This window comes from Gorilla gorilla, chromosome 17 (genome assembly GCF_029281585.2).
Source record: "Gorilla gorilla gorilla isolate KB3781 chromosome 17, NHGRI_mGorGor1-v2.1_pri, whole genome shotgun sequence".
Taxonomy (NCBI): domain Eukaryota; kingdom Metazoa; phylum Chordata; class Mammalia; order Primates; family Hominidae; genus Gorilla; species Gorilla gorilla.
Window position 1 is genome coordinate 103,397,326 of NC_073241.2, and position 144,179 is coordinate 103,541,504.

The window sequence follows — 144,179 nt, forward strand, 5'->3', positions numbered from 1 at the left end:
AAGTAAATCTGGCACATATACAACATGGAATATTATGCAGTCATAAAAAGGAGCAAGATCATGTCCTTTGCAGGGACATGAATGGAGCTGGAAGCCATTATCCTCAGCAAACTATCATAGGAACAGAAAATAAAACACCACATGTTCTCACTTATAAGTGGGAGCTGAACAATGAGAACACATGGACAGAAGGAGAACAACACACACTGGGGCCTGTGGTGGTGGGGGAGGGAGAGCATCAGGATAAATAGCTAATGCATGCAGGGATTAATGCCTAGGTGATCGGCTGATAGGTGCAGCAAACAACCATAGCACACGTTTACCTGTGTAACAAACCTGCACGTCCTGCATGTGTATCCAGGAACTTAAAATCACATTAAATTAAATTTTAAAAACTGTCTCTCCCTCTTTCTCTCTTGCTTACACACACACACACACACACACAAAGAGCTATCCTCACTACTTCTCCCTATTTTCATTTTCATGTCTCCTAAAAAGAAACAAGAAGCATTTCAGCAAATTAAGACAGGCAAGCCACACTAAATGCCACAGTATAAATAGCCGTCATAAAATATATTTTAAGAAATGTGCTAATTGCAGGACCCATTCAACCGAGGCTGTTGTATGACTCCATGCATAAATCCCGTGTCCACCTCTACATCCCTCAAGCCTGGGGGGGCAGCACAGGAGTCACCCTTTCCTCCTGCACCCTTAAGGCACAAGCTTGTCGCTTCCACATCACACAATAGAAACCACATGTGGAAGTCCAGAGCATGTGATAAAAACATAGTAGCATCAACTGTCATTCTAATATAACTGAAAAAAGCAAAGTCAAAGTTTTAAAATGTGCTCACCCACTATTCTATCACAGAAACATGCCCACAACTCCTCTGGGTGTGACGCTCTTGGCCCAACCCTGGGCCACTGGCTGCTCTCAAGAAGTCTTAGTTCTCCTTCACTTATGAAGCTTAGTTTGAAATTCTGGGTTGAAAATTCTTTCCTTTAAGAATGTTGAAAAACACATGAAAAAATGCTCACTATCACTGGCCATCAGAGAAATGCAAATCAAAACCACAATGAGATACCATCTCACACCAGTTAGAATGGCAATCATTAAAAAGTCAGGAAACAACAGGTGCTGGAGAGGATGTGGAGAAATATGAACACTTTTACACTGTTGGTGGGACTGTAAACTAGTTCAACCCTTGTGGAAGTCAGTTTGGCGATTCCTCAGGGACCTAGAACTGGAAATACCATTTGACTCAGCCATCGCATTACTGGGTATATACCCAAAGGATTATAAATCATGCTGCTATAAAGACACAGGCACACGTATGTTTATTGCGGCACTATTCACAATAGCAAAGACTTGGAACCAACCCAAATGTCCAACAATGATAGACTGGATTAAGAAAATGTGGCACATATACACCATGGAATACTATGCAGCCATAAAAAATGATGAGTTCATGTCCTTTGTAGGGACATGGATGAAATTGGAAATCATCATTCTCAGTAAACTATCGCAAGGACAAAAAACCAAACACTGCATGTTCTCACTCATAGGTGGGAATTGAACAATGAGAACACTTGGACACAGGAAGGGGAACATTACACACCAGGGCCTGTTGTGGGGTGGGGGTAGGGGGTAGGGATAGCATTAGGAGATACACCTAATGCTAAATGACGAGTTAATGGGTACAGCACACCAGCATGGCACATGTATACATATGTAACTAACCTGCACATTGTGCACATGTATCCTAGAACTTAAAGTATAATAATAATAAAATACAAAAAGAAGTCTTAGTTCTCCCTTTACATTGCTTGTCTGGCTTCATGTCCATTCAGATTTCCAAAATTCCACCTGGAATGGGAAAGGAATGAAAGGAGCACCAGTGCCTCCCACGTGTAGATGCAGGGCCAGCCACCTTCCTCCCATTAGCTCTGCAATAATCCACTGCCACGGGCAGGTGTTGCTTCCTGGTGATGGATGGAGAACTCAGGATCTGAAGTTAAAAATGTTACCCAGATCACATTCTAGTCAGTAACACAGCTACGAATGGGATCTGGATTTCTCTGACTTCCAAATGCTCATGCTTTCCACATCATCTCCTATTTCAACAAGTTTATCAAGCAGTTTCTCTAAGTAACTCAGATTTTTAAAGTGACTTTATTTCAATATAGCCAACACAGGTAGCCAAAGTGCAAAGGTTGGGGTGAAGACAATTTCTTGTGGGGCCAAAAGCTCCTAAATTAGTGCCTTTTAATCAGAGCTTTACCAGCTGCTCATTGGCCTCTCTGTGCTCTCTCTGGCCCCAGCAGAACTCCTGCCCTCTTCCTAATGCCCGCCACCTTGCAGGTCCTGGCAACCAAAACCAAAGGATGGTGGCCCTTCCCCTATTTTCTATCGCTGCAAAAATATATATATACACATGTCATCAAAATTATAGGCCAAACACTAATTTACAAAGTGTTTCATTTTTTCATCTCCAAAGCACCTGCCCATTGGAGATATTTTATTTATTCTTTCCATCTTCTTTAGGGCTTTCTGAGTCACACCAAGCAAATAATGGTTAGAACCAAAAGGACAAGTCAGAGAATGAAATGGGGACATGGGAGATAAAGCTATAAATAAAAAGCCTCAGAACTATCCTTCACTATCCAAGACATCGATTTACTTTTAAATATTAAGTAGCAATTATCTCCTTGACCTACAAAAAGTAGAAGAGTGTTAAGGAACTTGCCAAGCATAGCAAAGAAAACAGCGTGGTACGTTCAGAAATATAAGCCATTAACAAGTTACTCACTAAGCCAAGTTGGGTTATGGTGGCAAAACAACAATGAATTTTCATTGATTTGTTCATTATGTAAATTACATTTTCACTGGGTATTTGACGTGTGCCAGGCACTGTGCTTTATCAGTGCTCTGGGGAGGAACAAAAAGCCCAAATATTTTGTCTGTCTCTACTATTCAGAACCATCTTTCATCCAGCAGTTGAATAAGAGCTATTAGGTTAGAGCTATCAAGTCAAATACTTTTGAAAATTTTCATCTAAATTTCCATCTTTTTTTCTGAAAAGTAGCATAGTGCTATTTTCAAACCCCTTTATGAGAGCCCAAAGTTGATACCAACGTCCTTGATATTCATTTCTAACAAGAGAGCAGCAGGAAGTGCAAGGAGTGGCACTCAAAACCAAGCCCAGTTGATGTATCCATTGCCTAACTGGTTGTGCAAATGATACATAATAACAAATGGCCCCAGGGTGGCTCGAGGACAATTGCCTTAGTTGGTAATATGGGACGGATGTATGTGTCCTTTCAAAATTCATATGTTAAAGTCTTCACCACCAGTGTGGCTGTATTTGGAGTAAGGAAGAAACTAACGTTAAATGAGGCCATGAGGGTGGAGCCCTGATCTGATGGGATTAGTGTCCCTATAAAAAGAGACTCCAGAGTTCTCTCCTTCCCCTGCCATGTGGGGACACAGCAAGAAAGCAGCTGCCCAAATCAGCTAGAACCTGATCTTGGACCTCCAGCCTCCAGAACTGTGAGAAATAAATGTCTGCTGTCTAAGCCACCTGATCTACGGTATTTTGGTGTCGTTGCCTGAGAAAATAAGACAGTGGTATTTTGTCATTCTTCCCATTTAAATCTGTAAGTTAAAGCAGAGCTTAGATTACACAGTTGCACGTTACTGGTAACTTCCTCACAGCAGAAATTACCCATTGTTTTGCGTCAGTTCTAGTGTTACATAGAGTTAATTCTCTTCCAATCAAAGACTGGGTCACTCCTAATGTCTAATGGCTGGCAATCCAGCGTATAAAGAAAACAACATCAAGGAAAGTGATGGAAATGTTTGCAATAACATCACTCTCTTGTTGGTCTGATACATTAATATTTTAAAACTCTGCAGATGCTTCCTAGATCCTGTTTTTATATCTCAGGTTTAATTTGCATTTATAGTATCCTTTCCTCAGGCCTTCAAGTGTAGGGGATTGGCATGGAAGGGTGAGTTAGAAAAGAGTTGGAAGGAGGTCAGAGGTTAACAACATCCATCCACTTTTTTTTATATGATCTTCTTGAGAATTGCTGATTAATTGTAGTAAATGAGATTGTAGGCGTACATAATTTATATACTGCATATTTGGCCTTATTTAACTATATTGGTTTCTAAAACTTTAAATAAACCTAAACTTTATATGCATATATAAGTATGATCATGAAATTACTATTCGATATGTCTATGAAATATGACCTTACTAAGGAACACTATTTAGATATCAAAATTGAGCACAGCGATATGATGGTACATACTAATGATGGTTTTCGTTTCTGTATGAAATATTTCAAGCATACCATCATTCTTCATTGCTTTTTCATATTTGCCATATTGGTTTTATATCACTCTTTAAAGTATCCTCAGTCCCACTAACCCTCTCTCCCTCCCTTCCTAAACATAATCTCTCACTTGAATTGATGTTTATCATCTCCATTCATATTTTTAATGATTTTACTATAAATGCATGTTTTCATAAAACATATTGAGTGTTGGTTTTGAAGGTCTTAAAGTCTTACATAAATGATATCATACTGCAATGCTCTGTTTTTTAGATTTATCCATATTCATGCATGTGGCTCTGGTACATTCACTTTGCTGTATAATATTAACATTTTATGAATATAGCACAATTTATTCATTTTCCTGTTGACAAATATATAGGATGTTTCCCATTTCTTGTTATCACAAACAATATTTTTATAAGCATTTTTCATCTCTGTGTACATGTGCACAAGTTTCCATTGGCATGTACTTAGAAATGGAATTAGTAGATTGTAGATTATGCACATTTTGAACTTTATTAGAGAACGCAAAATTATTTTACAAAGTGGTTATACCAGTTTGTACTCCCATCACAGGGCATGTGAGTTTTTATGCTCCACATCCTGACTAACACTTGGAATTGTCAGATTTTTACATTTTTGCCAATTGAAGAATGTGAAACGGAATCTCACTTGGGTTTTAATGTGAACTTCTCTGAGGACTAGTGATGTCAATTATTTTCATGTTGGTTCCTCTCCTGTGACTTGTTTGTTCATATTCTTTATCATCTTCCTAGTGAGTTTCTGGTCTGCAGCTTACTGCTTTGAAGGAGTCTGGGGTTTTTAAAGTTATTCTCGCACCACTCATTTATCAGTTATAGGTTTTACAAATATCTCTCATTCTGTAGTTTATGTATGGAAATTTTTGTTTTAAATATAGACAATTTGATCTGCATTCTTCCCATGGCTTGTGTTTTTTGTGTCTTTATTTAAATCCCTCCCTATACTGGGATTAGATATTCTCCAATATTTTCATCTCAAATTTGAAATTTTGCTTATATCTTTACCTGGACTGTATCTCAGCATATGGTGTAAAGTAAAAGCCTAATTTTAATATTTTGCATATGGATATCCAATTTATTAAATGGTCTATCATTTCCATCTAATTGATAATGCTACTTTGCTGTAAATTGTTTCCATTATGCATGACTTTGTTTATAAAGCAACGTTTACCCTCGAGCTACGTCTTGAAAGTATGCCCTCCACACTGTTCTTCAGAATCGTCTTCTCCATTCTTAGTCCTGTAGTTTTCCAAGTTTTTAAATTCACTTATTAAATAAAAAAATTCTTTAGCAATTAGATTGTAGTGATATTGTATTTGTAGATTTAGTGGGAACAGACATTGCTAGAGCCTTTCCATCTATGCAAATGGTAACTCTCCATTTATTTACATTTTTGTTTGTGGCTTTTGAGAAAGTTGTAAATTTTCTCCATAAAGGTTTTATATGTCCTTTGTTGAACTTGTTCCCAAGTACCATAGAGTTATCTATCTTTGTTTCAGTTAGGCTTTTTGGCAATTATAAATAACATATTATTTAGTTTAACTTTCTGATTGGTGGGTTTTTAACGGAATTAAATTGATTTTCATACATACATATTTTATCCAGAATTCTTACTGAACTTTCTTATTTTAAAACTTGTCAATAGGTTAGTTTCGGGTGTCGATATAGAAAATCACATCATTTGCAAATAACAGCTTAGTTACTTCTAATTCTTATTCATTTTTTCTCTTTACAAACTTACTGCACTGTCCACGACCCCCATCCAAGCCATTTATATAAAGTTCACAAACAGAAGAAACTGAAACACTTAGGAATGCATAGTAAGATAATGAAAGTATGAAGAGGCTGGGCGCGGTGGCTCACATCTGTAATTCCAACACTTTGGGAGGCCAAGGCGGGTGGATCATGAGGTCAGGAGTTTGAGACCAGCCTGACCAACATGGTGAAACCCCGTCTCTACTAAAAATACAAAAATTAGCCAGGCATGGTGGCACGTGCCTGTAATCCCAGCTACTCAGGAGGCTGAGGCAGGAGAATCGCTTGAACCCAGGAGGCAGAAGTTGCAGTGAGCCGAGATCGGGCCACTGCACTCCAGCCTGGGCAACAAAGTAAGATGCTGTCTCAGAAAAAAAAAAAAAAAAAAAAGAAAGAAAAAAGAAAAGAAAGTATGAAGAAAAGTAAGCACATAATATCCTGAAAGCCAGGATAATGTTTATCTTTATGGAAATAATTCATCTCAGTATTGGAATAAAATGTTTGGCAACATATTTAGAAAGGTCACTTCCCCCAGTGGAAAGAAAGTGGATTTAACTATTTTCACCAAATTCTAATATTCTGGGAGAGAGTGTAGGAATGCAATGTATTAGGAAAATTATTTGCTCTTTTAGCCAGGAGTCATCTATCAATACCTTACTTTATATTTTCCATGCTGCTTAGCTGCATCTCAGTTTTTATTTTAAATAGTACTACCGCATGGTCTCAATTGGCCTTTATCTTGTATTTTAAATTGTACAGCAAACAAGTGAAAACTGTCATCCCCATAGGTCAGACTTAACTATCAATTTCTATTTTTACTTCTCATAAGACAGATAAGTTCTCTAACTAATCATCCCTTCTTCCATGCTCTACGTTGTCTGCAGAGTTGGTGGATTGGAAGGTAATTCTACAAATGACAGAAGTAGGAACATCATATCTAAGATTCATAGATTAATAAAACGAGGCTTATCCCACTGTTTCTTAAGTGAATTCCATCCCAATTATACAGGTTCTTCAGAGATCTCAGCTCTGGCTAAGGAATTATACTAAAGCTACATCCCCAAAACTAAGCTATTAACTTCTCTGGACACAGGCAGCTATAAAATGTCCTATGGGCAGAGACTTGGGCACAATTTCTAGTATTCATTTGTCTCTAAAAATAACTTGCCTAATTATATAAACACAGTACTGCTTTTCTAATGGATATTAGCGGTTTAATTATTTGAGTCAAGTCAGGAGAAGATGTGTAATTGCATTCACTGCCACAAACTTGCTTGGATTCAACATTTGTTGACTGTCTACTACGTGAAGGATGACATCAGTTCATTACTGCAATTTCTCTCCCTTGGCAAACTGTAATGAAGTATGAAGCTTCATCAATTCAACGTGTTCTCTTTGTGGGCTTTATTTAGCATGCCAATTTGATCAGCAAGATTCTCTTCTAAATGACATCCTAAAGGTCTTTCTGAAAGTGAACCTCAAAGTTAGAAGCAGGACATATAACATCATTGACTCCCTCTCTAGTGCCCAGATGGTTACAATAAACATTCTAACCTTCATGCAGTCACAATGCTTGTAACTTTCTAAAATTGAACGTTTTCAGCTGCATCCCGCCTTCCTCATCCACACATCCACCGTCTTCCTTTAGACACATGCCAGGGGAGTTGCTGAGGAGGAGGGAAAGAACTACGCTGCGGCATCCAGCACCATCTGCAGCTGCTTGTTATATATGCATTGGATTTCTGATCCCAGGATAGGCATAGCTGACTTCCTCTCATGTGGAGCCATTTCTCTAAGATTCCAACATGGCAAGTGAAAAAAACAGAATCATGAACCCATTTTTAATTCATAGAAAGTGTCTATTTCCTCGCCGCAAGTTGCCCGGGAACTTTAATTTGGGCTCTGAAAATTTAGGCATTATCTTCAAGTTAAATAGACACTGATGGTTGAAAACAGGGAAATTACTATTGAATCACAGACAGATCTTATTATAGAGTGTGATAGAGTAAATACTGTAGGGAGACAGGTAATAATTTACACCTGTTATGTACTCAGTAAATATTTGTTGAATTGAATGTAATAACTTGGGAAGGAGTGTGAATAAAAGCAGTTCTTTTCACTCGCTCCTAGCTGTAGTTTCTCCTGTGTTTTTCAGTATTGAACCCTGTCCTCCACCAGACTTTCTAAGGACATGCATTAGCCCCACAAGGGATTCTCCTCTCATTATGATGTGATTTGTCATTCTGTACACTGCACCAATGGGAGAGTGAGCACACAATTATCTACCTCAGGGTGAAGTCCTGATGGCCTTGATTTAAGATTCAGAACTCTTATGGAATATTTTCCCAGAAAATTAGCCCTGTTAATGTTTCTGGAGGAAACAGAGGAGAGAGAGAGTGTGCAGCCACAATATATCTTTGTGCATTAAGAGTGTTACTGTGTGTTTGTCATTGCAAGCTAGTAAATCCACACTCTACTCTATCACCCTGCAAGTTTTTATACAGGGACGAGTGCTGCTGAGTTGCATTCTACTTGTACTACATCAGAAACTGTTACTTTCATCCCTCATTGATTTCTTTGGAGAACTCCATTTTGGGTTGTAGGACATGAAGACTGTCATCATATTAAGAAATGTAGAGTTGCTTGCTCAGAGAGTAATGTCATTGTTCAGCATGGAATGCCAGGATAAACAACAGTAACCTTTTGGCATTGAGCACCTGGGATGTCCCCCAGGCAGGCAGCATATTCCCAAGTCCAAGGCAGGATGGTTCCTGTCCTGCAGTCAGTGCTGCTCCGTCTGACCGCTAAGAGATCCATAGACTCCTTAGCTCAGACAGAGTGCTGCCTCTGCCCACACTAAGATCACAGTTTCAACAGTCCCTGGGTTAGGTTGTGTGAGTCTTGAAGGCAGCGAGGATCTGGGCTATCCCCCGTGTATACAGAACAATGCCTTTTATACCCTAGGAACTTAATGAGAGTTTTGTACATGGATGAATGAACGCATGAATGTAGACCTCACAGACACATTTTCTGCTGTGTAGCTCCTTCTGCTAGCTGCAGTTTCTCAGGGAGATGGACAAACATCACCTGGTTGATTCAGGGCAGATACAAACAGGGAAAGTCTTCCCGCCCTGACCAAATATCTGTCATTACCCTGGAGTCTGTCATCTAGTCATGACTTTCAAAGGAGGATATTAATCTATTTCAATGAGCACTTTCTGAGTAAGTCTTTTTTATGAGCAAAGGAACATGTTTTGGGGACACAATGGTGAATACAAACTCACCCATCCTGCACCAGGGTATAAACCTTCTTCCCCAAGCATCTGCCCCTCCTGGTTTAGGCTCTCTCAGGGCCATTTCTCACTGGGCTCCCCACCACTCCCCTGACCCCTGTCCTGACTATGCCCCACCCCACTCCTCTCACCCTATATGTGGATGAAGAGTTATTTCCTAAAGCGAGGACATCCTTTTGACCTTTCCTCTGCTTTGGTTCCAGATTCTCTGGTGACTCCTGATCTGTGAGAGGCTGATGGGAGACTCCAGGGTTCTTAGCACTGGGCCTGATGGCCAGCGGCACCATCCAGGGACCTGCTGGAAATTCAGATTCTGATGCCCGGACAAGATGGCCAAATAGGAACAGCTCAGGTCTGCAGCTCCCAGTGAGACTAATGTAGAAGGTGCGTGATTTCTGCATTTCCAACTGAGGTACCGGGTTCATCTCATTGGGACTGGTTAGACAGTGGGTGCAGCCCATGGAGGGTGAGCAGAAGTAGCTTGGGACGTCACCTCACCTTGGAAGTGCAAGGGGTCAGGGAACTCCCTCCCCTAGCCAAGGGAAGTCATGAGGGACTGTGCCATGAACGACAGCGCTATTTAGCCCAGATACTATGCTTTTCCCACAGTCCTCACAACTCACAAACCAGGAGATTCCCTCGGGTGCCTACACCACCAGGGCCCTGGCTTTCAAGCACAAAACTAGGCGGCCATTTGGGCAGACGCTGACCTAGCTGCAGGAGTTTTTTTCGTACCCCAGTGGCACCTGGAACACCAGCAAGACAGAACCTTCACTCCCCTGAAAAGGGGGCTGAAGCCAGGGAGCTGAGTGGCCTTGCTCAGTGGATCCCACCCCCACAGAGTCCAACAAACTAAAGTCCACTGGCTTGAAATTCTCGCTGCCAGCACAGCAGTCTGAAGTCGACCTGGGACACTCTAGCTTGGCGGGGAAAGGGGCATCTGCCATTACTGAGGACTGATAGGTGGTTTTCCCCTCACAGTGTAAACAAAGCCACCTGGAAGTTCAGACTGGGTGGAGCCCACCACAGCACCACAAAGCCACTGCAGCCAGACTGCCTCTCTAGATTCCTCCTCTCTGGGCAGGGCATCTCTGAAAGAAAGGCAGCAGCCCCAGTCAGGGGCTTATAGATAAAACTCCCATCTCCCTGGGACAGAGCACCTGGGGGAAGGGGTGGCTGTGGGCGTAGCTTCAGCAGACTTAAACGTTCCTGCCTGCCAGCTCTGAAGACAGCAGCGGATCTCCCAGCACAGCGCTCAAGCTCTGCTAAAGGATAGACTGCCTCCTCAAGCGCGTCCCTGACCCCCGTGCCTCCTGATGGGGAGACAGACACCTCCCAGCAGGGGTCGACAGACACCCTATAAAGGAGAGCTCTGGCGGGCATCTGGCAGGTGCCCCCTTGGGACTACACTTCCAGAGGAAGGAGCAGGCAGCAATCTTTGCTGTTCTGCAGCCTCTGCTGGTAATACCCAGGCAAATAGGGTCTGGAGTGGACCTCCAGCAAACTCCAGCAGACCTGCAGAAGAGGGGACTAACTGTTAAAAGGGAAACTAACAAATAGAAAGGAATAGCATCAACATCAACAAAAAGAACAATTACGCAAAAACCCCTTCCAAAGGTCACCAACATCAAAGACTGAAGGTAGATAAATCCATGAAGATGAGGAAAAACCAGTGCAGAAAAGGCTGAAAATTCCAAAAATCAGAATGCCTCTTCTCCTCCAAAGGATCATAACTCCTTGCCAGCAAGGGAAAAAACTGGACAGAGAATGAGTTTGACAAATTGACAGAAGTAGGCTTCAGAAGGTGGGTAATAACAAACTTCTCTGAGCTAAAGGAGCATGTTCTAATGCAATGCAAGGAAGCTAAGAACTTTGATATAAGGTTACAGGAACTGCTAACTAGAATAAGCAGTTTAGAGAAGAACATAAACAACCTGATGGAGCTGAAAAACACAGCACAAGAACTTCGTGAAGCATATACAAGTATCAATAGCTGAATTGATCAAGCAGAAGAAAGTATATCAGAGATCAAAGATCAACTAAATGAAATAAAGTATGAAAACAAGATTAGAGAAAAAGGAATGAAAAGGAATGAACAAAGCCTCCAAGAAATATGGGACTATGTAAAAAGACCAAAGCTATGCTTGATTGGTGTACCTGAAAGTGACAGGTAGAATGGAACAAAGTTGGAAAACACACTTCAGGATGTTATCCAGAACTTCCCCAACCTAGCAAGATAGGCCAACATTCAAAATTCAAAAAATACAGAGAACACCACAAAGATACTCCTCGAGAAAAGCAACCGCAAGACACATAATCATCAGATTCATCAAAGTTGAAATGAAGGAAAAAAAATGTTAAGAGCAGCCAGAGAGAAAGGTCGGGTTACCCACAAAGGGAAGCCCACCAGACTACAAGTCAGAAGAGAGTGGGGGCCAATATTCAACATTCTTAGAGAAGAATTTTCAACCCAGAATTTTATATCCAGCCAAAGTAAGCTTCATAAGTGAAGGAGTAATAAAATCCTTTACAGACAAGCAAATGCTAAGGGATTTTGTCACTACCAGGACTGCCTTACAAGAGCTCCTGAAGGACGCACTAAATATGGAAAGGAAAAACCGGTACCAGCCATTGCAAAAACATACCAAAATGTAAAGACCCATTGACACTATGAAGAAACTGCATCAACTAATGGGCAAAATAACCAGCTAGCATCATAATGACAGGATCTAATTCATACATAACAATATTAACCTTAAATGTAAACAGGTTAAATGCCCCAATTAAAAGACACAGACTGGCAAATTGAATAAAGAGTCAATATCCATCGATGTGCTGTATTCAGGAGACCCATCTCATGTGGAAAGACACACATAGGCTCAAAATAAAGGGATGGAGGAAGATTAACCAAGCAAATGGAAAGCAAAAAAAGCAGGGATTGCAGTCCTAGTCTCTGATAAACCAGAGTTTCAACCAACAAAAATAAAAAAAGACAAAGGGCATTACATAATGGTAAAGGGATCAATGCAACAAGAAGAGCTAACTATCCTAAATACATATGCGCCCGATACAGGAGCACCCAGATTCATAAAGCAAGTCCTTAGAGACATAAAAAGAGACTTAGATACCCACCCAATAATAGTGGGAGACTTTAACACTCCAATGTCAATATTAGACAGAATGACGAGACAGAAAATTAACAAGGATATTCAGGACTTGAACTCAGCTCTGGACCAAGCAGACCATCTACAGAACTCTCCACCACAAATCAACAGAATATACATTCTTCTCAGCACCACATCACACTTATTCTAAAGTAGACCACATAATTGGAAGTAAAACACTCCTCAGCAAGTGCAAAAGAATGGAAATCATAACAAACAGTCTCTCAGACCACAGTGCAATCAAATTAGAACTCATGATTAAGAAACTCACTCAAAACCACACAACTACATGGAAACTGAACAACTTGCTCCTGAATGACTACTGGGTAAATAACAAAATTAAGACAGAAATAAATAAGTTCTTTGAAGCCAGTGAGAACAAAGACACAATGTACCAGAATGTCTGAGACACAGCTAAAGCAGTGTTTAGAGGGAAATTTATAGCACTAAATGCCCACAGGAGAAAGCAGGAAACATCTAAAATTGACACCCTAACATCACAATTAAACGAACTAGAGAAGCAAGAGCAAACAAATTCAAAAGCTAGCAGAAGACAAGAAATAACTAAGACCAGAGCAGAACTGAAGGACATAGAGACATGAAAAACCCTTCAAAAAAAATAAATGATTCCAGGAGCCTGTTTTTTGAAAAGATTAACAAAATAGATAGACTGCTAGCCAGATTAATAAAGAAGAAAGGAGAGAAGAATAAAATAGACACAATAAAAAATGATAAAGGGGATATCACCACTGATGCCACAGAAATACAAACTACCATCAGAGAATACTATAAACACCTCTACGCAAATAAACTAGAAAATCTAGAAGAAACTGATAAATTCCTGGACACATACACCCTACCAAGACTAAACCAAGAAGTCGAATCCCTGAATAGACCAATAACAAGTTCTGAAATTGAGGCAGTAATTAATAGGCTACCAACCAAAAAAGCCCAGGACCAGATGGATTCACAGCCGAATTCTATCAAAGGTACAAAGAGGAGCTGGTACCATTCCTTCTGAAACTATTCCATACTATAGAAAAAGAGGGAATCCTCTCTAACTCATTTTATGAGGCCAGCATCATCCTGATACCAAAACCTGGCAGAGACACAGCAAAAAAAAAAAGAAAATTTCAGGCCAATATCCCTGATGAACATCGATGTGAAAATCTTCAATAAAATACTGGCAAACCAAATCCAGCAGCTCATTAAAAACCTTATCCACCACGATCAAGCTGGCTTCATCTCTGGGATGCAAGGCTGGTTCAACATATGCAAAATCAATAAACGTAATCCATCACATAAACAGAACCAATGACAAAAACCACATGATTATCTTGATAGATGCAGAAAAGGACTTCAATAAAATTCAACACCCCTTCATGCTAAAAACACTCAATAAACTAGGTATTGATGGAATGTATCTCAAAATAATAAAAGCTATTTATGACAAACCCACAGCCAATATCATACTGAATGGGCAAAAGCTGGAAGCATTCCCTTCAAAAACCGGCACAAGAAAAGGATGCCCTCTCTCACCACTCCTATTCAACATAGTATTGGAAGTTCTGGCCAGGGCAATCAGACAAAAGAAAGAAATAAAGGGTATTCAAATAGGAAGAGAGGAAGTCAAATAATCTCTGTTCGCAAGTGACATGACTGTGTATTTAGAAAACCCCATCGTCTCAGCCCAAAAACTCCTTAAACTGATAAGCAACTTCAGCAAAGTCTCAGGATACAAAATCAATGTGCAAAAGTCACAAACATTCCTATACACCAGTAATAGAGAGCCAAATCATGAGTAAACTCCCATTCACAATTGCTACAAAGAGAATAAAATACCTAGGAATACAACTCACAAGGGATGTGAAGAACCTCTTCAAGGAGAACTACAAACCACTGCTCAAGGAAATAAGAGAGGACACAAACAAACAGAAAAACATCCCATGCTCATGGATAGGAAGAATCAATATTGTGAAAATGGCCATACTGCCCAAAGTAATTTATAGATTCCATGCTGTTCCCATCAAGCTACCATTGACTTTCTACACAGAATTAGAAAAAACTACTTTAAACTTCATCTGAAACCAAAAAAAAAGAGGCCCAAATAGCCAAAACAGTCCTAAGCAAAAAGAACAAAGCTGGAGGCAACACACTACCCGACTTCAAACTATACTACAAGGCTACAGTAACCAAAACAGCATGGTACTGGTACCAAAACAGATATATAGACCAATGAACAGAACAGAGGCCTCAGAAATAACACCACACATCTACAACCATCTGATCTTTGAGAAATCTGACAAAAACAAGCAATGGGGAAAGGATTCCCTATTTAATAAATGGTGTTGGGAAAACTGGCTAGCCATATGCAGAAAACTGAAACTGGGCCCCTTCCTTACACCTTATACAAAAATTAATTCAAGATGGATTAAAGACTTAAACGTTAGACCTAAAACCATAAAAACCCTAGAAGAAAACCTAGGCAGTACCATTCACGAGATAGGCATGGGCAAAGACTTCATGACTAAAACACCAAAAGCAATGGCAACAAAAGCCAAAATTGACAAATGGGATCTAACTAAACTAAAGAGCTTCTGCACAGCAAAAGAAACTACCATCAGAGTGAACAGGCAACCTACAGAATGGGAGAAGATTTTTGCAATCTACTCATCTGACAAAGGGCTAATATCCAGAATCTACAAAGAACTCAAACAAATTTACAAGAAAAAAACAAATGACCCCATCAACAAGTGGGCAAAGGATATGAACAGACACTTCCTAAAAGAAGACATTTATGCAGCCAAAAGACACATGAAAAAATGCTCATCATCACTGGCCATCAGAGAAATGCAAATCAAAACCACAATGAGATACCATCTCACACCAGTTAGAATGGCAATCATTAAAAAGTCAGGAAACAACAGGTGCTGGAGAGGATGTGGAGAAATAAGAACACTTTTACACTGTTGGTGGGACTGTAAACTAGTTCAACCATTGTGGAAGTCAATGTGGCGATTCCTCAGGGATCTAGAACTACAAATACCATTTGACCCAGCCATCCCATTACTGGGTATATACCCAAAGGATTATAAATCATGCTGCTATAAAGACACATGCACACATATGTTTATTGCGGCACTATTCACAATAGCAAAGACTTGGAACCAACCCAAATGTCCAACAATGATAGACTGGATTAAGAAAATATGGCACATATACTATGTGGAATACTATGCAGCCATAAAAAATGATGAGTTCATGTCCTTTGTAGGGACATGGATGAAGCTGGAAACCATCATTCTCAGCAAACTATCACAAGGTCAAAAAACCAAACACCACATGGTCTCACTCATAGGTGGGAACTGAACAATCAGAACACATGGACACAGGAAGAGGAACATCACACACCAGGGCCTGTTGTGGGGTAGGGGGAGTGGGGAGGGATAGCATTAGGAGATATACCTAATGTTAAATGATGAGTTAATGGGTGCAGCACACCAACATGGCACATGTATACATATGTAACAAACCTGCACATTGTGCACATGTACCCTAAAACTTAAAGTATAATAAAAAATAAAAATAAAAAAGCGAAAACCTGAAGGTTTGAGGTGTTTCATGTGTGAAATCAATTAAACTGGACATGGTCACATATTTATTTAGAAAAAGAAATTATAGCAAACTATATAAAACATGAAGTCTTTTAATATTTTTCCCAAAATTGTACTCCTGAAATGGTGGGCATGAACCTTTCTGCCTGTTGTATAGAACTCAGAAATGCGTCATTGCCTCTGGCAACATACACCAAGTATTTATGGCATCTATGAAAGTGTCCTAACTAAAGAGTGCCAGTAGCCAGGTGTGGTGGCACACGCATATAATCCCAGCACTATGGAAGATCAAGCAAGAGCATCGCTTGAGCCCAGGAGTTCAAAACCATCCTGGACAATATAGGGAGGCCCCCATCTCTACAAAAAATAGAAAAATTAGCTTAATGTGGTGACATCCACCTGTAGTCTCAGCTACTCAGGAAGCTGACATGGGAAGATCACTTGAGCTGGGGAGGTCGAGGCTGCAATGAGCCATGATCGAACCACTGCACTACGACAGAGCAAGACTCTGTCTCAAAAAAAAAAAGAGTGCCAGTAGATAAGGTATAGGCTATGTAAGCAGCATGCATGGATTGAAAAAATAAAGAATCATACTGGGATTACTGATATGGATATTGTTATACCCATATCAATAATATCTATAAGTAAAAGACTTTGTAACAAGAATATTAAAATATTTGGATTATTTAGGCAAAGAAGAGGAAAACACTGGGCCTTGCGAGAAAGCAGCCTGCCCATTCCACTTTCCCCTGGGCCCTCCTCAGCTCCGGGCCACCTTGCCTGGTGTCTTTTTGGCCTCTACCCAAAGCCCAACCCCAGCTCTTTCTTTTTCTCCAGTTCTCATCCTACTTGTGGCTCCCTCTGTCTACATCTCTCCTGGCCCTGTGATTTATCTCCTACCTTCTCCTTTCCACACACTTGGACTTGCTATGCTTTGAGATCAACTGTTATGCTCAATACTTTAAAAATCGGCTCTATTGAATACTGAAAAGGAAGCTGCATTTTCCCCACATGTTCTTCCCTTTTCTTTCCTTTCTTTTTCCTTATGCTTTTCTCCTACCTGGATAACCTCAGTTTTACAAAACAAAAATCAACCCGTATTTCAAAGTGAGGTACAAGGCACAACTTGACTCCAGAGGTGGAGTTTGGACACCAGACCAAATTGAGGACTAGCTAAAACAGGGAAGAAGCAGACACACCTCTCCTAAGACACACCCACCAGTGTGGATGTCAGTTTACCACTGCCATAGCAACATGCAGAAGCCACTGCCCCTTTCCATGGCAACAACCTGGTGACCCAGATGTTACCCCCCTTTTTCTAGAAATGTCTGCACAATCTGCTCCTTAGTTTGCATGTAATTTAAAGTGGGTATAAACACGGCTGCAGAAGGGCCTTTGAGCAGCTACTCTCAGTGCACCACCTGTGGGTAGCCCTGCTCTGCAGATGCAGTCACGGAGCTGTAACTGCCACCTCAATAAAGCTGTTTTCTTCTACCACCAGCTTACCCTTGAATTCTTTCCTAGCTGAAGCCAATAACCCTCCTGGGTTAAGCCCCAAGTTGGGGCTCACCTGCCCTGCATCAAAGGCCCATGGAGACTTTTTCATTCCCTCCTCAGACCTCATCCCCCTTCTTCCCTGCACAGAGAACAGAACTGGGACACGGCACACGTCATGGTCTGCTTCTCTGGTCATCCATGTCTTCTCCTCTTGGAATCCGAAGTAGCCAGGGTGTTGCCTTATGCTGAAGAAGCACAAAATAAATGCCTGCTGGCTTTCCTTCTTAGGGTCCCTGGCTATTGTTAGGGGAAGAACAGTTTTCTTGCCTGCGTTTTAGAACGAGTGGCACGAAGTGTGAGCAAGAGCCTGCTACTTAAGTGTAAAGTATCAGCTGCAGCTCGCAGAGAATGCATACATCTAAAACCCAGAGCTCATGCTGAAATCTGAAACAAAGGGCTTACATTCTTCTGCTACACGATCCTCTCACCATTTTCATGGGGAGACTAGAGCATTTAAAATAATTGAAGGTAATCCTAAGTATTCTGTCCGAAAAGCCATATTTAACTCCTGATACAGGAACAAGTTTCAAACCCATATTCACAATTAAGGGAACGATTTTCTCACATCCACAGATGGGGACAGGGGAGATTCTGCACACAGAAGTAATATTCTCTGTTGCTATTAGGATTTTCATAAATCACAGTGATTAAAATGCATGGTTATACTTCCTAATTTAATAACACCCTGAGGAATAAAAGTGATGGGAACATAAACCATGAGACTATAATGCATTGTCTGCCTCCAGAATAAAACTTTCAACATTTTCCTAATGCCAGTGTGGCAGGTTTTCCGTTTTTTGCCCCTCCATGAAACAAAGTTTTACCATCTGGGGACTGGGGACTTTTTTATACAATATAGCTTTGAGAATCTCTTTTTACAACAGTTATAGATGTACCATAATTATCTCCTTGTGAAAGAGAAGAGCAAACGCCTACAATTTCAGGTCAGGCATCACGCAGGTCTATTTCAGCTGTCCATGGAGCCCTTACTAAATAGATACATCAGCACAGTCATTTTACAGGGCTGCCACAGAAATGCATTTCTCCGGCATGGCCATTCATTCCACTTAAGCAAAACCAATAATAGGGCAAATCCACAATTTAGCTGCAAAACAGTGGCCAACAGAATCTTATTACGGAAAGAAAGTATCTTGCTCTGGGAAAATGGGTAGATGGGGTGTATAAATCTGTAAGCAAGCAGACAGCCACTTAGTATCTTATTCCAAGACAACAGCAATTCTTGTCCTAATAGTGCAAAGATCAGTGTGTATTGCACAAACTCAAGAATCGGGGGGGAATATAAGACCGCTGGGATGTAGGTTGTATGTAAATAAAACATTGAATCATTTTTATTGCTGGCTCCAGAGTCTAGTTACATCAGAATTTAATAGTAGAATTAATGTAACCATGAACTAAATTTCTCATTTTAAAATATTTTATTATAGCAACATTAATAAAATTACAAATAAAATGTACTTAGAATCTCATGATTTCAACAAATCAAATTGCATTTATTTGTCCATTATTACTTCTAGTCTCTTATTAAAATATCTAACTTTTGCTTAGCTTAAAGAATGCTGCAGTTAAGAAGTACTTGATATTATAAATCAATACAGAATGTTTAGAATGTTTTAACCTTACTATTTTAACCTTGAGGATGTTTAGGCTCTATTTATCAATAAAATATTTTTCTCAGAATTATAGCAAGATGAAATGCCATTAAAGCAACTTGATTGTTTGATTAATTACCAAGACTGCATAAGTGAACTGTTTTCAGTTTCTCCTTTTCATTGGGACCAGTTCTCATCCATGTAAATTTCACAATATAAATTTGATTCACTGATTTTTTTTGATCCCTATCAAATTTTACCAATCACCATGTCTGCCCCTGAGCATTTTCTGAAATGACCATTATTTCTTCCCAGGCTAATGTTCTTATGTGAAGTTTTAACTACTCTCAGTTTTACTTTAGATTGGTTATTTCCACCAAGTCTAGTTTTTTTTTAAATAATGCACCCAACAAACATCATTGTGGCTAAAACGGCAGAGTTAAATACCCTGTTCTCTTTATATATACATCATATAATAAGACTTTCCTTTTGTTTTTCACAGACTTGATTGTAGATGACTAAGATGTCCCTTACAGCCCTAACTGAGAAGATAGGGCACTGTCTGCTTAGATGCAACATAGATTGTTCCTCCAGCTTTTTTGGTTGATGCTTTGAGGCCCATCTCCTCTTCCTCTTTAAAAACAACTGAGATGAGGCCAGGCGGGGTTAGACTTATTCTATGAACCCCCAGTGGGGGGAAATAAGACCAATGAGTCATATTTTTCTGAAACTTACTTATGGGCAGGTGTCGCCTCTGGGCTGATTCAACTTGGAGAGGAATATTCCAGCAAGAGTTATCAAAGGAGAGAGTATGTTTCCTAAGAAAAGTGAGAGTCCTATTTCTAAAAAAGTAAAAGAATGGTTCCCAACTTGAGTGCCCGTCAGAGATGACGGAACATGGAAATACTGCCCATACTGTCTTCCTGAAGCTTCCTTACTTTGCTTTCCACATTTAGGGCATGGTATAAGTAGGTCCACTTTTCTTTCTTCCAGATGGCTATACAATTGTCCCGGCATCATTATGAAAATGTCCATCCTTCCCCCACTGCTCTGAGATGCCACCTTTGCCATAAAACAGCTGTCCTTCTGTGGGCGTCTGTTTCTGAGCTCTGTGTTCTGCCCCATTTGTCTATTTACTCTTTTCTTGCACCAAAGGGCACTCTAATTTCCTGTGGTGTTACACAAAGCCTTCCCATGTGATAGAGCAAGCCCTGTCACCTTCCGCTTCTTCAAAGTGACTTGGTTATTCTCAGTTCTTTGTGTTAGTATACACCAGTTTCATTGATTTAAGACATAGTTCTTTCAAACAGCCTTATCCCTGTTAGGTAGAATAAGCTTCACTGCATGTGTTTATTTATGCTCTGCTAAATACCCATGTGATGACCTTTTCTTGTGTGTCAAATGTTCATAATCCATCATCCACCGTCCAGCACTATGGGTGCACAGGTGGCAATATGGGACAACAGGCCGTGGGCTTTAGAATCAGGTCAATCCCAGCTTTGTCCAGGCCAATCCTAGCTTTGTCCAGTACCAGATGTGCACCTCTGGGCATTTAACCTTTCTGCTCAGTTCCTCATTTTAAATGCCATTTTCATACCAACTGCCCATAGTGTTTTGGAAAGATTTTAAAAAATATAGGTGAAGTTTATTGCATAATGCCTCGCACACAATAAGGTTCCAACTTTTAAAAATGAAAGCTACTATTATTATTTCATGGTGAATTTTTCACTTTCTCCTTTACCAAGATTAAGTCAGCGAGAAATCACAGGTGTTTCATCTTGCATCTCTGGGCACTTTTCTGAACAAAACACATAAAGATTAATGTATTTCTTATAGCCATTTCACTGACTCAATCATGTGACTGTATGTCAAGCAGTAAACACACATTTTCCTTAGGAGCACCTCTCGGAGTTCATTTTTATCATCACCAGGAGGCCAGAAGGTAAAGTGAGGGGGTTAGCACAGGCCAGCTGTCCACGCTGAGGCAGGTGAAAGAGGCTGAGAACCTGTGTGCCCCATCCCATGTGACTCTAAAACCTGACAAATCCCCAATGTTTACACATTTCTCAGGGCATGCGCTCATCTCTGCACATCATATTCAGGAACAAACTGACGCCCACAACGTCCTGCACAGCTGCAGTGATGGATGTGTGAGCACGCATCCTGCATCCCTGCCAGAGCTTGCATGTTGTGCTGGTGGCAGGGGACCTGACATGGTCTGTGGCTGCACCTTTAACCTGCTTTGCCCACAGCCCAGCCTTTTCTTCTAAGCTCTTCCCCGGGAGCCTGGTGGACCTCCTCGGCTGCAGTGAGCAAAGGAGAGCTGCCATTCAGCTGCTCTCGAACACGCATTTCATTTCCCCATAGCAGCCCTCATTTCTTTGGGTGTCCTACGCACTCCCCTCCTTTCTTGCCTTGTGTTTAATTCCCAGAGCGGTGCTTAGTGAACCTGCCTCGCAGCCCCAGGGGCTTCTGCAGCTCGAGATGTACCCGGTAGTGATCTGGCTCATATTCCCCATAGCTCACGGGAACCTAGGGTTATTCCTTGCAGCCACAGAAGACCACAAAATACTCCCTAGCCTGCAGGTAAATGCCATGATATTCCATGCACCAAAGGTTCACAGGTGCCTGAAACCATCCAGTGTGTTAAAGGTACAACCTCTTTCCATTACAAGTATTGGGAAAACAGTTTCCATAGATTTTCCCAGGAGAACATTTTGTTTCTGAAGAAGTTATGATCATTAGACTTAGGTGGATGTTAATGAAAATAAGAGACAACTATGGAGTTACATATAAAAGTCAACTTTCCAAAGGATGGTCAGATCTTTGACCTAATTTTGAATCAGACAAGATTTTGCATCTGGAGTTTACTTGAAATAAAAAACATGTCCTTTTTTTCTACACTAGTGGTAGGTATGCTTTCTTGTAACTCAAACTTGTTTTCTTTGCCAGCTGCATGATTAAGAGTTTGCACCTGTTACTTTTCTTGACTTGATTCAGCTCAATGAGCCCTGCCTCGTGATTTTTTCTTCGTAGTCAAGATACCCCAGCACAATAATTCCTCTTGCTTTGCAAACAAAAAGCTTTATCTCTGACAAAGGAGTATGATTAGTAAATGCTTTCTTTTCATGTGTCTGACAACTGCATTTCACACAATATTAACACACACACAATATTAACACACACAATATTAAGATGGTCAGTCCCCGCAAAAAGCTAGTATTTCTACTGGGTATAATCTGTGAACATTGATGACACACAGAACTTACATGATGTTAGCATATTTAATCCTTGAGAAATATCTCCCCTTCACCCACTGTGGATTCCTAAAGCCATTAAGTGGAGCAGAGCAAGGCAGTACCTGCAGCTGGTGGGATGAGCGATCCTTAAGGCCCAGGTGGAGTGACTGGGGTGCCTGGTAGAGGAGGCAGGGCTTAGAAGGAGTGGCTGAAAATTGGTTTGTTATTGTATCGTTTTCACATTGCTATAAAGAATTACCTGAGACTGGGTAATTTATGAAGAAAAGAGGTGTAATTGACTCACAGTTCTGCAGGCTTAACAGGAAGCATGACTGGGAGGCCTCCCAGAAGATGAAGGGGAGGCGAGGACCTTCTTCACGTAGTGGCCGGAAAGAGAAAGCGAGAGGGTTAAGTGCCACACCTTTAAACTATCCGATCTCGTGAGAACTCACTCACTATCACGAGAACAGCATGGGGAAACTGGCCCCATGATCCAATCACCTCCCATCAGACCCTTCCCCAGACATATGGGGATTACAATTTGAAATGTGATTTGTGTGGGGACACAAATCCAAACCATATCAGTTTTTTTTTAATGCTGTACCCATTTAATGCTTGACCCGATTTTGAGGATAGAGGCTGGTCAGTTCCCTTCCTGAGCAGCTAAGTCCACACCCCAACCAGTTCCCTTATCAGGCTCTCATCGTCAATGTCCACTATGTGCCAGCCTTAATGGCTCCGGGGCCAGGTACCAGACAACTAGGATGTGCCCACAGAATTATTCAAGTCAGCCAATCCACAGGGAGGCTGCAAGACCTAGCTAGTCTCCCTCCACATCCAGCTCACCATTAATAGGCTGCTTCTGCAATGCCAGCTTGCTGTTACCCTGTCCCCAGGGGCAACCCCCAAGCAGCCCTATCTGGCAGCCTTCTCTCATTTGGAGGTGCAAGTAACCACGAGTTCTGCCCATCATCCATCCGAATGCCAGGATGTTGTGGGCATGAAAAATAATCTTTAATCCTATAGGTCAGTGGTTGAATGTGACATTTCTGAGCCTCAGTAGACGCGAGGGCTGCACAAACAGGAGTGGGCGCCCTGAGGCATGAGGGGTAGGGGCCCTGGCATAGTGCAGAGGGTCTCCTTGTGCCTGAGCCTCTCATCACAATCTGTCAGAGCCCAGGAGAGGAAGCGAGGCATCTGCAAGAGAGGTGTGATGGGAGATGGGATGGGATGCCCCGAGGAGGAAAGAGATTCAGGATGATGGGAGTCAGGTGGGCAGGCGAGCAAACAAGCATCCAAAGGAGAAAACAAGAATGACCTTGTGGTGCTGTGTTGAAACTGAAGATACAGGGGTGAATTCGTGCTTTTCAATATCTGCGGATATATTAAGTTTGTGCATAAGTAATTGCAGTTTTCGCCATTAAAAGTAATGGCAAAACCGCAATTACTTTTGCAACAACCTAAAAAAAGGATATAAGTGAATGTGTAGCATACATATGAGGGGGAATACTTACATTCCTGATGCTGTTCTTGGAGAGGAACTGAAGCAGTGACACCTCAGTAGGAATGAGCATGCCTGGCACCCAGATCTTTGTTTCCAAATACTCTCCACCAGAAGGAAGCCACGCTCTTTGAAGAAAGGCTGATTCCAGGGCTGTGGCAGGGAAAGTACAGGATGAGTCTGAACCACCTTATTCCAGAAAGGAAGTGTCCAGCGAGGGATGGGGGACATATCACTAGCCAGGGCTTCTGCCAGACAGACCTGAGAAAATTTGAGCACAGAAATAAATAATAATGGTAACTGATTACAACCCAGTGAGGAAAAAAAGAAAACCATGATTCTATACTGATAGAAACAAATAAATATGTTAAAAGTTTGCCAATGAATAGGACAGTCACCTAGTTTCAAAGTACCTCCCACAAAATAATCATCACAAAGGTGGGAAAAGTAACCAGAGAAGATGCCAGACACCATTGTCATCCAGGGCCTGCAGGGAACAGTTTGGTAAGGGGACAAATTGAAATCCTATGACCCCGACAGGACACAGTGAGAACACAGCACCACTTCTGCAGTATTTCTGACAAAGATGCTGTATTAGTCCGTTCTCATGCTGCCATGAAGAAATACCTGAGACTGGGCAATTTATAAAGAAAAGAGGTTTAATGGACTCACAGTTCTGTACGGCTGGAGAGGCCTCAGGAAACTTACATTCATGGTGGAAGGGGAAGCAAACATGTCCTTCACTTGGCAGCAACAAGGAGAGTGCAGAACGAAGTGGGGGAGAAGCCCCTTATAAAATCATCAGATCTCATGAGAACTCACTATCATGAGAACAGCATGGAGGTAACTGCCCCTATGATTCAATTACCTCCCACCAGGTCCCTCCCACAACACGTGGGAATTATGGAAACTACAATTCAATATGAGATGTGGTGGGAACACAGCCAAACAGTATCGAATACATATTATCAGACAAGCTCATATTGAGGGACGTTCTATTAAATAACTGGCCTGTGACATTCAAAAGTATCAAGGTCGTAATAGTCAAGAAGCCTGGTGAGCCATTCCAGAGTGAAGGGGAGGAGAGCCATGGGCCAACCAAACACAGCACCTGATCCTGAACTGGACCTTCTGCTACGAGGTCATTACTGGGACAACTGGGGAAACGTGAATGGGGGCGGTCTAAGCATGAGATCATTGTCATCAGTTGTGTTGATCTCCTGATTGTGGTGGCTGTGATTATGTTATTAGGAAACTATCCTTGTTTGTAGGAAATATACATTAAAGTATTGAGAGGTGATGGGGCAACCTGTTAGCAACTTACTCTCAAATGATTCAGTCATTTAAAAAAAAGTTATTTGAACTGCACTTGTTAACAGTTCTGTAAGTTTGAGAGTGCTTCAAAAGAAAAAAACTTAAAATAATTATCAAACTGAACCCCTTGATTTAAAATATATATATATTGTCTTGTCATTTAGGAACCTGGAGAAAGACATTTTTAAGTGTCTCCCAAAGTAGATTTACCAGTTGTTTTCAAATTGCTAACGTTTGGAAAGCTCTGGTCACCTAAATACTACTAAGGTAAATTATTTTCCCCTAAGATCTTTTGCTTCATGTCCTGGTCCACTTCCCTTTCTCACACCCTTAATCATAGGAGGCCAAGAGCACACAAATGTTACTTCTGCTCAGATTCCCACCACGACCTCCCACCTGTTATCCCTGCCTTCACGTCCTCCTGCTCCAATCCATCCTTTCCCATCTGTGTGAAAACCACGTCCAACCAATGACAGTTTGCTTTGGCCAAATGGAGGTGGAGTAGTTTAGAAACAAAATTTTCATTTATATTCTGATTTATATCTTCCTATTATTTGAATGTATTACCTTTGTATATGAAAACAAAGCAAAACATTTAAGAACTTCCGATCATGTAAAGAATCAAGTCCAACTCTATCTGGACATGCTGTTCCCTTCTCAGCATGGCCCAAGCTGTGGCAGGTTTACCTTCTCCAGGCTGTAACCACAGCAAGCCCCTCTCCACACCCTTTACGCGGGGGACTCTTGCACAACCCTGGGCTCTTGTGAAATGGGAGAATTCTCCTGTGAAGAAACTGGCAGCCCTAAAGAACAGACTTCCTAATACGCATATTTGGAGGTCCCAGTACCAAACGCAGTGCAGGGCCCAATTACTCCAGTGTAGCCATCAGTTGACAAGTGGGTCCCCTCGGCAGACCTCCTGCACAAGTGGGTTCCCTCGGCTGACCTCCTGCTGCACTTCTGAGGGCCTGAGTCTTAAATATGAGCAGACACAGAGGCTCCAACAGGCAACCCTGAGAGCAAGGCAAATAGACCTACAAAGACAGCCTGAATTCCACAAAACAAAGGGCATGGGAAGATGTGAAAACCTTTTTTTTTTATGTTAACTTTTTACTTTGAAACAATTTCAGGTTTACAAAACAGTTGCAAAAATATAACAAAGTTTTCCCATATGCCCGTCATTCAGACTCACCAAATATTGACGTCACATTTTGATATTAAAGTCAGGGGAATGAATGCTGACATGCTATAAACTACAGCCCCTCTTCGCATTTCACCTGTGGTTCCATTAGTGCCATCTTCTGATCCAGGATCCCATCTGAGATCACGCGTTGCTTTCATCTGCCCCCTCCAGTCGAGGAGACATTGCCTTTTATGACCCCGGCACTTTTAAAGGGGACTGTAGACTACAAGTACAAATTTAAGTGCAGAGTTCCCTCCAACTTGTATTTGTCTGATGTTTCCCCATGTTACCATCCTTGTGATACATTTTTGATAAAATGCCACAGAGTGATAAGGTGTCTTTCTCATGGCATGATCAGGAGGTAAACGTCTGCCCATTGCTGACGCTGCTAAGCACTGGTTAAGGTGCTGTCCTAGGCTCCTTCACTGTGAACTTCCTATTTTTTCCTTTGTAACTAATATTATTTTGTGGCAAAATCTTTGAGACTATGTCAATATCTCCTTTCTCATCATACTTTCACCCACATATTTTAGTATCTACTGAAGAGTCTTGCCTAAGACTATTATTACTACTATGGTTTTGCCAAATAGTTAAGATAAAAACTTTACTGAAAACTGAAATCAATAACCTAGAGATGTGTGCAGAACTTGGCAAACTACAGCCTGAAGGCCAAATTCAGCTGCTGTTTTTATAAATAAAGTCTTTTTGGAACACAACCATGCCCATTTGTGTACCATCTATAGCTGACTTCACACAACAATGGCACAGTTGAGGAGTTGCAGCAGACACCATATGGCCCACAAAGCCTCAATTATTATCTGGCCTGTGCAGAAAAAGTTTGCCAACACCTGCTTTAGAGAAAATATTACATTTATAAAACAGACACAAATGCTTTAGAAGGAACTAGAAAACAGAGTTCTTACAAAGTAAAACCCTGATCACCAAAATAAAAAATAAAATACAAAAATGATGCAATATTCCATAAAGCAGAACAAAAGACTAAAAGACAGACGATAAGATGGAAAAGATAAGGCATTTGAGAGAATCAATCCAGAAAGAATCACAGTTAACAAAACTGAAAGACAGCAAAGAAACTACTGTCTGATTTTTTTTAAATCCAAGACTTAAGTACACAAGTTCATAGATAAAAATGACCCATAATGAATGCAAAAAACGTATTCCAAGGCACATCATCTTGAGATTTTAAGATACCAGGAGAGAAGAGTAAACCCTAAAAGCCTTCAGCGACTAGAGAAAGAGAGAAGACCACATACAGAGGAAGAAAAGGCAAAGTGGCATTAGATACAGCAACAATGATAACAACTGTCTTCAAAGTTCCCAGTGAAAACATTTTTCTTCCTACAGTTTGGTACCCAATTAAACTATCCATCAGATATTTTTCAGAAATTCATAGATTCAAAATATATCTTCCGTGTCATCTTTCTTAGAAAGCCACAGGAGAACGTGCACCACTGAAAAAAAGGATATGAACCAGTAAAGAGGAAGACAGGATTCCATAAAATGGAGGATGCATGCAGGGAACCCCAGAATGACAGCTGCCCAGCATGGCTAGAGAACAAGCAGTTCACAGCAAAAAGAGATGGATCTCCAGGGCTGAAGTATCCTGGGAGAAACAAAAAGTAGAATTCATAATCTGATATGTTTAAAATTATTTAGAAATATGGAGGCAAATGTAAGAGACAGCTTTAAAAGCTGAATATTAATATCTCAGACATGTGTAAGTGACACTGGGACAGGGCTGTCCGCTGGCATCTTTCAGTTGTGTGTGGCATGCACACCTGTTTTCATGAGACTCTTAAAAGCACCAAGGCTTTATGAGCACTGCCTCCTCCGCCTCACCCTTCCCCTTTGCTGCCCAGTAAACCTCCCTTCCAGGGTGAACTCAGATGTCACCTGAGATGTAAGGGACTCCCAGAATCATCGGTCAGAATTGCTCCCTGCTTCCTTCATGCTCCCATAGCTGCTGGTATATCCCGATAATGGTTTCCATCGGTTTGACAAATCGTTATTGAGTATCGATTATGGAGCACCTGGCATGCTCCTAGGTGCTGGAGATGAAGCAGTTAACCATTGTCCCTGCTCACAGGACTAGCAGTCTAGCAGGGAAGGCAGGCGTTCATGTCCACAGAGCTCCACTGTGCCATCCCTGGAGGTCCTTGCTTCCCTCCTCCATCCAAACATCATTAAACAGGAGGTAGAGAACAGGGCTTCTTCCCCCGCTCTACTATGTTTCCAGTATTGTCAGGACATCTAGTCCCGCACAATTTAACCCACGGGCTTCAGGGGGGTCTCCATGCATTTTCTCGTGGTTGTATTCCAACGCAGCTCTGTAAGCGGCACTGGGCATCCCTGGCCTCTCCTGACTCCTAGTCCTCATCTGGGCTCAGTGCTCAGGCCAGCACCTCCTTCTTCCCCTGATGCTCACTCAGCTGGGGAAGACACTCCACATTCCCTCATTGGTGACACCATGAAATAACACAGCCCAGTGCTCACAACATCTGACCGCATTTCAAATTCCTCTCTTCCCAAGGACTTTGGCCCAAGGTCGTGGAGGACAGGAGGGTGGAGGACGGTGTCAGCAGCAGAAATCCTTTTACTCTCACATTTTTTGGGGCAAGAACATAATATCTGTCCCCCATCTTCACTTGATTGCTGTCTTCAGGCTCTTTATTCTGCACTCTCACATGCTCACTATCATACACATACCTCCAAAGAGAAAGTGGCCAGGTCACTAAACAGGAGAAGAATGAAACACAGAGAGGGGGAATGTGCTCATGCACGCCTGAGAAGGAGGAACATGGCAGGACGTCGAAAACCACCTTGGAGGGGAACTTTCAAGTAGGGGATAAAAATATAATCAAAACAACCAACACAATCTAAAACAAATGTAGAACCAAATGCCCTAAAATAACATAGGCTTAGATACTTATCACCCCTATTTGAATCCTGATCATCTGTCAATTTTCTTAAAATGTTTCTGCAGAGGAAGTTTCAATAACTCATCCGTCTCTATCCCCACTCACACAGAGCTGGTGTCCCCACTGGACTTGTACTGTGCCTTGCTCTTTTAAGTTATAACTTCCTTATGATTTCAGATATATCTTTCCTTGTGAATGAGGCCACTGGTCTATTTAACTTTATTAAATACCAATATGGCTGCTGACTGTCAAGAATGTAGCACTTTCTAATTCTAGTGAATATAATGAAGTTTATGTTAATATTTAAGTACATTTTCTCATTTGAGCTTCTTACCAATAAAGAAAAAGAAAAACCGTTATCTGTAAGAACACACCCCTACACACACATACACACACACACACACACACAGAGTGATGAGTGATCACATGATCATTTGCTTAAGTAAAAGTTCTTAGATTTTTAACGAAGGGCGGAAGAGAAGTAAATACCTTTTTTTCTTTTTATATGAAGTTTCACTGTTATTTTTGTTTTTAAAATATAACTGAATCCTTCAAACATTAACTTAAAAATGACCCATAAATCATAATTTCTAATGTGAGATGAAAGGCATCGCACAGCACTCTGCAGATTTGCTTTATTTCAACTTTCAACACCAAGAACAAAGCCAGTCAAAAATAAACAACTAAATAACAACAATAACTTGCCACCTACTGCTAATATTCAGTCCCAAACCAATGGTTGATTTTTGCGATACTAAGGTAAAGGACCAGGTTGACAATAAGGTATTCTTCGGTCTCTCTGATCCACACCAGCTCCACGTGCACTCTTCCTTCCGCATCAACGTAGTCCACGTTGTATGTCTGTCCCAAGAAGCTAGAGCTGTCAGAGGGTGTGGCAGGCGATCTCAGGCACACCGGGGAACTGAAACACCAAAAGGGTTTCCCATGTTCATCCAAAAGAGTTACGTCCATCATGGAACAACTCTGCAAAATAAACACAGATTGACAAGGATAAAAAGGCCAATCAGACCTGATTTTCACAGAAAATCATGACTCTGTAAAACTCACTAGAAATGCTGTGTGTGGCATCAAAATCCAGAATACTATCATTGGTTTTTCATGGCCTACTTCATAACCTAGATTATACTTGGGCTTTTGTGTGTCTCATCACTTAATATTCATTCTCAAATATACACAGGAGCTCTCACAGGGCTCAGTTTAGGACTTAGCACTGGGAGCTCAGAGAAATGTGTCACAAATATTGTCCCTCTCCTCATGGAAGTTAAAGTACAGTGGCTACAGATGTGACACAAATCACACCAACAACCAGTCAGCGCTTCCGAGCGTGAGGCGCCGCATCACCCTGAGAAGCAGTGTGCCTGTGTTCCTGGGCCTTCACTGCCACCACCAGGCCGACCCCTCCCCTCTTCTGAGAAACCTGCTTCTCTGAGGCTCTGAACTGCAGCTCTGCACCCATGCTCCATGCCTGTCTCTGACATGTGCCAGCCTCCTGTCCACCCACTCTCATTTCCAGGACTCTGGCACCAGCCCTGCTGTCTGCCTCTCCCTCTCACTCTCTCCCAAGTCTTCCAAGTCTCACTGTCATCCCAAGTGATCCCAACATCCGTGGGGACCCTGGTGGAGCCTCCAGTATCCTGGACTCTCAACTCCTGAGCTGGTCAACTCCATGACCTCCTCCTCGACTTGACCTCAGTTATTCACTCCCACAGTCACATGGCCGACACAGCACTTCCCGGAAGTGGTCCACTTTCACTATCCATGCCTCAGGCACCCTGTCTTCTAACTGCCACCCTTCGTCTTCCAGCTGACTCACTGGATGACTTCCACTACAACTGTACTTCAGATTCACCCAGTGTTTTCACCCTGCAAACCATGACCTATTAATGTATCCTGAAGTAAATTTAGCAGGACACAACTGTTTGTCAAAATAAAATGAAAAAGTCGGCATGCATTACATACAGTAAGCATAAACGTCATTTCATGAACGCTGCTTTCATTGCACATGAATGTGTGGTCTGTATATGCCCATACCGCAGTGGATACGTAAAAAGGCCTGAAGAGCACTGCCCATGGACCTAGCCCACCCACCAGCCAGCCCTTCCTTCTCCCGCCTCTTCCTTTCCACTTTAGATTTCACTGGCCTTTGCTGGAATAACACTCTTGCCAATGCACATACCTCCCTCACTCCCCTTGCAACACACCTTAGGTCCAGGTCCAGCAAAACCCCAGCCCTGGAGGAGCACAGTTATTTTCTATCTGTCTGGACCTGAGCACCAAGCACAGCGGGAGAGCTGCACGCAGAGCTGCTGGGTGCCCATGCAGCTGCACCATCCTCAGCGCGGCCTGACGGTCCCACCCTGGCTCTCTGGGTGGCTCCCTCTCCGCCTCATGGAACAACACCTCATCCCCTCCCTCAGCCCTCTGCATCCTGCTAGGAGGGTGATCTCTGCAGAGGACCTCGGCCTTCACAGACAGGGCAGAAGGATGTTTTCCTCAACTTCCCACTGCAGATCCACAGCCCAGCTCCTCTGCACCCACCTCTCCTCACATGTGTTTCTCATCTGCTCCTCCCGGGTGTGGCCCAGTAACCTGCTGCAGTGTAGCCCATCTCGCAAAGGCACGATGTCCCTCTCTCAAGTGACTACTTCTGTCCTCCCATCAGCTTTTAGTCTTTAACACATTCAAGTAACTCCCATCTTAGAGAGGCAGAGAGAGGGAAACAGCCTCCCTGGGCCCCGCAGGCCCCTGCTCTTTCCTCGCTTCCCAGACAGCCCTCTCCAAAGAGCTGTCTCTGCTGGATTTGTCCATTAATACCCATTCACTCATCAAACCACTCTGGCCTGGTATCCTTTTTCCATCATCTGACCAAACATCTCTTGATAAGGCCACTAAATCCAGTGACCATCTGTCAGTCTGCTTCTCAGCAGTGTTTAGTTTTTCAAGAAAACAGTGAAGAGTAATTCTACCTCTCCAAATGCATCCAGAACCCACAAGCCCTGCAGCTCTCTACCCACTCCCATTGCTGAGGTTCCTACAGCTTGGTCCTAGGCCCTATTTTCACTCTATGTAATCTCTCCCCATAAATGGAACTCATCTACATTCACATTCTAAGTTATCACCAACATGCCTGTGATTCCCAAAAGTTTATCTCCAGGCCTAACTTCTTTTCTAAGTTCAAGACCTAAATATTCAAGTGCGTACTCAACTTCTGGATCTTTCAACGGTCCCTCAAGTCCAGCAGGACTACGCCCAAACTCAGGACCCTCCCAGCAAAGCTCTCCTGGTGCTCCTCGTCCCAGGGACTGGTGGAACCATCATCAGTCATCTGGCTGTGCATGCCTGAAATGTGGGCATCCTTCTAGGGGCCTCCCTCCTAGCCCTGACGAGCCAACCATCACCCAATCCCGTTAGTTCTTACCTCTCTTTCGAATCGCTTTAATTTTGTCCATCTCCATTGCCACTGCCCTAGTCCAAGTGCTATGGTCTGAATGTTTGTGCGTCCCAAAATCCGTGTCTTAAAATCTGATCACCAACGTGACTGTTTAGGCAGTGCGGCCTCTAGGAGGTGATTAGGTCATGGGAGCAGAGCTCTCATGAATAGGACTGAGGTCCTTATAAAAGAGGCCCACAGAGCTGTCTCACTCCTTTCACCAGGTGAGGACACTGCTAGAAGGTGCCTCTAGGAACTAGGAAGAGGGCCCTCACCAGACACCCATCTGCTGGTGCTTTGACCTTGGTGCTTCCAGCCTCCAAAACTGTAAGAAGTAAGTTTCTATTGCTTAAAAGCCACCCAGCTGATGGTGATATGTGATAGCATGCCAAGCAGACTAGGAAACCAAGTGACTGCTCTTCCTTTAAGGAGGCAGCCATCTAACTGATCTCCCCACCCATTCACCATATTCAGAAGACAAACCTTTACAAAACATGAGTCTGAGCATATCACCCTGAAACAACTTTCCATGGCTCTCAAGAAAGAACCAAATTCCTTCCGGCTACCATTAAGGCCTGACCTGGCCTCATCCGCCCATCCCACCTCATTGCACACATCTTGCCATCTGTGCTCCAGCCACACTGACCCTTCACCCTTGAACACACCATGCCCCCAGCTGACAAAGAGCCACCCAAGCTCCCCTGCTGAGAAATCCTCTTCCCATCTTCTCTTTGTCCATCTCAGCATTCAGTTCGAATACCAGTCCCTTGAGGAAGTTTCCCTGATACTCTCATCTCAACTGACCATGTACCCAATGGGCAGAAACACCAGTGTGTTGAATGCAGAACTTGATACAGCTGCAGTTCTGAAACTGACTCGGCCCGGCCAGTGCAGGTAAAGATGGACTCTAAGCACCAAGAGGGCAGTACTTAGGCCAGCTTGGCTCGGCATCGTGCCCCTAGCCACCTGCACATGCACACAGTCACTGAAGCTCAGCCACTATGTGCTGAATGAATGAATGAGTGTGATAAAATGAGAGGGAGGTGGTAAGAGTAGTGATGGAGGTGCTGGTTGTTATTAAACACTAAGGTAGGACAGCAGGAGCCCTAATGCATCAGAGGCAGCAAACACCAGGAAAGAAGAGACGGGTGAAGAAGCAGCCAGCATGAAACACTCTAATCCCTGATGGGAGAGTGCACGCCAGAGCCTAAGGCCCCTCACATCAGATGAGCTACACAGTGAGACCACCCAGGAACCCCTCAGACACCTGATCTTGCTCCCTGATGCCTTTCCCAGGCAATCGGCTGCAGTGGTCCTGGAACAGCAGCGACCAGCCCCACACAGCCTGTTCCACAGCACCCACTGCTTCCTGCATGACAGGGACCACCACACACAGAGCCTGGGCTGCGAGGAGGACACCAGAGTGGGGAGCAGGTGGGGAAGAAGAAAAAACACCCTACACTGCAGCCTCACTGAGGCTGAGAATGGGGGAGTTGAAGCCAATACTGAGGGCCAGCAGATGGCTCTGTCTTTGGCAGGCAGCCGGAGCCCTCCTGGAATGGGCATTACCACTGTGGCCGTTTTAGAGAGAAGGCTCTGAGGTCTAAGCACCTCTGAGATAACACAGCAGGTGGGACTGCATGGTGCACCCATCTTCTACACCCCACCACCCTGCACGACCTTAGCCACTGGGCTAGCAGTCACTTGACTGTGTTACTTACAACCTCACCAAACCCACCAGCATAGAGATGGTGGTTAGATCCTATGGGAGGAAGGAGGTGGAGCCCTGGGTCCCATCACCTGCGAGAAGGTTGAGGAGGAGAAACCCTGGCAGAAGCCAGGAAGGAGCGGCCGGTGGGGCACAAGGGCTCCTTGGTGAGGACGCTGCTCACAGCCCTAAGCCGTCGGTGGGTGTCTCAGTCTTTCTGCTCTCCCACCTCCTCTGCTGCCAGATCAAGAGCTGGGAGCTGACTCTCTTCTGAAGCCCTCCTAGTTCTCAAAGTCCAGCATTCTCCAATTCCCTCCCAACCTAAAACATGGCCTAGCACACGATAGGCACATCAAACTCTTTAACAACATCCACAGATACACCAAAATCCAAATTCTTTCCTGAGGGTTTCAAGGCCCCTCCTGACCTGCCCCAGCAGCCTTTCCAATGCCCCCCAGTCACTGTCCCTCCTGTCCCCGGGCGCTAGCCCACCCCAGGCAGGACAGCCAGCTAGGAAGAGGCCCGCCTCAGCACCAGCCACAGAGGCACAGTGGGTCTCGCACCCCTCCCCGGGCCAGCTGCCCCTCACCTCTAGAATCTCGCTCCTTATTTCCCATCCTGTCCGAAGCATCTCTTTCTTCACTGGGTTCCTTCTCCAGAATAAATCACTCCCAACCTTCTGGGGGGGGATGCATGTCAGAACCTCCCATGAGCCTTCCTCCCACTGGCCCTTTCCTCTTTCTCCTCACAGAACTTGTTTTCAATCATCCCTCTCCTAAATCAGTCCCTCTCACCCTGAAAGTCCAGGAGGCACACATCTGAGCAGTTGGCAGACCTCACCCTCCTTGCAGGAGGAAGTCTCTCCTCACCTGCGCTCCCATGGACCAGTGAACTACGCCAGGCTCAAAACTCAGTGTCTGGGAAGAGTGCAGCACTCGCACGTGTGGGACTGTCCTGTTCTTCCTGCGATTTTCGGTTGTATCAGCACCAGCAGCCTTAATCACCCATGCAGCTGCAGTGCTTGTCAAGTGAAGTGGCCAGGGTGCCTTTCTCATGGGCCACGGCCACCCACAACATGCTGACCCACGATGTACCCACAGCAGGCTCTACTGAACTCAGCTGTTCTTACATAAAGCAGAACCACAGAACTACACTGAAATATCTAGTCTAAATAAAAATGGATGCCAATCTCCATATAGATTTAGAAGTAACATTAAAATAACATAAAAAATGCCAAGGAGTGAAAGAAAAACATAAAAGAAACATACAGGAAAAGCCTCACCAAAAGAAAATCCATCCATCTGAAATTCTGATAGGCACTGGGAGGAGACAGAGCAGGACAGTACTTCACTTTGATTACTTGACTTATGCTGAAGACTGCAGCAAGGTTACCTTGAGAGGGTAGCCTAGCTGTTTCAACATGACTTTGTAAAATAGCATGGTAACCACTTACAGAGCAAGCGTCCTGCATGGATTCAGTACTAACACGTGGCCACTGACAGCATCTTTAAATGAAAAGTTCTGGAGATTAGACAGTAGTGATGGTTATACAACAATGAGAAGGTATGTAAGCCACTGAAATATAGAAGTCAAGTGGTGAAGGTGGTAAATTTTATGTTTATTTTACCACAATTAAAACACAGCTCATTCATAATATTATTGTAATAATTATCAGTATCTTTTGAGTTTTTTAAAAAAAGGAATAAAAAACTGACCTACTTATAATGTGATTTTTAAAGAATTTTAAAGTTTCATAATTTACCACATAAACTTATGATCTGTTGAGTTTTTGCTCCAGGAACTCAAACTAAAGATACTTTCCACCTGAATTACCTCCACACCAGTAAGTGTTGGAGGTCACTCAACTCTGAGGTTGGAGGAAGATGGAGATTCTCATGGGAACAGCAGGTCCCGAGGACATCAGATGTCCTTTCACTACTGCACATCACTTCAACCAACACGACGCAACTAGGCAGCATCCTCCGTCATTATCATTAATATTTTCTCACTTCTTTGTCCTTCCACCAGCATCGTATTTGGGTGACGTACTTTCTCAGTAGCCTATGCTCTGACAGGCATCGTAAACTATGTAGTAGAAGCTCCTCACCAGAGGTTGTGTCTACAATTTCCAGAAGGAGCAGGGTTTTTATTTTACATTTTTTTAAAAGTCATATGTACCTAAGAAACTTTCTAAGCTTATGTCCATGCTTTAAAAAAAAAGTTTTTAACTCCTTCCAAGCAATTTCTTAAAATAAATGTTATCATTTCACTATTCTTAGGGTGATCAGATTCCTGGAGAGAAATACCTGAGCTGCACAGCAAATACAAGGCATATGACATCACTGATCTGACTTTCTATTCTTTTGGGAATTCTGAGGATGGCTCAGTCTTAATACTGAATCCAAGAGCATAAAAGGCAAACAGAAAATAAACCACATCTACCCTCCAGGCCCAAGGGAGAAGGTACAAGCTTTTGAGCTATCTGCTATCTTTTGCCAAAGCCCATCTGAGAGAAGGAATTTATGGGGAAAACTGTCCAGGGACATGCAATCCATTCTCTACTTTAAAAACTCAAAATCCTGCTTTCAGATCAAGCTGTTTTTCTAAAAACCGGTGCACCTGAGTCACATTGGTTTAGCAACCTACAGAATCACTGCTTGGAGCTCATGTAAAGGTCCAGTTTTGAAGCCGTATCTTCAGCTTCTCTGAGAACTTCTAGGAGAAATCTGTGAGTGCATCTGCTGCTAAGATGCTATTTAGGGTGGGTCCATTATGTAGCTTAGTCTGCCCTACATAAAGTCCCATTGGAAATTTTGTTTTTAATGATCATAACTGGGATAAAGCTTTCTTTGTATAATTACTACATTTCCCTTTTTTCTCCCAATGAGAACTAAATGACTGCTCTCATCTTTCTCTGGACTACCAGAAAACACAGAACAAATTATTTTTAAAAATTATGCTGACCCTTTAAAAGACAGTCACATTCACATTCTGCCTTTCTTGATCCTCAAGGTCTATTTTGACGTGAATATTTTATCTTAGTACCTACTTTTATTATAGGCTTTATTGAAATCTGAAGAAAAAGAAAGAAGGTAGGTCTGTGCTCTTAAAGGCATGAAACAACATGGTGTGTGATAAACATAATTTTTACCAAAACTTAAACATTTGCTATGAATAAATAGGATTTGCAAAATATCTCATTGTATTAAATATCAAGTGGCTCAAGGGACAGTGCTTCATGATAACAGCACTCTTGGTCCCAGTCGTCATCATTAATGTTTCTAACAAGGTGCGCATGCATAGCGCAGGATAAAGCCATGTTACACGAGGCCCCCGCAGTCACAGGAGATTGATCCCACTGGTCCCTGGGACTACGAAAATCTTGTTCATCCCATAAAATAAAGATGGAGAGTGACAAGAACCAGGAGCAGCCATGGGCACAAGGACAGAAGAAAGCAAAACTGTGAGAACATCTTTCTCCTCTTCCTCCTCCTCCCTCCTTCCCTGCCACTTCCCAACCACTAGGTCACCTCTCCCACCCATGTGGCTAATCTTTTATTTCACAGTTCAAGAAAATCCCTATATCCTAGACTAAGAATTTATAACTGCAATAAGTTTTAAATTGGTACATGGATGATCAAGATGTTTTGAGTAGATGCTGCCTGCCTGGTCCAACCTTCAGTTCCACTCTCTTTCCACAAAACAGAGGGGCTTTGAGAGAGTAGGGGGCTGTGATCAACAGTGTTCTGAAATGCTGCTGCAGACTACCTGCCCCTCCAACTCCACCATACTCAGTGACAAATGAAAGGTACTCAATAAGCATCTCATGAGTGAATCCACTGGTTGTCAATGGCTAACAGAATGTGCACCAACCTTCAGAAACCAGAACAATAAATCCAGAACTATAAAAGAAACATCATACATATATGACTATATACATATATAAACAGACTTTTTATTATATAGAAATCAAGTTACTTGAAGAAAAGAAAACGGTGCTGTTTTTTACCTTTATACAGCCATCAAAAATATCAGTTTTCCACGAGAGGCCAACTTTTCCAATAAGAGGTAGGTGTTCTCTGTTATTTTTTAAATGTATAACAATGAGCTTCACGTGTCCATTTTCAATATTTCCTGAAAAGATATAAGATTGTTTCAATCACTGTCTTCCAACGCAAGATGACAAGCCAAGCACGTTCAGTGGGCGACTTTATGAGGATACCTCACCCTGGTAAGCCCTGGCCTCAGCGACGAGGGCAACATGGGCACAGCAATCCCAGCCTCTGGCTTGAGGCCAGAGTGATGCATCTGTGTCCCAGAGGCAGAAACATTAACCAGTGCCCAGAAAGGTGATGTCAAAGGTGAGTCAGGGGAAGCCGGCTGAGGCGAGCCTGGATAGCCACCTGTCACTGATGGAAAGGTGGTCGCTGAAGGAGGAAAGGGTTCTTCTGATGTGGGTAAGCCAACAGTGCTGGAAACCGATATCTAGAATTACACAGCTGAAGAAAGCAGGTGCAGAAATGGCAAAGAAACAAGGGGCTGGAAAGCAGGCGAACATGAAGAGGAGTGGAAGAAACTCATATGAAATAAACCAACACCTCTGCACACGCTTGTAACTGAGTGAGAGTCCGTGCACACGCTCACCTAGCTGGAGGCCAAACCCTGGCCCTCTGCTGCCAGCTCCAAGCCAGCTACTGGCAGCCTGGCCACACGGAGGAGCCCTCGCACCCACACAGCACACTAGCCCTGCTGCCATAGGCCTCCTGTGGCAGGGAGAGCCGCGGCACCACTCGGTTTCACACAGACACAAGCTTCCCGGTTCTGTCTGAACACACCCTGAGAAGCGACCATCAGGCACAGCAACACAACTCATACCCGAGAGTTCTCCAGAGATGGAAGTCTGAACAAAGGGAAGATGCAAGTCACAGGGCAAAGCAAACAGAAAAATCATGGAAAAGAGCAAGTGTTCTCCAGCCCTGGCCTGGTTATTTCATGAGACAAAATAAAACCAAAGCCAAGCTGCCTTGGGAGCCAAAGCTCTGCTCTAGAAATGTTATACAGTGTTCTCCAACTTCAGTGTCACCAGAAGGTTAAAGCCCACGCTTTGCCTGGGGCCTCTTTTGTGACCCAGTAATATGCTTTAAGTGAGAGAGGACACAGAGGCAGGGTTTCCAGCCCCGCAAACGGGAGCTCCTTGCCCAGATGCCACACTGCTGGTTTCTCCACGTCTTACTTCTGTTCCAAGGACAGAGGCAGCCCACATTTTCCTCTCTACTGCTGAGTAATTAGCAAGAGCTGTATAGCTTCCCTTCCACTCTCCCCAGGCATAGGAAGAAATGCCAAATGACACGGACCCTTCCCAGGCAACAGCTCTGCTGTCACCTCATCACCTCGTCACCTCAGCAGGGCTCGACGGAAGCAGGGAGGAAGTGTATGAAAAGCAAGGCCTCAGTGGAGCCACAGTAATGATATTCTGAATGGACCAGATGTGACTCTGCTCTGCCCTGCACTACTGCAGCCACGTGCAAAACCAAGGGAGGCCTCTGACTGGTGCGGCAAAGGCAGGCAGCCGACGGCGCCTACAGAAAACCAGGAGCTCATCTTCCACACAGCTTGTCCCCAGGACACGGCAGAAAATGCACTCCAAAGTACAGCAGCCAATAACGTCTCAATGGCAACTGTCTGAGCTAATAAACATCAAATCCCTATAGGAAGCAGAGACTGTTACTTTGTTATTACCAGGTATTCTCCCACTTCAGAACAATTATAACACTGTGGTGTCTCAAAAGGTCAGAGCTCTTTCTGCCAACCCTCTGTAACCACTTATAAGACAGAGAAAGGTTAAGCTCTTCCTACATTTAAACAGTCTGCACATGGAACAGATGTGTGAAAGTGTGTGTATATAAAATAGGTGTATTTTTGAGTACTTATTGTATACCAACCACTGAGTTAGACACTTAACAGCTTAGAAGAATACTTTAACACCTTAATAATAATATTAACTGGGCAATATAATTTTCTGAATTCATAGGTGATAAAACTGACGCAGAGAGGTTAACAGTAACTCGCCCAAGGTCAGATCCCTGGTCAACGGCAGAAACATGATCCAAACCCTGTTCTGTGTCCAGAGTCTATGTTACAATAGAGTAAGAAATATGCAAAACATATCACTAATTAATTATCTACTAGCCAATAATTTATAATGCAGATTCAGATTCTCATGTTTGTTTCCATACTACTCCCAAGAGAAAAGCCTATTTATAAATTAGCAAGCAGGATACACTGGGGAATCACTATGGCTTCCCAATACTTGAAGTAATGGCTCAGCCTATGAGTCCCACAGTCAGCCTCTGCTCCCAGCCCTCCTTATAAGCCGGGTCACTGGTGATGCAGGCTCCTTCAGTGAGACACATGTGTTCCTGTAAACCTGGAGTCGGAAATGAGCATGAGAGGAGGAAGAGAACGGGAAGAGCCATCTGCTGGCAGAGGCAGTGGCAGGGGCCTGCGCCTCAGGCTGGCAGGAGCAGAGGTTCTGAGGCTGCTAATGGTTACTATAGTGGTGATAGTTTCACAAGAGAAGCCACAGAGCATGGCTTTGCATCTATAAACACAGAGTGTGGCTCTCCTAGAGAGACTATGAGCAAGTATAGCCTTCATTAAATTCCCGTGCTCCTTAAGTCATTCAGAATAAATTCTGTTCTTGGAGACTCTAATCTTAACTTACCAATACACAAGACCATCTGCAAAATTCAGCAAAATACAATTTGAGGCTCACCATCCTTGGTTTCCAGTGACACTGTACCTGTAAGCATGGCCTTTAGACTCATAAAGACCTCATTCCAAACCCTGCTCAGCCATTTATTAACTGTATAACCACGGTCAAGTTCCGAACTCAGTAAAATACGGATACAAACAGCACTTGATAAGGCCTTGTGAGGATGAATGGAACTGATTATATTAACATTATACAGTAGTTGATTATGTATGCCAAGCTAAGTGTGTTAAGTACCCTCTATGCTTTATCTCAATAATAATATTCTATCTAAAGACTGCCAAGTGCATTGTCAAGCAGAATGTGGAGATGTGCCATGTTTGTAGACTGGAAGACCCAATATAGTGAAGATGTCCAATTATCCAAACTTATCTATTATAGTTTCACACAATCACAAGCATAATCCCAATAGGTACTTCAGAAAATGGTTTATAAATAATTAATACTTATATAAATAATAATATTGGCAAGACGATTCTAAACTCCATATAAAAATGCTATGGACCTAAAATAGCCAAAACAATCTTGGAAAGGAAAAAAAAAAAAGTTGACTTCAAGACTTACTATAAAGCTACAGAAATCAAGACAGTGTGGGATTATTTATAAAGACACACAGATTGGCTGGGTGCGGTGGCTCACACCTGTAATCCCAGCACTTTGGGAGGCCAAGGTAGGTGGATCACCTGAGGGCAGGAGTCCGAGACCAGCCTGGCCAACATGGTGAAACACCATCCTACTAAAAATACAAAAATTAGCCAGGTGTGGTGGCAGGCATCTGTAATCCCAGCTACTCAGGAGGCTGAGGTGGGAGAATCGCTTGAACCCAGGAGGCAAAAGTTGCAGTGAGCTGAGATCGCACCACCGCACTCCAGTCTGGGCAATAGAGTGAGACTCCGTCTCAAAACAACAAAAAAAAAGACACACAGATCAATAAAATGGAATAGATTGGTTCAGAAATAGACCTACACTTTTATAAGCAATGGATTTTTGACAAAGTCATCAAAATGATTTGATGAGCAAAGAAAGTCTTTTCACAAATGGTACAAAAACAACTGGACATCCACACTGGGAAAGAACATCAACTTATCTTCTAATTTACACAAAACACAGATAACAAACCGAAATGCAAAAGCTGAAACCATAACAACGGTAGGAAAAACAAAGAAGAATATCTTTATAACGTGGGATAGAAAAAGTTTGAAAACAGGAAAAAACAACCAGGAAATTTAAAATTGATTAGATTTCATCAAACGAGAAACACTAATTTGTAACACTTTCATAATAAGGCATCAGATGTACAAACCAAGAAAACATGTACTAACAAGTACTAATAAATATGCTATAATGAATTATCTGCTCTGACTTTTCTAGGTAATTACCACTCAGAAAGGAGTATACTGTTTCTAATGCTTTACCTGTTATAAATTCTTGGGGAGTATATAATCTGAACTAGACACAGAAAAAAATTAATATCAAGAAACTTGATAATATCAAGATGGAACGAAAAGTCATCTATTTTTGGAATTACAACAATAAAAAGATGATAACATGATATATACAAAAATTAACTGAAAAAAACCTCAAAAACATTAAAGAAGAATTTCATAAGGAGATCACCTGCACTTCTCAGGTTCTGCTGCTAAAGAGCTAAACAATCTCCTACCTCTGAGGCCCATAACTTGTTTTTCATACCCTTGACATTTTCTATTGTGTCTTACAGAGTAAGCACTGAATAGTGTTTTGTTTTGTTTTGTTTTTAGACGGAGTCTCGCTCTGTCGCCCAGGCTGGAGTGCAGTGGTGCGATCTCAACTCACTGCAAGCTCTGCCTCCTGGGTTCACGCCATTCCCCTGCCTCAGCCCCCCAAGTAGCTGGGACTACAGGTGCCCGCCACCATGCCTGGCTAATTTTTTGTATTTTTAGTAGAGATGGGGTTTCACGGTGTTAGCCAGAATGGTCTCGATCTCCTGACCTCATGATCTGCCCACCTCGGCCTCCCAAAGTACTGGGATTATAGGCATGAGCCACCATGCCCCGCCAGCACTGAATAGTTTTTAATTGGTATTTTAATAGAAACTATATTACAGAAAGTCTATAGGATATAGAGCACATCTAACAAAATATGGAAACATAATAAGAATTTGTTCACAAAGGCAACACAAAAATAAGTATTAATAAATGGAGAAAGATGCAGGATCTACATAAAAGCATTTCTCCAGGGTACTAGAGGGAAACTTAAACACAAGCATATCTCAAACATACTGCAGATTCAGTTCTCGACCACAGGAATAAAGCAAATATCACAAAAAAGCAAGTCACATAAATTTTCTGGTTTCCCAATGCATATAAAAGTTATGTTTATACTATACTCTTTTAAATGTGCAATAGCATTATGTCTAAAAAATAATGTACATATTTTAATTCAAAAAGACTTTATTGCTAAAAAATGCTAATGACCATCTGAGCCTTCTGCAAAGCATTATCTTTCTGCTGGTGGAAGGTCTTGCCTCAATGTTGATGATTGATGACTGATCAGGATGGTAGTTGCTGAATGTGGCTGTGGCATTTTTTTAAACTTTTATTTTGGCTCGGGAGTGCATGTGGAGGTTTGTTATATAGGTAAACCGCATGTTGCAGGGGTTTGTAGAGATTATTTCATCACCCAAGTAATAAGCATAGTACCCGACAGGTAGTTTTTGGATCTTCACCTTCCTCCAACCCTCCACCCTCAAGTAGGACCTGGTGGTATCTGTTGTTCTCTTCTTTGTGTTCATATGTACTCTATGTTTAGCTTTCACTTATAAGTGAGAACATACGGTATTTTGTTTTCTGTTCATTGGTTCACTTAAGATAATGGCCTCTAGCTCCATCTATGTTGGTGTAAAGGACATGGCTGCATAATATCGCATGGTGTACAAGTACCACATTTTATCCAGTCTACCACTGATGGGCATTTAAGTTGACTCTATGTCTTTACTATTGTGAATAGTGCTGTAGTGAACAGATACATGCATGTGTCTTCATGGTAGAATAACTTATAGTCCTTTGGGAACATACCCAATAATGGGATTGCTGGGTCAAATGGTAATTCTCTTTGCAGTTCTCTGAGAAATTGCCAAACTGCTTTCCACAATGGCTGAACTAATTTACATTCACACCAGCAGTGTATAAGCGTTCCCTTTTCTCCACAACCTTGTGAGCCTGTGTCATTTTTTTGAATTTTTAATAATAGCCATTCTGATTGGTATAAGATAGTATCTCACTGTGGTTTTGATTTGCACTTCTCTAACGATTAGTGATGTTGAGCATTTTATCATATGCTTGTTGGCAGCATGTATGTCTTCTTTTGAAAATTGTCTGTTCATGTCCTTTGCCTACTTTTTAATGGGGTTTTTTTTGCCTGTAAATTTAAGTTCCTTACAGATGCTGGATGTTAGACCTTTATCAAATGCACAGTTTGCAAACGTTTTCTCCCATTTGATAGGTGTCTGTTTACTTGGTTGATAGTTTCTTTTGCTGTGCAGAAGCTCTTTAGTTTAAGTAAGTCCCATTTGTCAATTTTTGTTTTTGTTGCAATTATTTTTGGTGTCTTCATCATGAAATCTTTGCCAGTCCTATGTTCAGAATGGTATTTATTAGGTTATCTTCCAGGGTTTTTATAGTTTTAGGTTTTACATTTCAGTCTTTAATACATCTTGAGTTGATTTTTATATGTGGTGTAAGGAATTGGTCCAGCTGCAATCATCTGCATAGGGCTAGCCAGTTATCCCTGCATCATTTATTGAATAGGAAGTCCTTTCCCCATTGCATGTTTTTGTCTCTTTGTTGAAGATCAGATGGTTGTAGGTGTGTCTGGCATTATTTCTGGGCACTCTATTCTGTTCCATTGGTCTATGTGTCTGTTTTTATGCAAGTACCATGCTGTTTTGGCTACTGTAGCCTTGTAATATAGTTTGAAGTCAGGAAATGTGATGCCTCCAGCTTTGTTCTTTTTGCTTAGGATTGCCTTGACTATTTGAGCTCTTTTTTTGTTCCATATGAATTTTTAAATAGTTTTTATCTAATTCTGTGGAGAATGTCATTGGTAGTTTGATAGGAATAACACTGAATCTATAAATTACTTTAGGTAGTCTGGCTATTTTAACAATATTGATTTTTCCTATCCATCAGCATGAATGTTTTTCCATTTGTGTCATCTTGAATTTCACTGAGCAGTGTTTTGTAATTCTCACAGAATTATAAAATAGATCTCATAGAAGTCTTTCACCTCCCTGGTCAGCTGTATTCCTATTCATAGGTATTTTATTCTTTTTCTCTTAATTTAAGTTCTGGGATACATGTGCATGATGTACAGGTTTGTTACACAGGTAAATGTGTGTCATGGTGGTTTGCTGCACCTATCAACCTATCACTTAGGTATTAAGCCCCACATGCCTTAGCTATTTATCCTGATGCTCTCTCTTTCCACACACACACCCCTCGACAGGCCCCAGTGTACGTTGTTCCCCTAGGTATTTTATTCTTTTTGTGGCAATTGTGAATGTGAATGTGTTCTTGATTTGGCTGTCAGCATGGATGTTGTTGGTGTACAGAAATGCTACTAATTTTTGTACATTAATTTTGTATCCTGAAACTTTGGTGAAGTTGTTTATCAGATCAAAGAGCTTTTGAGCAGAGACTATGGGGGGTTTTAGGCATATAATCATCTTGCCTGCAAACAGAGATAGTTTGACTTCCTATTTGGATGCCTTTATTTCTTTGTCTTGTCTGATTGCTCTAGCCAGGACTTCCAGTACTATGTTGGAGTGGTGAGAGAGGGCATCCTTGTCTTGTTCCAGTTTTCCAGGGGAATGCTTCCAGTTTTTGCCCATTCAGTATAATATCGGTTTTGAAATAGATGGCTGTTATTATTTTGAAGTATGTTCCTTCAATGCCTAGTTTCTTGAAGGTTTTTATCATGAAGTGATGTTGAATTTTATCAAAAGCTTTTTCTGCATCTATTGATAATCATGTGGTTTTTGTTTTTAGTTTTATTTATGTTATGAGTCACATTTATCGATTTGCATATGTTGAACCAACCTTGCATCCTAGAGATAAAACCTACTTGATCATGGTGGATTAGCTTTTTGATGTGCTGCTATATTCAGTTTGCTAGTATTTTGTTGAGGATTTTGGCATCTATGTTCATCAAGGATATTGGCCTGAAGTTTTCTTTTTAATTGTGTCTGTCTCTGCCAGGTTTTGGTATCAGGATGATGCTGGCCTCACAGAATGACTTAGAGAGGAGTCCCTCCACCTCAATTTTTTGGAATAGTTTCCCTAGGAATAGTACCAGCTCTTCTTTATACAGCTGGTAGAATTTGGCTGTGAGTCCTTCTGGTCTGTGGCTTTCTTTTGGTTGGCAGGCTTTTTATTACTGATTGAATTTTTGAACTCATTACTGATCTGTTCAGGGATTCAATTTCTTCCTGGTTCAGTCTTGGGAGGGTGTATGCGCCCAGGAATTTATCCATTTCTTCTATGTTTTCTAGCTTTACGTGCATAGAGGTGTTCATAATAGTCTCAGGGTTTTTGTATTCCTCTAGGGTCAGTGGTAATGCCCCCTTTGTCATTTCTGATTGTATTTATTTGTATCTTCTCTATTTTTTATAACTCTAGCTAGCAGTCTGTCTTAATTTTTTCAAAAAAACAACTCCTGAATTCATTAATATTTTGTACAATTTTTCACATCTCAATTTCCTTTAGTTCAGCTCTGATTTTGGTTATTTCTTGTCTTCTGCTAACTTTGGGGTTGATTTGCTCTTGGTTTTCTAGTTCCTCTAGTTGTGATGTTATATTGTTAATCTGAGATCTTTCTAACTTTTTGATGTGGGTGTTTAGTGCTATAAACTTCCTTCATAACACTGCCTTAGCTTTGTTGCAGAGATTTTGATATATTGTATCTTTGTTCTCATTAGTTTCAAATAATTTCTTTATTTCTGCCTCAATCATTTCCCAAAAAGTCACTCAGGAGCAAGTTGTCTAATTTCCATGTAATTGTATGGTTTTGAGTTATTTTCTTAGTATTGATTTCTATTTTTATTGTGCTGTGGTCCAAGAGCATGGTTGGTATGATTTTAGTTTTCTTTATTTTCATTTGCTGATGATTGTTTTATGTCTGGTTGTGTGGTCGATTTTGGAGTATGTGCCATGCACAGATGAGAAGAGCGTATATTCTTTGTTTTGGGGTGAAGTGTTCTGTACATGGCTATTAGGTCCATTTGGTCAAGTGTCAAGTTCAGGTCCTGAATATCTTTGTTAGTTTTCTGCCTTGATGATCAAATATTGTTAGTGGGGTACTAAAGTCTCCCACTATTATTGTTTGGTTATCTAAGTCTCTTCATAGGTCTCTAAGAACTTGCTGTATAAATCTGGGTGTTCCTGTGTTGGGTGCACACATATTTAGGACAGTTAGTTCTTCGTGTTGAATTGAGCCCTTTATCATTATGTAATGCCCTCCTTTCTCAATTTTGATTTTTGTTGGTTTAAAGTCTGTTTTGTCTGAAATTGGAATAGTAACCCCTGCTTTTTTTCTCTTTTCTGTTTGCTTGGTAGATTTTTCTCATTCTACATCCCTTGAGTCTATAGGTGTCACTGCATGTGAGATGGGTGTCCTGAAGACAGCAAACCATTGGGTCTTGCTTCTCTAAATCCACTTGTCACTCTGTGCCTTTTAATTGGGCTATTTAGCCTGATTATATTAAAGATTTGTGTTGCTGTGTCTAGATTTGTTGCTGTCATCATGTTGTCAGCGGTTACTATGTATATTTATTTGTGTGGTTGCTTTATGGTGTCACTGGTCTATGTACTTAGTCTGTTTTTGAAGTGGTCAGTAATAGTCTTTCATGTTTACAACTACCTTGAGGACCTCTTGTAAGGCAGGTCTGGTGGTATCAAAATCTCTTAGCATTTGCTTGTCTGAAAAGGATCTTATTTCTCTTTCCCTTATGAAGCTTCATTTGGCTGGATATCAAATTCTTAGTTGAAAATTATTTTAAGAATGCTGACTAAAGGCACCCATTCTTTTCTGTAGGGTTTCTGCTAAAAGGTCCACTGTTAGTTTGATGAAGTTCCCTTTGTAGGTAACATGCCCCTTCCCCCAGCTGCCTTTAATGTTTTTTCTTTCATTTTGACCTTGGAGAATCTGATGACTACGTGTCTTGGGGATGGTCTTCTTCTGTAGTGTTTCACAAGGGTTCTCTGCACTTCCTGAATTTGAATGTTGGCCTCTCTAGAGAGGTTGAGGGAATTTTCACAGACCTTATCATAAAATATGTTTTTCAAGGCGTTTGCTTTCTCTCCATGTCTTTCAGGGAGGCCGATGCATTGTAGATTTGGTCTCTTTAATCCCATATTTCTTGGAGATTTTTTTCATTCTTCTTCATTGTTTTTTCCTTATTTTTGTCTGACTGAGTTCTTTTGTAGAGCTGGTCTTGAAGCTCAGATTCTTTCCTCATGCTTGGTTGATTCTGTTGTTAATACTTGTGATTGTATTCTGAAATTCTTGAAGTGAGTTTTTCAGCTACATCAGCTCAGTTTGGTTCTTTCTTAAATGGCCATTTCATTTTCCATCTTCTGTGTCATTTTATTGTAGTCCTTAGATTTCTTGGATTGGGTTTTGACATTCTTCTGAATGTTGATGATTTTTGTTCTTATCCATATTCTGAATAATATTTCTGTCATTTTAGTCATTTCAGCCTGGTTAAGAACCATTGTGGGGGAACTAGTGTGGTCGTTTGGAGGTGAGAAGACACTCTGGCTTCCTGAGTTGCCAGAGTTCTTGCAATGGTTCTTTCTCATCTGTGTGGGCTGATGTTTCCTCAATCTTTGAAGTTGCTGTCCTTTGGATAGGTGTATGTTTTTGCTTTTATCTTTGATGTCCGTGGGGGTTTGATTGTGACATAAGGTAGACTGAGTTGACTGGTTTCATTTCTGGTAGATTTTGTGGGAGCCAACGCTCAGCTCAGCACCCCTAGCCTGCATGTTTTAACTCTGGAAGACTGATATCATGACCCCAGCTTTGTTCTTTGACCCCCCTCAGGATGGAAACCTGCTGTGTCAGAAGAGCCAAAGTGTTCCCAGAATGCTGGTCACAACACTGATGGGTAGTGCCAGATAAAGCATCATGTGGTGGCAGCAGGATCCATGCTTGTTTGCATGGGCGAGCAGCAGCAGCAGCACAGCAGGGTGCATGCTTGTCAGCTGGGACACAGGGCTGGTGGGCCCAGAGAAGGGGGTGGGGCAGAGAAGGGGGCAGGCTGTTAGGGTCCATACACACATTCACACCCACAGTTGTGTTGGCACAGGGCAGGGTGCTGGCAGGCACAGAAAGAAAGGTAAGGCAAGGTTCACTCATACACGTGTGCTGGCAAAACAAGGGGGGGGGGGTGGCTGCAGACAAGTACGTGCTAGCAAAGTGGCATAGGGTAGTCTGCATTGAGGAATGAATGCATGCGGCTGGTGCGTGTCAGCGAGGGCCACTCTGCTGGAGCTCTCTGATGGTCAGGTGTGGTCTGCCAGTGCAGGAGCTATGATGTGGGTCCAAGCCATAGTTGGGCTTCCAAGGCAGCACTGCAAGCAGGTACAGCCAAGCTGGGGCCCTGGGAGAGGCCAGCAGACACAAGGGTGCTCAGGTGAGTCTGGCCTCATTTCATGGGCAAGATCACCCTGCTCCGTTCAAGAAACCACTTTCCCTGCTCATCTGTAAGAAGCAACTCCTTATCCATTCAAGTTTTATCATGAGATTAAAGCAATTTAGTGACAGCAGGCCCCACTTCTAACTGTAGTTCTCTTGCTATTTCCACCACATCTGCAGTTTCTTCCTCGAGTGAAGTCTTGAACCTCTCAAAGTCATCCATGAGGGTTAGAATCAACTTCTTCCAAACTCCTGTTAATGTTGATATTTTGACCTCCTCCCTTGAATCATGTGCGTTCTTAATGGCATCTAGAATAGTGAATCCTTTCTGAAAGGTTTTCAATTGACTTTGCCCAGATCCATCAAATGAATCACCATCTCTGGAAACTACAGACTTATAAAACTATAGACTTGTAAAAAGACAAGAGAGAGACAAAAGAGAGACTACAGACTTATAAAATGTATTGCTTAAATAAGACTTAATGGATGAAATTACCCTTTATGGATTACAGAATGGATGTTGCGTTAGCAGGCATGAAAACAACATTAATCTTTTTGTACATCTCCATGAGAGCTCTTGTATGACTAGATGTACTCTCAATGAGCAGTAATACCTTGAAAGAAATTGATATAGTCTAGATATGTATCTCTGCCAAAATTTCATGTTGAAATGTAATCTCCAGTGTTGGAGGTAGGGCCTGGTGGGAGCTGACTGTATTGGAGGGTAGATTTCTCATGAATGCTTTAGTGCCACCCTCTTGGTACTATTCTTATGATAGTGAGTGAATTCTTGCAAAATCTGGTTGTTTAAAAGTATGTGGCCTCTCCCCTCCTTTCTCTTGCTCCAGCTTTTGCCATGTGATGTGCCTACTCCCCACTTCGCCTTCCACCATGATTGTAAGCTTCCCGAGGCCTCCTTAAAAGCTGATGCCATTCTATATCCTGTACAGCCTACAGAACCTCGAGCCAATAAAATATCTTTTCTTTATAAATTACCTAATCCTGAGTATTTCTTTTTAGCAACGTGAGAACAGACTAATACAGGAATCTTTCTTTCTGAGAAGTGGGTCTCAATAGTGGACTTATTCAGTAAACCATGCTATAAACAGATATGCTGTCATCTAGGCTGTGTTGTCTCATTTATACAGCAGAGACAAAGTAGATTTAGCAGCCTCCTTAAGATCCCTAGGATTTCAGAATGGTAAAAGAGGATTGGCTTGAACTTAAAGTAAACAGCTGCATTAGCCATGAACAAGAAAGTCAACCTGTCCTTTGAAGCCAGGCAGTGACTTCTCTTCTCTAGCTATGAAAGTCCTCGATAGCGGCTCCTTCCCATGGAAGACTGTCTCATCTAAATTGAGAATCCGTTGTTTAGTGTAGCCACCTTCATCAATGATCTTAACTAGATCTTCCGGAGAACTTGCTGCAACTTCCCCTCAGCACTTGCTGCTGTACCTTGCACTTTTATGCTGTGGATATTTCTTGTTTTCTTAAACCTTATAATCCAACCTCTGCTAGCTTCAAACTTTTCTTCTGCAGCTTTCTACCTTTTATCAGCATTCACAGAATAAAAGGGAATTAGGTCCTTGCTCTGGATTAGGTACTTGCTTAAGGGAATATTGTGGCCAGCTGGATCTTCCATTCGACAACTAAAACTTTCTTCATATCAGCCATAAGGCTGTTTTGATTGTTTATCATTTGTATGTTCACTGGAGTGGCACTTTAATTTCCTTCAAAAACTTTTCCTTTGTATTAATGACTTGGCTGTTTGGTGCAAGAGGCCTAGCTTTCAACCTCTCTTGGCTTTTAATATGCCTTCCTCACTAAACTTAATCACTTCTAGCTTTTGATGTAAAGTGAGAGACATGCAACTCTTCACCTGAATGCTTAGAGGCCACTGTAGGATTATTAACTGGCCTAATTTCAACATTCTTTCTTACCAGGGAATAGAAAGGCCTGAGGGGAGGGAGAGGGACGGGTGAACAGCTGGCCAGTGGAGTAGTCAGAACACATACAACAGTTATCTATTAGGTTTGCCATCTTACATGGGCACTGTCTGAGGTGCCCCAAAACAGTTACAATAGTAACATCAAAGATCCCTGATCACAAATCACCAGAACAGATATAATAATAATAATGAAAAAGTTTAAAACATTGGGAATTACCAACATGTGACATAGAAATTCAAAGTGAGTACATGCTATTAGAAAACCAGCACCAATAGATGTGCTTCATGCAGAGGTGCCACAAACTTTGAAGTTGTAAAAACTACAATATCTTAGACTTCCAGATCCAACATGGTAGCACAGAAGCAAGCTGGATTCACTCCCTTCAACAGAAAACCAAAACAAATGCACAATGCTAAGATTATCACCAGAAATATTCCAGAACTCAAATACGAGAATGAGATAGTTCCTGAGGCCACAGAGAAGTGAAAGATCCTGAGCACATGGTGATAGAATTGGATTTCACATCTGTGACACCCCTTCCCCCATTCTACCCATAACCAAGGGCGCAGAAAATTTTCCTGCAACTCATGGTCTCCACAATGCAAACCATGAGATTAAGGTGGACAACCAGCTTCCCCACCATCTTGGGTTCCCTGGCAGGAGACCTGTCCCTACTTTAAGCCTACTTTAGGCCATGGGAAGTACTGAGAGTGCCTGAAGAGAGAAATATCCTTGAGGACAGACAAAGTCAAAATGGAGAGGTGAGACTATCATCCCCAGCCCTGGAAATGCAGCTCAGTAACTCAGACAAAGGAGATGCCAAATCACTGTGGCTGTTCAGTAGCACCACACTACAGGATGGATGTTCCACTGGTTCCTGGGCACAAACCCCTAGCCAGCCTTCTCACACTGCCAGGATATACTCTTTGGGGCCTCCTGCATCTGAGACAAGTAGTACTCCAATTAGTTACTACAGCCAAGGTGAAAATGGGCTTAAGGCACCACCTAGAGCCAAAAAGGAGCCAACAACTTGGCAGTAAATAATATCTAAGCAAATACATCCCATAAAAAAAAAACAAAAGCCAGACAGAGAAGACTGGAATAAATAACTAATCATTCAGTGGAAAGATATAGCCATATAGCCACAAGAAAGAAGAGCGAACAGGGAGCCATAATCTCCCAAAGCAAACAAAAAAAAAAAAACCACAAAAAACAAACAACAACAAAAAACAGTAACTGACCCTAACAAGATGGCGATATGTGAGCTTTCTGACCAATAATTCAAAATGGTAGTTTTAAGGAAACTCAGTGATCTCCAAGATAACACAGAAAAGCAATTCAGGAAAACAAACATGTTGATAAACCAGGAAAGCTGAGAAAAGACACAGACCCTCTGAAAGAAGCGGATTACTCCTGCAGGATACAGGACACACACCAAATACTGTGAGTACCCAAGCTATGGAAGTAGGAAAGAGGAATCACCCACCCCGAAAACACACCCTCATTGGAGAACTTGAAGGTCTAGATCACGGGAGAAGATTCACAGGTCCTTACCTGGAGCTGAGTCAATTTAGAGAGCCGAGTGAAATACTGGGGCAGAACAAGCAGTGGGAAAAGCCCTGTGGGCTCTCTGGATCCACAAGGAAGCCATTTCTGCCTTGCCTAGGAAGGATCCTTGGGGAGGGTTGCCAGAGGAACTGGGAAAAGACCAAAAGGAAAAGGAAACCTCCAGCTAAACTTTGTAACAACTCCAGCTGAACACAATGTCTCCTGGCCAGAACTTGAGGGAGGGTGTGAATCTGGTGTGCAGGCTCCACAGGTTGGGAGGCACGAAAGCCCTCCTTGCTTTCACAGTTGAGAGGCAGGTAGGCTGGGGCAAGTTCTCAGCCCTGCACAGCCACTGCCTGGAAACAGACTTGGTGCTGTTGTGGGGGTGGGGGGTTGGGAGGATGAGGGGGGCAGATGCGGTGGAAGTGAGATCAGCCTTTTAGGTTGCATGGGAGCTGGGTGAGGCCTGTGACTGTTGGCTTTGCCCCGCTTCCCTGACAACCTGCATGACACAGCAGAGGCAGCCATAATCTTCCTGGGAACATAGCTCCATTGATGTGGGAACCACACCTCCATACCCCACAGCAGCCACAGCAAGACCCACCCAAGGAGAGTCTGAGCTCAGACATGCCTAGCCCTGTCTCCACCTGATGGTCCTTCTCTGCCCACCCTGGTAGCTGAAGACAAAGGGCATATACTCTTGGGAGTTCTAGCGCCCCACCTACCACCTGATCCTCCCTATACTACTACAGCTGATGCTCTCTTAAAAGCACAACCTCCTGGCAGGAGGCCAACTAGCACAAAAATAGTGCAATAAACAAAATTACAACTAAGGACCCTTGCAGAGTCCACTTCACTCCCTTGCCACCTCCACTGGAACAGGAGCTGGTATCCACGGCTGAGAGACCTGCAGACAGTTCACATCACAGAACTCTGTGCAGACACCCCTTCCTCCCCCGAGTACCAGCCTGGAGCAGGTAGACCTACCGGATGGCTAGATCCAGAAGAGCGATAACAATCACTACAACTTAGCCCTCAGGAAACCACATCCCTAGGAAAACACAGAGAGCACTACATCAAGAGAACACCCCATGGGACAAAAGAATGTGAACAGCAGCCTTGAACCCTAGACCTTCCTTCTAACATAGCCTACCCAAATGAGAAAGAACCAGAAAAACAATTCCGGTAACATGACAAAACAAGGCTAATATCCCCCAAAAATCACACTAGCATACCAGCAATAAATCCAAACCAAGAAAAAATCCTTGATTTACCTGAAAAAGAATCCAGAAGGTCAGTTAATAAGCTAATCAAGGAGGCACCAGAGAAAGGTAAAGTCCAATTTAAGGAAACCAAAAAAAGATACAAGAAATGAGGGGGGAAATCTTCAGTGAAATTGACAGCATAAATAAAAAACAATTAAAACTTCAGGAAATAATGAGTGCACTTAGAGAAATGCAAAATGCTCAGGAAAGTCTCAGCAATAGAACTGAACATGGCAGAAGAAAGAACTTCAGAGCTCAGAGACAAGGTTTTTGAATTAACCCAATCTAACAAAGACACAGAAAAAAGAATAAGAAAAAATGAACAAAGCCTCCAAGAAGTTTGAAGATATGTTAAATGACCAAACCTAAGAATAATTGGCATTCCTGGGAAAGAAGAGAAATCTAAAAGTTTGGAAAACATATTTGGGGGAATAATCAGGGAAACTTCACTGGCCTTGCTAGAGACCTAGACATCCAAATATAAGAAGCGCAAAGAACACCTGGGAGATTCATCGCAAAAAGATCACCATCTAGGCATACTGTCATCAGGTTATCTAAAGTTAAGACAAAGTAGGCAAGGCGCGGTGGCTCACATCTGTAATCCCAGCACTTTGGGAGGCCGAGGCGGGCAGATCACTTGAGGCCAGGAGTTCAAGACTAGCTTGGCCAACATAGCAGAACTCCATCTATACTAAAAATACAAAAATTAGCTGGGCGTGGTGGCACATGCCTTTAGTCCCAGCTATTCAGGAGGCTGAGGCAGGAGAATCACTTGAACCCAGGAGGTGAAGGTTGCACTGAGCCAAGATTACCCCACTGCACTCCAGTGTGGGCAAAGAGCGAGACTCCATCTCAAAGAAAAAAAACAAAAGTTAAGACAAAGGAAAGAATCTTAAGAGCTGTGAGGCAAAAGCACCAGGTAACCTATAAAAATCTATCAGATTAACAACAGATTTCTCAGCAGAAACTCTACAAACTGGAAGGGATTGGGGCCCTATGTTAAGCCTCCTTAAACAAAACAACTATCAGCCAAAAATTTTGTATCCAGTGAAACTAAGCTTCATAAATGAAAGAAAGATACAGTCTTCTTCAGATAAACTAACGCTGAGAGAATTTGCCACTATCAAGCCAGCACTACAAGAATGGCCAAAAGGAGGGCTAAATCTTGAAACAAATCCTGGAAACACATAAAACAAAACCTCTAAAAGCATAAATCTCACAGGACCTATAAAACAAAAATACAATTAAAAAAAGGTATACAGGCAACAAATAGCACAATGAATGGAATAGTACCTTACATCTCAATACTAACATTGAATGTGGCCTAAATGCTCCATTTAAAAGATACAGAATGGCAGAATAGATAATTCACCAACCTACTAGTTGCTGCTTTCAAGAAACTCACCTAACACATAAGGACTCACATAAACTTAAGGTAAAGGGGTGGGAAAATACATTCCATGCAAATGGACACCAACAGCAAGCAAGAGTAGCTATTCTTATATCATTAAAACAAACCTTACAGCAACAGCAGTTTAAAAAGACAAAGGGGGACATTATGTAATGATAAAAGGCTTTGTCCAACAGGAAAATATCACAGTCCTAAAAATATATGCACCTAACACTGGAGCTCCCAAATTTATAAAACAATTACTACTAGACCTAAGAAATGAGATACACAGCAACACAATAACAGTGGGAAACTTCAATACTCCACTGACAGCTCTAGACAGGTCATCAAGACATAAAGTCAACAAAGAAACAATGGATTTAAACTATACCCTGGAACAAATGGACATAACAGATACTTACAGAACATTCTACCCAGCAACCACAGAATATACATTCTATTCATCAGTGCATGCAACTTTCTCCAAGATAGGCCATATGATAAGCCACAAAACAAGTCTCAATGAATTTAAGAAAACTGAAATTATATCAGGTACTCTCTCAGACTACAGTGGAATAAAAACGGAAATCAACTCCAAAAGAAACCTTCAAAGCCACACAAATACATGGAAATTAAATAACCCGCTCCTGAGTGAGCACTGGGTCAACAATAAGATCAAGATGGAAATTTAAAAATTATTTGAACTGAATGACAAAATGAGACAACCTATCAAACCTCTAGGATACAGCAAAAGTGGTGCTAAGAGGAAAGTTCATAGCCCTAAATCCCTACATCAAAAAGTCTGGAAAAGCACAAATAGACAATCTAAGGTCATACCTCAAGGAACTAGAGAAAAAAGAACAAACCAAACCCAAACTCGGCAGAATAAAGGAAATAACCAAGATCAGAGCAGAACTAAATGAAATTGAAACAAAAAAAATACAAAAGATAAATGAAACAAAATGGTGATTCTTTGAAAAAATAAATAAAATTGATAGACCATTAGCAAGATTAATCAAGAAGACAGAAAATCCAAATAAGAACAATTAGAAATGAAATGGGAGATATTACAACTGATACCACAGAAATAGAAAAGATCATTCAAGGCTACTATGAACACCTTTATGCACATAAACTAGAAAACCTAGGTGAGATGGATAAATTCCCGGAAAGATACAACCCTCCTAGCTTAAATCAGAAAGAATTAGATACTCTGAACAGACCAGTAACAAGCAGTGAGATTGAAATGGTAATTTAAAAATTACCACCAACAAAAAAGTCCAGGGCCAGATGGATTCACAGCTGAATTCTACCAGACACTCAAAGAATTGGTACCAATCCTATTGACACTATTCCACAAGATAGAGAAAGGAAGAATCCTCCCCAGATCATTCTATGAAGCCAGTATCACCCTCATACTAAAACCAGGATAGGACATAACCAAAAAAGAAAACTAAAGGCCAATATCCCTGATGAACACAGATGCAAAAATCCTTAACAAAATACTAACTAACTGAATCCAACAACATATCAAAAAGATAATCCACCATGATCAAGTGGGTTTCATACCAGGGATGCAAGGATGGTTTTACATAATGCAAGCCAATAAATGTGATACACCACATAAACAGAATTACAAACAAAAATCACATGATCATCTCAGTAGATGCTGTAAAAGCATTTGACAAAATGCAGCATGGCTTTATGATTAGAGCTCTCAGCAAAATTGGCATACAAAGCATATACCTCAATGTAATAAAAGCCTACAAGGAAAACTACAGAACACTGCTGAAAGAAATCACAGATGACACAAACAAATGAAAACACATCCCATGCTCATGAATGGGTAGAATCGATATTGTGAAAATGACCATATTGCCAAAAGCGATCTATAAATTCAATACAATTCCCATCAAAATACCACCATAATTCTTCACAAAACTAGAAAAAACAATCCTAAAATTCATATGGAAACAAAAAAGAGCCTGCATAGCCAAAGCAAGACTAAGCAAAAAGAACAAATCTGGCGGCAACACATTAACCTGATTTCAAACTATACTATAAGGCCACAGTCACCAAAACAGCATGGTACTGGTATAAAAATAGGCACACAGACCAGTGGAACAGGATAGAGAATCCAGAAACAAACCCAGAAACAAACCCAAATACTTACAGTCAACTGATCTTGAACAAAGCAAACAAAAACATACAGTGGGGAAAGGATACCCTATTCAACAAATGTGCTGGGATAATTGGCAAGTCACATGTAGGAGAATGAAATGGGATCCTCATCTCCTGCCTTATACAAAAATCAACTCAAGATGAATCAAAGACTTAAACCTAAGGCGTGAAACTATAAAAACTCTAGAAAATAACACTGGAAAAACCCTTCTAGACATTGGCTTAGTCAAGGATTTCATGACCAAGAACCCAAAAGGAAATGCAATAAAAATAAAGATAAATAGCTGGGACTTAATTAAACTAAAGAGCTTTTTCACGGCAAAAGAACAGTTAGTAAACAGACAACCTACAGAGTGGGGGAAAATCTTCACCATCTATACATCTGACAAAGGACTAACACCCAGAATCTACAAAAATTCAAACAAATCAGCAAGAAAAAAACAATCCCATCAAAAAGTGGGCTAAGGATATGAATAGATAATTCTCAAAAGAAGATATACAAATGGCCAACAAACACAAAAAAAATGCTCAGCATCACTAATGATCAGGGTAGTGCAAATCAAAACCACAATGCGATAATACCTTACTCCTGCAAGAAAGGCCATAACCAAAAAATCAAAACATAACAGATGCTGGCATGGATGTGGCACAAAGGGAAAACTCCTGTACTGCTGAAGGGAATGTAAACTAGTACAACCACTATGGAAAATAGTGTGGAGACTCCTTAAAGAACTAAAAGTAGAACTACCATTTGATCCAGCATCAATCAACAAATGGATAAAGAAACTGTGGTGTATATGTATACAATGGAATACTACTCAGCATAAAAAGGGATGAATCAACGGCATTTGCAGCAACCTGGATGGGACTGGAGACTATTATTCTAAGTGAAGTAACTCAGGAATGGAAAACCAAACATCATATGTTTTCACTCATAAGTGGGAACTAAGCTATGAGGATGCAAAGGCGTAATGACACAATGGACTTTGGGGACTCAAGGGGAAAGGGTGGGAAGTGGGTGAGGGATAAAAGACCACAAATTGGGTTCATTGTATACTGCTGAGGAGATGGGTGCACCAAAATTTCACAAATCACCACTAAATAACTTACTCATGTAACCAGATACCACCTGTTCTCCCAAAAACCTGTGGAAATAAAATTTTTTTAAAAAAGAAAAGCAATTCAGAAATGTATCAGAGAAATTTAGCAAACAGATTGAAATAATTATAAAAAGTCAAACAGAAATCTTGGAACTAATGAATACTTTTGCCGAACTGAAAAATTCATAGGAGGCTCTCAAAAACAGAATGGATCAAGCAAAGAAAAGTATCAGTGAGGTAGAAGGCAGGCCTTTTGAAAATACCTAGTCAGAGGAAAAAAGAAAAAAGAATGAAAAGGAATGAAGACTGCCTACAAGATATAGAAAATTACCTCAAAAGGCCAAGTCTAATAACTATTGGTGTTCGATTGAAAGTTGAGCAAGAACAAGTAGTAGAAATCTTACTCAAATAAATAATAACAGAAAACTTTCCAAAACTTGAGAAAGATATATCCAGGTACAAGAATACTAGACAACACCAAACAGATTTGACTCAAATAAGACTACTCCAGGACATATAATAATCAAATACTCAAAGGTCAAGCACAAAGAGAGGATCCTAAAAGCAGCAAGAGAAAAGAAGCAAATAACATAAAAGAGCACAAATTCATCTGGCAATAGATTTCTCAACAGAAACCATACAGGCCAGGAGGGAATGAAATGACATTTTCAAAGTGCTGAAAGAAAAAGAAAACTGCCATCCAAGAATATTGTATCTGGAAAATCTATCTTTCAAATATGAAGGACAGATAAAGTATCTCCCACACAAACAAAAGCTGAGGTAATTCACCAACACCAGACCTATCTTATAAGAAATGCTAAAAGGAGTTATTCAGTCTGGAAGAAATAAATACTAATATGTGAAAAGAAAACATTGGAAGATAGAAAACTTACTGGTAAAATTAAGCACAAAACTCAGAATATTCTGACACTGTAACTGTGGTGTGCAATCCATTCATAACTCTACTATGAAGCCCAAAAGACAAATCTATCAGCAATAACAGCTACAGCAACATGTTAGGAGATAGGTAATATAAAAATATGTAAACTGAGACAACTAAAGGTCAAAACATAAGGTGAGGAGTGGTAATTAAAGTATGTAATTTTTTTCTCGTTTCTTTATTTGCGTCTATTCTTTTCTTTGTGTTCTAAGTTTTCATCTCTTTAAAATAACTTGTTATATCTATAAGATGTTTTTATAAGCCTCATGGTACAAGAATGAAAAAACCTATTAATAGATTAACTAAAAATAAAAAGCAACAAATTAAAATATTCTACCAGATAATATAACAACAAAAAAAGACAGGAAGAAAAGGACAGAACGGTTACAAAACAACCAGAAAACAAACAACAAAGTGGCAGTAGTAAGTGTTTCCTTATCAGTAACAACACTGAATGTAAATTGACTCAAATCTCCAATTAAAAGGCAGAGTGGCTGAATGGATAAAGAAATAGAATCTAACTATATGCTGCCTACAAGAGACCCACTTCACCTATGAAGACACACGTTTACTGAAATGAAAGGGTTAAAAAAAGATATTCCATACAACTGCAAACCAAAAAAGAAAAAGTGTAGCTGTGCTTCTACCAAATAAACTACAAATCAGGATAAAATAGATGGTAATAATGGAGAAAGAAGGTCACTAAATAATGATAAAGGGGTCAATTTGGCAAAAGGATACAACAATTATAAATATCTGTGCATCCAACAGCAGAGCTCCCAATTATATAAATCAAATATTAATAGATCTAAGGGAAGGGACAGGATACAATACAATAAAAGTAGAGTGCTTTAACATGTCTGCACCATCCCATGTCTACTGCAGCACTATTCACAATAACCAAAATATGGAATTAATCTAAGTGTAAATCAATGGCTGAATGAATAAAGAAAATGTGAAATATATACAAAATTAAATATTATTCAGCCACTAAAAAGAATGAAATCCTGTCATCTGCAGCAACATGGATGAAACTGGAGGTAATTATATTAAGTAAAATAATCTAAGAACAGGAAAACAAATATTGCACGTTCTCACTTATATGTGGGAGCTTAAAATGTGTATCTCATGAAGACAGAGAGTAGACTAGTCATTACTGGAGGCAAGGAAGGACAGAGATGAGGAGAAGTTAATGGGTACAAATACATAGTTTGACAGAAGAGATAAAATCTAGTGTTAGACCAGTAGAGTGACTACAGTTTATGATTGCCTATTATATATTTCAAAATAGTTAGAATTAAATAATTCAAATGTTTCTAACATAAAAACCCTTAAAATGATGAACATCACAAGTATATTATTTGATCTGCAAAAGTTATATAAATGTATTATCACATGTATCCTGAAAATATGTACATCTATTAGGCATCAATTTAAAAAAATTATTTCCCAAAGTTTTTTTTTTTTGAGATGGAGTCTTGCCCTGTCACCCAGGCTGGAGTGCAGTTGCATGATCTTGGCTCACTGCAACCTCTGCCTCCCAGGTTCAAACGATTCTCCTGCCTCAGCCTCCTGAGTAGCTGGGATTACAGGTGTGTGCCACCATACCCAGCTTATTTTTTTTTTTTTTTTGTATTTTTAGGAGAGGTAGGGTTTCAGCATGTTGGTCAGGCTGGTCTCAAACTGACCTCGTGACCTGCCCACCTCAGCCTCCCAAAGTGCTGGGATTACAGGCATGAGACACTGTGCCTGGCCCCCAAAATATTTTTTAAATGCAATATGTGTGAAGCATAATAAAACAAAGAACAATAAAGCAAGGTATGTCTGTAGTTGGAGGGATAGATGAAAACTCCAAATAAAAATATATCCATTCCAAATTAATACAGATTTAATATGAATCTGCTCAAAATACAAAGAAGATATTTTAAAATCTGGCCAGGTGAATATTAAAAACATCTAAAAGCATAAATGGATAAAAATAATCAAGAAATCTTTGATAAAGTTCATTAGTAAGAAATTTTATATTGGGAACATATTTTCATGACAAAATGAACAAGAAAAGCTTGAAGTATCTTCTTGCCCGGTAGAGATAAAAGAAGGTGCACTTATTCTTAACAGACAAGAATAATCCTAAGAGGTAAGGGTACAGGAATCTGTAGGCTATGTGTAATTTTTATGTTAATCAAAAGGAAGCGTAGGTTGAAAAAGGAGAAATACTCAATCTAAAGAAAATATAACTGAGTATTTGCCTTTTATTCAAGAGTAGAACTTACCATATTTACAAAAATTTGAAAGATGCAACATTAATTACTGACATGCAATTAAAAACCTCTGAGATTCAAAACAATATATACAAAATTAGAAGGCAAAAGATAAAATGGGAAAAGATTTTCAACAAATGTAATGCATATAAATCTTATAAACATTTAAAACAATGGAACCAATTGAACATGAATAATGAATATTCAATTAGAAAAGAAACATGATAATGAACAACAATAACAGCACCAAGCACATGTGAAGCATTCTTTAGTACCTCATAAGGTAGGTACTAATGTTTTCCTTATTTTGCAAGCAAGGACACTGTGGTAATTGATTAAGGTTAAACACATAGTTAAGAGGTGGTACTGAAGTCAGATCCTAAGAAGATTCCCCTTAAACAGCCTGCAATATGGTTGCTATAAAAACCATAAACCTCTGTGATAGTTTTTAAAATAGTCAACCTAACATTCAGGCATATGGAAATTTAAAACAATCAGATGTCCTTTTCACCTCTCAAATCAATAGATATTTTTCAAAATAATGGTCATGATAACAGTGCTATAATCATGAAAAGTGGATACTAAATGTCCAATATTAGGAGGATGGGTCAATAAATCATAAAAAACCCAAACAATGGAATATTATACAAATTTTCAAGAACTATTTAGTGGCATTTGAAAAACACAATGTAATTTAAAAGGAAAAAGAATGTAATATTGTTCACATAATGTTGTCTAAGGATATAAAGAGAGCTATATATGTGAAAATGAACCAAAATATAAACAATAGTTTTCCTGAATGATTATTTGCTTCTTTATAAATTCTACATATTCTGAATTTTCAAATCGCATAATCAAAAAGATAACTATTTTTTGTTTTATTTCACTTTTAATTGACAATAATTAAATATATTTATGGGGTACACAGTGATATTCTGTAAAAAAAAAAAAAAAGAAATTCTGTCATTTGTAATAATATGGATGAATCTAGAAGACATTATATTCAGTGAAATAACCAAAGAACAGAGAAACAAATACCGCATGATCCCACTTACATGTGGAATTTCAAAAGCTGAAGTTAAAGAAGACATTAGTTTTTTTTTAAAGTATTTTAACAGCAAGTCAGATAAAAAGTAAAATGTGACTGGTTTCCAGACCATTTTTAAAAACGTTGGAAGTCACCACTCCATCCTAACAAGTAAAAATCAAGTCTTGTTAGATCTATAAGAAAAGTGAAGTCACAGGGCAAACCACTGTCCCAAAATTGGAGAGACAGACAGGAGAATACAGAGAGTCGTAGCTCTATTGAGCCAAAACCTCCATAGCAACCAGTATAAAAAAAAGGGAAACCTGAGCTGTAAATGATAAGCTGCTAGAGACTCAGTGTGGGCAAGTCGGAGAGTTAAAAACTTCAGGGGGACCCAGTCAAGGGGTGTGGGCACACTTATGTGAGTTTTACCTCTAGGAGCTTCAGCTGGTTCTCACAGTGAGTATCAGAAAAATATTCCTCTATTCCCCTGGAAAAGGGAGGGGAAAGGAAACACCAAAATATACCAGAGCATTCTGTGCTACTTAACAAGGCTTTTCCTCAAGAGAAACTAACTAGAGAATAACCTACTAGGGGAATTATCAGAGCCTAACCTACCTGAAGGAAGAGAAACACTAAACTGCAGCCCCCTCTCTCTAGCCATTCTGGAGGCTGTAAAGCGGGGGACTGAGAAGCGCCTGTGAAGTTCACAATCTGGGGTCACAGGCTCACTCAAAGACTGAGATCTAACCAAAGGACTAGAGAATGCTTACCAGACACACACACCTTACCACCACATTACTATTTTTTGTGGTTCCTTTTACCCAGGACATCACGTCCAGCTATCAAGAAAAAAATTACAAGGCATACTAAAAAGCAAAACACACAGTATGAAGAGACAGAGCAAGCGTCAGAACCAGACTCAGCTGTGACAGGGATGTTGGAATTATCAGACTGGGAATTTAAAACAACTATGATTAACAGACTAAGGACTGTAAGAGATAAAAAAATTTTTTTAAAAAAAGACAGCATGCAAGAATAGGTAAGCAATGTAAACAGAAAAGTGGAAACTCTAAGAGAAAACCAAAATAAATGCCAGAGATTAAAAACCCGGTAACAGAGATGAAGAATACCTTTGTTGGGCTTATTAGTAGGCTAGAGCTGAGTAAATAATTTCTGAACTTAAGGATATTTTAATATAAACCTCTAAAATTGAAAAGCAAAGAGAAAAAAAAAAGACGGAAAAAAAAAACCAGAACAGAATATCCAATAACTACAAGAAAACCACAAAAGGTGTAATTTACATGCAACGGAAATACCACAATGAGAAGAAAGAGAAGGAAATGGAAGAAATACTTGAAACATTAATGACTGAAGACGTCCCCAAGTTAAAAGTCAGACATCAAACCATAGATACAGGAAGCTCAGAGAACACCAAACAGGATAAATGCTCCCCAAAACTACACCTAAGTGTATAATCTTCAAACTACAGAAAATCAAAAATGTTAAGATCCTGAAAGAAACCAGAGGAAAAGAACACATTACCTATACAGGACCAAAGATAAGAATTACATCTGACTTTTCCTCAGAAACCAGGCAAGTAAGAAGAGAATAGAGTAAAACATTTGAAGTATTAAGTGTTGAGAGAAAAAATCCACCAATGAAGAATTCTCTACCCTGCAAAATTATCTATCAAAAGTGCAAGGGAAATAAAGGCTTTCTTAGAAAAACAAATATTGAAGGAATTTCTTGCCACTAGACCTGCCTTGTAAAAGAAGTTATTCAAAGAAAAGGAAAATGATCATCTGACAAAGGGCCAATATCCAGAATCTACAAAGAACTTAAACAAATTTACAAGAAAAAAATAACCCCATCGAAAAGTGGGTGAAGGATATGAACAGACACTTCTCAAAAGAAGACATTTATACAGCCAATAGACATATGAAAAAATGCTCATCACTGGTCATCAGATAAATGCAAATCAAAACCATAATGAGACACCATCTCATGCCAGTTAGAATGGCAATCATTAAAAAGTCAGGAAACAACAGATGCTTGAGAAGATATGGAGAAACAGCAATGCTTTTACACTGTTGGTGGGAGTGTAAATTAGTGCAACCACTGTGGAAGACAGTGTGGCAATTCCTCAAGGATCTAGAACTAGAAATACCACTTGACCCAGCAATCCCATTACTGGGTATATACCCAAAGGATTATAAATCATGCTACTATAAAGATACATGCACACATATGTTTATTGTGGCACTATTCACAATAGCAAAGACTTGGAACCAACCCAAATGTTCATCAATCATAGACTGGATTAAGAAAATGTGGCACATATACACCATGGAATACTATGCAGCCATAAAAAAGGATGAGTTCATGTCCTTTGCAGGGACATGGATGAAGCTGGAAACTATCATTCTCAACAAACTATCACAAGGACAGAAAACCAAACACTGCATGTTCTCACTCATAGGTGGGAGTTGAACAATGAGAACACATGGACACAGGGCAGGGAACATCACACACCGGGGTCTGTCAGGGGATGGGGGGCTGCGGGAGGGATAGCATTAGGAGAAATACCTAATGTAGATGACGAGTTGATGAGTGCAGCAAACCAACATGGCACATGTATACCTATGTAACAAACCTGCATGTTGTGCACCTGTACCCTAGAACTTAAAGTATAATAATTTAAAAAAAAGGAAAATGATAAAGGTCAGAAACTTAGATCTACATAAAGAAATAAAGAGCACTGAAGGAATAAGTAAAAAAATAAAAGCTTTCACTTCCTTATTCATAATTGACCTAACAGATAACAGTTTGCCCAAAACAGTAATAGTAATAATATATTCTAATACATATACATATGTGTGCATATATATATATATATATATATATGTTTATGTATAAGTGAAATGAGAAACAGCAGTAATACAAAGATTGGGAGGGAGGAATTTGGATTATTTTGTTATTATAAGGTATAAGCACTAACCGTGAAGTGGCAGAATGTTATTTGAAAGTGAAACCGGATTTGTGGTAAATATGGTAAATTGTAAGGCAACCACTATACAAGTTTAAAAAGAAGTATAAGTGATATGCTAAGAAAGAAGACAAAATGGAGTCATATAAAATGCTCAATTAAAACTACAAAATGCGGAAAAAGCATAGAATACATAAACAGGAATAAAGAACAAAAGTAACAAATAGAAAACAATAAAAAATATGGTATATATCTCTCCAACTATATCGATAATAACTTTAAACACCAGTGGTCTAAATATACCAATTAAGAGACAGAGATTCTCAGAGTTGGTAGAAAAAAAAAACAAGACCTAACTATATATTGCCTATGAGAAACTCACTTTAAATGTAAAGATACATACAAATTAAGTGGAAGGAAAAAAATATACCATGCTAACACCAATCAAAAGAAAACATAAGTAGCTATCTGTCAGACAGAGCATACTTCAGAGCAAGGAAACTTACCAGGGATAAAGAGGGGCCATCACATACTGATAAAGAGATCAACTTTCCAAAATGCCATAACAATTCTTAATGTGTATGTGATTAACAACAGAACATCAAAATATCTGCGGCAAAAACTAACAGAACAGCAAGGAGAAATAAACTAATCCACTATTATAGTTGGAGACATCAACACCTCTCTATCAGAAATTGACAGATCCAGTAGGCAGAAAATCAGTAAGGACATAAGTGAACTCAACAATGTCATAAATCAACAGGGTATAATGAATATTTATAGACTATATCATACAACAAGAGCAGAATGCACATTCTTCTCAAGCTCACATGGAACATTTACAAAGATAGACCACATTATGGGCCATAAAACCATAAAACACACCTTGGCCAAGTGCGGTGTCTCACACCTATAATCCCAGCACTTGGGAGGCCGAGGCAGGCAGATCACCTGAGGCTCTGTCTCAAAAAAAAAAAAGAAAAAAAAACATAAAACACACCTTAACAAATTTACAAGACTGGAAATCATACAATGTCTGCAAACTGATACAATTAAACTAGATATCAATAACAGAAAGTTAGCTGGAAAATTCCAAAGTACTTGGAGACTGAATAACAGATTTCTAAATAACCCATGGGTCAAAAAAGAAATCCCAAGAAAAAATTAAAAATGTTTTGAAGTAAATGAGAATGAAAACACAACTTCACAAATTTTGTGGGAGGCAGTAAAAGCAGTGCTTAAATGGATATTTATGGCATTAAATTCATATATTAGAAAAGAAGAAAGATCTGAAATCAACAATCTAAGCTTTCATACCTTAAGAAACTAGAAAAATGTGAGCAAATTAAATCCAAACTAAGAAGAAAAAAAGAAATAATAAAAATTAAAGCAATAATCAGTAAAATTAAAAACAGAAGATCAATGCAGAAAAATCCATGAAACCAAAAGCTGGTTTTTTTGGAAATAACAATAAAAGCAATAAGCATCTAGCAAGGTAAACTAAGAAAACACGAGAGAATACAAATTGTTAATATCAGAAATGAAAAATGGGAATATCAGTGTAGCTCCCATGGATATTAAAAAGATAATAGGAGAATACTATGAACAAAGCAATGCCCACACATTTGATAATCTAGCTGAAATGGACCAATTCCTTGAAAGACACCATCTGCCAAAATTCACATAAGAAGAAATAGATAATCTAAACAGGCCTATAGCTATTAAAGAAATTGAATCAATAATTAATAACCTTGTAAAACAGAAAACACCAGGCCCAAATGGGTTCACTGGTAAACTCTACCAAATATTTAAGGAAGAAATAATATCAATTCTCTAAAATCTCTTTCAAAAGATAGAAGCAAAGGGAATACTTGCTAATTCACTCTATGAGGCCAGCTTTGCTCTAATTTCGAAACCAAAAACACTGCAAGAAAAGAAAACTACAGACAAGTATCTCTCATGAATAAAGATGCAACAATCCTCAACAAAATATTGGCAAGTCAAATTCAACAATGTAGAAAAATAATTATATATTATGATCAAGTAGAATTTCTCCAAGGTCATCACAGCTGGTTCAACATTGAAAATCAATTAATGTAATCCATCACACAACAGGCTTAAGAAGAAAAATCACATGAGCATAACAATACACACAGAAACAGCATTCAACAAAATCCAGGAAAAAAAACAGGAATACAGGGGAACTTTCTCAACTTAATAAAGAATAGCTACATCAACCCTGTAGTTAACATTGCGCTTTAGGTGAGAAACTCGAAACTTTCTCATTAAGATCAGCAACAGAGCAAGGATGACCCCTCTCATCAGTGCTTTTCCACATCATCCTGGAAGTCCTAGCTAATGCAATAAGACAAGAAAAGGAAATAGAAGGTATCCTGATTGTGAAGGAAGAAATAAAACTCTTTGTTCAGAGATGACATGACCATCTCGGTAGAAAATCCAAAAGAATCTAAAAGAATGGCCAAAATCCAGGACACTGACAACACCAAATGCTGGTAAGACTGTGGAGCAACAGTAACTTTCATTTATGGCTGTTAGCGATGCAAAATGCTACAGTCACTTTGGAAGACAGTTTGGCCAGTTCTTACAAAATTAAACGTACTCGTACCACATGATCCAGCAACCACACTCCTTGGTATTTACTGAAAGGAGTTAAAAACTTGTGTCCATAAAAACCTGCAAATGGATGCTTATAGCAGCTTTATGCATAATTGCTAAAACTTGGAAGCAACCAAGATGTCTTTCAGTAGATGAATAAACTGTGGTACATCCAGACAATGTGATATTATTCAGCACTAAAAGGAAATTAACTATCAAGCCATGAAAAGACATGGAGAAAACATAAATGCTTATTACTAACCGAAAGACGCTGGTCTGAAAAGGTTAATACTGTATGATTCCAACCATATGATATTCTAAAAAAGGAAAAAGTATGGAGACAGCAAAAAGGCTAGTGGTTGCCAGGAATTAGGGAGGAGGGAAGGATGAATAGGTGAAGCTCAGAGGATTTTTAGGGTAGTGAAACTGCTCTGTATACTACTGTAATAGTGAATACAGACCATTAATATTTGTCAAAACTCATTAAATATATAACACCAAGAGTAAACCCTGCCATAAACTATGGTAGGACCTTGGGTGATTATGATATGTCAACATTGTCCACTCTAGTGCAGGATATTAATAATGGGAGAGGTTATGGTTTTGTGGGGCAGAAGCTATATGGGAAATCTCTGTATCTTCCTCCCAGTTTTGCTGTGAACCTAAAACTGCCCTAAAAAGTACAGTCTATTTTTGGAAAAACTCAAATGATAGAAGCAGCATACTTTGTTATTTAAGATTTACCTCCCTTAGATTCTTTAGTATTCCTCTTCCTCTCAATACTGATAAAAATACTACAACATACTGCACCATGCAAAACATTTTTCCTTCAGCTTCGGAAAATTGGTAATCATTAGCCTGATACAAAGATCAAATAAATATACATTTCTTCATACTTTGCATTGCTGATCAGGCCCTTTGGCAAGCTCTATTTACACTTCAAAGACACAACTGGACTATTTCCTGTCTTCTCTTTCACAGGGTGGCACCATCACCTCATCAAAGTGCTCATGGACAGCTATGCTGAAAATAGTTCACACAGCAGGCCTCATACTGTCAATTCTTAGGAAGATCTGCTTGCCAGCCTGGCCCTTGGATGTAGTCTAGGCATTTGGATTTCAGGAGTGTTCTCACCCACCATTCCCTAACCAGTAAGGGTGGTCCCTGTACCTAAACAATTTGTACAGTGTGGTTAATGCTGAACATCCTCTTTGCTTCTGAGAGTGTGGAATTCCGCTAGTGCCAGGCAGAGACTGTCCATGTGACAAGCCCACAGTAAAAACCCGGGGTGCTGAGTCTCTAATGAGCTCTCATTAGAGCTGTCTAATGATAGACAACATTTCACACGTCTGGTCACAACTCATTCTTGGAGGAATTAAGAGCACTTTGTGTTGACTCCATGGGGAAGGACTCTTAGCTTGCACTGGTTTCCTGCAGACTTCACCCCATGCCCTTTTTAACTTGGCTGACTTTGTTCTGTATCCTTTCACTGTCATAAATCTTAACCAATAATGCAACTATATCCTGAGTCCTGGGAGTCCTCCTAGTGAATCACTGAAATTAGGGAGCCAATGTCATCTATTTACATTTCCAAAAGAATAGAAAACAAAAGCTATACAGAAAAACCCACAGGCACTGTTACAAGTTCACCTTAAGTTTTCATTTACAAATCACTCTTTCAGTATTTCCTTCACTATTTACCCACATTCCCTCTTTCCTCTCATAAATCCAATTCAGATAGCAAAATACTTCTTCATCTAAACTTCTTTTTAGCTTAATTTTAGTGGCAATACACAAAGAAGCAGGTAACAATATGTGCAAGTCTAGGGATCATATATTTTTCTTTGAAAAGAAATTAGATCCTTTTTAAAATTTTCCACATAGCCATGACTTGACAAAGTGGCAGAACACATAAAAATACAAAGAAAGGACACTTCCCAGTTCCTTGGAGGAGGAGTATGACAAAGTTCCAAGGAGAAGCAGTCAAATAAACCCATAAGGAAAAAAAGAAAGGACACGGATCCTTTTTATTCACTATCAGGTAGTGCTGAGAGGTCAAAAAGCCTTTCCCTAGACACAGCTTCTTACTGAGGCAGAATAATGTCTAGAAGCATGAGCAATATTTTATGGAATTAGAGGACCTACGGTCCTCCTAACCACGCCAAAATAGAACATCCTTAGATCTGAAAGGACAACAGAGGAAGAAAAGTAGAGCAAGACTTAGTGTCCACTGGCCAGGGAGCTGAGCCCGCTGGAGACATGTCAGAACTCAAAGCTAAGAGACACGAGCTGGTGCCTCAAAATGGATGACTGCAGCACTGGCTGAGCTGGGAGATGTTGCTGGTCAGCCAATGAGGTGACGCTTATTTCTGAGCATTTACCACTGAGTCAGTTTGGAAATATTCCTCCCACTCTGTGACTTGAGAACCTAATCCCAGGCACCAAGAGTTAAATGGGTTCTTCTGGTTTGTTTTTAGTAACAGACACTGAAAAAAAATCAAAGGACCTTGTATCGAAGTTCATGGGACAGAGTTAAGAAAATAGAACTAAGGGATATTTTGTTCAGAGAAAATATCGTGACCAAGAGGTGGACGACATCAAATTGCCAAAACTCACTCTGAATACTTCATTGGGATTGTTCTGCCTGAAAACAAACACGAATCCTTTGATTATTTGCATTCCCTACATATTCAATTCTAGAGATCCTTTTAGCCAGTATAAGGCAAATTATTCTACACAACGCATTCTATACTTTCTAAAGAAATACATATGTATCTTTTAAAGGATGAAGATATACACTGATATATAGATATATCATAATGCATAATGTATAATCAAAATAGCTACTCATTGCTTTTTCTATGAGTCTAAGATTTATTAAAATATGAATAAAGGGTTTATGTATACAAAAATAATTTGACAGAAAAATCTGGAACTGCAAAAGATGTGAAAGATGTTTTGCTCCACTCTCCTGGGTATCTATTTCTTTAATGATACTGTACTTTCTTGGTCACTGTAGTTTCAGAGTGGTTAACATCTGCTAAGCCAGCCCCCTCTCAATTCATTTTCAAAACTTAAGACCTGGATGGTGATCACACAGGTGTTTTCTTTACAATTATCTGTCTTATGCATTTCTCTGTGTGTCATTTCACAATACAAAGATGTTTACCAAAAAAAAGGAAAAGCAAGGGAACAATTAACACAACAGACAGAATGGTGGTTCCCTCTGGCAGGAAAAGAAGCAGATGAGAGCAGGCTGGGGACATGCAGGCTGCTTCAAAGTTTGTGGTACTGGTCTATTTCTATACTGTGGTGGCTACATGATTTTTTATTGTATTGTTTTTCTGTAGCCTGTATACATAGAAAAGATTATACTTTCTCATTAAAAATTTGAAACAAAATTTCTCAGCCATTTCATATGCATATGTGCATTTCCAAACTGATTTTTTAGACTCTACTTTGCAAGTTTGATAATAAATTTCTATTGGGGTTTTTAATAGGATTGCAAGGACTTGGTGGACTTAATTGGAGCATCCATAAAATCCCTTATTCAAAAATAGAATCCTGGAAATGTCCACACAGAATGACCAAATTCTGGCTCTATTAATAAATTATGTCATAGTTGAAGTTTTATCCTTTCCACTCAACCCTACTACTCCGGCCTGGACCCTCCCTAACCTGTCTGGACACTGCAACTGGTCACTTCATCCCCACCCCAGCTCCTCCTGGTGTGCCCTTCCTCAGAACATTCCAGAAATCCCTCATGCCACCCCTCCCCACTCATGCTTGTGCCTGGATTCCCAAGCCTCTCTCTGTCCCTAACCCTATCAGGCAGGGATCACATGGAGGCAGGGCTTCCCTCTGTGTGGCCCATCTCCTGCATTCAATAACGGTTTGTTAATAGATGAACCCCAAACGACCCAGCCTCATCCCTTTACTTCCTGCAGCTCCCTACAGCCTGCCTGGTTAGTGTCAAGCCAGGCTTCACAGGTCTCTCGGAGGATGAAGAGAGCAGAGAGCCACCTACATTCCACAGACGTGATGACAGAACATTTTATCCTTGATAGGGAGAAAGTCTTCTTTAAAAAATGGGGGCAAAGTGATTTATACCCAAACGCAATGACATAGCTGAAATTTACTAAATATACCACATGGTACCACAAGAGAGTTTCTCAAAAACTACAGAGGACATTCTATTTGTATAATACTTTTAAAAATGTTACAAAGACACTCTGATGGCAACAGCACCCTCTGCTGACTCCTAGTAGTGCAACCATGGGAAGTAGAAATATATTTGAGTCCACCTTGGAAATCCTACTTTGTCATCTTTTTACTGGGGGGAAAATCATAAAAGGCGAATTATTCCTAACTCAGTTTCCCATTCTCCTTCATTTAACTTAACCTCTTATGCATTATAACAATCATACAACCATCAAGGGGTTTATTAACGTTAACACAAAATCGGCTTAAATGTTACTCCAGCAAGTCAACAGCCTACCCTGACCGCACTTACAGTGCCAAAATTTTGGAAATACACTGACAGTCACACACACACACAAGAAGATACACTCTAAAAAAAAGCACATCATTTAAAAGGCAAAAATATACAGGAAGTATATTACAGGAAGCAGGACATACCCAGCTCTGGAGTCGCGCAGACCTGAGTGCAGACTGTGCCACCTACTAGCTTTACAGAACAGAGACCTGACTCTCTACCACCTTCTGATTCCTCACCAATAACATGGGGAGGTAAAAGTACCCACAGCTCAGGCTTGCTGTGAAAAGGAAGTGAAATACTTAACACGAAACATTTAGCAGAAACCTATAATGAGTGCTCAAAATTTTTCCCTATTATTATCATATTCATCATTATTAAGGGCGTATTTTAAGTATGAGGAATGCAAATATAAAAATTAATCAACGTTATGCTGTATTTGTTTGCAATAGTGAATGGCGAGCCCTCTTCTCTGAAGTTCTAGATAGTCCCCTGAGACAGACCTAGCACCTAACAAGCCCTAACTCCTCAAGAATAGAGTGATGGGATAATTCTACACGTGTATGGATCCCAACATACATAATTCTACATATATATTTCTTTTTTTTTTTTGAGACAGGGTCTTGCTCTGTTGCCCAGGCTGGAGTGTAGGGTCACAATCATGTCTCACTGAACCCTGGAACTCTCGATCCTCCCACCCTCAGCCTCTCAAGTAGCTGAGACTACAGGTGCATGTAATCATGCCCAGCTAATTTTTGTATTTTTTTGTAGAGACCAGGTTTCACCATGATGCCCAGGCTGGTCTGGAACTTCTGGGCTGAAGTGATCTGCCTGCCTCAGCCTTTCAAATTGCTAGGTACAAATATGAGCTACCATACCACATCACATAAAGGTAGGCCAGGGTGTGGTGGCTCAGGCTTGTAATCCCGGCACTTTGAGATTCATAATGTTAATAATGTTAATATTCTCCTTGACGATTTTATGATCTGTGTATATACACATATATACACATATATATATGTGTATATACACACACACGTTGTATAAACATCAAGGGGTCTATTAACATTATACACAGAGAGAGAGAGAGAGAGAGAGAAAGAGAAAGAAAAATGATTTTTTAATGGCAAATAATGTTATAAATGAATAAATTCTGTATAAAGACTGTACAGGAGTTCTCTGTACAATGTAAAATTATTTCAAAATAAACATTTTTAAAACTGAAAGTAATATAATTAGTGTCTTGGAAGCAATTTTTATAGAACAGTTGGTATTCTGCAAAAACTATGTCTTATAAGCCATCTCAGATGAGAAATGGCACAAGTTCCTGATGTTTGCCTTGTAATGAGAGGATGACATAGACACTAAGTACCTAAACACAAATTTCATTTTTATTTGTGCAGCCAAGTAACCTACCCTAGGTACAAAAGTAGAAAGTACTCTGCCAGACGTTGAATTTGTGAGGCTTTTTATTTCCAGAGAGAAGTACACAGTCATGTACTTTAGAAGGGGAACTCTGATGCCCTTCCTCTGGGTTGTAAGAGAAAAGGAATCAAGGCAGTGGGGGAAGACCAGCAGTGGCAGCTCTGGAACAGCACAGTGGCCTAGGAAATAGGCCCCACCAGCCTCCTGGGGCCTCCCCAGACCCTGGGAGGCGGGATGAGGGCAGGGCTTCCCACTCCTGGTGGAGAGGCTCAGGCCCTCGCTGTCGCCTTGCTTTGGTCCCACAAGAAGGGACAGCCTGCAGCTCTGCTCTGCAGCATCCTGAAGCTGCATCTTTTCCTCTAGAGGCAACAGAGAACTGCAAGAGCTTTGACCAAAAAGATCCTGACCAATGCGGCTGAGAATCCTTTAGCTAAAGAAACAGAAAGAGCTTTAAGATAACAGGCCCAGAAGAGTCTAAGAGCCCCTCAACTGCATGGCCTTTGGGAGCCACCCATTCTCTTTGTGATACTTATGTGCAAGCCTACTATGTGCCATGACAGTCCTGAACAAAATAAACCAAAATACTGCCCCGTGGAAGTTACGTCTCTTAAACATATAAACTACCTAAATAAGTAAACTCAGTGTGATAGATAGTGCTATGAAGAAAAATTGAGGCAGGCAGGTGAGAAATGGGGAGAGTGAGGGCTTCTAGGTGTAGCAAAGTGGGTAAAGCCTCACTGAGAAGCTGTCAGTGAATCAGGCTCAGAGAGACATGACCCCCAAGACCCACGCTAAGATCTGGGGCAGTAACGCTGCAGGCAGGAGGGGCACACCAAGAATGTGAGGCCACAGAAAGCCTGATACAGTCAAGGAACAGAGAGGAACTCACTAAAGCTGCAGCGGAGCTAGAGTGGGGAGGACAGAAAAGGATAAGGCCAGAGAGGGGATGGCAGCAGTGTGGGCTGAGGTGGGGGAGGCAGAGTGGGGACACACAGGGCTCTGTAATGGTTCACAAGGTTTAAAGGGGAAGGAGAGCTCTGAGGAGCAGCTGTGGCTGGGACCGGCCAGCCATCTCACCTCATCTCTGTGGAAATCGCATCTTGTTCCCCCATTTCCCAGGCCAGCTGCTCACAGTGGTGGCACCAGGTCAGGCTAGATGCCGAATTCAACACTCCATGAGGGTTGCAGCCATGGACAGCAGAGACTCAGTTCTCTGCTAATACTGGCATAGAAGGCACAGCGTTTGTACCCTTGGTGTGCACTAGGGCACACTGGGGGCACCCTCAACAATGTACACAGTGTGTACTTAGTCAAAGGGATATCATAGTCTCCAGTGTTCATGAATATAACAGAGCTTCAAAATACACATGCCAAAAACTGATAAAACAGCAAAAAAGTACACAAATTCACTGTCAGAGTTGGAGATCTCAACACCTCTCTCTAACTGATAAAACAAGTAGGCAAAAAATATTAACTCTCTCAACCGATATTACCTAATTAATATTTTCGAACACTCTACTCAACAACAGCAGAACACATTCTTCTCAAGTACACATAGAACATATACCAAAATAGATCATATTCTGGAATATACAACAAATTTCAGTCACTTTTTAAAAATTCAAGTAATACAAAGCATATTTCCTGACCACAATTGAGTTAAATTAGAACTCAGTAACAGAAAGATCTCCAGAAAATCCTCAGATATTTGGAAACTATATTACACACTTCTATCTAACCCATATATCAAAGAAGAAATAAAAGGGAAATTAGAAAGTATTTTAAAGTGAATAAAAATGAAATAAAACATATCAGATTTTGTGGGATGCCACTAAAGCAATACTTAGGTGGAAGTTCATAGCACCAAATGTCTCAATATGATAAAATGAAAGTTCTCAAATCAATAATTTCCACTTCTCCCTTTAGAAACTAGAAAAACAGCAAACTACAACATAAGCAGAAAAAAAGTAGAAAGAATAGAAATCAACATGCAAATCAATGAAATACAAAACAAAATAATACAGAAAAAAAGGCAATAAAACCAAAAGTTAGGTCTCTGAGAAGATGAATAAAATTGATAAACTTCCAGCCACACTGATCAGGAAAAAAAAGAAATACACGAATTACCAATATCAGGAATCATGTCATGTCACTAGATTCTATAGACATGAAAAAGATAATAAGGGACTATTACGAAGAACTTTATGCCAATAAAGTCAGCAACTTAGATAAAATGGACAAATTCCTTAAAAGACAAAAAATACCACAGCTGACTCAAGAAGAAATGGATAACCTAAATGGCTCCATCTCTTTGAAAGAAAAGGAAACTGTAGTTAAAAGTCTTCTCATAAAGAAAGGTCCAGGCTTGGATGAATTCTACCAAACAAGGAAGAAATACTACCAATTCTATGCAAAATCCTCCAAAAAATCCAAGAGGAAAGAATACTTCCCAATTCATTCTATGAGACCAAAACCTCACAAAGAAATCACAAAACAGCTGGAAGATAAAACGAAAGAGATGTAACAAGAATTAAATACTTCATAAATATCTTAACAAGAAATGTGCAAAACTAGCACGAAGAAAATTCTGAAACACTCCTAAAAGACATAAAAGTATTTTTAAAAGCAAACTGAAAGACATTCCACATTCTTGGATGGAACAATTCAACAACAAAGATGTTACTATACCTCAGGTTAATACGTGGAATTGAATAATTCTGATAAAAATGCCAACAAACACGAGAAAACCTAGCAATCTTCCTGACCCAAAAAGCAAGGAAGACTCAAAGACAAAGAGGATATCTACAGGACACAGAAGCAGCCCGAAGCAGATCCCACCGACCAAGTAACTTCAAAAAGAAATGTCTATAACTGACTATAAATTATTAAATAAATAAATATCCAAGAGTCCAAAGTGACATTAAACAAGGGTGGGGGTGAGGAGGAAAAAAGAAGAGCTCACATTTCTTCCACCACAGGAGATGACTAGTGCATCAGCGAAACCGTGCTCCAGAGTTAAAGAAGCTAATGACTAACAGAAATGCTTGAGTTTGCAAGATGGCAGATAAGAAAAGAGGCAACTTACTAAAATAATAAAACGCCCTCCACTTGTAAGATAAAACTGGCTGAAATCAGTCGGAACCAATATGGCCAACTGGAGTTTTCACAGATGGAGCTTTCTGACATCACAGCCTGAACTCCCACCACATGTTTCATATTAACTCCTCCTGAATTTGCAAGTGACCTATGAGGGCATGAAGAGGTAACTGCGCCATGCCTGAGGACTTTCCAGACCTCCCTTTCCTTCCACCAATCACCTACTAATCCCAGAATCCACTCCCTACACTTTTTCTAATAAAATTACTGCATTAAAGCCAGCATGAGGAGACAGATTTGAGCTGGACTCCTGTCTCCTTATTAGTGGGCCAGCCATAAAAAGCTTTTCTTTTCTCAAAAACCTGGTGTCACAGTATTGGGTTCCAGCACATTGGGCAGCAAGCCCCTTTTGCTCTGTAACATCAATTTCTTCATCTGAAAATTGGCAGTTAAAAGGAAAGAATTAAGCATTTGCTCTGCCTTTATAGAAGTTCACCCAGGTGATAAGAGAAAGTTCTTTACAAAATCTCAGTTGACAAATATAGAAATAGTGACATAATTAGAAAATCAACATTTTTAAACAAAATGTTTGATTTAGGCAAATATCATTAATGGGTGTCAAGTCCACTAGATGAAAGACTTTGGAGGACCAGGATATTTGGAAAAGAATACTTTTAATAATGAAGATATCTAGTGGTCACCATCTTAACCAGATGATAAAACCTGGCATTACTAATAATGGGACAACCTGACATTATATACCTCTCAATATAATGCAAAATGAAGTACGTAACTTCCCTTTTAAAATATTTTTACCAGAAATGTTAAACTTGAATCTAAGCAAGTCCTTACATGAAACTCCAAGTTTACAGGCTACAGTAGAATGAAACCAAAAGGAAATAATCAGATAAGTGAAAATGGGACATTCTCCACTCCCTCGTTTTTCCTGCTTGGCGTAAGCTCCCTCCTTTCCTCTGTCTGCCCCAGCCTCTGTCCTGGCTTTGGTAGGTGTGGCAAACAGTGATGCAGTACATAGAGGAGAAAGGCTGGTTTCTCTTTACTCTCATCCTGGAGCGGCACGGGCCCTGCTGGCAAATTTACCACATTCCTTTAAGAAAGAAGGGAAGAAGTCTGGGGAAAGCAGAGAGCATGGAAAAATAATAAGGAAGCATCAGTAGAGAAGATGAGTAGGGGCTACCCCCAGAAGGTGGCATTGAGAGTGATGGTGGTGAAGGAGACAGAGCCAGTGCTGAAGAGACTCAGTCCAGTGAGGACTTTCACAAGCCCTGGGATGACACATGGGTCTGGGAGGATACTGGTGCCAAAAGATTATAAAGTGACCAGTGAGGGCAATTCTTAACTCAGACATCAAAACTGGTTCCCTCACCTCAACCTTTAATTTCATAATGAAATAAAAACTCAATCAATTTCACCTCTCTTGGTGAAGAGATTGCGAAATGTACCACATAGGTAGAAAACCCCACCGCTGTGCAGATCAACATGGAGTTGGTAGCCGTGCAGTCCATACTCGGGGCTATCATCCAAAAAGGGGCTATGTGGAGGCAGTTCATAGGGGCTGAAAAGCAAAACAAAAGAAACATACAAATTTGTCAACGCCAGGGATAAAATTCTTGGTTTGAAAATACTTTTTAAAAAATTACCATCCATATCAAAGCACTACCTCCTACAAATGAAACTCCATAGGATTCCCTATAATCTTCAATACTGTGAACTTAAAAGACTGCTCAATGTTCCTTTTACCAACTTCTATAAAAACAGGCAATGATGTGAGTTCTGTAGGCAGCCACAGCCCAGCACGGGTGCACATGTTTCTGCAGCTGATCCCAGGATGGCCACTCTGCCCTCCGTGTTGTTCTCAGTGTCCAGGGGACAAAAGTGCTCAGCAGGAAAAGGCACTGAATACCGATCTGCAGGACAAACACCCAGGCAGACCCAAAGCCAAGACAAAGTTTTATTCAACAAGAAAAACATGACTACGTAAGGTGACAAACTCAAAAATACTCAGGAGCTTCTCGGGTAACAAAAAAAAAAAAAAAATGAGTAAGGGAGTCTAACTCCACAGGAAAAGGGTGAGAGCTGTAGTGAAATGGGAAGCCTGTGCCCCACCTAAAGACACTCGAATTCATTAAAAGACACACACTGTCCAGACCGGACAGAATCATCCGCAGGCCAGGTTCAGCCCAAGGGCCATGAGTCTACATGCCTTACAAGATGTGAAAATTCACATAAGAGCAAGAACTTGAAGGACAGTAGTGGCATCTTGAAGTAATCAAGCTATCCTACCCATATAAATAACAACCTACTAGGTACAAATTCCTTAACCCAGAATAAATAAAGCAAATATGTACTTGTGAATAATCCAATTATTTTAGTGACAGCTAATTGTGCCTGTTGGTTTGTGTTTACTGATTAAAAACAGAATATCTCTGCAGCTATTCTCAGGATATTAAGATGGCATCAACTTCTAATACTTTGTATTTACTGTACAAAAATTCAACACACCCACATATAAATACATACATAGTAGCCGAGCCTAATGTGCTCCTCTCCACAAGGTGATGAAAATGAAGATTTGCCATAACAAAAGCCAGTTCTTCCTCCTTCTGAAAAGTTAATTGAGAAGAATACATATTTCAACCAAAATGCTTAAATTTTTCACAAGATCGTTGTGAAGATCACAGCACATTCATCTTGCAGATAGAGGCACTTTCTTACAAACATAAGATCACCACAGTGCTAATGCATTATTACTGCTAATATGTTACTACTATCTAATAAGACTTATATTTCATATTGACAGCAGGACCACAAATCACCCAAATATGCAGAGCACACAGGACCAAAAGAACTCACAGCCTAGAGCTTGTGAAATATCAAAAGATATATATGATAGTTGTGAAACTATGCAGTTAGTTCCAGGCTGTTTCAAATTCCTTTCAAAGACTTTCACAGATACCAGATTAATTCTACAAATACTGAACTTTACTGACACAATGTTCCTCTTGCAAGTAACTGCTTGATTTGGCCAACGCGGTGGGAATGATTAGATTCAACTTCTTCACTTGTCCATGAGGTTGAATAGCAGAAAATGCGACTATTTGGGGACTGACCTCCATTTCTCCCCAGATTCACAGCTGACACTGATGGGCATAGGTGACCCCAAATGGTAAATCTGAAGGTGCCACTCTCCAGTAGCCAGGCAGAGGACAATCGAAGCCACCAGAGTGCTCACAACTCTGCAACCGACAAAGCTGGATGCATGCGAGTCACCGAACGCAGAGCAGGCAAGCTGCGGTCTCGCCCACAAGCCACCTTCACACAGAAAGGGGAGGAGGGAAAGAAAAAGTGACGGCCACAGTCGGCTAAGGAAAAGGGATAAGACGATGGTGTTGTCTGAAGCTAGGGTCTTAATCCCGTCTAGTCATTGTAAACTAATGCATAACGCCAACTCAGAAACAGATTTGTGAACTACTATCTTAAAATATCAGCCAGACCTGGTGAAACGAGAAATCTTATGCAGAGAGAAAGGATAACATCGTAGACAGCTGACCCTGAAGAGCAGATTTCACTCAATGCCGCACCTACAGGATCAGAAACAGGCTTCGGAGACAAGCGTGCTGAACACATAGTAAGGGAAATGTCAGAGAAAGGGCATGAAAGGAAGAGAAGAAGGAACGTGGACTGATTGAAAGTGGGAAAGCCACATGACATTAAAGGAATAACATGAAGGAAAACATGAAGGCAGGAAGAGGTTGTTGTCTATGATAGCAGAACAGCAGAACAGATAGCAGAGTTGTCTATCACAGCAGAACAGCACAGCAGCCTCGGTGGAACAGAGAGGGCCATGTTAGCTTGAAAAAATGAAGTTGGTGAGATGGTAAAACGGATTGCAGTTAGTGAAAAGCTTAAAGGATTTTACATTTGAAGTCATACATAATGGTAAGTAAATGTGGTATTGTGATGGGGAAATGACACAGTACATACAGGGACTCAAGTCTTACCTTCCACACTCCCACCAGGAGGCCAGGGTGCAGGCAGAAGATCCGAATGAGTCTGTCACAGCCAATCATGGTAGATACGGTCAAATGACTCAGATTGTACTTTGCAATTAAAGAATGCCATCGGAGTCTTTGAACGTTATGCCAAGGAAAGGAGAGAGAGAAGTGAGCTTTCCTGTCCATAGTGTTGTCAATTCTCTTTAGTGTATCACAAATGTGTTTGAAGAGCATGTTAATGATGTGCTCAAACTAAGTCGCACGTTGGCAGGGTGAGGACACAAATGAATAAAAGGCAAAATGGATACATTCAGATTTCCAACCCAACTAGGTATTTCTTCCCCTCCGTCTTGCTCTTACTGTCAACTCAGTGACCCAGCCGGGAGGAAGTTGAAGGACCAGGAAAGTGATGAAGTGGCAGCATTGTCTCCTGTTCTATTCCCTCCAAATCCAGCACAATACAATCTAAAGTAGACTCTCAATGTATATTCCTAGTCAAGGGAGTGAAACGACACAGAAGCAAAGATACACTATTTCAAGTGACATAAGAACGGGTGGTCTCAGGAGGTGGCTGGAAAGCAGATGGGCCTTTTACAGTTATCATCAAGGATAACTCAGAGATAGTGAAAGTTGACACATCAGAAATAAACTAAATCACCAGTGTTTTCATAAAGGAGACACTAACACAGCATTAGACTGAAATCCCTGAGGAGCTGGGGCCACATTTCATTCAACAGCTGGTGCCCAGCACCTCAGGCACAAGCCAGCAGGCAATAGGAATTCAAAGGTACATTAAATAAGTAAGTTAAAAAGGACACCAGCTGCAGTCCAGCTTCAAAGTGGAAGGGACTGTGAAGCATCAAAACCAGATCCGCAGCTACCACATGACCCTAGTCCCATGTTCAGCTCTTCAAAATAACTTCTTGTGCAGAGAACCACAACTGGGTAAGGAGAGACGGTCGGTGAACGTGTGTCATGTAGAAATTAGAAATAAACCCAGCATATGCAGAATACACTTGGAGGAGGATAAATGCAGGGTCAGGAACCTCACTATGGAGTCAGAGAAACCTGAGGTAAAACCTTAGCTTCAACCTACAGTGACTTTGCGACTATTACAGGCTGGTTCTTTGTGTATGAAATCACCAGCCTGCTGAGTGGGGATGAGAGCACAGGGCATGGGGCAGGTGCTCAATAAATCGCAGTCCCTGCTAGTATCATTAATGTGGATAGAGGAGGCTGGGTGGGGATGTGAGAAACCTTCTTCTCTGAAAATCTGGCTGTAGAGGTACTTATTAAATAGACTCTGAGAATGTGCTGAGTCCTCATGTGCTTGGCCTTACAGCCACAGACACAGAAACTAAGGCTGACGTTTCTCCAGCAGTTCTCACAAATTTAGGGTGGGACAGCACAAGTTGCGGAGCAGAAAATGCTGGCAAGGAAGAAAATTTGGAGTCTGACAAGAAAGGTATAAATTACAGGGAAATCCAGATTACATCAATAAGGCTTTCACTGTTGTTGAAAAACTTCTCATAGAGGAAACAAAAAAGACCCAAATAAAAATCACAAAGGCTCTTTTTGGCTGTCACACAGATGCGTATAAGGATTTATATTCCTGCATGATGAAAGCATTCACTTACAAACTTGCAATAAAAGTGCCGATCAAAACAAATCCTAAAAAACACTTTTAGTTTTGTTTATCACAGTTGATCAAAGGCTGGCTGGAGTCCATGGAAGTTTCACGGAAATAAATTACATCAAATGAATTTTCCCAATGAATTCTAGCATTGGGCACTATGTAGTATCTATTACTTCTGACCTTGATGACCATTTCAGGGAAATACTGCCTTTAACTGAGCTTTATAATTCAACATTATCCATTTAACTTAGTTCTTCAGGATCATTTGAATTAATGTTAGCCATTTTGTCCTAATATCTGTAAGTAACATTTCATGATATGCCAAGTAACATATTGTTTAGCAAAACTAGTACAGTTTGTGGACTTATTCTCCAAACGTAATTTTGAAATGCATAAAGCCTAATTACTGCATTAGAAAAAGCTGGCTTCCTTCATGATCCCGTATGAAATTTCAAAGATTTATCCAAATAAAAGTACCATTTTTTAAAAGGTAACTGTTTCCAAAGTATCTTCAGTAATATATTTAGGAAAAATAATTCATTTTTCATCATAACATTAAGAATATTTTTAGAGTACAATAAAACCTGGATTTGCCAGCACCAAGAGGTCTGAATAGTCTTACATTCAGAGCATGGGAAGAGAGCTCAGTAGTCACTAAAACAATGCTCAAAGAGCAGGCGCCATGGAGAGGAGCCAAAAACAAGGTCCCCAGTTACAGAGCTGCAAAAAAAAAAAAAAGTGTCTGTATCCAGGGAAACCATGAAAGAACCCTGTCCCTCCACAGAGATGGCAGGCACTAATGTCAGATATCACAGTATCCTCCATAGCAAGGACAGACAGGAGAGAAACCAATGGGTGGAACTGCAGCACGCAAGGATGGTAAGAAAACGACATGGTAAATACTCCTGAAAAGTCAAAGAATACTGAGACAGTGAAGGAGATGGGAGGGCAGGAAGCCAACACAGGAGAAGGCAGGTATTACCTTTATATTTGCAATATATCTTATATAAAGCTATGTTAGCTTGCTCCAGAGATGAGGATGCTATGCATGCCATAATCCAGCTTTTAGGAGGAAGCAATCAATGATGAAAAAGACAGCCTGAGAGAGCTGCTCAGAAAGGCAGAATGCCAGCCTCATAGTGAGTATGGACTCGGTGCAAAGCCACCTGACAACAGAATAGTAAAGGGCTCACTAAGCATTACCCATGTGCTGCACACTTAGCTGACCTATGCATTTTATAGTGATATCTTTTGATCGATCTTATTCATTGCAGTCATATATGTTAAATACTATGCCAGTATAACGATCATTCCATTTCATAGAGGAGAGAATGGAGACACAGAAAGAGTAAGTTACTTGCACAAGATCACATATCTAGTAAGTTCAACAGAAGGCAGACAAAATAACTCATAATTATGACTTGGTTTCCTCATATTTAGACTATGATTAGTATATCATTTACTAAAGAAGGAAGATATCATATATCTTTCTGTTAAGATGGTTAAAATGAAAAACCTCAAAGGTTAGCCATCAATCATCCAGGAAATTTTGTTAACTAGAACATCATTCTTTACCATTAAAGACAACCCCAAGATACGAGGAAGTTAAATTTAGACCTAATCAGAAATGTGATAAAATGCACTCTTTTCCTCTTCTACATTAATGCAGAATGTACATTTAATATGTGATAAAATTAAAAAACACTGCTCTTATTTTTTAATTACAAAAGTAATGCCAACTAATATTTACATATAAGATGCTCTCACTCAACAGTTCTGCTGATTGGTACTTACCTATGTTTGGTGGGAGTTTTATACCAGTCGGTAAAAACTGGTGTCATGCCACATAAATCTAAGGTTGACAATGATGCTAGGCACGGCCATTTTTTGCCATACCATATAACAGTAACTGATGTGTCATTTATGGAAAGATCAACATGCTCCATGATATATTCTTTTCCACTTTTTTCTTTCAGTATAATTGCCCAACCTAAACCAAATATTCTGGAGAAAGAAAAAAAAACTAACAATGTTTGCCTCATTGAAAAAACAAAAATGCTAAAGGCAATTTCACGTATCTTCTCTAAAGCATCTAGTTCCTTAAAAGCCAAAGTCAAAATTCTCAGAATGTGCCCAGTATAATTTTCATTTCAACAATAGTACTCTCTTTAGACTTTTTCTCCTCACCTAACACCCACTGAACATCCATGATTTTCCAGGTACTGGCAATATATAAATAAGACAAAGGTTCTGCCCAGAAAAGAGACCTTGAACATTCTTATTGTACTATAGCAGATAAGTAGGTTACTTCTGCTTTTCATTAAAACTTTAGGCTACTTACTAGTTATCCCTCTGTCTCCGCAAGAAATTGGTTCTAGGAACCCCATGATACCAAAATCTGTGGACGTTCAAGTCCCTTATATAAATGGCATAGTATCTGCATATAACCTACGCACCTCCTCCCGTATTCTTTAAATCATCTTGAGATTACTTATAATACCTAATACAATGTAAATGCTGTGCAAACTGTTGTTATTATGTATAATGTACTGGTTTTATTTGTATTCTTTTTTATACTGTTATTATTGTTTCAGGTTCCCCCCCACCAATACTTCTGATCTGCAGTTGGTTGAATCAGCAGATGCAGAAGGCTATGCGGAATAGGAAAATGATACATATTTTATAGATGCACAAAACACACAAAAATACTAGAGACAGTCCCAAACAATCTAAACTGCACATATGTCCTGCGTACACGATACTTTGAGCTGATGCCATCATTCTCTTTTGGAACACACTGCGTACCTGAGGGCCTCTTTGGTCTTAACTGGAAGGCCTGTGTAAGGGTTGACAGGTTTGAGAATGTCAGCTAGTGCGGCTTTTACAGATGCTATTTGTTTTGTGATATATTCTTTCTTCCAGTAACCAGCTTCTTTATCCTGAACTGACAGAAAGCTCATAGACATAGCTATCTTCTCTACTGAATTAAATTTCCAATTTGATCTTGTAGGTGAAAAAGCAGTTGAGTAGATTCTGATCCAAATAAAACTGGAGGGAAAAGAGGAAATATGTTAACTAAGAGACACTGTCACCTACCTTAGTCATAATATATCAAATTAGAGATGCATAATATTTTCAAATAATCCAATTCCATGAATAAGCCAAGCTGAATATTTACAGTTGAACGTTCATCTGTTAAAGTGAATTGCAGTTTGAGATTTAGTGTTTTAAATTCAACACCACCAAAAACACATTTTAAAAAAAGGAAAAGCCCATTTCCCAGGGTCAGGTCTCAAGTGAGTAATCTCACGTTATTTAGGATCATCCAAACCACTGCCCTCTTATATCAGTAATGGAATAGGAAATATATTATTTAAACATAACGGAAAGTATATGTAGTATGATTCTTGTTTTTAAATACATACATGCTTTTAAAAAGATCAGAAAGGATGTATGTACACACACCAAGAAATTTCAATAGGGAACAATGGAATTGAACATTCTTTTTGCTATTTTTTAACTTTCAACAAGGAATAGGCTTTCACAAAGAGAAAAAAAGTGAAGGTTTTTAATGGTAACAACTAAATAATAGTTAACATTAAGTTTTGTCAACATTTACTATGTGTCAAGCATCGTTTAACCACTTTATGTATTATACATGACTCATTTATTCCTCAGAAAGAAACCAGGAGGTGCTGGTATTCCTGTCCCCACTGCATAGATGCTGTAACTGAGGCTCAGATGCAAGGTGAGCTGCCCCAGGTCTGTGCACTCAAGTGTATAGTGAAGCTGGGATCTGAACCAGAGCTCACACTCTTATCACCTGGGTTTCACTGCCTCTTCAATCACAAAGAAATGGGTCAAAGAAACTGAATAAGCTCCCCAAATTCAGACAGCCAATAAGCCTCAATGTTGGAATTCAAATTCAGCTCTGACTCAAAGTCTGTTCCTTCCACTCATCTCTACTAAGAGGGCAGGAGAAGCCCCACGAGTGGTGGCAGTGAGCTGGCCTGAGGGCTCCTCCCTCTCAGCCAGTACTCTCCACCAGGAAAGAGAAGGAAGACACAGGGAAAACTGAGGCAGCGGTTAAAATCAATTCCTTATCTGAAAGGCAAACTTTGCATTTTAAACATTAATGATTTGCTCATTTAGGTCTCCACATTACTACTCAGAGCAGCATGGGATGAAGCAGTCAACGGCCTGGAGGCTGCAAGGAAAAAGTGATTCCCCCACAGAGCAGTGGTCCTGAACTGCAGCAGGACCCCTGGGGATAACTGGGTGCTCTGGGGAGGCAGAGCTATTTCCTTAACCACAGCAGAAAAGGACCATTTCTCAAACACATGACTTCGGAACACCACCTCCTTGACTCAGACATTACATGGACTTCCCAACAAATGCAAGCTCACATACAGTCAGACCCTGGTTGAATTCTCTTCCTAGTGTGGGTTTCTCAAGTCATTTCTCACTCTGCAAAATAACTTCATGCCTAGCTTTTATATTAAAGTGTTTGTGTTTTCAATTCAGAAATTTCTAGACTTTCCTATGTAAGCGGACAGATGCAATGCGATGACGAGTTGAGTACATTTAAGTAAAGCTGAAACTGTTCACCAAAATCCTTTGAATAGACACTTTTAAAACTCCCTTTGCATAAAAGCTTGCTTGTGTTTTCTTCACATTTATTTTATTCAGCATCTCACCCTATGTAAGTACTCCTTTAGCAGGACCTTTATGGAGCCTTGAATTCCTCACATCAGCACTATCTAAACAAACTCTGATACTATTTTTACATGCGTTAGCACTTACCAACTGCAAAAACAAACACTGCCGCAGAGATGGGAATCACAGCATAAACTCCACATGCAGTGAGTAACCATAACCACAACTAACATTCGTATGATGAACTATGTTCATACACATGATCATATATTACTTACCGTAAGTGAACCTAAGTGAAAACATTTTATATTGCAGATGGTTCCCCTTGATTTTTTATAATATACAAATGTTAAGGTTCAGATACCTTTCACAGTCTCCAAACACATTTACTTCTTGATCCCCAAATGCTCCATCCTGTTAGAAGGCCCAGTCAGATTCGAGGACGAGGGCATATTTATCCAACAGAACTACCAACAGGCTCAGGGAAACTCAAACAAGTTGTTTAGAAAATGGGGCCAATTTAATGTTCAGATAAATAGTGTTTGCCAGAGTACATGGCAAATAAAACCCCCTTGTGATAAGCCAGATGTCACCTCATCCACACATCCCTGTTATTCTCACGCAGAGACAGGGCTCACACAGAAGGGAGTAGCCCCGCTGCTGGGATGGGGCACTGGGGAGCCCCCTGCCCCTCAAGCGTGCCTGCCCATAAGTCATCAGTGTAACTCGCTACACTATGTGTGCTTGCCCTCTCTTCAGAAGCAACGCTTAGAATACAGCGTAAACTTTTCAAAAACACATATTGATTACTTGTTCAATTATCACACATCCTTTTCTGTAGTCTGACTTCATGATCAGACGTTGACTTTAAGAGTCAGACTATGACTCTTTAGGTCCTTTAGCAGGACCTAAAAAGTGCAATTCAACTTAGCACAGTTAAATATGTCCTTTGAAAAGGAAAAGAAATGTGAGTGCAATTTCATCAGTAGCTCATATTTCCAAATGGCAACTTCCAAGAAAGTGAGGAGGGCACACAAATAATACAAAAAGTATGCAAAAAACATCACTAGAGCTATGCTCCAAATCTGATTCCAGGCCTGGTTTCTTCACCATGCAGGTGAAGTGGAGAGAGAAGACAGTAAAGAAACTAAGAAATATACAATTTATCAGCTTATCTGAAGAGTCTGAGTTCTACCCTTAAATAAAGTGGGAACCCTCCAGAATGCTAGTTTTAGATATTTGGTTGACTCCTTCCTTGAAAAATGCCTTGCTGTGCTTTCTTTTAGTGACCACCTTCATCTCTTATTAGATCATTGTCTTAGTCTCTTTGTGTTGCTACAAAGGAATACTTGAGGCTGGGTAATCTGTAAAGGAAAGAGGTTTATTTGGCTCATAGTTCTGCAGGCTATACAAGGAGCACAACACCAGCATCTGCCTCTGGTGAAGCCTCAGGAAGCTTCTACACGTGGCAGAAAACCAAGGCGAGCCAACTGTGCAGAGATCACATGGCAGAGAGAGAAATAGAGTGAGCGAGCAAGAGAGAAGGAAGGGAGGTCTGCCAGGCTCTTTTAAACAACCAGCTCTAGAGCAAGAACTACAAGGAAGGCACCAAGCCATTCAGGAGGGATCTGTTCCCATGACCCAGATGACTCCCATTAGGCCCCACTTCCAACACTGGGGATCAAATTTCAACATGAGGCTTGGGGAAACAAACAAATCTCAACTACGTAAACTACAACAATCATTAAGGAAGGGAAATGTAGAAATTGCTCTAATTCATTCTATAACTACTGTGAAGAACATTATTAGTTCATTCATTGATATGTGTAAGTGTGTGTTTGTGTGTGTGTGTGCATGTATTGACATAGACATACATATATCCTTCCATATAGGAAACATCTCTTTAAATTAAAAGAAAAATCACCCTTTCCAACTAGGGAACAGTGTATGTCCTCTTCAGAGTACGACAATGGTTGAGGACAGCTTTAATGAGATCTGAGGGCTTATTCTGAGTTCCTCACTTAAGTGGCATACACCTAACAACAAAGATGGACTAGATTAGTTATTTCAGAACTTGACTATTCATTAGTATGACCTGGAGAATTTCTTTTTTTTTTTTTTTTGAGATGGAGTCTCGCTCTATCACCCAGGCTAGAGTACAGTGGCGATCTCAGCTCACTGCAAGCTCCGCCTCCCAGGTTCACACCACTCTCCGGCCTCAGCCTCCCAAGTAGCTGGGACTACAGGCGCCCGCCACCATGCCCAGCTAATTTTTTGTATTTTTAGTAGAGACGGGGTTTCACCGTGTTAGCCAGGATGGTCTCGATCTCCTGACCTCGTGATCCGCCCACCTCGGCCTCCCAAAGTACTGGGATTACAGGTGTGAGCCACTGCGCCTGGCTGGAGAATTTTTAAAATACAGATTTCAGAGCACTAAATTATAATCTCTAGAAATGCAGACTAGGGATGGAAATGTTTTAAACTTTCCCAGGTGGTTCATATGTAGTCTTCCCTGGATGGCATTTGAGAACCACTGCACTAAATGACATTCTTGTCCACCACGTTCCAGGGTTAACTAATACGACAGCTCTCCTTCTGCCACTCTCCGTCTCCTTACCTAGCAAACAAAACCATCAGTTAAAACCGGCATTCCCTCTCATCTTGCTGATCTCCCCAGCTGACATGTAGGTCCTACGTAGGAATGACGTTTGTCTGATCTTCTGATGCAAAATGAGAGAGGGGCCTAAAAAGCCAAGATGTTCTGTTGTAAGCCACGAAATCCTCACTGAAAGGAGGATTCCACCATCTCTCCCTCCAAGATACAATTCTGAGATGCAGGCTAAGATTATAGTGACAAACAGAAGCAGAGGTTTCTCCCCTTCCTTCCTAGATCCACCCCCTGCAAGACCAGATGACCACAGGTGAACCCCTCTCTTTTGGCTCCCTTCATCCAAGCATACAGCCTCTAGGAGAGGACAGTCTTGGCCTCTCTCTATCCATTTCACTCTCCCCACAGAGTAAGTTAACTTGATTGGCATGTTTGGGAGGAGAAGCTAAGTACACCTAACTTAGTCTCTTCCTTCTCTTTCTTTAGGATCTGCTTGGCCATCAGCAGAGAGCACTCATTCTGCTCTGCAAATGCACGGCCAGGGTCAAAGCCAGCAGGTCCCTGCAGTGCTGCTTGAGACTCTGTGGTTAGGTCTGATTCTGTGGGGAATACAGCGAAGACCTCCTGGCAACAGACCTGAAGCTGCATTCTGTAACAGCTACAGCAATAACAAGTTTGATTTTTTTGTTCCATGCAAAGTATATTCCTTTAAGCATATAAATGCAAATATTTGAAAATTTCATAGTTAAAGCATTTGACATTTCCACTTGTGTGTAAAAATACTCTTGAATTCTCTTAAATTCTTAAAAATGGTTAAAAAGTTACTAGTTTTCCTGACTTCCATCAAACTGTCATCAAAACATAACAGAGACTTGGATTTCTGCTTACTTGTCATTGGCTAGATGATAAAAGCGCCTGCTCACACATCCAGTACACAGAAGGCTCACAGCATCCAAGTAGGAAAATATCTTCAGCAAGATTTCTGAAGGCATTCTGCAAAAACAGAAAAAGAAAAAAAAATCACCAGAATGGACCAGGGCTTAATCTGCAGATTACCCAGAAAACAACTGGCTGCTCATCTCTAAATAGAAGGCCATAGAGAGACCCCTCCTGTACAAGAGGCAAACTGTACCCTCATCTTCAATTACTTTCTTTATTGAAATGTTCTGGTTATTCTAATTCTCATGACATAAACCATAAATAGAGCCAAGGGTTGGAAGAGCTAACTTCCTCAGCATTTTAATCACATTCATACACTGTGAATCAACAGGCAGGATTTCAATGTCCCCCATGAAACTGTGTATTTTTTTATTATTATTTTTGTAGAGATAGGGTCTTGCTCTGTTACTCAGGCTGGAATGCAGTGGCATCATCAGGGTTCACTGCAGCCCAGAACCCCTAGGCTCCAGCCACTCTCCCGCCTCAGCCTCCCCAGCAGCTGGACTACAGGCGCACGCCGCCAAGCCTGGCTAATTTTTTGTATTTTTTGTGCAATTTCACCATGTTGCCCACCAAACCTGGTCTAAACTAGGTATGTTTCTTTAGTGAGATAAAAAGAGAATCAGAGAACATATTCTTAGGTATTAATAAGAAAAACACAGAATCTCTTTCCCCAAAAAAGTAAGTATAATGGGAAATAGCAGCTTATTCCCACCTCGCCCACACCGATCCCAGGCGCCACCTTCTGAGCACCCTTGGGCTTTTGACTGCTTCCTCTGGGGCTTCAAGGAGACACCAAGGGCCATAAGTTTTTTCTGAAGTGTCTGTTTTATTTGTATGCCTAAATATGATAGTGAGATATAGTCTCAATATTCCACCTATTTCTATGATCTCAGAATTCTATAAAACACACTAATAATCTGAAAGCGACTAGAAAGTATCACTAGTGTCAAGAAGTCAGGAGTGCGCCTCTATGAATCTTCAGCAAAAGGGCAAGCGGCAACAGAGCTACCACAGATTGTATCAAGGGTCGGTGGGGGGCAGTTCTAGGGATAAAGGAGTCAGGGGAGAAATCTTTTGTCCAATTTAAAAGGGCTTGCCCATACTGTCTACTTGTGATTGTTATGATTTTAAATTTGTTTATTTTTCAAGAAAATGAGGTAACTGGGTGTTTCACAGGAAAATAATCAGTCCTATAACTCCGATAATACTGAGAAAGAATAAAGTAGATCCTCAGAAAAAAGACAGTTAACGTTATGCCTGTTGGATATGTATCACCATGTAAATGTCCCCACTGCTCAAAGCTCCAGCTATAGTTAACCAGAGATGTTCTGAGAGTTTAAACGAAAAGCTTTGCTTAAGCATTAATTAAATCAGTCCCCAAAATAAAACCCCTCCCATTCAGAGTCAATAAATTAGATCCTTTCAATGAGAAAAAGTCTCTAATGCTAGAGACAGCAAAGTTGCAAGAAAACATATTTTTGTGACCATTTGGATTATTCATTGCATATAATTTTTATATTTTGATTTAACTATTTCACAAAACTTCATATCTATTATTTTTTAAATCAGTACGATTGAACAAAAAAACAGAGCTGGGCTTAAAGACATTTCAGAAAAGTATCCAGCAACTACCAGAATTATTTAACTGGAATAAAATCCCATTCAAGACAGGCATTCAGCAGGTTTTTACCTTCCTCCCCACTGGACTAACCTAATGAAAAGGCGGGTACTCTGTGTCCTTCTAGCAAAAGGAGAAAATCTCTACTTTATAGTTAAGACAGTGGAGATCGAATACATTCTTAATCATTGTTCAAATAATTTCTTCTAACCTGGTACAATCAATGCTTATACCCATATTGGATTACTTTCTGTTGGATTCTAGTTATTTCACTTTGTGTGGGGTAAGGAGACAGGATGATAGGGAGATAAGGGAAAGGGGAGGTGAGAGGCAGGACCGTTAAAGAAGTTCAGAATGTAGAACAAAGAAACTGCTTTAAACCAGCAAGCTTCCCTGAGAATGTTAATTTGTGCGTGTTCATTTTCAGTACTGTGGGAATTCAAATGTGAACATGTCCTTGTCCCTGCTTCATATTGTGGATCTATCCCAATATTCCTGCTTTCCTCACTTTCTTCCCCCTGTTCCGATGGAGAATGCTCACTTCCTCCCATCAAAGCACCTGTGCTCTAGGTCCCCACGGTTTCTGCACAAGGACCTCAGCCTCCGGTTCCTGCCTCCCTCTTCCACACTGTTCATAGGAGCCTCTGAATCACCCTGAATCTCTCATCTGAAACTGCACTCTTCCTTTGGTTCTCCCCACCCCCATCTCTCTGGAGCCGCCACCTAATTTCTAGGCTCCCTCGCACTGCCAAGCTCTGGGAAAGAACAAAAGAAAACAAAACACTTGTCTACACCTGTTGCCTCCACCTCCAAGCCCCCTAATTTTTGCTTTCTACATTCCAGTGTGGAATAGAACACATGCAAATAGGAAAATGAGCGGCCAGCCCCTTCCCTTGCATTCACCTGCAACAGCTGTGAGGGGCCACCATGCCCTGCTGCCTCCTCCCCCCGCCTCCCCAGGCCGCAGGTCACTGACTGCTCTTGTGTTGCAGGCTCTCTCCTCTTCTGCTTCACACACAGCCTCTCCTCAATGTCTTGGATCTCAGGGCTCTTCCCTGCCTGCTTGGTTGGTTCTCACTGTCGCAGGTCCTCCAAGCTTGCTCCTGAGTCGCCTTTGCCTTCCCTTCCCCACCCTTTCCCTAAGCCACCTCACCCAGCTCCATGACTGCTGACCCCACCAGGCCTCATCCTGAGCCAGACTGACACATCCATCATCCATCTGGCATCCTCCATTGCACCTATCCCAGGCATCTCAGCTGTACCCAGTCCAAAGTCATTATCATGGCCCTCTCTTCTGCCCTGACTCCACCTCTCTTCCATCTCAGTCAACAGCACCTCAATCTGTGCTACTGCTTCAGCCATCAGCTCTGGATTCCTACTTGCCTGTTTCCCCCTCACACCTACATTAATTCATAAATGAATCATGTCAGCCATGCCTCCAACTATATCTCCTACTTGCCTGTGTCTCTCCATCTTCCCTACTTCTAGAGAAGAGAGGTAAACAAATAAACAAGATAATTTGGGAAATTACATGGCATCCACACTCCTCCCCAGAGCCTGGTAGCCCCGCCTGATGGGCTCCCCAACCCCCACACTGTTCCTGCAGCATCTGGAGCCCCCACTACCACACCTCTGGTCTCCCCTCGCTGGCAAGCTCCTCTCAAAGCTCCTGAATCTCAATGTTCAGTTCTCATCTTAAATGCACCTCCTCAAATAAGTCTTTCCTTACCATGCCACCCCATTATTCTGGATTTGGGGATCCATTTGTTTTCTCGACAACAGGTATCCCAGCTTACTGTATTTTAAATCTGCCTCCCCGACTAATCATCAGCTTCATGAGAACATGTGAGTGGCTCACCATTTCTGTCCCAGCACCAAGAACAGTATCTGCTACAGAGTAGGTCCTCAAATATTTAACGGATGGACTAACCAAATGAATATTTGCTCCATTTCTCATATCAGATGACTGTAAAACAGCCTATTCCCAGAGCACAAGGTTTTAAGCTGAAATTAATGTCCTTAATTAAATATCCTTTCTGGCTTTTCTTTTTTAAAATACACTGAAATGTGTATACAGATATGTACACTGTTAGCTGAGCAAGCTGTGATACAGTATTAAAAGCCCAGAACTTGAAATCAGGCAACTTATATCTGAATCACACAGTTCTGCAATATGTAGACTACGTGGGCCTAGCTTCCTGCAGTGTAAAATGTCTCTCTGTGATCATCTCAAGCTTTCAGGCTCCCCATGAGGCTTAGCATATAATCAGTGTTCCATAAATGTTACTACAGTACAAATCTATGGACTTCTGAGCATCAATTACACATAATAATTTTTTAAAGCTTCTGTGGATCTTGGTGCTGAGGGTCACAGCACAGAATCTTGCCATGGCAAATGGGCTCCCAGATACTGAAAGCTGAGAAATGAACAGAGCTCTTGAGCTTTCAGGAAAACACACTTTAATCTTCTTTCTCCTTTTTCAAGGGTCTTTATCAACTCAAAAGTGAATATTTTTGAAGAACATTTTAATAAAAGGAAAATTCAATTTACTTGTCACTTCTTGAAGTTTTGTTTCATAAAGTTCATCTCATAAGGATAGTGGTGACAGGCCCATGACTCATCAAATGCTCCATGCTGTACTGTCTTCCTACACAATCCTATTCTTAGCAAGCTCAAAATAGCAACTTGGTATATACAGCATCATAACTTTCTCTAATAACCCCATGCCTAGAGGCCCCCAAAAGTGACAGTCTACTTCTGCTACTTACCCATCCAGGAACCCAGAACAGCAGGAGAAAGAGCTCTCCCAGTGCTGTCCACCTCTGGCATGGCACCTCAGGGCAGCAGAGCCTGCAGAAAGCTTGACCCCTGGCCCCTTTCTGAAAGTAAATGTGGGAAATTCAAATTATGTAATTACCAAATGAGGTGAATTATCTATTCCCTTCTACAAAATTCCAAAGGATTCATAAACTCCAAAGATTACTCATTGAAAAACTTAATTTCTGCAAAGAAAAAAAGGAAGGGAGGAAGAAAAGATGGTAAGGAAGGAAGAAAGGGAGGGAGAAGGAAGGAAGAGACAGTGAAACCTTTAGTGTCCTGGTAAGGAAACCTGAAGACCCTACTTACTATGATGTGCTTTCACCCAAAGGTTTAGAAATATACACTCTCACTGTAGGCTTTCAACATGTCAAAGAGGTGTTATCAAATACATTTAATGGAAACAAAAAGGATACAGTTAGTGTACTGATTAGCCAATTTGGATATAACAGAAACCATTAAAGTTTTTTTTAAAAAACTTACAATTAGTGAACTAGAACTGTCAACATAAAACACAATCTACAACTTTTCTGATCTTTGAGGGTTCCAACTCTAGCTTTTGCAGGCATAGACAAACTACCAAATACTCATCCACAAACTTTTACATTTTAACCTCTCCCATTCAATGCAATATATTTTCACTGGCCATCTTTTTATTTTAGTGGTACAGAAAACAGTAGTGCATCTCAGAATGAATGGTTTTTTAGATTCAATGAAATAGCGTATAATATCTTTATGCAGTGAGTCTTTTTCAGAGGTTCCTAAAGTAAATTTTATTAAGAACAGTCCTCAAAACCAGTAGTACTCAGCAGCACCTTGAGGGAATCTGAAACACCAGAAAATCATACAGCTCACAGCCTCCATGTCTAGGCAGCAGCACACCCAGAGAGCCATGAGTGGTTACACTATGGAAAGGTTTGGAAGCTTCTGCTTTAAGCAACGTACAACACACAGGTATTGGATATTGGCGCACCTTCCTTCCTGATGTGCTATTTAAGAAGTGGCTAAATCCTAGAGAGTACATTATGTATACGCTCAGTTCACCAACATCATTGCTTCGAATATGTACTTTGTGCACTGACAGTTTAACCACCCTCAGTTTTTCATACCAGGCCAATTCCCCAGATATAGTTGAAACAACATTCATAAAGGAGGGCAACAATTGGGAGCAAAAAAAGAGATGACTTAAGAACTTGGAAGAAAAAGTAATTAACCAACCCCCCTGAAAGCTGAAGTATGAAATCCACACACAACCGGTCTTAACAGAGGATGGCCCTCAACTCTGAGCACAACCTATTAGATGACACAAGTGGTGAAAAAGGAGCCCTTGCCCTAGGCACCAGCTAGCCAGGTGACAGTGTAGCCTGGAGCCTACCGCAAGACAGCATCATGATATACAGTACGCACTCAAATCACCCACTGGCACCTGGCTGCCCTGCTCCCCAGGCACAATTCTCCACATGCTTCCAAGCAGCTACAGAGTAAATTCCTCTTCCCTTTGTGAATTTTTCTCTCTAGAAAAAAGCACAGTAGCTGGTACAGGGTAGGCCCTCCACAAATATTAGTGATCAGCTGCTCCACTGGCATCTCAACAAAGAAGTTGCATAAGGTAAACTTTTCCAGATCCTGTAAGAGTAAAAATGCACCGAGGAAAAAAAATGCTGGCTCCACATGCCTTTCCATCCCAGCTTCAGTAAAAGGTGCTTAATATACTTTTGGTCTTATATGACTTTCTAGCCAATGGTTTTCAATCTGTGCTCTGCAGGGCAGGAAGACGGGGAGAAAGGACAGGAAAAAATGCTAATTGGGACATTTTTGCAATACCCTCTCCTCCTTTAATCAGATAATTCTACCTGTGTTATATATTTTTGTACTTCTGTTAGAAATTTTGTTTAAACACAGATTTCCACAGGAGAAAAGCTTAGGCTCCATTAACATGGTCCTAACATAGTAATCATAAGTAAAATATCATTTCCTAATTGCATTCGTCTCCTAAGACTGCCTTCACAAACTGGGTGACTCAGAACAACAGAAATGTATTATGTCTCAGTAGCCAGATGTCCAAAACCCAAGTTGTCAACAGGGCCGTGCTCCCTCTGAAGGCTCTAGGGAGGATCATTCCTTTTTCTGGTGGTTGCCAGAAATCCTTGGTGTCCCTTAGTTTGTGTCAGCATAACTCTAATCTCTGCCCCCATCTTCACAGAGCAATCTTCCCTCTAGGCATATCTGTCTCTGTGCCTCTTCTTATAAGGATATCATTCATATTGCACTTAGGACCCTCCCTCATCCAGTATGACCTCATCTTAACTAATTATACCTGCAGAGACCCTATATCTAAAGAAAGTCACATCCTGGGGTTCCAGATGGACACAAACAACTTTAGAAGGTATAATACACTTTGTTTACTGTCAATAATCAACACAGTAAACAAATTTGTAATACATTCTAAAATTATTTAAAAGCATGACTTATTTTTAAATGGTTATTATTCTTATAAAGTCTGTATTGACTTATATTACATATTCAAAGATAAAATATCTACAATTGATAAAGGATTCTAACACTTAAGCTTCAAATAAAGGGAATTTCTATCATTCCTTCATCAAACAATAACAATTCCTATCAGGAGCTCCAAACCTGTAACCCTTAAGCCTATGGGAGTGTGGGGGTTGGCTGTACCTAGAATCTGAGTCCACACATACCCTAAGCATCATATGAATAATTATATATATATATACTTTAAACATAAATATTATTGTAGTTCATCAAATACAATTTTATTTAACATATTAAATAAATACCTTACTGAATCAGTAACAGCTTTTCGTCATTATTTATTTCCTCAATAAGAAGCCAGAAAAATAAAAACTGTTACCTTAGGCCTTTCCAAGAGAACCAAAGAAAAGTAAATTCATCTGATGGATCAATTTTAATCTAGCAATTGGCAAATACCAAATAAATGATGATGATTCGTGCTGGCTATGTTACAAAGAAACAGGCATCCTCATTTACTGCCTGTAAGACAAGATACAGTGGTACAAACGTTATGAAAGCCAAATCTGATATTGGAAACCAGGATCCTTGAAAAGCACATACGCTCTTTTAAGCGTATTCTAGAAGAATATTTCTAGAAGAAATTCCACTTCTAGAAATGTGCACAGATAGTTCACTCAAGAATGTCCATCTCACAGTTGTCTGCACTGGGGGAAAAAAATACTAAAAACGGTATAGAGATTGGTTAAATTGCATGGCCTCCATAGAGTTAACAATGTTTAGTCCATTAAAATATAGATTTTCAACCCAGGTTAAGTGTTTGAATTAGAAACAGGTCCCTGATGTCCTCCAGGTGTCTATATGGCTTGCTCCCTCACTTTCTTCAGCCATTTACTACAATGTCACCATCTCACTGAGACCTTCCTTGGCTATTATATTTAAACTGCAATCCAGTCCCCTCTGCCACACACACACGCACTTTGTGCCCTCTCTCTGTTTTTCTCCTTAGCACACATCACCATCCAACACTATACATTTAACCTGCCGGTCTTGCTTACTATGGCTGGAACGACATGGGCAGTTTACTGCATGGGTTTGTTCACTGCTGATCGTTCAGCACCCACAATATGCCTGGCATGTGAGCAGCATTCAATAAATATCGCTGAATCACTAACAGTATAACTGAGAAAGCAGGTTATATCAGTATATACTACTAGGTTGGTGCTAAAGTAATTGCGGCTTTTGCCATTACTTTCAGTAACAAAAACCACAATTACTTTTGCACCAACCTAATACATAAACTTATTTTTCTATTTCTCTAAGAGGAAAAGTAAATATATGCATACAAAGAAAAGAGGTCTAGAGACACCAAGGTTTAACAGTTAACAGATCTGATTCATAGGATTACAAAATTTGTTGGTGACGGTCTTTTTAAATGGGGATGATTTAGGGGGCATAACTCCATGTATGTTCTAATTTTTCTTAGCATATTGAATCTGTAATAAGTTGGGGAGTGGGGGTGTTGTTTTAATTTCAAACCTAAGAGTCACATGCAAAAGAAGGCCAGGGAATCACAGTTTGACAGCACAATCCTTGCAACTGGAGCAGTGGTTCTCAAAGGCATTCCTAGCAACAGAACCCTTGCAAAGAAACTGAAACCAGGTCCCCCGAAATCTGGGGGTACAGTCTGCAGCAAACTCAAAACTTCTTAGAAGTCTCCCAATTGATCTTAAAAATTAAAGCAAATACTGCATTCTACTAAATAATCTATCTGTCTTTGTCCTATCATAAAAATGTATTATATTATTTACAAGTTAAATTATTTAACATTTTCCCCAAAGCCTTTGTGTTGATTTTGCAGACAAAGAAGATGCTCTATGTGTTCCCTACCCACTACAACTACTCGTTTGAGAAGCACAGTGCCAGCGTGCTTAGATGTTTCAAGAATACATACTGGCTTAATCCACCACCAAGTTCTTACTGAAAACCTTAACTTGTGTGTCCCAAATTTATGAAAGATTACTGTGAAAACACCAGTGAAATAAAGTCATCTGTTTTGTAAACATATATGCATATAAAATATATGTAAATAAAATGATCTTAGTAAGTTCCTCAAAGTCATGCTGTAACTCTCCCCACTCAAAGATAGTTTTAAATAACGATTAAGCAAATAAATCCTGTTTGGTACTAGTTATTTTTTTTAAGTACCAAATGCTTTTCCCTAATCTGAAACCCTAATTCAGTAACGAATGGATATGCCTCTATCTTTGGCTAAAACATTTAACAGGGCTTAGTTCAATTCTACAAATACTTCTTAATCATATACTCTGCACAAGGTAATGTGTAAGTGCTTTAAGACATTTCATCCTTTATTTAATTGGAATATGAAGGCTATTTTATTACAAACATGTTTTCCCACTTTTAAAACATCAAAGCTTATTTCTTGCTGTTTTTTTTTTTCACAATTAAAATGGATCTCATAGAGTCCCTCATTTCAGTTTACAAGGCTAAGGCTCTAACAAGGCAACTAAAGAAACTTAAGGTCCCAAGCTAGAAGCAAAGACAGTCTCTGAGACACCCATCTCCTTAATCTCCTGTTAGAGCTCTCTGTACCATGTCTTACATGAGACCATACATCTTATCAGTGTACCTTGTAACACTATTGGAAACACATTTCTATTTATCCATAAAATAAACCAACTGCACTTTTTTTTTTTTTTTTTTGCGACAGAGTCTGGTTCTGTCGCCCAGGCTGGAGACAGTGGCGCTATCTCGGCTCACTGCAAGCTCCGCCTCCTGGGTTCACGCCATTCTCCTGCCTCAGCCTCCTGAGTACCTGAGCCTACAGGCGCCCGCCACCATGCCGGCCTAATTTTTTTGTATTTTTAGTAGAGACGGGGTTTCACAGTGTTAGCCAGGATGGTCTCGATCTCCTCACCTCCAGATCTGCCCGCCTCCACCTCCCAAAGTGCTGGGATTACAGGCATGAGCCACTGCACCCGGCCCCAATTGCACATTTTTAAGGTCCACATAATTAACAAATCAGCAAGTTCTATTTATGTTTTTATGCGAATCTATACGTCTACAAGGTTAAGTGTAGACATACACTGATACATTTAGCAAGATAAATTTAGTTTGAAAACACTTTTTTTCAAGTGACAGGTTTTTGTCTGATAGCTTTCAATAAGTCCGATATTTTAAAAACCTAATGACTGTGCTTCATTTTAAATATCTGGCAAATCAAATAAATTACAGCAGGTACAAATTAAGCCAACTTAATACGCTTTATGCTACACTTCTTACAGTTTGTGATATTTATACATATTCACATTTTGTGTTAAAAGGGAACACTGATTCCTTAACAACATCTAATTTTCCACAGTGAGACATTAAAATAACCACCTGCTTTGACCATAGTCAATCATTCTATTTTTAGCAGCGGACTTTTCTTGACCAAAAATAATGCATACATTTCCAAATCAGCTTGAAATGCAGGTTCCCATGCCAGGCATAATGACAGGCCCTCTAATTATATCAATCCAGGAAGTTCACTCAACTTACAAAGGATAAAAGATTCATCATATAAAAATCATTCTGCTTCCCCCAATAGAGCACTATGTAAAGACTAATTTTAGTAATAGCAGCAAATTGATTAAAAGTTCAAGTTTCCTATTTAAATTCCTGCTTTTTCTCCTACATAAAAGAATTTTTGCAGGCATTGTCACCATTCTATTTGTGACAAGGCTTGTGGTATGTCTAGCATTATAGGTATTCAATTAAGAACTATTATCACAGCACTAAGCAACAGGGCTGCACTTCTGAAAACAGGTAAGTGGAAGTAATGGAGACCTAGAGAGGACACAGGACATAGTTCTGGAGATTCAGGGGGGAAAAAACAAGTAGTTCAACTAGTATGTAATAGACTCCCTTTGTGTGCTTAAACATAGACCATTGGTTTATTAGAAGGCGAAATATGCATGACTTTCCATATTTATAAATCAAGGAGTCTTACAAGCAGAAAGATAATCCTCAAGAATGTAAACCATTCTTGGCATTATCCCTCCATCTGTAAACTAACTGCAGTGATGGGTACACAGCTAGGGAACAGCTCACGATATAATGAGAGGGATTTCATAAGGTACCATTATGCATGCTGATACTTCTGATGCACTGGATCATTTTACTTCTTCACGCTGAAGATGCTTCTGGAAAGCAGATGCAGCCTCCTGCTCCTTTCCTAAGTCTTCAAAATTGCCTTCTCTCTCACTGTAGGAGAGGACCACGCTTCAGTTCCAGGAAACCCCAAGAGAAATGGAGAGACGAGCCTCTAAGGAGCAGAACAAGAAAACCACAGGCTCCTGCATTTAGACAGGAAGACAGGCAGAATGGGACTAGGAGCTGAGCAAGACCTGGCGATGTAGATGGCAACTTAGCCTTGACGTTGGAGGTGCAGAAAGTGCTGCCCCCCACCCGCCAGACCAACCTGCCTGCCAGAGGTATCTGCTTGGGGGATGAGGGTGTCAACTGATAAGGTTTTGATGAACAGACTCTACTTCCCTAAGTTGTAAGGTCATGAAAAACTCGAAGGGAGATTCTTGGTTACAGAAGAGCGAAAACACGAAGGCAGGGGCGGAGCACACGTGAATTTAGGGCACGCATCCCGGAGAAGCGACCTCTTGGACCTGCACCTGTCCTGGCAGGTGCGCGCATCCCCGGCCACAGGCGCCGCGAGAAAAAATATTTCCCCGAGAGGCTACTCTATTTGTGTCATAACTTAGGGTACCCCACGTTGCAGGGTAGAAAGGATTTCCTCCGGTCGTTCTTCCAGACCCTTCTCACGTTGAAGACGGCCACGGGCCTTGCGCCAAGCTGGACGAATAAAATACACGGTGAAGAGAGCAGGGCCGCGCAGTGACGGGCTTCCCGCCAGGGGACCCCACCCGCAGGCCCTACAGTCACCTGCACCCAAAGGCCCTGGCGCGCCCCCGGGCCGCGCCACCGCCCCTGCTGGGCCCGCGCAGCGTCTGGAGGCCGAGCCAGTGCTGCTGCAAGATCCGACCGCGTCCAGTCGCCATGGAGACAAGGAGTTCACTACAGGACCACGCCAGGGCTGAAACGAAGAGTGCACGCACCGCCCCCACGCCCGCACGTCGCCACGCCCCTTATGCGCATGCGCGCGTGGGCAAACGTGCGGATACAACCACGCGTGCGCAGATGGCACCGCGCCAGACACCCGCTCACAGAGCGGGCTTCTAGAAACTTCCGGGCCCCGGCTTCCTTACCCACCTCTAACATTCTGCCGCCAAGGGCGCCAAGCCAAGTTCGCGGCTTAACCATTTAGGAAACCGGTGCCTGCTTTGCAGCGGCCTCGTTCATCCCCACTTGCTGACTCTTTATTGTCCAGTTTTTCTGAAAACACAGTAAAACGCAAAAACTAAATCATTTGCCCACGCGGAACTGGCAAGACCACAGTCAGAGGGGATATTTCCCACTGTGCACAGTCCTCTCTATAAGGATCAGGTAAACACGTAGATTGTAACTGCTAACTTGGCTTTTGCAAGTCCCGCCTGAATCACGTAGGGTAAGTGGTATCAATGCGCAGGCGCTGGGCGCGGAGGCGTCTGGGGGCGCGGGAAGGGCCTGCGCCGTGCTCTGGCCGCCTTGAATTGTGGGAGATGTAGTCTCTTTTGCACGCCTCTTTGCCGTATCCCAGTTAAGAGCGAGGTTTTCAAACTACTATTCCCAGGAAGACGGGGGTTTCCCAGGTGACTTTGCGAAGGCATGGCGGGGACACTGTGAATGTCAGCCCAGAAGGTGATCAGAGCCTGTTAATTAAAATAGAAGACAGAAGGGAAGGTAGACTTCAGGGTCTCCCTGGAGACTTTTCGTTTGCATTTACGCTGCGGAAACTGACGTTTTTGCCTAACACCCCATGTAATGTAAACGTATAGGCTTGAGTACGTGTCCGGCCGCATGTGTAGTGAACCCTAAAGCTTTCCTAATCGTAGTTAGCATCGTCCCTAAGCGGAACGATTTTCCGTGAACATGATTTGTACTTTTCTACGAGCCGTACAGTATACGGAGAAGCTGCACAGGTCCTCGGCAAAGCGATTGCTTTTGCCATACATCGTGCTTAATAAAGCGTGCTTGAAGACTGAGCCCAGTTTGAGATGTGGGCTTCAATATCAAAAGAAAACGGTGCGACCTAGATGTATTCTTGGAGTCACCCAGAAAACCATCTGGACGCAGGGACCGAGCCCCCGAAAAGCAAAGGAGGATAGCAGCAAACAAGTGTCTGTGCACAGGAGTCAGAGAGGGGGAACCGCCGTCCCAACATCACAAAAAGGTAAAAAGGAGTACTTTAATGATTGGGCTTTCAACAGACATGACAAGAGCTGCCAATGCCCTTTTACACCAAGTTCACTGCTAAAGGTGAAAAAGCAATTCACATGAATTTTTAAAAACCGTTTAAACATAATTTAGAACTAGAACATATAGATCTACAGTTTTCTTCACATGTGAAAAAGCAATTCACATGAATTTTTAAAAACCGTTTAAACATAATTTAGAACTAGAACATATAGATCTACAGTTTTCTTCACAGATTGGAACTCAGATTTGAAAGTTGATCTTGAATTTGATATAACTTTTTTTCATTATGTTTGGGAAATTTTTCTCAAGTTATATTGGCTCTGTTACATATAATAAAGAGTAATTGGATAGGATAAAAAGAGAGAGAGAGATTATTGACTCATAACTGGTAGGGAAAACTTTCACATGTTACCTGCAGTAATAGAAAAACATATAAAATAGGGAGGATGGAATGTAAGTTGTCAGGGAAAGTCAGAGATGTATTCACAGATATTTTAAGATTTTTTTTTTAATGTCTTCATTTCGCATGTGATTTGTAGGGAAAAAAAAGACAAAGCAATTTAGACCGCCATGATTATACCACACGAAGATGACTATTTTTAACATTTTGCACTTTCATACACATACCTTTTAATAATTTTTAACCCAAAAAATTGAATCATATTCTACCAATTGTTTTAGAATCTGCTGACTATGCCAAAAACCTGGTTTTTCATTCATAGTAGTTCAGCACGAAGGAACAACCTGTATGCAGAGGTGAAAGGCATAGAAGTGGCAAGCAGCATGTGCATCAGGTCATCTGGCTCAGGCAACAGTGTTCATGCTTGCACTGCACACCAGGCCTGCTTAGGGACCCCTTCCCTCATCTGCACCCCATTCAGAGGTGACAGTCCTTCTTGCTGAGTGAATTGATGGGAGCAACATTCCCAAATATGGAATATGCTGCGTCCAGAATTCAAAGAGGCCTATGAAGCATTGTGGTAGGAGGTATAGGGTACAATTGTCTTTTACTTGGGAGGGCATGTCCTGACACGCCCCAGTGTAGCCCCACGAGGTCGGCTCATGTGTTCATGAGCCTCTGCATCTTTGTTGGACCCACCTCTCACACTTGCAGCTTCTCTGACCAAGCCTTCTAACACACTTGCCACTTGTTACTTATGGGCTCTAACATGATGGCATAAATATAGTAGACAAATGTGATATTCTGCTGAATGTCCAGAACAGCATTATTCAAATAAAACTTTCTGCATAGAAATGTCCTATATCTGTGCTGTCCATTTGGGTAGTTCCTGGCCACTTGTAGCTATTTTGAGCACTTGAAATGTTGCTAAAACTTGTGACTGAAGAACTGAATTGATTTAATTTTAATTAATTTAAAATTGAACTGAAATAGCCATGAGTGGCGAGTGGCTACTGTATTAGACAGCCCAGGTCCAGAAGGTTTCAGTCCCTTAAGACTGTTATGATAGAGGGTGAGAGAATTAGCAAATCCTGGGCAGGATCATAAACATACACTGTTATTATCTGTTTCATGTTACTACAGACTACTCCTGCTGCTGCTTCTGAATAGAAGGCATTCTTCAAAGCAATGGCCAATACCATGAGATTGTGTTAATGCATTCCCCTGTAAAGTTACCATTTGTGATATTACATGTGTACCCCGGCTGCCACTTGGTTGAGTTTGCAGTTAACCACTGTCATTCTCCAGCACCTATTTGTGTTTTGTAAAGGAAGACTGGTAAATTACAAGGGACCGTGATGGGGATCGCCATGCCTGTATCTAAGGTCTCTAAGAATACTCTGCCATTCCCCATAGGTGTGATATCATTTTTAATTTACTATCTTGGTCACCGAAATGGCAGTTTCAGAGGCTTCCATTTGACTTTTCCCACTGTGATAGCTCTTAACCCACTTCCAAAGGAACTAAAGTGGGAGTTATTGTTGCCAGTTACTCAGTACATCCCCTTGATTTATGCATTTGGAAATCACAGAAATTATTACCAGGTAAGTCCCTGGACCCACCTGTGAGCTTCTTACATCCGGTGATGGAGGGCGGTCAGGGGGTCATCATGACTCTTTGGGTCCTTGGGTATCACTGTCAGCACAGACTATGTCCAAGTTGATAACTATAGGTCCTTTTGGTGAAGGACGGGGGGAGTCAGTTACATACGCTTTCCTTCAGTAAATGGGTTCCAGGTCTGAAAACTGGTTCAGGTCCAGAAACTGGGGCAATGTTCAGGACTTTGCATTAGAGCAGCTGCCTTCAGCCTCAGGAATCATCTGTAGTTAATTTCTCATGACTGTGTAATTCAGAAGTAGCCTTGTCCGCTGCCCTTGTGTCTTCCCTTTGGAAACACTGTGTTCTAGTCATCAGCTCTGTTGCTTTCTGTAGGTCAGACACTCCCGACTGCCACTCCAGCCTTGCCATTAGTTATGATGGTTGCACCCACCTTGGCTTCTGTTTAACACCCCAGCCTGGTCTCTGCTTCGTAATTCTTTCATCTCCATTTCTGTCAGGGCATCCTGCTCTATAAAGATGTAACTGTGGCTTCCTTGTGGCTTTGGTACACAGTGTCCTCCTGTCCCTCCTAAGAACATAGTCAGCTGGTGGGTTTTCGGGCTTTATATCTTATATCTATGGTAGCATCCCTATTCTTGGAGGATGTTGAGCCTTTCGTCCAGTTTGCCATGGCTGTTCTGTCACTTTTACTTAATGTGGACCATCACTGTCTCGAAGTTTCCAGGAGCAGACCTAGCCAGCTGCATATCAGTTCCCAGGGTGCTTGCCTGGTTGCTAAATTCATCACAGGAACGTGCCCCATGCTGATCAACTCTCAGCCGGTTTTGTGTTCTGTGCCCTTGACACACCACCCTTAAGAAGCAGTGGTGTCTATGTTCCCCCCCGGGGGGGACCTCCAGCTCATTCCGAGTATTGTTCCTTCTCACCCTTCTCATGCCCAGTTGTGTTGTAACTTGGCCAGGAGGGGAGGTGCAGAGCCCTCCTGAGGGCAGCACGTATCTTGCTAGGCAGAAGCCCCCACCCACCCCTAGCCCAGTTTCCAAGATGGTGGAAGTGCCAACCTTTACCAGACACTGAGCTGCTGCTTCAGGGCTAGAGGGGTCAGGAGAATTGGGATTCAAGATTTTTTACAACATTGACCTCAAGGGCCCCCTACCCAGCTTTAGGTTCCCTTTCCTCCCAAATCAGGACCCTGACCTTGGTGTGGGAGGTCTCATAGGCTTGAAATGCCAAACTCCCTGAATCCCTTACGCCCCAGACCTGACCAACGCATTTTCTATCCTCTGGGTGCAATTTGAGTCTTGTTCTGCCGGGGAGGAGGCTCCTGCCCTTGGCACTCACCTTCACCGGTGATTAGTTACACACATCATCTCATCGTCCCTCTCCATGGCCCCAGCCACAGCCGTCTGATATAAGTCCTTAAAATTGCTGATTCCTCCTAAACTCCCGGAATAACACATCAGCCAGTACATTCCCTTCCGCCAGCATTCCATCCCAGGTCCCCATTGGTGAAAGCTGCATCAGCTGCACTACAGCTCTATGACAGGTGCTGTCAGTACCCCCCTACCACCAGGGACAGGGTCCTCATTGCCAGCCAGTGGCCGGCGAGTCAGCTCCAAAATCCAAATTGAGAGCTGCTTACCACTCCTGGTAGCACCCGTTGTAGGTTGGCTTCCCAGGGAAGTGGGATTTGCGTAAGGTTTATCAGGGAGCGCTCTCAGAATACATCTTGAGGGATGAGGGAAGCAGGACTGGGCAGAGGGAGAGGCCGAAGTGCATTTGCAGTTGGGGCCTCAGCTGCTGCTCTGGGGACCTCTGGAGCTGAGCTGGCCAGTCACTGTCCTTCTACCTAATATGGGGGCTTAGTCTTATGCTTCTGCATCAGCCAGGCATTGAGTATGGGCTGGTCCAGGGAAGTGCCGTGACCTAAGTGAGGAAGCTCCCTTATGATGGAATGCCCAGAGAGGAGCTCAGCTGACAACTGTCCGCTACCAGTGCTCCCTGCAGCTGGGAGCCCCATACCACAGCTCCCACTACAGGAGGGGTAGAGAATTGCGGAAGCAAATAAATGGCATGAGGGTTTTTTGCATACAAGTATTAGGTCTGATAGGGTTGAGAAAGTTAGACAGTGAGCAGCTTCCATTGGAGACAGCTATAAAGTAACAAACAGAAATTTTTCAAGTGTGTAGAATATGGAGAATATTCAGCACAGGGCTTTATATATAACAGATATACAGGAGCTGTTGTTTATCAAATAAATGGAAAAGACCTGTCAGATACCCTAAGCAAGGTAGGAATGAATTGTTGGAAGGGACAGTCAGAAGTCCAGGGTGTTGGGGCCAATGACCTGGTTTGGGTAACAAGGACAAATAAGGATACTTACTAGAACTAGTTAGTTGTTATTGTGTTCTCAACCTGGGAGTTGATACATAACTGGCAGGTAATATTTATTGAAATGTATTTTGTGACACTGAGAGTGGAATGAGATGTCGTCATTGTAGGCCCCAACTCCTGAACCTTGGAAGGGAAATTGGATTTGTGACAATTGTTTGAGTCAGTCCCATGAATTACACAGATTTTGGCAGATGAGGTCTTTTTATTATTTGAATAATGTCTTCTAAGTTGGGAACCTTGCTGAAAACTTGAAGGATTGTGATACGCTAAAGACTACTTTTAAACAAGCGTTGTATTAGCTAAATAGTTCTTTTAAACAATGTTGTTTATAAACATAATAGAAGCTTTTTATACAGAAGAGAAAATAACAGCAACATCTGTTAAAATTTTCTTCCAAAAGTTTTTTTCTTAAAAATTTTTTAAAGATTTATATTTCAAAAGTCTGAATTGCTAATGTGGTGAATAAATTAGTCTAGAAACATAATGCCAGGAAGTGACTCACTTTCTCAGCGTCAGCAAAAAGCATAGTCGTAATTGTAATGTTAAGGTAGTGTAATTGTAATGTTATAGCTCTTTGCATGTATATGAAGATACACATGGTAGATATACAGTAGCTGTTGGTAAGTGAAAAAATAGAAAGACTCATCTGATACGCTAAGCAAGGCAGGAATGAAATGTTGGGAGGGACAATCGGGAATCTAGGGTGATTGGGGTAATAGGGACAAATAAGCGTACTTGTATATGTATTTCTGTATAATACAAATACATTTATTTATAGCTATACATACGTATATATTCTGTCCCCTGACACTGTCTTTTTTTTTTTTTTTTTTGGACGGAGTCTCGCTCTTTCGCCCAGGCCGTAGTGCAGTGGCGCTATCTCGGCTCACTGCAAGCTCCACCTCCCGGGTTCACACCATTCTCCTGCCTCAGCCTCTCGAGTAGCTGGGACTACAGGCGCCCGCCACTGCGCCCGGCTAATTTTTTGTATTTTTTGTAGAGACGGCGTTTCACCGTGTTAGCCAGGATGGTCTCGATCTCCAGACCTCGTGATCCGCCTGCCTCAGCCTCCCAAAGTGCTGGGATTACAGGCATGAGCCACCGCGCCTGGCCCCCTGACACTGTCTTGATTGAGTTTCTCTAGCTCTCAGAGTGTCTGTTTAACCCATATGCACATATTTTATTAGTGTGGGAAAACAAATGTCTAGTCTGTGCATTTTCTTCATTTTCTAAGTTTAATTCATAAATCTTTCTGGCCAACCATATTCCTACTCTGAACACAGTTGTGTTTTTATGCACCAGTCAGTGTGGGGTGGGACTGGTATTCGAGCTAGTTACTAACTGTTAAGAGTTGACACCCATTTTGGTCCATTCAGTCCCTTACGCATTTGGTTGACAAAAGCCAGCACTCTTCCTAATCTGGGAGTGTTGCCTAACCTACGGCAGTTGTGGACTGGATCACTTGTTAAAAGGATTTCTTCATCCTAAATTAAAACATAGATTCCCAAGCCCTGCTCTGAGAATTCTGCTGAGGCGCTGACACACAGGGATTTTTCAAAACAGCTGCCCCTGAACACACGCAGACCCCTTGCTTTGATCTGGAGGCTGCTTTTCTCTCGCAAGAAGTGCAAAAGCATCAGACAAGCATGCCTGCTCCCAGCCGGCACCCGTAACCCATTGGTGTTTTCTCTTCACAGTGAAAGAAGCCGGAAGAGATTTTACCTATTTAATAGTGGTGCTTTTTGGAATCAGCATTACAGGTTGCAAAAAACAGCAAGTATAAGCCCTTGAATATTTTTTAAGCTGGCCTTTTTATGTTGCCCTTGCTTCGCTTCATCTTTGTTTTCTGTGATTTCAGGTGGCTTGTTTTACACGATTTTCAAAGAACTTTTTTCTTCATCCAGTCCTAGCAAGATATATGGGAGAGCCTTAGAAAAATGCAGATCACATCCTGAGGTTAGTTCTCAAGATTGAGTTACATGAACTCTGATGAGGGGGAGAAAATGTCTGGGAGGAGGAAGAGGGCAGAATTCAAGAACCAGTTCTCACGCTAGTGAAATTCACATAATAATACATAATGGTCGAGTCATCATTACATTATTAGGTCTTTGTTCTTTAAGAGAACCCAAAACTCAGTGTACAGATGCTTTCATGCTAATTGTACAAGACAGTCATTTTGCTGGTTGTTCATAGATACTAAATTCTTAGAATACACCAAAATATAGAACTCATGGTAAGTTTCTAGTCTTTTTAAAGCCTGATGCATGACCTCATGGTCATAATGTCATTGCTGACACTTACCGAAAATGTGTCCGTGCAAGCACTCTGCCCAGGGTCTCAGTGCATCATCTTTATTCAGTCTCACAAAAACCATTTGTGTTCGGCACTACTTTGTCTTCAGTTTGCAGAAGGGGAGACTGACACTTAAAGAGATTAAGTAACTTCACCAGGATCACTGAGCTAGTAAGTGGGGGAGCCGGAACCCGAATCCACACAAATCCAAAATTTGCTTCCGAATCTAAGCTCTTAAGCACAGTCTGCCTCTACCCTTCCCTGGGAGGAGTGGACATGGGGAAGCTGCCTTGGTTCTTTGAAGGACCCTGTCAAGAAGGAAGGCTTTAGATGTGACCTTCCAGTCACACGTAGCCGGTGTGGCCTGGGCAGTGTCAGATTTCTTACTCCCTGCTGCAGACCTTCAGCACTGAAAATATTACTCATTGAAATACAACTTCATTCACCTTGAAAGATAACAGCAGGTAATCTTTCAAGTCTGCCATTATCATCATAAATATTAGGGCTGTTCTTCACACAGACCAAGGAGTAACGTCATAGCTCGCATTTGCAGCCCCTGAAGAGGGAAGGATTTCAATCCACAGCGTGCTCAGTATAGAGCCCGGTGCTGATCTTCCCTGGGGCCCCGGCTCTGAATGTTCCACCAGTTTTTCTAGTCGTGTCAGGGTGGAAACCTCAGAAGCTAACGATCTCTGGCATCTTTCCTTTTAAATCCACTGATTTCTCTTCATTGAGCTCTGGACAGCCAGTGGTAACCATGGAGAAAGGCAGGGAGGGTAAAGTATCTCAGAGGTGAAAACCAGGAAATAAGGAAGGTTCCCATAATAGTTATTGGGAATCCAAATTTTATCTGACAAGAAACATTCTTTACAGACTCCGGAAATACCTGTGGGTGGTAACCTCATTAAATGTTAGGACGCATCTCTGGAAAGAGATGAAGAGTTGCTGTTTTATTCACAAACTCAGTCTTTCGTAGATTTTTCAGCATTTTGAACAAAAAACTCCACAGAATATACAAAAGTGGGATATTATTGAAGTCATAACTTCATTTGCTGCCTGAAAAAACTCTACAAGTAATAATTAAACTTTAACAATTGTGTCAACATTTTTTAAGGGGTACCCTTCTCTTTGCTGGGTACTGTGTCTGCCTGAAAAACAAAATCTTGATGGATGTTGATATTTATATGTTTAATAGATTAAAGTAAATTGTTATATTTGTTTGTGCTATACAATTCTGAAATATAATCTTACATATTCTTTTTATCCTGGAAAATGTGATACTGAAGATACTCCACAAACAGACAAAATAAGATAAATTTCATAGAGTTGAGGGTCAAAGTTTTTTAGTTTAATATCAAATTTATATTTTTTAGAGGGTTCCAGAGTATTTGCATTTTGAATTCAATAAAAACTACATTTATACTTCATGTGGATTTTCTCATTAGAAATAGTAGATTCACACCTGTAGCTCTGATTTATTTTAAATGTCATTATCTGTTTTCTTTTTCCTGTGTTTGGTAACTTTAAAAATTTTTTGATCTCATAGTTTTAGTATTAGATGCTATTAATTAATTACATTTCATTAAAAATATTCATACATTTTATCTTCAAACCATAAGGGGTTAGTAGAGAAACATCTGAACTCTGTGTTATGTTTGTTTTCTGTAAGAGGAGCAGGAACTGCGTCATGTCAACCTACATTGCTTTGAAACTACAAGTCACACCATAAAGCTACCTATTTTAATCTTTGTGCATGAAATATTTGTTTAAATTATTTATGGGATGATTTTTGTATAATAACCCTTTTTTCAGTTTTCTTATTGGAGTGGTCATTTTTTTATTTGTTTGTTTGTTTGTTTTGAGACGGAGTCTCGCTCTGTCACCCAGGCTGGAGTGCGGTGGCACGATCTTGGCTCACTGCAGCCTCTGCCTACTGGGTTCAAGCGATTCTCCTGCCTCAGCTTCCTGAGTAGCTGGGACTACAGATGCGCACCACCATGCCCAGCTGATTTTTGTATTTTTTAGTAGAGACGGGGTTTCACCTAGTTGGCCAGGCTAGTCTTGAACTCCTGACCTTGTGATCCACCCATCTTGGCCTCCCAAATTGCTGGGATTACAGGCGTGAGCCAGGAGTGGTCATTTTTGAAAAGGTTCTAAGCTTACTGATTTTTTTTTCCTAAAATCATCCGGTTTGTTAAAAATTATTTCTTTAGAAGCTTAAAAAAATAACACAAAATAAAGCACTGTCCTTGTTCTGCAGGTGATCGGTGTCTTTGGTGAGTCTGTTAAAGGCTATGGGGAGGTGACAAGGCGGGGTCGCCGGCAGCATGTCAGGTACTGTGGCTTGAATTCAGAGGAGGCTCTGGGGAGATTTTTAAATGAAAGGAACTTAGACTGATCTTCCGTTTTCTCGACAGGTTCACTGAATATGTAAAAGATGGGCTGAAACACACATGTGTGAAATTCTACATTGAGGGCTCTGAGCCAGGGAAGCAAGGAACGGTGTATGCGGAAGTGAAAGAGGTGTGGGAATCATGGGACGTGGGGTCAGAGGTTCTGAGCGCGGTGTTATTTAAGTTCTGCAAAGGAAAATAATACCTGGAAACACTACATTTTTTTCAGAACCCAGGAAGTGGTGAATATGATTTTCGATATATATTTGTAGAAATTGAATCTTATCCTAGAAGAACTATTATCATTGAAGATAATCGATCCCAAGATGATTAAAATAAGCAAGCAAGCAGGTTTCTGATGGATGTTGAATGGCATGGACTCGCTACTCCGTTCTTCACAGCTGCCTTCCAGAATGTGTTCAAAAGAAAGACAAGAAGGAGTGTATGGCTTATAAAGTGAATCTAATACAGTATTTGTTGCATTTAAACAAACTAGACATTTTCTTACAGAAAAATTATGAAATACAGCATATTTTATGTTCTCCCATTGACTCAATCATGACAATATTTCTGCTTTAACACCATCTTTCATGATTAGAAATGTTTGTTATTGAAAATGTTACACCATGTAAATAAAGGAAATAGATTTTAGTATTGTATTCATTTTATATTATAGAACTGCATAATGTCTGCAGAATAAAATTAAAACTAACAAATATGTCATTAGCAGCTGCCCTCAGCATACTTTGGAATCTGACTTGAGATAAGCATGTGAAAATGGTTGAGGGCCATAGGGAACCAGATGGTAAATACATTCTTCAAAATTGTGCGAGTTTTAGGAATCTGTCTCATATTTCGCGCTTCATGAATTAAGGGCCTAGTACATAGCGGGAAAAGTACACACTCCCAAGTTGGGTAGACCTGGGCACCCACCCCCACCTTTTCTAGCAGGTGCGTGGTCAAGTGTCCCTGTTGTGTGGGTTGTTAGGATGGCAGTGTGTTGAGAGGTACAAGCCCGGACCATAGAAGGCAGCCATGAAGTGCCCTCATCCCCTTTAGAACTTACTTGCACTGATACTTCTGACTGCCAAAAGAACATGGGAGTGAATGAGAGACATTCAAATACGTGTGTGAGGCCCCTTTAAAAAAAAAAAAAAGGGAAATTCTATTTTATTTGAAATATTTGCTGGGGATTTGAAAAAAAGTGACCTTCACTTACAAGATCCCGATTCCATATCTATGTAAGTGCTATGTGCATTGAGAGGGGTCTAGAACCATGTTTGTCTGCGGTGGCTTCAGTGTGAGGCATCCCCTCTGATGTGTTTGTTCCTTCTCCCTGAGAACTGTCTGTAGAGGAATTTCTGATGTGTTCTTGAAATTTTGGGATATTCAGGATAGAGAGACCTCCAGGCAATCTATCTCCCCTTTTTACTTTATCTCCCTGCTTAATTTAGTTAGTTTCTTGGTTTGACTGCTTGTTTTAGATGTTTTTAATTATAAAAATTTCCAGCATTTAAGGAGTATAGAAAATATCATAACACACTCTTGTCTCCCTGATGTAATACACTTTGACTGAATGAGGCCTTAACTTAGGCTTTCTCTCCTAATCGTTTTTTCCTTTGCTGTAGAATGTTCAGTTTCAGGATTCACTGAAATGTCAACATTTAACAGGCTGAGAAGTTCCACTTGCTATCCTAAACTCAAAAAAGCAGCCCCGCTCTTCAAAGGACCTGCTCAAACTGTAGCTTGCTGAAGAAGCCTGGCATCTGAGCTCAGGTGGGGATTTAGCCACCCTCCATGGCCCTGTCATTTGATTTAAGACCGTTTGCTTTTTCTGTATTCATTTTTACGCACCTACCATTTTACAATATGCTCATGCCCCTTTAAGATCTGAGCTTTTGGCCAGGGGTGGTGACTCACGCCTATAATCCCAGCACTTTGGGAGGCTGAGGCAGGTGGATCACTGGAGGTCAGGAGTTCAAGACCAGCCTGGCCAACATGGTGAAACCCTGTCTACTAAAAATTCAAAAAAAAATATTAGCCAGGCACGTTGACGCACTCCTGTAATCTCATCTACTCAGGAGACAGGAGAAGCGCTTGAACCCAGGAGGCAGAGGTTGCAGTGAGCCGAGATCATGCCACTGCACTCCAGCATGAGTGACGGAGTGTGACTTCGTCTCAAAAAAAAAACAGATCTGAGCTTTTATAATTAGAAATAAAACTAAATTACTTTTTCAAAAGGAAAAATCTCTGTACCAATGAGAGATTCTTCTGTATAGCCACAGGAAAATGTGATGTGTAACTCTCTAGATCTCTGTTTTCCTTCCCTCTGATGTACCCCACTCAGTGTTAACATTTCTGTGTTTCAAGACCGTCTTTAATCCACTTTGATTGTGGTGGCTCTGTCCGTGGGCTTGCTCCCACTTTTTCTCTGAATTCTAGGGCACTTATCTGACTCTGCCTGGTATCCCCTTCTGTCACATTTGTGAATTTGCAAATGCTCTGGTCACTTTCCTCCAAGGCCTCTGTCACTCCTCCACACCTGATCAGTGAACTCTCTTCACAACTAACTCTAGAGCAGACTCTCCTGTCACTGTTTGCTCTTCCTCCTTAATGAAGAAATTATATGCAAGGCAAGAGTTTATCAGAAGTTCTGCTTTTAGCCCCGTGAGATTTCCAGCCTAACTACCCTGCAAGCTCCCTTCATAACTATTGTTGATCAATGCTAGTAATACTTTATCCATTTATTTCCATTTGGTAAGCCATTACAATATTACTTCTGTTTCTCTTATTCTCATCCAGAGACAGTTCCCCAATTCCTAATTCATAGATTTCTACTCGGGGTTACACTTACTATTTATTTTATATAGTACCACTCATGTGTTCCATCTGTTAGATTTCATGCAACATATTGATTAAGGGTGTGCTATATGTCAGACTAGAGTCGTCTAGTGCCACGGAAAAGCTTGCGGGTGGGGTGTGGAGTGCAGGGGCCAGGTATATCGTGTGACAGGGTTAAGGTTTTGATCCTGTAGGCCCTGAAGAGCATCACAGGAATCTGAGTGGGAATTAAGCTGCTGTATCTGTATTTAGAAGTGGTAGTTGTGTGCAGGATGGCTTGCATTTGGCAGAGGCCAGGTAGAGGTTACCGTAATAGTTGAGATGAGAGAGGATAAAGCTAGAGAGGAGGTAGTACATTTGAGAAATGTGTGAGGCTGGGGGAAGGACAGGACTTTGTGACCAAGTGCATGTGGGAAGTCACGGGGAGGAGTCGAGAATAACTCAGGCCTCTGACCGTTAAAATCCAGAGTCACACGGGGAGGAGTCGAGAATAACTCAGGCCTCTGATCGACTGTTAAAATCCAGGACAGGATGGGTCATGAGCAGAAAACAGTCAGTTCTACATTGAGCTCAAGGTACATCAGTCAGCCAGGTGAAGGCCTAGAAGCAACAGGCTTCTCAGGTCTGGTGCTCAGGATGCTGTCTGAACTGGACGAGATTAGGAGTGGCCTGCAGAGAGGAAGCAGCTGGAGCCAAGGGGGCAATGGCATTCCCTGGGAGAAGCATGCTGGCCAGTTGAGGCAAGCTTGCCGTGTGTTGGGGTCATCTGGCCAGCAACATCTTGCAATCCCCTCTTTCCCTCTAATGGTTAGCAGATTCTGAGGAAAGGATTTTATTTTTCTATTTTGAGTTGTAAATTGGATTTATATTTTTGTTGAAGATGAAGGGAATGGGGAATGTGCAAAAGGGAGGGAGGCCATGGAGGAGAGGTTGGAAACCCATGGAAGATCAAAGAGAACAGTGGAGTAAGGTCTTGGCAGGTTCGACTCAGAGCAGAGCTGACCAGAGGCAGGAGAGCAGCTCAGGCAGAGGAGTTTATGGAAAGATGATGCATTGGCAGCTGAGCCCAGCTGGTCAGCCTCCGTGTGTCATCAGCTGAGTGGCAAGGAAGGGTGGCATTGGGACTTAAAGAGAAAGATGAAAGCTTGGAAGAAGCCCTGAAGGAGAAGGGAGGAAACTTTCTAGGGAACAGTGGCCAGTGTGAGACACCGCAGAAAGCGGGTGATGATGCTGGTCTGCACAGCTGCGCCGTCCGCTCACACAGGGCTCACAGGTGTAGGAATGGGTGAGGCAGGCTGCTGGACTGATCTGTGGTGAGCCTGCTGGACTACTCTGAGCTGACCTGCTTCTTTGAGGAATGCACACCTTTATGGAAGATCGAGGTAGAGGTACTTCCCCAACCAGGTATCTGCACTTCCTAGAAAGCTCCAGTAAGTGCAGCAAGGCATTCATGCATCGATAGACAATTAAGGCAGTGGAACAAATGGAACAAAATAGAGACCCCAGAACAGACTTACACATTTGTGGAAACTAGTTACGTGTCAGAGGTTACATTACAGTGCAATGGAAAGGGTACAGTATTCAACAAATAGTGCTGAGACAGTCGTATATCCATGTGGGAGAAAATGAAATTAAATCTCTACCCCATACCACATAAGAGTCAATTCCAGGAAAATTAAAACCCTTACATTTGCAACACTAGACAGGAGAATATCCTTACGACATTTTGGAAAGGATTTCTTAAATAAGACACAAGATTAGAAACCATAAAGAAAAAGTTTGATTTTAAAATCAAGAACTTTATCAGAAAAAAAAAAAAATAAGGCACGAATGAGAAAACTTTAAAGAACACAAAGCTAAGAAAGCATCACTTTTCAGATACGCAAAGGACCCCCCCAAAAAAGGAGGAAAACGCTGCCCTAACAGGCAAAAGACCATTTCAGTAAAGAGGAAAACATGAGGCGAATATATTTCCAAAAATACTTTCAATCTCACTAAAATCAAGAAAATGCAGAATGGGTTACTCGTTTTCATCTGCCAGATTGTAAGAAACTTTTAATGAATAAAACAGTGAATAGAGCAGAGGGAACTCTCATCCCCTGCTGGTGAGATGTATATTCGTGGAACCACTTGGCTGACCACTTGGCTGCCCAACTTGGCATTATTTAGAAAAGTTGAAACTGCAGATTCTCCATAACACAGAATTTCCTCCCCTGGGTATTCACCGTAGAAAAACTCTTGCCCATGTCCCTGGAGCCAAGTATAAGATATGTAAGAACAAAAACTGGCAAGTTTTGACAAAAGATTGGTGGAAAAAAAATGTGATACACAATTTCAGTTACCATGGGACCGTGCAAGTTGAGGCGAGAGTTCTGACTTGCATGAGTTCTGCAGATGTGCAAAGCACGAACTGCCTTTGTTTCTACAAGCAAGGGAAAAGGAACTAACAGCTGCATTTGCCAGCACCAATGAATCTAACAAACACTTCAAGCAAAAAAGGCGAATTGCAAAATTAAATATGTATTCTGACAATTTACATAGAGTTCAGAAACACGGAGCTAAATAAATACTTTTTGGAGATACATACGTATGTGTGAAAACCCTGTAAAGAAATGCAAAGGAAAGGTAAGCCAAGGTTTTAAGAGAATGTTGTTTCTGGTGAGGAGGAAGGAGGATGAGATTGAGTTTCCCAGGGGTTCATCTTAGACAAATTCTTACACAGTATGGTGGATTGCTGGGTGTTCATTCTATTACTATATACCTTTCACTGCAGGTGGGTGACCCAGAAGTTCACAAAACTTAAGTTTTGGGGCCCCTCACTTTCACAGACTCCAAAGCCCAGTACTTAATTTTGTGTTGATAATGATTTCCTTTCTTATGGAAGACTCCACAACCTATCTAACCCTTGGGCCCTGAAAACTTGGATCCACACCTGCATACAAGTTATACCTTATACACACCGAGTATTTCATAAATTTTAGCATGGAAACATTCCACTGCTTGCCCTCCCAGGCTTGTGTTCCAGACCTGAGTGTATCCTTCAGCCTGCTCTCAGCCTTAGGTTTTTTTAACCTTGTTACATGAAATTCTTAAGTCTTCCAAACTCCATGCATTAATATATAGATTTGTGAAAATCCTGCTTTCTGTTCTTTTTCCCCACTATAGAATCATTACATTTATTTCTTTCACTCATGTTTTTCTTTCTATATCCTAACTTGTCTCTAACCTCACAATTTTGGCTGCACATTTTTTCCTCCATTCTCCTTAAATTGGTTCTTAGTCCACTTGCTATTCCCATTCCCCCTGCCCTGTCTTTGTCTGGTGCTCACAGCTGCTGTCAGCTAGGAAATTAAGTCATCTCCAAAATCACCATCTATCCCAAATCGCTCCTCCGTGTCTGTCCTCCTCGCTGCACAGGAGCTGATTGTGCCCTTATGCTCCTATCATCCTTCAGTGATCGCCAGTGGTCCTGAGAAAGCTGAATCCGGTTCGCAAATGCCTAATTGGGAAGTCAGGCTCCACCGTTCTGCCGGTCCTCCCACCAAGGTCCAGCTTCTGGACAGGCAACCCTCCCTGGGCTCCCTCCTTTATACCCTTAGTTTAAGAAGTTCTAATAATGGGTTGTTTGAAGACTGTTGTGTCTGTTTTGCTAGTAGACATTCCCAGCTACTTGGAATTTTCTTTTCTTTTTTTTTTTTTTTTTTTTTTTTTGAGACGGAGTCTGGCTCTGTCACCCAGGCTGGAGTGCAGTGGTGCAACTCCGCTCACTGCAAGCTCCACCTCCCGGGTTCACGCCATTCTCCTGCTTCAGCCTCCCAAGTAGCTGGGACCACAGGCGCCCACCACCACGCCCGGCTAATTTTTTTGTATTTTTAGTAAAGACGGGGTTTCACCGTGTTAGCCAGGATGGTCTTGATCTCCTGACCTCGTGATCCACCTGCCTTGGCCTCCCAAAGTGCTGGGATTACAGGCGTGAGCCACCGTGCCCAGCCAGGACCTGCTGGGCAGGTTCAGTCTCTGTGTGACAAGTCCTGCCGTCACCTCAGCTTCCACACACCCAGCCCTGCACTTGCCATCCCCCTATAACCAGCTCCAACTCCCCCAGATTCTTACTGATTTCCATAGCGTACAGTCACCATTGCCATCCACTCCTTCCTTCCCCAGGCTTAAGATCCTAGATAGTTCTTTAAATCCTCTGTATTTTTAAACATGTATTGCCAACTAATCATTGACTCCTATGATGATTCTTTCAAAATTTCTGTAATTTCCATCCCTTCCTCTGCCATGCTAGTCTAAGTACACTAAATATGCATGACAAAAATTCGCCTCCTTTTATGAGACAAAACAGAAAGTGTCCTTTTCATCCTCCTGTCCCCTCTACAGAAAGTGGCCTTCTCTTCCTAGGAATCAGATATCAGATCTGGCACAAAGATTTCTGTGACCTGGTTCGAGACCATGGTGCCTACCACTGATTGGATGTGAGCCTTGTCTTCTGAGATCCAGCATGCAGGGCTCCTCCATGTTCAGTGTTAGCATCCTCAGTCTTTTCCCTTCCAGACCTTCTCAGAAAGATCCAGGCCCTTTTCTACCCTTGAAATGAGGGGTGGAGCTGCAGGCCTGACAGATCTGGAGGAGCCGGGGGCAGCCACCCTCTGCCTGCTGGAGGGGAGGACAGGCCCAAGGCCAGACAGAGGTCGCTGGCCCTGAAAGAGCAGAGCAGAGGCCTGAAGGGGTGGCTGCTACATTGTCACCATTGCCCTCACCCTGGCTGTGGTTAGGAGGGGTGAGCAGCTGCTGGGACACAGGGGATGCTGACAGAGAGACAGACAAAAAGGAACTGACAAGGTGAGCCTGCAGCACGAGGAGCAGCTCCTGTCTTTCTGCCACTGCCTAGAGAAGTATGAGTGTTGCCATGAGATCGGGGTGCCAAGCTAGACCCAAAGCAGAAACAGGCAGTGCTCACCTCGGCTCCAGCTATGAGATCAACAAGCTTAAGAATAAAGTCATGGGCAGCGGGGCTGGAGGCCGCCCGAGCCCCTGCAATTCATCCCTGTTACAGCAAGATTACCTTTCCACACTCCCCGCCCAGGCTCTTTTGAAAGATTGTTTTTTCATCTTATTAGAAACTGCACAAAAGAACCATGAGCCAAGTGGAATAGTTGTCTTTGCACTTACAACTTATTTCTCTACTCAGTAATAATTAATACAGTATAAGCTCATTTTAAACAAATCTCATAATTTGTTATCAAATTAACAAGTACTGATTGAGCAGGTACCTGGAGAACCGCAGCACTCGATGCTGCCTGCACGAGGAAGTAGCTGGCACTCTTCCACTGAAGCCCTACGGTTGAAATGAACTTTCTAGTTAAACATGAGATAAGGAGTTTCTCTCGGTTTTATTTATTTCTTTAACAAACTCCCATGTAACCCTCACAACATGCCATTGTTCCAAGCACCACACAAATATCAGCTGGTTTCACATTCCTGACAACTAGCTACTGCCAGCAGTTCAGCTGTACCTACGAAGTAACTGATGCACAGGCTGGTCACAGAGCCAGGAAGTGGGGAAGCTGGGTTGCACCTAAGCAGAATGTCACTGTCACTGTGCAGTGGCACCTGGGATGCTTTGTTTCCCGGAATGCCTTTTGTTCAGAACGTGACTAGGGAGAGTGAATGGTAATGACTCTCCCTAATGTGAGATGAGGAAGAAGAGCAAAGCAGGCTGAAAGCTGAGGGACAGTGATGCTGAGGGCTGAGGAGAGGAAGAGGAGCCTGCACAGGAGAGGAGGGACAGGTGGATGACAGGGATGGACAGGTGAGATGCACAGATAATAGACAGCTGGATGGATGGACAGGCCAAAAAGGAAGAAGGAAGAAGCAAGGACAGAACCATGGAAAGAAGAGAGTGGAAAGCTAAGGGTAGCAGAGGCTGATGCCTCCTGTTACAGACTGAACTATGTCTCCCTCTGGCCTCCAAAACCCCTGTGATGAAACCTCCCAACCCCAGCACCTCTGAATGTAGCCGAATTTGAGGATAGGGCTTTTAAAGGGGTGATTAAGTTACAATGAGGGTGGAGGGCCCTCATCCAATTTGATTTGTCCTTATAATGAAAGGAAATCTGGGCACACAGAGACACCAGGGAGGCATTTGCACAGAGGAAATAGCATGTGAGGACACTGCAAGAAGGTGGACATCTGCAAGCCGAGGAGAGATCTCAGGAGAAACCCACCCTGCTGACACCTTGATCTTGGACTTTCAGCCTCCAGGACTGTGGGAAAATAAACGTCTGTTGTTTAATCCCCTGAGCCAGTGGTATTCTGTTATGGCAGCTAACTTTAAGAAGTTGTAAGCGATCGTAGCAGCGTGACTTCCAGCCGTGCATTGTAAGAAACCCTGTGGCGTCGCATCCTGCCCTACCCTGTGACTGTCAGTCTTGTTCATATTTGCCAGCCACATGGTGTAAAAGGGGTCTCTTGGTGGTCTTGACTGCCATTCACTAATCATTAATGAACATTTTTATATGGTTTATGTGTTCCTTCTTCTGGACAAATGCCTGTTCATGTCTTTTGCATGTGCTTTTATTGGTATTTTTCTGTTTTCTTTGTGTTTATTTGTTTGTTTTTGTTTTTTTGAGACCAAGTCTCACTCTGTTGCCCAGGCTGGAGGTGCAGTGGCATGATCCGGGCTCACTACAACCTCCTCCTCCCAGGCTCAAATGATTCTCCTGCCTCTGCCTCCCAAGTAGCTGGGATTACAGGTGCCCACTACCACTCGCTGATAATTTTTGTATTTTTAGTAGAGACAGGGTTTCACCATATTAGCCAGGCTGGTCTCAAACTCCTGACCTTAAGTGATCCACCTGCCTTGGCCTCCCAAAGTGTTGGAATTACAGGCATGAGCCACCATGCCTGGCCTCTATTTTCTTATTAATTTGTAAGAAGGTTTTTATATATTTGATAGTAATATTCCATTGGTTGTGTGCATAAAAGACTATCTCCAAGTTTTAAACTTGCTATTTTGCTTTATATATGATATCTTTGGATGATCAAATGTTTTTAACGATAATAAAGTCAAGATCAAGTGTATCTTTTCTTTTAAAGTAAAAAGGTACTGTGTCTTATGTAGGTACTCTTTCTCAAGTTTTTGTGTAAGGAGTCTAAACCAAGATTGAAAGGATATTCATCTCCATTGTCTATTAACCATTTTAAGTTTTGTTTTTGATATTAAGTCCTTAATTCATCTGGAGTTGATTATTTTTACTTTAAGAGTATGAAGTAGTGATCCAACTTTATGTTTTCCGTATGGATGACCATGCATTCCAGCTCCATTTACTGAACTGATATCTACGTCTGTCATACACCAAAATCCCATATGTGTACAGGTCTATTTTTTGGCTCTCTTTCATTCTATTGGTTAATTCTTGCTAATACCAATACTGCACTAATCTATTTACTACATAGCTTCATAGTAGATACTGATACCTAGTAAGAGAAAGTCACTCTCCCTACTCTTCTTATTCAGAAATATTCTAGCTAATGTTAGCTCTTTACTTTAACATAATATTTAGCATTATTTTCATCAACATCCATGGGAAGCCCTTTTGGGATTTTCTATGGTCTCTCTATTTAATTTATTTAAAAATTGGGGAAGTAATATGTCTATAGGAATGATAATCAAATTTTCTAAAAATTATCGGCATTCCGAGGCTTGTGGCCACATCACCCCCGTCTCTGCCTCCATCTTTACATCATAATCTCCTCCGCACTTGTCTTCTCTTCTGTGTCTGTCTTACAAAAATACACGCCCTTGAATTTAGGGCCCACCCATATAACCCAGGACTAATGCATCCTCTCAAGATCCTTAACTTAAGCCCATATTTTACCATAGAAGATAATATCCGCAGGTTCCAAGATTGAAATGTGGACCCACCTTGTGGGAGACCACCCCCCAGGAGGCAACCAAAAGCATCTGCTACAGCAGTGTGTGGCCCGAGGTCATCTTACCATACACGCCTGGAACCTGGGATGTCTGATTTTCAAATCCTGAGTGTTTACACATCACCTAATGTTGCCTTTCATGTTTTTTTTGTTTTTTTACCTGCCTACATTTCGGTTTCCCCATCTCTTAAATGAGGACAATAATACCTACTTCTTAGGGATTTTGTAAGGACCATATGAGGCCATAGGGGAGGGGCTTCAGCAGTAGCTGGCACATGGTTACCCCGCAACTGTCGGTATGTTTCTTGCCTTCCTTTTACATTGTACATAGAGAAGGCATCATTTTAATTCCTGTATCTCCAGTTACTACAGTATTTGGATGTTAATAAGTTCTCAGAAAAAAAAAATGTGTTAAATCTAAACCTTATAAGTACCTATAGTTCTAATACCCAAGCAATGCGTTATTCAAAAAGTGACTGAGAAAGCTACCAAATTCCTAGAGTGCCAGCCACGAGAGATAGGAGGCTGCAAAAATTACGGATGTGTCCCGTTGCATACAAAAGTGGTCTTGCATTAGCAACATAAATCTAATGCCTCTAGAAGGCTGAATCACCATGAGGAGCAGGGCTGGCAGAAGAAACACATATGCTGCTCTTCAGCGTATGCAATAAGGCAGCAAAAAAAAAAAAATGGTTATGGAACAATCACCTTCTAAGACCACTTACTTTATAATATGACAAAACAAAAATGCCAAAAAGGAAGGATATTCTGATCAAATAGTTACTAGAACCACAGTAAATGCTTTGATGGGTATCTATTGATTTGACCCTACAGATTTGGTTCATGTTTAGAAGAGAATGTTTTCATGATAACACATTTATTCGACTGCAGTGAAGGTGGTGCAGCCATTTACATGAGAAGCTCCTACATAGCTCGGAGTCACCATTTGCTTTCACTCATTTGCATGAGATATTCTGCACTTATCTGTTGACCTTCCAGAGTGGCATCATGGCCCCACCTTGCTTCTCACTGTGTGGAATATGATGCTACCAACAGTTGGCTGTGTGTAGCTTGGAAGAAAGGTACTCCCCAAATTACCCCCAAGACTCTTCCTAAGGCACTCTTCCCCTTTTACCACCAATATCCTATTTCCAGATTTCTCATCCAACCTAGAAAAACATTAGTCTGTGCTTTTCTGGTTTATAATCATAATACCGACATCTCCTAAAAATTATAAAATGTCCCTCTCTGTCCTCTTTTTCTACACTCTCTGCTTTTTCTCGAATTTGTGATGAACATGGAATTTGTTTAAAAATAGTTAAAGGAATGGCGAGTACAGCATAAGATGTTTAACAGGTTTTCCTTTACATGCTTATTACCTTGAGATCTGAGTAATTTATAAAAAGGGGGGGAAAAGCGTACCGAAATTAAAGCTTAGTTGAAAAGCTCAGATTCATCGCATGGACAATCTTGACTTCATTCCTTGCAGCTGGTGTCAGTGGCTGCATTTATTGCTGACAGTCATGATTATTTGATGGGTATTATAACATCATGGGAGGGCGGCACGACAAATGGGGAGAAGGACAAAATGATTTGGTCAATGACGATACTTAATCCAAACACGAGTCACATTTATGAGAACTTACTGTTCACATCCACTGATTATTCTGGCCACCTGAGAATGGACATGGAAATCTTCATCTATTTAAGCGAAGTTGTCAGCATTGTTTCAAAGACATGTAAATGCTGTCAACAAATAAATGCCAAGTGAGGCAAATGGCTTACTGCCCATAGGGAAGCCTCTAAAGGAATATGTCTTGATTTCTAGATGAACCCAGCAGAACCCCTTGTCTCTGGCAAGATGATGAAAATTACCTATACTTTTCCTGGAAGCCACTGGCTGCTCTGTGTTACAAGCTGCGAATACTGCTGTCAATTTTATTTAGGAATAATTCAGACAAAAGATATAAACTTATTAAGCTAAATATCATCAGCATTGATATCAATTTGTATTTAGCCTATAGATACAAGAAATGAGATAAAAATATGCTTCAAGTAGTTGCAAATAATGAAATTGAATCTTCATAGGCTCATTATTTTTCATATCAAAGGATTACAAAAGTGTTCATTTTTACTCTATCAAAGGTGACTGTATCATTATTTGTTATTAATATGGATTTATTTCATTTTTAATGTATTTCATCCAGGAATGCCAATGCATTCACTAAGACCCATGCAGAAGTTTCTCATCCATGCCAACACCGCCTGCCACAGCTCTGCGAGGCTCTCCTTATGGTAGCACAGGGGAGATCTGGCTGAGGGAATGAGCCAACCTCTTGGCTGGATTGCATCCAGTCTTTGAAGTGTTCTTGATTTGGCCCCTGTGGTTGCAACTCTGAGGACGTTTTTCAAGGGGGCAGCTTGCATTTCTCCTGTGTGAGGGGCACCCGCAGACTTCTAGTGTCTCAACAAGAGAATTGAGGTTTCAGTGTGTGGAGAGCTCTGATGAGCAGTTAAACGACACAAAACACTTCAAAATCCAGGTGACTCCACACAGAAGCTCATGTCCAAAGGAAACAGCAGGACGCAGCTTCCGGCTAACTCTCATTGGAAGTCCATCAAGCCTCAGTGTCCCCAAGTTACAACCCTTGTTTGTGTCCTTTCTCTTTTCTTTTTTTATTTTTTGAGACAGAGTCTCACTGTTATTGCTCAGGCTGGAGTGCAATGGTGTGATCTCGGCTCACTGCAACCTCTGCCTCTCGAGTTCAAGCAATTCTCCTGCCTCAGCCTCCCAAGTAGCTGGGATTGATTACAAGTGCCCACCACCACACCCAGCAATTTTTTTGTATTTTTAGTAGAGACAGGGTTTCAGCATGTTGGCCAGGCTGGTCTTGAACTACTGACCTCAGGTGATCCATCTGTCTTGGCCTCCCAAGGTGCTGGGATTACAGGCGTAAGTCACCATGCCTGGCCGTTTGTGCCCTTTTTCTCCTGCTTCTCTGTCTCTGATGTCCCTCCCTCCTCTCTCTGCTGTCCCCCCTCCTCCTCTGTTTCCTCATCTCTATACTCTCTCAGACTGTAATAAAGACTATAATAAAGACTAGTGCCTTAAATAGGCCCTAAACACAACCATGTCGACAGGTGTTTATGTTCCTTTTTCTTGGTTTATAATCAGGCAAAGTGAACATTTTAGGCGCCACCGGATCAGTAGAGGTGAGGAGGAGTCTTGTGGATTGGGAGAAGCATAAAGTGAGAAAGGTGCCCTTTCCTCAGGTCAGCTCAGGACAACAGAGAGCTCCCCAGCCCGCCGATCTTTCTAATATTAATACCAGGACCGCATCTCATTCTCAGACCAGCTCCTCATAGTTTCACTTTCTTGTTTGCAGTGAACGGGTCCAGAGACTCAATCTTTCTTCTCTTGAGCAATACAGCTTCGCAATTGAGCATTTGGGCTCAGAATTCAGACAGCTGTAGCTGTGTCAAGTCCCAATTCTACCACTGCGACGGGTCATTTACTTTACTTCTCTGTAAATTGCCTAGTTCCTTATCTGTAAATGGGAAAATCATAGTGCTGATCTTGTAATTCTTTCTGATAATTAATTGTATGTAAACTTCTAAGAAAGACTGCAGTGAAGGAAAGGGTGCAATCTATTCCTTAAAGTTCTAAGGAAGACTGCAGTGAAGGAAAGGGTGCAATCTAGTCCTCAGGAAAAGTGCTAACTCCGTAGTGTGGCTCTTCCCACCGCGCCTGTGCACGCTGCACATGCAGAAGATGCTGCCAACAAGAGGAGGATCTCGCCGGGCAAATCCCAACAGTCTCACCTGGCTCTGTGGCGAGCTCCCATGGGGGAAACCAAAATATCAGCAAAACAGGACAACATGCCAAAAACAAGGCGAGTGCTGAGATCAGAGAAGAGGGAGCTATTCATTCTAAGGGCAGGACTGGAGAAGGCTTCAGGTGTTTCTCAGCGCAGGGGCCCAGAAAGGGGCTCTAAGCCATCGCTGCACCTTGTAGGGAAGCAGTGAGGATGGGACGAGGAGGGTCCCGCCTGGCCACCACGTCCTGCATGCTGAGGAGAGGGTCAGAACCCGCTCAAGGGAAAGCCTGGCAATGCCAGCCCTCCTTACCTCGTGGCCAAGTCCGCTTCCCGCTCGGCGCTCTCAGCCCTGTCCCCCTCCCTGGTTCCTCCTCCCTTCCTCACCCACTCCTCCCAGTCCTCCCAGTCCTCCCAGCTGCACTCACTGCGCTATTTCTCTCAGCAGCTGGCTTGGGCTCCAGTCTCTGGAGGGTGCTTTCATCTCTCTTCTCCGCCAGCTCTGTGGTCCCAAGGATGCTCCTCTAGGTAACACTGCCAGCCTCGCCTCCCTGCCTGTAACTCCACCCTGCCTGAAACCGGCTTCCTGCCTCCTTTTCCTCATGGAGGGCTCCCACCGGGGTGCCACAGCCTTGGGTGCGGGGCGGGGGTGGTGAGGAAACGCTGAGCGTGACAAATACTTGATCCTTTGCTGAGGAGATTGGGTTTCCTTCCCTGAGTGATGGGTAGCCATTGAAAATTTGTTTTGTTTTGAGACGGAGTCTCGCTTCGTCGCCCAGGCTGGAGTGCAGTGGCGCTTCTCGGCTCACTGCAAGCTCCGCCTCCCGGGTTCCCGCCATTCTCCTGCCTCAGCCTCCCGAGTAGCCGGGACTACAGGCACCTGCCACCACGCCTGGCTAATTTTTGTATTCTTAGTAGAGACGGGGTTTCACCATGTTAGCCAGGATGGTCTCCATCTCCTGACCTTGTGATCTGCCCGCCTCAGCCTCCCAAAGTGCCGGGATTATAGGAGTGAGCCACCGTGCCCGGCCGCCATTGAAAGTTTTTAAGAAACTGACTTGTGTTCAAGATCACTCTGTCAGCCAAGTAAAAACTGGATTTATTATTTATTTATTTATTTATTTGTTTTATTATTATTATTTTTTTGAGACCGAGTCTCACTCTGTCGCCCAGGCTAGAGCACAGTGGCGCGATCTCAGCTCACTGCAACCTCCATCTCCTGGGTTCAAGAGATTCTCCTGCCTCAATCTCCTCAGTAGCTGGGATTACAGGCACCCACCACCACGTCCGGCTAATTTTTGTAATTTTAGTAGAGACGGGGTTTCACCACGTTGTTCAGGGTGGGCTTGAACTCCTGACCTCGCGATACACCCGCCTTGGCCTCCCAAAGTGCTAGGATTATAGGCGTGAGCCACTGCACCTGGCAAAAACTAAATTTAAAAGGTGAGAAGTTAAAAAGAGAGGAGCTAGCTCAGAGAGGATGCCCTTGGCCTGAGAGGTGACGGAAGCTTAACGATCAGGCTGCGGAAGTGAATGGGGACATGGGGCAGAAGCAGGTTTGGGAGATGTTAGTAAGTAGGATGTGGAGGATTGGAAACCAACCAGATGTACATGGAGAAGAAAAATTAGCCAAAGATGGCCCTGTGGTAATATTTTCCAAAATTCAGTCCATGGATTTTATCAGACTTTCTATTTTTAAGAAAGAATTTTATGGTAAAATAATTTTTTTAAATATGAAATCATACTTTAACATTTAAGTTAAAAATCTTCTCAACTGCAGGATGTCTAAGGTCATTGAAAAAACAACTTATAACAGTCAATATCTAAGTGGGGAGTTAGGATGAAGACATTCTCAAAGTTATTTGAAGAAAGAACCTTCTCCCAAAGATACACACACACACACACACACACACACAGATACACACACAGAGAATGTTTATTCACACCTCAAAAAGCAAGGAACACCATTTGGAAAGTGCTGCCTTAATGCATACAACTTTATATGTGAGGAGAATAATAGCATCAAAGTGGTAACAGAAGCTGGTAACACAGAAAGGGGGGTGGGTGTGGGGAGTAAAATTACGAGTTCAGTTCTGGAATCTGAAACACCTCTCACACACAGACCACCAGCGTTCAGCAGCAAGCTTAGAACTCAGAAGAAAGAACAGGAATGGAGACATCCAATTCGGGGCTTTTTAGCATAGAATTAATACTTTTGATACTTTATTTATTTATTGTCTTTTTTTTTTTTTCTTTGAGACAGTCTCACTCTATTGCCCAGGCTGCAGTGCAGAGGCACAATCTCGGCTCATTGCAAAGTCCGCCTCCCAGGTTTAAGCAATTATCCTGCCTCAGCCTCCCAAGTAGCTGGGACGACAGGTGTGCACCATCATGCCCGGCTAATTTCCATATTATTAATAGAAATGGAGTTTCACTATGTTGACCAGGCTTGTCTTGAACTCCTGGCCTCAAGTGATCCACCCGCCTTGGCCTCCCAAAGTGCCGGGATTGCAAGCGCAATCCACCGTGCCAGGCCAGAATTGATACTTTAAAGACAAAAATTAGAGACCCAGAAGGAGAGTGTCAATCAAAAGTGGGGAGAAAAAACAATTCTTGAAGACACTGTGGCCAAAGTTAATTCCAAATTTGATGAAAAGCAACAACCCAGAAATCCAAGAAGCTCAGTGAGATATACAACAAAGAAAACAACACCGAGGCATGCCAGGGTCCAATTGATGAAAGCCAAAATAAAGAAGTAGTAAAACAGTCAGGAAAAACTGTCATGTTAAGGGAACAAACAGAAGTCATGTGCAGTGACAGAAGTCATAACATTGTTTGCTTTGTGGGCTGGGAGAACTAAATGGAGGAGGGGGACATCCGTGGGGTTGTACAAATACACACAGCTGTCACAACTCAGGCCGTATATCTATGATCTGGGTGTTCTGTAATAATGCCTCAGTTTAAACGAAAAGGTGGAAGCAGGTGTAGAAAGGGCAGGAAAACGGGAGTGTGCAATGTGGGCAGAGCCATGGAGGCAAAGGACAGTGGCCGCCTCCAGCATCAGCAGCTGTGGAGTCAGCAGAAACCAACCCCTCCACTCAAGGGACAAGAGGATCCACATCTTAGCTTGTTAGCATCTTAGGTGGATCTCAAACGTCTTGTGATGAGAATCATCTGCCCCAGGTCGCCTGAGTCAGGACTTCTGCAGGTGCAGCCTGGACATCCCAGGTAATTTTAAAGCTTCCCAGGTAATTTGATGTGCAGTAGGCGTCAAAAACCTCTAATCCTGATCAGTGACACAGAGGGTACATCCTGGCCTATCTGATCCTCAGAAGCACTTTAGAGCTTCCTAAAACTGCATTTCAGGAGGCCCGGGGCAGGGTCTGTGTTTGTCTCCTGCAGCTGCCAAAACGACCAACCACAACCTGGCTTACAAGAAGAGGTTTATTGCTCGCGGCTCTGCAGCACAGAAGTCTGAGAGCAAGGTGTCCGCGGGGCAGCGCTTGCTCTGCAGGTTCTAGGGAAGAGTCCCTCCCACCTCTGCAGCTTCAGGTGCCTCCCTGCAACCTCTGCCTCCCTCCCTCGCTGCAGAGCCTTCTTCTCTCTGGGTGTGTCTCCATCACCTCTCTTCTAAGGACAACTGTCATTGGATTTAGGGTTCACCCTGGTAGTCCAGGATGACCCATCTCAAGATCATCCATTTAATTACATCTCAAAAGACCCTTTCCAAATAAGGTCACATTCACAGGGTCTGGATATTAGGACATGGACATATGGGGAGGGAGCACCCTTTAATCCATGACAGGGCCCAAGAGTTTAACATTTTTAGTGAATTCCTCGAGTCACATGGTGATTGGGAACAGCTGGCCAGGAGGACACCTCCACGCTCGGATCTTATGACTTCAGCCACCACTTTGTTCTCCGAGGGTTTCCTGCTGCTGGTCCCGGCTCTCTAATTCTGCTGTCCTTTTTCTGGGGACAACGGCCTTTGTAAGGATTCAGTAAACATGCAGCGGTGAGAATGGGAAAGATGCCTCGCAGGACTGCCGGCGAGCAGCTCCTTCTCCAGAGCCCCCGCTGCACGGCTGCTCTCCCTCGCAGCCTCGCCTCTCAGGGGTGTGCCCATCTGTTCACACGACATCTGTGGTAATTTAATAAACGTGGGCACACAGGAGGCAGATCCGCTTTGGGAAGACATTTAACCTGCTGCAGAGGTAAATTATTTGACTCTACCCGGTGAGAGCAAAGAAAGATGTCCTTAATGCAGCTTCTGCTGGGCTCCATGTGTGCCCGAGTACAGTGGCCAGTGAAGGTGACAGCAAGGTTTCCAGGCTCCCTCTAGCTCAGCCTCTACTGTGCTCTGAGTGTGGAAAAGCCATTGCGAGTTAAGTGCTGAGAATAGAGTGGGCTGTAACTAACAAAGTACTACAAATAACCTTGCCATTGACAGAGCCATTTCTTTTTTTTCCTCCTGAAAACCATAAAGGCAGAGATGATGATATTCACGAGTATGGTGCTCTGTGATATCTGATGAGACATTAGGAGCCTTGGTTAGGAGGAACCGAAGGGGTTCGTCAGTGTGTTACAGCTACAATCACTGCCTGCTCAAGGTTGAAAGTGCAGATAATTTCCTATTCAAAATATAATTCGGGTCTCTGTTCACCTTAATGCCCCTTACAGAGGCTGCTATGAACTCCCTTTGACATCATTGCCCGAGAGAAATCTCAGATGTGATTTTTCTGCTTACCTGAAATGGGCTTTGGAACACTCTTTGGTTCTTTACAGAAATTATGACATGAAGAAGTATTCATAGGACGTCAGAGTTCATTACAATTTATAGGAGACCAGCCTTCAAATTTGAACGTATTTTCAGAACAAAAAGGAAGATAAATTGTTTAGTGTACTTAAAGGGTTTAGCTTAATTAGAGTCTGTCTTTGGGACAAAATCATTTCCGTGGCAAAAAGGAAATAAATCCCTAGCTCTGAAGCATTTTTTAAATATCTCATTCAAATACCTTGTTTGAAATTATATTGAGCAGAACCATTTGGGGAAGTAGTAAAGCTACTCTGTATGTCTGTTTTAAAACCTTGTCTTAGAGTTTTACTACGTTTTAAAAGTTATGATCCGGATTTGTCACTGAAGGGAGAAATCGTTTCTTTATTCTATGAAATCTTTTCTCATACAGTGTACTCTGCATGTAACTTTTAATATCATTATCAGCCCCCCCACCTTTATTCATTATTATGATTTTCCTCATCAGAGTCCTTTCTCATCTTTCCCTCTGATTGCTTCCCATGTGAGAGAACATCAGCTACCCCATCTCTGAAGTACGGCACAGCCAGAGGTCAGATGGCCTCTTCTGACTTCACTGCCCAGGGTGCTGGACATGAGACCATGAGGGCTAAGCTGACCAGGAGGCAGAGGGAGGAAGGTGTCACCTCCACGCAGCTTTTCTTCTAGGCATGGTTGCAGGAACGTTGTAGAAATTATTAGGTAACCTACATTTCCACTCCATAGGGAAAGAAGTCTTCTGAGAAATCTTTTTTTTTTTTTTTTTTTTTTTTGAGACGGAGTCTTGCTCTGTCACCCAGGCTGGAGTGCAGTGACGCAATCTCGGCTCACTGCAAGCTCCGCCTCCTGGGTTCATGCCATTCTCCTGCCTCAGTCTCCCAAGTAGCTGGGACTACAGGCACCTGCCACCATGCCTGGCTAATTTTTTTTGTATTTTTTTTTTTAGTAGAGATGGGGCTTCACCGTGTTAGCCAGGATGGTCTCGATCTCCTGACCTCATGATCCACCCGCTTCAGCCTCCCAAAGTGCTGGGATTACAGGCATGAGCCACTGCGCCCGGCCTGAGAAATCTTCACAGTACTTTGAAAGTCACAATAGTATTCCACTATGATTTGAAAATGTTTTCAGTTGTCATAGTTAAGTAGTTATGGGCATAGCTATAGAGCTAGATGGACCCAGGAATGAAATGCTCATTCTGCCTCTGACTTTGTTGAGGGAAGTGGATAATTTTACTCAGCCTCTCTGAGTATCAGTTTATCTCTCAGTGATACAGAGACTGAGAGTCAGAGGCAAACACTCATCCCCAGCCCGGCACTATCTCTGGAATATTCAAGGCTCAATAAACATGAGCTGTGGCGCTGTCACCCAGCCCTTGCTCTAAAGTAACCACTCACATTCACTAAGAATGCACTTTAAGAATTAAATGCTACATTTTTCTACATAGTGGAAATGTGTGACAAGAATTCAGTGTTTTTTTCAGGTAGAGCCTAACACATGTGACCCACACCATGTCAAAATGCAAAAGAGTAATGTAAAAATGAGAAACTAGGGAGAATCTCAGCACCACCAAAGCAGCATTTAACTGCTTTTTAAGAAAAAGTAGGCCCTTTGTTTCCCTTCTATTTTACTAAATACCACTAAAAAAACCTATCTTCCTTTCTTATTATTTACCCTCTATAATTGACCTTCCTACTAGTTAGTGATAGCCATTTGTCTTCATTTTTAAATACTTGAAGAGTAGCAAAAATTTAAATTATTTTTAACTGAAGCTAGGAACAATATAATCATTTATAAGCATACATTCTTTAGTAACTCTGAGCTATCTTCACAATTTACCCAGAAAGAATCTACCTTAAGAAGGAAGTCTCCTCATGATTTCCTTTCTCAATCAGCCCAATACAGGGCCTGCTGTTTCTCTTTCATTGCCGTAAATTCTCAAATGGCCACACCATACATGACACTAAGAAGCTTAGCCCGGACAGTTGCAAGAGTGAAAGATGCCTCTGACACAGTGGAGGAGGTGGGATGTGGACTTGGCTGGTGAGGCCGGAGGGACAGAGTGAACACACGTTTGCATTAGACATGCTGGATTCCAGGGTCAGGTGTGCCGGCATGTGGCACCGGCGGCCGACAATACTGGGTTCTGCGCAGTTCAGGACTGGAGACTGAGAACTGTGCGTCATTCAGACACGTACTTGGAGTATCCAGTGCTGGAAGCCATGAGAAAGGGCATGACTCAGGGTGTGACACTGGGTCGAGAGCAACAGTCTGACAGACACCCTAATCCAGCACTGGCCACAGACATCGGGCATCAGAGACAAGCCTCCACATAGACACTACCATGAGTCAAATCTTGCCCCCCAAATTCAAGTTCTCCTGGAATCTCAGAATGTGACCTTAATTGGAAATAGGATCTTTGCAGATGTAATCAAGGTAAGGCTGGAGAGGAGATCATACTGCATTGCAGGGGCCCGAAATCCAACAGGAGCATCCTTAGAAGAGACAGAAAAGGACACACGGATGAAAGATAGCCACGTGAAGATGAGGGCGGAGACTGGGGTGATGCTGCCACAAGCCAGGGACACCAAGGGTGCCTGGAACCACAGAAACTGGAAAGAGCCAAGGAAGGATCCCCCGGCCTGTAGCCTCCAGAGGGAAGCATTCTGCCAACCCCTTGATTTTACACTTCTTGCCTCCAGAACTGTGGGAGAATAAATGTCTACCATGTTAAGCCGCCCAGCTCTCGATCAAGTGTTACAGCAACCACAGTCAACTAACACAGGAACCAAAACACGAGTGGCATTGGGCAGTGACAGGAAAGCAGTGGCTTCTGCTTCAGAGGGGCATCCAGAATTGAGGAACAAAGGGGGCGTTCCTGGAGACCGTAAGGGGCACGTTCATGGAGCAGAGGAAGCAGCGACATGACGGATGGTGGGCGGAAGTCCACACCAGCTGGAAGATCACCTTCTCAACAAGTTAGGCAACCAACAGGAGGAACCAGAAGGGACAGACCCCAGGAGTGTTTGGGAGAGTCAAGAAAAGGATTTTAAGGTAGCAAGACCTTGTTATACTTGAAGGCAGCAAAAAAGTCACACATACTTGCCCTAAGAATTGTAAAACTCATAGAATTGTCAGTTAAGATGGCTACATCCCTGGAGCAAAGATCAATTTACACTTCTCTACTGTACCATAAATTTTGTTATGTTATTAAACCAAAGCTGTCTTCTTACTGTGGCCTCACATGGTCAGCCCTCTCTGCATGACTGTTTTCTAGTCTTATTTTAAGGACACCCATCAGATTAGATTAGGGCATATCCTAATGATCTCATTTTTGCTTAATTTCTTCTTTAAGGTCTTTAAGGCACTATCTGTAAATACAGCCACATTGTGAGGTACTAGAGGGGAGAACTTCAATATTCAACATTTAAATTTCACACAGGAGGCCCAATTCGGCTCATCAAGTAGGAGAATGTCCTCGTTTGTAGAAAGTACACACTAAAGGATGTGGAAGTAACGTGGCATCATATCAGCAGTTTATTTCCAGGTGATGTGGGAAAAAAGGGTTTTTATACTGCACTTGCAATTTTCCTGTAAGTTGGAAATTGTTTTTAAAAAATGTTGTTTTAAAAAAAGCAATCCGTGTGGGGCATTTAGAATGTGTGTTACTGGGTAGGTGAGTCAACCACATTTAATTAAAGGCTGTGGCAGCCCTGTGAAATCTCAGCTCTGAACGTATTCCAGCTCTTTCTCTCGATCTTTGTCCACGGCAAGCGTTCCACTCAGCGCGGCATTCCTCCCGCGATCCATTCTCAAATGTTGGCATGAATTCTTAATATTCTGAAAGAAAATGATCCTGGAAAGTATAAAATATTTACACCCTGCTGTCTGTTCTGCCTCGCTTGAGGAAAATTCTCATGTGTACACAAATGTTCTTCAGCTTTTGAGACCAGATGGCAGAGAGTCATAAAAAGACTGAAAAATTAGAAGGCGGGAAGTGGAGCGCGATGCCCAACAGAGAGCGGTCGTTCCCTGCGGGGTCAGCGTCTTTGCGCTCTTCAGATGAAGGGTTTGCACCTACGAGCAGTCTCAGTCTATCAGGCTCTGTCCATTCCTCTTCTTAATTTCATAGAAATCTCCTTTCTGTCCCCTGCACATGACCCACGCCCAGGGAAAATGTCTCATTGCAAACGCTATCATCCGTTGGGGCCACTGAACAGGGGTGGGATGGCTATCGCAGCACTGATCCCCCTGCAGGGAGGCTGACCTCATGAGGTCTGCGAGCCTCCATCACCGTCTTCTTCGCGGGCTCTGGGCTACGAACTGCCCGCAGCCTCACCTGAAGGCCTTCTGTCTCTCACTTTCTCGGTCCATCTGAGCTAATCTTGCCACTGTGATCATCACAGGCAAAGGTGTCAGGAGACCCCGTCAGCACACAGCAGCTGTGCTTGGGGCCTCCTAGGTTCACCTGGGGCAGCGGTCCCTAGCACGCGGGCCAGGTGATGCCCTTCAATCCCGAGCCAGATGCCCTCCTGCTCTTCAACATCACCTGTCAGTCGCCAAGGCCCTCCATGTGAGCTCCTCCAGAAGCGGACGCTCAGGGCTACTGGGGAGGTGATCCCAGCAAACGCCAGGAAGGGCTGGGAAGCGAGACAGGAAAGGAGAGGAAGGCAACCCAGGGTGGGAAAGCAGGGGCGGCCTCCTGGGCTGCTGAGCCTCAGCTCGGGGCCAAGGGAAGACACCCTGGCACCTGCTTCCGAGCCGTCCTCCCCGGGGCGGGGCTGGGCTCTCCAGACGGCAGCCTCCCAGGGGCTCCGCGGGACCCTCCAGCCCTGGGGCCTGGGTCAGCGGCTGCTCTACGTGAGGGTTGGAGCTGCTCTACTGAGGGGGCTTTCTCCCAGGAAAGATTTGCTCCTAAGCTTAGTTCAGCTGCACTCACGCCTCAACCTGTGCCTGACTCACCTCTCATTACAATTCATATGATAACTTAGAAAGGTTTTCTCCCAGGAGACGGTCTGCACAGGTGACTTTCTGCTTAAGACAATCAGCTGGTCCATCAACCAGGAGGCTCAACTGGCGCCTCTGTGCTGCGTCCTCCTGAGTGCCCAGGCTCGTGAGGCTGTGCCTCCCCCTCCTCTCCCCTGCCTCTCCCTGCATCTTCCCCACATGTCCTCCACCACTCCTCTCCCTCTCCCCATCCTCCCCCCTCCTCTCCCCCACCTCTCCTCTACTCTCCCTGACCTGTCCCCTCCTCTCCCCCACCTCTCTCCTCTTCTTCCCTACCTCTCCCCTCCTCTCCCCAACCTGTCCCCCACCTCTTCCCTTCTCTCCCCGACCTCTCCCCTCCTCTCCCTCCTCCCGCTCCTCTCCACTCCTCCTCCCACCTCCCCTCACTTCTCCTCTCCTGTCCCGGACCTGCCCCCACCTCTTCCCTTCTCTCCCCACCTCTTCCCCACCTGTCCCCTCTTCTCCACTCCACCTGCCCAGGATCTGTTCCACACACAGATCCTCCTTTCACTGGGCAATTCAATCCCTTCTACTCCCTGGTCTCACGTTACACAGAGGAAACAAGAGCATATCTGTGCTTCATAATAGACATGAACTTAAAAGAATAAACCCTACACATGTGTGCACTAACATTCCTCTACTTATTAACACCAATAAAAATTAGGCATGCCCTAATACATTCACATTCCTTTTTGGCACATTTGAGATTAGCTTTTCTTTCCAGAGCATCCTTACAAATTCACAGGTCTGCAAATACTGACCTTACCTGAACTAAGGTTGTCATTTTCTTTTTAAGCTCATTACTGCAATGAGACCATCAGAAGTTTCTTTATGCCAGTTCCTTTGTCGTGATATCATTGAGAGGCCCGATATATGGGATGCATTCCCTCCAAGAGCACTGTCTGGAGGGGTGGAGAATGGTGCTGGAGAGAATCATGACTCAGGCTGTGGGAGCACACAGGACCCGGAGAGGCAGTGCCATCATTCTCCTTAGGCCACATTTCCCAAGGAAATCGGGAAAAACATTTTTTTAAAGCTCATAATGTCACATTATGTTAATTAAAGTTAATTAAAATGGAAATGAAGTAATTTAATTTAAACAATTTAATTAAAATGTTTAAAATTTCTATTTTATTTCCACTACAACCTATCTGCTTTAATTTTTAAACCTGTCTTCAAACTGTAATTATGCCTCTTTCTCTTTAATAAGTTCCACCTTACTCATTAACCATCTTTCTGTCGCAGTTTATTGAGAGTTCCATTTAAGAAGCCCATAGTGTATGTATTTGGGAAATTCAGATCTTCAAACAAAGTACAGGAGCTTAGAATGTGATCTAGAAGGCACAAGCCAGTGGGTAGGGAGGTTTTGGGGGGCTAGGACCTTTCCATTTCCCTACATTATTACTGTGCCCACCACCACTTAAAGAAAGGTTCCAGGCTCACCCCTAAAGCTGCCATCTGACTTAATAAGGTCAGTCTACAAGGTATTGTTTGTCTTAACAGTAATTTAGCAAGGTCCTTTTCTTTGGTTTCCAGAAAGCCAATGTAGTAGGTTTCACTGCTCATGTTTTTTAATGAAGGGCAATGGCTTTAAGTTTTTGTAAGTCTTTGGTAACAATGGGCTAAATTTCACCAGCAGTATTTTGGAAGACCTTCTTAACTTGCCTCATTACTCTTTAGCACATACCTATGAGCCTTGATTCTTAGAAGAATAAGAAGAAAACGCTCTTCGGGGGTGTTACAGCTGGCAGACTTGAAAAGGGCAATTTACTTTCCTTTGTTTACCTCTTTTATTCACTGTTCTTCTCTAAAGAAATACAAATGTGCCAATTAGGGAGAAAATACAAATGTGCCAGTTAGGGAGAAAAGATTTGCAACACAGGTGGATTCCTCTATTCACCAAAGATTCATCTCAGTTTCTTTTCAAAAGCAAGACCCTTAACTACATTTAATTATAATTTATATATTCTAGAACAATATTCACAATCATACAGAGGCATTAATCATACAGAGGTATTAATTTTTAAAGTTCCAATAACACAAAAGGTGGACAATGCAGGTTTGACTGGTATTCCAGGTGGTACAGTGAGCAGCTGCCATCTCACCTTTGCCAAATGCATTGGAAAACTCTCCAAGGGCCTCAAAGGGGGGCTGTAGCTTACGGTCCCTTTCAGGCCCATGAGAACCTGGGTGGGGTGGGAAAGGTGAAAAATGCATGCCTTCCTGTGTGGGACAGTAAATGTAGGTAATCTGGAATTTGTGAGGTTTGGCCTCGGGCACCTAGTGAAGCAGCGTCATTGTCTGGGGTAAATACCAGAAGTTCATTGTCTCACACCAAGGGAATCAAGGACATGGACACACAAAAAGTGAGTTTAAAGAGCAGAGGTTTAATAGGTGAAAGAAAGAAAAGAGAAGAGCTCTGTCTCTTGCAGAGAGAGAGGGGCTCCTAAGTGGGACTTCTGGTCTGCGGCAAAGTGCACGGGGGTTTTATAGGCTGATAGACTGTCTTGAAGAGGCGGTGTCTGATTTACAAAGGGCCCAGAAATTGGTTGGACCAGGTGTGCTATTTATATAGTGTGCAAAGAAGCTGGCCACCCCACCTTAATTTTTATTATGCAGATGTGTTCTCTATCTGGCTGGCACCATGTTGTCTGTTCCTTATTGTACACGTGGTTGACAAAGAAAAGGGAAGATAGAGCCTTCGTGTTGAATATACCTGCCCCCCAGGTAGACTTTTCATATTGGCATAGCTACAGCATTCACCCGTGCAGGATTCCAGCTTGCTTATCTATGTCTGCAGCTCGATTTTAGAGGCTGCTCTTTGGTAGAAAAGAAATGATTTGGGGGCTGCTTTTCATTAAAAAGAAAACCTTACCAAGGACACGTCTACGCTCACTACCTGCCTAAATCATTTCTTTTTAACTCCTATATCACTAGGGCTGCTTTGAAATACTGGAAGGATCATGAGCTCATCCTGGGACTGAGAGGGAAACTGAAATGGCAGGAAATACGAAAAAGTTTGGAAACTTTGAGTGAGGCTTGGGCAAGACTGTGTTTCCACAGCAGATTGATGTCTGGGTTCTGATTAAATACTTCTAAAATCACCTAAGATTCTTCCAGGCAGCCAAATGGTGATTCTACTGATTCTACCATTCTACTAGAACGGTGATTGTAACTGATTCTACAGCAATAACCAACATATGTTGAACATTTAATACGGGTCAGCTGTTATGCTGACTTGCTTTTTATGCATCATCTCATACAATATTTTTAAAAACAGGCGATGTCAGCACCATTATCACTTTACAGATGGAAAAATCAAAGCACCCAGTGGGAAAGCAGCCCATGCAAGGTCCTAGAGCAGTGATTTTAGAACACAGCCCAGGCTGTGGCTGTACCATGGGGGCCAGAACCCATCCTCGTCACTTTCACAGTGGATACAAATGTTACCTAAGCCAAGGTGCTGACCATGCTGTTGAGATCTTCTGCATCTCTGCTGGACTTTTGTCCAGTTACTCCATCAATGTTTGAGAGAGGAATTTTATATATATATATATATTTTTTAATTATACTTTAAGTTCTAGGGTACATGGGCACAATGTGCAGGTTTGTTACATATGTATACGTGTGCCATGTTGGTGTGCTGCACTCATTAACTTGTCATTTACATTAGGTATATCTCCTAATGCTAAAACCTCAAATCATGACGGTGGTAGTGTCTACCTCTTTCTTTAATTCTGTCATTTTTGCCTCATGGATTTTGAAGCTCTGTTATGGAGCACATATACATTTATGATTGCTATGTCTTCCTGCTGAACTGATCCTTTCCTCATTATGAAGTGTCCTTATTTGTCTCTCATGATCAATTTCGTTTTGAAATGGACTTTATCTTACATTAATGAAAGATTCTCCCTGAAAGCTTGAAGGGATGAGTGATTCCTCCCTTCTCAGGCCCAGTCCCAAGGTGCAAGGCCACTTGCGTCAGCAGCATGTGTCAGCAAGATAGAAGCAGGAAGAGAGCCAGCAGGAAGACACCTACCCTGGCCAGAAGACACCTCCCCTGGCCAGAAGACACGTACCCCTGAAGATCGAGAAAGAGGCTGTCCAGATACTATGTAGCAGTCATGTCAGACTGGGACACTTCCTGTTTACAGAGGACTATAAACCCCCCTGTCCCATCCTCAGTTGGGGCTGACACCATTTTAGGCCTCAGCCCACCTGCACTCAGGTGCTCATTAAAACAGCATGTTGCTCCACACCGCCTCATGTTGTCTGTTGGCACGTTCTCAGGGTTCAAACCGATACAAGAACCTTTCAGTTAATACATCACTCCAGCCTTCCTATTTGCCTCCTCTGTTTGTAATTCCTGTGTTTCCCCTTTCCTGCCTCTTTTGGCTTATTTTGATTGTTTTAGAGAATTTACTCGAGGCTGTTAACGGTGAGTCATGAAACAGATGTACTGATTCTCTACAGGTGGGAGCTGCAATTGGCACAAACTTCAAGGTGGAGAATCTCATTATATATTAAGGGTGTCAAAACTTTTAACAACATGCTTGTCCTTTATCCCAGCTGTGCCACCTCTGCACATTTATGTTTTTACAAAAAATCAGGCCAGGTGAGGTGGCTCATATCTGTAACCCCAACACTTTGGGAGGCCAAGGCGGGAGGATCCCTTGAGCCCAGGAATTAGAAGCTACAGTGAGCCATGATCTCACCATTGCACTACAACCTGGGTGACAAAGTGAGACCTCATTTCTTAAGTAAATAAGTCAATAGATAAATAAATCATTGGTGGCCCTCCCCACCCAGGCCCCAGACTTACTTTACTTCTGCCAGAGTTGACAACAGTGTTCTTCCCACATCCTCACCTCCCGGCCTCCCTTCCTGTCTCCTCCTTGCCACTTTGTCTCTTTCCCTCTGTTCCTCATCTTACTGTCTCATTGATGTAAAATTCACAGTATACATTTTAAATTAATCTTAACCCTTAGAATTCCACACATTTTTTTAAAAGTTTTAGAATAAGTGATACATTCTTTGTCTTCAAACTATTTCATTATGAAATCTTAAGGCATACAAAAATATTATCATAAA

General features: G+C 41.7%; 2 protein-coding genes across 7 annotated transcripts; one reads left to right on the forward strand and one right to left on the reverse strand.

The window, feature by feature from the left end:
* Positions 1-30,175: 30,175 nt before the first annotated feature.
* On the reverse strand, positions 30,176-104,643 carry FBXO15 (F-box protein 15). Of its 6 annotated transcripts, none has more exons than XM_055367981.1 (11): positions 104,514-104,643; positions 103,370-103,493; positions 96,686-96,796; positions 92,245-92,349; positions 86,898-87,140; positions 85,887-86,096; positions 82,463-82,589; positions 80,982-81,064; positions 79,874-80,016; positions 38,723-38,847; positions 30,176-30,538 (listed from the first exon to the last, which is right to left on the reverse strand). In XM_055367981.1, the coding sequence occupies exons 4-11, from the start codon at positions 92,346-92,348 to the stop codon at positions 30,269-30,271; spliced, it is 1,305 nt and encodes a 434-aa protein (XP_055223956.1). In that variant the 5' UTR covers position 92,349; positions 96,686-96,796; positions 103,370-103,493; positions 104,514-104,643; the 3' UTR covers positions 30,176-30,268. The 6 variants fall into 6 exon arrangements, with proteins under 6 accessions (XP_055223956.1, XP_063555379.1, XP_018869751.1 ...); XM_063699309.1 differs by lacking the exon at positions 104,514-104,643 and adding an exon at positions 104,187-104,293 and having other exon boundaries at positions 103,370-104,096; XM_019014206.3 differs by lacking the exon at positions 103,370-103,493 and having other exon boundaries at positions 104,514-104,603.
* Positions 104,644-104,740: 97 nt separating this feature from the next.
* TIMM21 (translocase of inner mitochondrial membrane 21) lies at positions 104,741-115,349 on the forward strand. Its single transcript, XM_004059544.5, has 6 exons — positions 104,741-105,573; positions 111,711-111,773; positions 111,872-111,969; positions 114,566-114,639; positions 114,723-114,828; positions 114,928-115,349. The coding sequence occupies exons 1-6, from the start codon at positions 105,273-105,275 to the stop codon at positions 115,030-115,032; spliced, it is 747 nt and encodes a 248-aa protein (XP_004059592.1). The 5' UTR covers positions 104,741-105,272; the 3' UTR covers positions 115,033-115,349.
* Positions 115,350-144,179: the final 28,830 nt, after the last annotated feature.

Coding starts and splice junctions, on each gene's coding strand:
- FBXO15 (XM_004059542.3), bottom strand. CDS start 104,302: ATGGCGACTGGACGCGGTCGGATCTTGCAGCAGCACTGGCTCGGCCTC. Junction 80,017..80,981: donor ACATTAGGCTCGGCTACTAT/GTATGTATTTAT, acceptor TTTGCTTTTCAG/CCCCTATGAACTGCCTCCAC. Junction 30,539..38,722: donor TTTTTGATGGCTGTATAAAG/GTAAAAAACAGC, acceptor TTTATTTTGCAG/AGTTGTTCCATGATGGACGT.
- TIMM21 (XM_004059544.5), top strand. CDS start 105,273: ATGATTTGTACTTTTCTACGAGCCGTACAGTATACGGAGAAGCTGCAC. Junction 111,774..111,871: donor TTTTGGAATCAGCATTACAG/GTTGCAAAAAAC, acceptor CTGTGATTTCAG/GTGGCTTGTTTTACACGATT. Junction 111,970..114,565: donor AATGCAGATCACATCCTGAG/GTTAGTTCTCAA, acceptor CTTGTTCTGCAG/GTGATCGGTGTCTTTGGTGA.